Source organism: Schistocerca cancellata, chromosome 3, assembly GCF_023864275.1.
Source record: "Schistocerca cancellata isolate TAMUIC-IGC-003103 chromosome 3, iqSchCanc2.1, whole genome shotgun sequence".
Taxonomy (NCBI): Eukaryota; Metazoa; Arthropoda; class Insecta; order Orthoptera; family Acrididae; genus Schistocerca; species Schistocerca cancellata.
In genome coordinates this window covers 157,220,206-157,364,384 of record NC_064628.1, presented here as the reverse complement: position 1 = coordinate 157,364,384, position 144,179 = coordinate 157,220,206, and the positions used below count along the sequence as shown (strand labels likewise).

General features: G+C 42.1%; 1 pseudogene; it reads left to right on the top strand.

Moving 5' to 3' along the window:
• The first annotated feature begins 123,969 nt into the window (after positions 1-123,969).
• Positions 123,970-124,087, top strand: LOC126177940 (5S ribosomal RNA; annotated as a pseudogene).
• The last annotated feature ends 20,092 nt before the right edge of the window (positions 124,088-144,179 follow it).

Below are 144,179 nucleotides of genomic sequence, written 5' to 3'. Positions count from 1 at the left end.
ACATCGATGTTCAGGATTCCGAATTGCTTCAATCATTTCCTCAGAATTATAGGAAAATTTCACAGGTCACAGAAGCTAATTCAGATTTGAACATTTTGTTAACATACATTCGCATATATTAGCCTCGTTCCTTGCATAGCATAAAGAAATGTTGTGCGCCGATATTTTGCCCGTCGGCATAGCCTTGCTGTACAGAAAGAGGTAATTCTTGCTCAAAATGACAGTGGACAGTCATGTGTGTTGATTCGTAAAGCTTGCAAAAAGAAGTGTTACAGTTACTTCATCACAGACACTGGGGGATTGTTCTTACGAAACAGTTAGCACGTCGACACTGTACTTGGAAGGGCATGAACACCCAAAAAGAACAGATGACGTTACAGTGTCACGCATGTGCGGAAAATCAGTCCGCTCTGCCACAAAAATTCTCTGCTTGGCCTAGGTTACAATCACCATGGTAACGTGTGCGCATAGGAGGCGCGACAATGAAGTAATGAGATTGATTTTCTTTGCAAGGTGTGGAAACCCTGCAGGCTTGCGTAGGAACAATATCTTTGACCTTGGTGTATAAGCTGCTTCTAGTCCAAGCGACACATCGATGCAATTGCTCAGTCGTGCGTTGTGCTGTTATAATTTAACGTCTCGTCACGGAAATGGAACCGCAAAATATTGCGCAATGGTATGCCATTTACTTACTGTAAGCTTCAGGAAGCTTTTGGAGAGGAGGTAAAATCAAGAGCTAAAGTTTTTCGTTGGCATAAAATGTTTAGTGAAGGCAGAACGAATGTTGAAGGTGAAGACTGCAGTGGACGACCACAACCTCACGGACAGATGTCAACTTGGCCAGGGTGCGTGAACTCCTACGTTCTTATCGAAGATTATCCGTGGAAATGATTGCAGAAGAACTGAACATCAATCAAGAAACGGTTCGTCTAATAATAACTGAAGATCTTGGTATGAGACAAATTTATACAAAAATGGTCCCCAAAAATCTTACACACCACAACAGCGAGAAACACGGGAAAATGTGGTAGCCGATCTGTCAAAGCAAACGGAAATCAATCCAGAATTGTTCAGCCTTGTTACCACTGGTGACGAAAGTTGGTTTTTTTCAGTACGATCCAGAGACAAAACGCCAGAGTTTGCAATCGTGCTCAGAGGGATCACCCAGACAAAAAAAAAAAAAAAAAAAAAAAAAAAAAAAAAAAAAAAAAAAAAAAACTCGCCTATCAAAGACAAAAGTGAAATGCATGCTTGTGTTCTTCTTTGATTCCAGGGGAATTGTTCATAAAGAGTGGGTGCCTCCTGGACAAACAGTTAACCAATATTACTACAAAGAAATTTTAGAAAGACTTTGTAAAAGAGTTCTTCGGGTCCATGCCAACATTGCTGATAATTGGATTCTCCATCACGATAATGCGCCATCCCATACTGTTCCGTCAGTACAGCAAGTTTTAACCACAAAACAAATTCCGGTACTACCACAGCCACCTTATTCACCAGATATCGCTCCGCGCGACTTTTTTCTTTTTCCAAGAGTCAAAATGGCGGTCAAGGGACACCATTTTCAAACAACACAAGATTTCCAAAAAGATGTGACGAGGGTCTTGGGGGATATTACAGAAGATGAGTTCCAGCAATGTTACCATCAATGGCAGAAGCGCTGGAAAAAGTGTGTGCAATCAGAAGGGAACTACTTTGAAGGAAACAACACTAAACTTGACTAAAACGGTAAGCAACATTTTTTTCACATCAGTCTCATTACTTTATTGTCGCACCTCGTAGACCTTGCAGGACCTTCTTGGAACACTCTGTGGTTGATTGTGGTTGACTTGTTTCCTTTGCTGTGCCATGAACTCGACAACGTAACGTAGCACAATCAGATGTTGTCCTGTATTTTTTGCCTCGTAAGTTTACCTGCGGTCATAGTGTCAGACAACGGCCCTCAGTTCACTTCAAATGAATTTGAAACATTTTGTGGACACAATCGCATACAGCATCTAACTAGTGCACCGTTTCATCCACAGTCAAACGGCGAAGCCGAACTTTTGTCAGAACATTCAAACAGGAGATGGCCAAACTTCTCTCCGCACATACCAGGGATCAAGCATTGCCACTGTTTCTCGCCTCACTTAGGGGATGAGATTGAACACCTTAGAATGGGTATTCCAGCATAGAGACAGATCGTGCACTACGCCCTAGACTGACAACCAGGACGGACGAGGATCGACGCCAACCGAAGGGGAAAGTGTTGTTACCATTCATCAGTAAGGTCACTGACCGCATTGGAAAAATTTTAAGCAAGTACGATATGGAAGCTGTTTTCAAACCCACCACGAAAACAAAAGATAAAAGACATCCTCCAGCTACACCAGGTGTCTCTAAAATTCCATGCAGTGGAAACGTCTATATAGGCACAACAAAAAGAAGCTTTAACACCCGTCTAGGTGAATATAAAAGGAACTGCCGCCTTAGACATATTGATAAATCGGCTGTAGCGGAACATGTGTTTGAGGAAGGTGATCATGAAATAAAGTTTAGTGAGACGACCGTCATAGCAAAGACGTCGCATTATTATATGCGAATGTAGAGAGAGGCCATTGAGATTGCCAAACATTGCAATAATTTTAATAGAAAAGATGAAAGCATTAAGCTAGAGAAGATATGGATGTCAACATTGCAGCAACAGCGTGACAATCGATTAATTTCAATTGAGAATGTTGGCAATATCAGAGATCATAACACAGACGACGTCACGTGATTGACAGCGGCGCCCTCTGGATGGCTTATATATACGGCGCTCACTCGTGCTCTTGTTGCAGTTCGCCGATTGTCCTCTGAGGATGTCTTCTGCAGTCGAAGGCGAAACGCCAGGAGAGTCTTATGTATGGACCACGGCATCTCAGCGCGGAAGTGTTAAGTGATGACAGACATGCAGAATTGGCACACATTTCCTATATTTATCATGTCGTATTTCTCATGAGAACGTTTGTGAAATGGAAGATTTTTCACTACTATGAACACATTGATTTTAACAAAAGTATACGTTTTTAGAAATCTGGAAATTGGAGCTACAAGAGTGTAGTTTTGATTATTCATGTCTTATTCAAGTTTACAAAATAATGTTCTAAAATGTAAAAGTTTTTGTCATCAATAACATTTCAAACAAATTATTTTTTGAAAAAGAAAGTTATTCTTTCAAAAGTGGGTAAAAGGTGGTTTCAATTGAGGTATGTCAAGGCTAATGATTTTCATCTGTGAAGGAATTTTAGGCAATACACACATTGGACATTGCAATTTGATCATATTTCTTTGAATAAAATGTTTTTAAGAGAACTGACAACGTTATTACAGTCAGGAAACTGACAAGTAATAAATACTGAATAATAAAGTTTAATGTGAAACATCTTTAATAAGATTAAAACAATTTCTTACAGCTAATTTATTACACATTACGTATTTAATGCACATTATACAAAGATATCGAGCTCTGTTTGGATCACTGGTTCCTTCTTTGTTTTTATTTACTTCCTTTATTTTAAAAGAAATGATGTGATAAGAAATCTTTGTTAGTACATGTTGAACACATGTATTGTACGTGACTACAGCTCAAAGACATGATTATTTTAGTAACAACACATACGGAATGAAACAATTACTAACATATGAGTGTATGTATAATATATTTCAGACATAAATCTGTTCCAACAGGTTTTAAAATATTAATATTGACTACTGCAGTAATGACTTTTCCCTACATCCTATTAAATTTGTTAATGGTAATCACGAAATAAAAGTAATTCAATTTTATCTGTGATGTGTATGTATTATATTTTAACTGAAAAGAAAAAGCAGAGAAAATCTAGGACACTGTGCAAAGAAAACACCAGTTTAAATAATATACTACAGAATGGAGCAAAATAATAGTGGTTGTCAAATGAAGTTGCTTATTGTCAGTCACGCCAATTCTGAGGGTTTATTATAGGAAATGTATACATGTCAACCAAACCCTGAAGAATTTTACTAAATGAAATATCAAAACCATGAACCATCTGGATCCCCTTATTATATACAGTACACCTGTGGATATCATGAAGTTTCTGCTGTAGCTAAAAAGTCTATAGAAGTTAATAAAAAGGAAGTAAGGTGGTTGTATTTACCTACCATACATTCAAAATTAAGTGTAATTCCAGAAGAGTAGCAGCAAAGAAAAATAATCCAAATGTTCAAGAAGAGAGAGAAAAGTTTATGCAATAATTATTGAGGAATATTTTGGTTAAACTTGGGGTATTAAATACAAAGAAAACAATAAACTGCATGCTCAGGAAGATAACACATGCTCTCTTGTCACAAGAAGTATGTGGATTTAGAAAATGTGGGTCATATGTAGATAATATATTTAGTGTCAAATATTTATGGGAGAAAAGATAAAAGTACATTACTTTTCTTGACTATAAAATGGCTTTTGATAAAGTAAAGCATCAGCTGCTGGGGAACATAATGCAAAAGAATGGATATTTGAGGAATCTGATTCAATAGAGAATATATACAAATTGCACAAAAATGTGTTAGGTCTGTGACGAAAACTAATGGAAAAAAAATTTAATTAATGAAGGTGTGCAACAAGGTTTCAGCATATCTTGGACGTTATATATACATTACCCAAGAAAATGGAAAGAAAATGTAACCTCAGAATAAAAGTGTGAATAACACACATATGAAGATAATACCGTTTGCAGGCAGTTAGTTTAGTTTACTGAAGATACAGATGAACTTCAAAAGCCAATGTATATATGAAATGTTATTGGCGTAAATTTGAACCTCCTGATATCCGGGAAGAAAACATTTGTTATTGCATTGCAAGTGAAATATCCTGTTACGTGTAAGACAATAAAGATGCTCAACCTATTGAACAAATGTCCAGTTTTACTTACCCTGATTAAGAACAATCGTTTGTTGATAAGATGAAATGAAAAAGAACCTTGACAGACTTTCATACATGTGAAGAACAATTTGATGAACACTGAAAGGTAAAATATGAGATGAGACTTGGGTGTAGTTCTGTACATCTGTAGTGACTTTGCCATATGGAAGTCAGACATAGGTGAATACATTAAATTACGAAAATTAAATACAAGCATATCCAGTAATATTTCTGGGAGCTGAGTTGGAGACACTTTGTTCTCAGCTAGGGCTATGTTGCATTTGGTTACTCAGCTTGATGCTGCAGGGGATGGATCTCAATGTTGTGGACCGGCCATGGGGATCCAACAGACTTTCACCACGACCCATGGTTCCGCCAATCGGTGCGCACCCGTGGCCAGCGCTATTACTATTCGCATTGAGGCTGACCCCTACCCCATGGTCAAGTGGGAAGTTGCTTCAGGGCATGGCAGGTTGCGAAAGACTAACTCAGGGGCAAGTGTGGGGGCAAGTGTAAGGCCTCCCTGGTTACTCTGACAAACTGGTCTGGAACCTACCCATGGCTGACAATGTTCCTCAGCCAGATGCAGTCACTTGCCTTGTTTCAGAGGAAACCTCTCCGCCTGCAAGATCCGGGCAGTCACCGAGTGTGGTAGCTTGGGGTCGTAATGTTAGGTGCATTATGGGGCCCATTAGAAATATGGCTGCCAAGGAGGGGAAGAAAGCCTATGTGAACCCTGTATGCATACTAGATGGAGTCACTCCAGACATGGAACAGATCCTTTCAGATGCCTTGAAAAGAACGGGATGCAGCCAACTGCAGATGGTGGCTCATGTCGGTATCAATGATGCACGTCGCTTTGGATCAGAAGACATTCTCTCTGATTTCGAGCAGCTGTCTGAATTGGTAAAGGCTGCCAGTGGTACTTACGAGCTGAAGGCAGAGCTCACCATGTGCAGCATAGCCAATAGGACCAATGGCCGATCTCTGGTACAGAGCCCAGTGAAGGGTGTGAATTAGAGACTCAGACGGCTCTGTGACCTTGTAGGCTGCTGATTTCTCAACTTGCGCCATAAGGTGGTGGATCATTTTACCGACCTCCAACACAGGTGATGCTAAGAAAACTTGAGTCTAATTTCAACTACGTACCGAACTCGTACAATTGCAGTTATTATTGATTTCAAATTACCCTAGGTATGTTGGCGCAGATACATGTTTAAATCCGGTAGTACGCACAAAATGTAGTGTTGGCAGAAGAGCCAACACTGTGTTGCAAGAGGAGGCCGAAATGCACGCGTCAACTCACGCAGGTGTCGCTAGGTCTGAAACAGGATACGTAATGAATGCTATAAAGAAAAGTACGTAGCTGCTGGAATACTTAACTTTAATCCATCATTTGTATACAGCATTCTTGATGATACAAGTGAGACTCTCTCTAGAAATGGTTAATGGCGCCTTGCTAGGTCGTAGCCATAGACTTAGCTGAAGGCTATTCTAACTATCTCTCGACAAATGAGAGAAAGGCTTCGTCAGTGTAGTCGTTAGCAAAGTCGTCGTACAACTGGGGCGAGTGCTAGTCAGTCTCTCTAGACCTGCCGTGTAGTGGCGCTCTGTCCGCGATCACTGACAGTGGCGACACGCGTGTCCGACATGTATTAATGGACCGCGGCCGATTTAAAGCTACCACCTAGCAAGTGTGGTGTCTGGCGGTGACACCACACAAAACATCGTCCGAAAGTGTCCTAAACGCATTCTCTGAAAAAAAATTTCGAGCAGTTAGTTCATGAGCCCACTCGAATAGTAAACAGTAGTGGAAACACGCTTGACCTCTTAGCAAGAAGTAATCCTGAGCTAATAACCCGAACATCAAAACAGATACAGGGATCAGTGAACACAGGGTTGCCGTAGCGAGAATGAATACCATAACTCCCAAATTCACCAAAAATAAACGAAAAATATATTTATTCAAAAAAGCAAGTAAAAAGTCCCTTGACACCTTCTTGAGAGATAATCACCACTGCTTCCAAATTAACAATGTAAGTATAGACCAGATGCCGCTTGAATTTGAAGAAATAGTATCGACAGCAACTGAAAGATTTATACCAAATAAATTAACAAAAGACGAAGCTGATCCCCTTTGGTATACAAAACAGGTCTGAACACTGTTGCAGAAACAACGAAAAAAAAGCAATCAAAATATAAAGGAACGCAAAATCCCTAAGACTGGCGATCTTTTGCAGAAGCTCGAAATTCAGCGCGCACTTCAGTGCGAGAGGCTTATAATAGTTTCCACAACGATACACTATCTAGAGGTTCTGGTCGTACTGTATGTAATGTATGCCAGCGACAAGACCAATCAATGCCATCCGTGCGCGATAGCAATGAAAATACTATAGATGACAGTGTTGTTAAAGCAGAGTTACTAGACACAGCCTTCCAAAATTTTTTCTTCAAAGAGAACAAAGTAAATGTTCTAGAATTCGAATCAAGAACAGCTTCCAACATGAGTAACTTAGAAGTATATTTCGTCAGAGTAGTGAAGCATCTTAAATCATTGATAAAAGCAAGACTTCTGGTGCACATTGTATACCAGCTAGGTTCCTTTCAGAGTACCCTGATGCACTAGCTCCACAATAATAGGTTAAATATAATATATAACCTCTCGCTTGACGAAAGATCCGTACCCAAAGGGTTGAAAGCTCCACAGGTTAAGCCAATATTCAAGAAAGGCAACAGGAGTAATCTACTAATCGCATTAATAATGATGTGCAGTAGGATTTTGGAATATATATTGTGTTGGAACCATGAATTACCTCGAAGAGAATGGTCTTTTGACACACAGTCAACACGGATTTAGAACATATCGCTCTTGTGAAACACAACACACTTTTTATTCACACGAAGAATTGAGTGCTGTCGATAAGGGATTTCAAATTGATTGCATATTCCTAGATTTACAGTAGGCGTTTGACACTGTACCTCACAAGCCGCTTATAATCAGATGAAGTGCTTATGGAATATCGTCCCAGTCGATTAGGTTCGTGATTTCCTGTCAGAGAGGTCACGCTTCGTAGTAACTGACAAAAAGTCATCGAGCAGAACAGAATTGATTTCTGGCGTTCTCCAAGTTAGTGTCATAGGCTCTCTGCTGTTTCTTAGCTATATAAACGTTTTAGGAGACAACTTGGACAGACTTCTTACTCTGTTTGCACATGGTGCTGTCGTAAGTCGCCTGGTAAAATCATCAGAAGACCAAAACCAATTGCAAAACCATTTAGATAATATATCCGTATGGTTCTAAGATTAGGAGTTGACCCTACACAATAAAAAATGATAGGTCATCCACATGAGTGGGAAAAGGGCGGTTACACAATTAATAAATCAAATCTAAAGGCCGTAAATTCAACAAAATACCTAGGCATTGCAATTACGAACAACTGAAATTGGAAAGAACATACAGAAAATGTTGAGGAGGAGGCGAACCAAAGACTGCGTTATATTGACTGAACAGCTAAAAGATGCAACACATCTACTAAAGAGACTGCCTACACTACGCCTGTCCGTCCTCTCGACGTTTTTGCTGATTTACTTCGAATATTAACCTACTGACAGAACAGACGTTGGCCAGCCCACGAAAAGATAGCTTGAAACTGAGATCAGAACAGGCTACAAACATATCCATACAGTTACATAAGTAAGTAAGTGTGTGGTACGCATAAAGTGAATTGTTGGCAGCAAATACCTATGCAATTAGGAACGTCAACCGAACGATGGTGATGTTTGAGGTGTGTACTTTGAGAGGTACAGTCTGCCCTACAGTATCAGCATGGGACACATAATAGTCAAGTGACAGCAGATCAGTATGTGGTATTTGACGTATTCATAGAAATAAGTTTATTTGGTGCTTTGTGGATAACCGTAAATTGTCTGGTACCTGTGTTTGTTCACTGTAGATGAAATGTTCTTTCCAGAATTGGCATGAATCAGATTGTGATGAATCTACATGTAACAGCTGAATAGTGAGTGTAACTGACTTAATAATGGGTGAGAAAGATCTGTGGGTCCGTATTTTTAGCGTTGAGGGTTTAGTCCTTTGCGCCAATCAAGACGCAACAGCTGCGCAAGCGATGTTGTAGTGTCTTTTTTACTCTGATCACATTTATTGAGGGTGCTTCTAGCATGCAAGAATCACGTATGCAGCCACAGCGGTACGCTAGTCTGTTTCTGCCGCTATAGCAGGAGTATACAGGGTGGTCCATTGATAGTGACCGGGCCAAATATCTCACGAAATGAGCATCAAACGAAAAAACTACAAAGAACGAAACTCGTCTAGCTTGAAGGGGGAAACCAGATGGCGCTATCGTTGGCCCACTAGATGGCGCAGCCATAGGTCAAACGGATATCAACTGCGTTTTTTTTTTAAATAGGAACCCCCATTTTTTATTACATATTCGTGTAGTACGTAAAGAAATATGAATGTTTTAGTTGGACCACTTTTTTCGCTTTGTGATAGATGAATCCTGTAGGGCGGTCAATAAATCGGTAAAAGCACGAGAGGGTGGAGATCTCTTCTGAGCAGCACGTTGCAAGGCATTCCAGATACGCTCAATAATGTTCATGTCTGTGGAGTTTGAGCCAGCAGAAGTGTTTAAATTCAGAAGCGTGTACCTGGAGCTTCTCTGTAGCAATTGCGGACTTGTGGAGTGTCGCACTGTCCTGCTGTAATTGCCCCAGTCATTTGAAATGCACAATGGACATGAATGGATGCAGGTGATCAGACAGGATTCTGATATACATGTCGCTCGTTAGAGTCGTATGTAGACGTATCAGGGGTCCCATGTCACTCCAACTGCACACGCCCCATGCCTTTACAGAGCCTCCACCAGCTTGAACAGTCCCGTGCTGACATGCAGGGTCCACGGATTCATGAGCTTGTCTCCATACCTGTACACGTCCGTCCGCTCGATACGATTTGAAACGAGACTCGTACGACCCGGCAACATGTTTCCAGTCACCAACAGTCCAGTCGGTGTTGGCGGGTCCAGAGGCGAGGCGTAAGGCTTTGTGTCGTGCAGTCATCAAGGGTACACGAGTGGGTCTTCGCCTCCGAAAGCCCATATCGATGATGTTTCGCTGAATGGTTCACACGGTGACACTTGTTGATGGCCCAGCACTGAAATCTGCAGCAGTTTGCGGAAGGATTACACTTCTGTCACGTTAAACAATTCTCTTCTGTCGTCGTCGGTCCCGTTCTTGCAAGATCTTTTTCCAGCTGAAGCGATGTCGGAGATTTGATGTTTTACCGGCTTCCTGATATTCCCGGTACACTCTTCAAGTAGTCGTACGGGAAAATCCCCACTTCATCGCTACCTCGGAGGTGCTGTGTCTCATCGCTCGTGTGCCGACTACAACACCACGTACAAACTCACTTAAATCTTGATAACCTGCCTGGCGGTCGCGGTTGCCGAGTGGTTCTAGGCGCTGCAATCTGGAACCGCGCGACCGCTACGGTCGCAGGTTCGAATCCTGCCTCGGGCACGGATGTGTGTGATGGCCTTAGGTTAGTTAGATTTAAGTAGTTCTGAGTTCTAGGGGACTGATGACCTCAGAAGCTAAGACCCATAGTGCTCAGAGCCGTTTGAACCATTTGATAACCTGCCATTGTAGCACCAGTAACGGATCTAACAACTGCGCCAGGAACTTGTTGTCTTACATTGGCGTTGCCGACCGCAGCTCCGTATTCTGCCTGTTAACATATCTCTGTATTTGAATACGCATGCTTATACCAGTTTCTTCGGAGCTTCGTTGTAGATGCTGTATTGAATGGCCAAGGGTGAATGATGTAAACCATCGTTGCAGAATAAACTTTTACTCAATAATACCTAGGGATTTATGAGATTTATGTGCAATGAACTTCTGTGGACCTTTACCCAAAGAAAGGGTTGGTATAACACATGTCTTTGTATGGAGCTCTTCCAAGTAGTTCGTAGTTTAAATTTAAAACACAGCAGCAGAAATAATATTTTGGGCTGGTGTACGTCAATCAAAATGTTTCATAGTAGAAGTAAGTTATAAAGATGTTTAGAACAACTGCAAAGTATGTCGTTATTTTATTGTGAAGACACCATTCAGTTTCGATCTTTGTGGTGCCAGACAAGTATTTGTAGAACTCATATTTCATGCAAAGACCCCATTAAATGAAAGGAGACGGTAAAACTGTGTCAAAAATGGAGTTATTCCTAGTTATGTAAATCTGGTAGCATGTCATAAATTAGTTCTCATTTTAATTTTCCGCGCTTAAGAATAAAATTATGTATATTTTAAATGCTGAGTGTAAATAGTGTAATGCAAAGTGGACATGAAAGTACTTGTTTTCTGTTTTAATGAGCGTTCATAGTTCTGTTGCGTAGTGTTTTTTTAATTGCAACGAATTATAAAATTATCTGGTCATAAATGTGTGTAAAATTATGTAACGTATTTAGGTTTAAGTATTTAAATGATTTTAAAAATTGTAAACGAACTGTGGCCATGTTAGGAATTATTTTGATTAATGTAGTGTCGCGTGACCCGACTAAGGACTGGGGATATGAGCGGGGAAATGGGGTCTTTGTCTGTTGTCCGTTGTGGTGGTGCCGCGGGTGTAGGCAGGGACGCCAGGGTATGAAAATAAACTGTGAAGGGACAACGTGAAAGTGTGTAGGTGCGAGACAATAAACAATGTGTATGAATTGCACCGATTATTATTCATCCAGATCGGATTTATTTGTGAACTTAAAAAAGCATGGTCACAAAGTTAGAAGTGTTTCATTTTGAATAAATAAGTTTCAGTCTGAACTTGTATAGTGTACCTCATTTTCGCAAGGTTGTGGTATAGACAATTGTGTATTCAGTTCACTGATGCTGAAAGGCTAGCCAGTATATGACTCAGTATTAGGGGCGTAAATTCAACCGTTCACTACCAACCCCGTATGCAGATGAGCCACGTGAAAAATAGGTAGTGAACGAGCCCGAGTACAGTTGCACTTTGTTGCTCTAGAATGTTGTTTAAAGACGGTATGCTTATATGAATTAAACACAGCTATAGCTTCAAGATATTTAGTTATTTAAGATATGACTATTTTATAAAACATGGAGTGCCAAAGCCATTGTTATCAGACAGTGGTAGACACTTTATTGGACGAAAATTCACAAGATCCTTAGACACCATGGGCGTGAAGTACGTGTGAGTATCCAAGTTAACATCTTTAAGGAAATCCCACAGGATAGGTAATGAAGGAAACTGGACACTTGTGCAGAACATATTGCATGAATATGTGTAGCAAATGGGCACAGCATCTCAAGAAGTTTGATTCATTAACGAGTGAACTGTCACATAGGTGCTCAGGGATGGTATCATTAGAAATATTGTGCAGTCATATAATACGAGAGCCTTTTTGAAACAAATTAAAATGGCCACATCAATGTAAAAGAGAGATATTGTTACCCAAGATATAGTTGCACAACGATTGAAATTGAATGCATGGAAACGAATAGAACATAGCGATCTAGTACTAAGATAGAGATCTAGTAACGGTGTGGGCACACAGACTTAGTTTCAAGTCTAAAAAGAAAATGAAGTATTACCCAAAAAACCAAGTACCTTGGGAAGTCATGACAGTTAAACATCATAAGGCACTAACACTAAAATATCCAGTTACAGGGAAACACAAGGGTCCCTACAACATCGAACACATCCAGAAATGCAGAAAGCCGCTAGTGAGAAAGGCGTCTAACATAATAAATTTAAAAATATCAGAAAAGATGACATATGGCAGATCTGTACTTCAATCCGCAGCTCGTGGTCTCGCGGTCGCGTTCTCGCTTCCCGAGCACGGGGTCCCGGATTCGATTCTCGGCAGTGTCAGGGATTTTCACCTGCCTCGAGATGACTGGGTGTTTGTGTTGTCCTCATCATTTCATCATCATCCAGGAAAGTGGCGAAATTGGGCTGAGCAAAGGTTAGGAAATTGTACAGGCGCTGATAACCTCCCAGTTGAGCGCCCCACAAACCAAACATCATCATCGTCATCATCGTCAGATCTGTACTTCAAGTGTTTTTTTGATTATGTGCTACTTCTTTGTGGCAAAAAGAAAACAGAATGAAAATAGATAAAAGGATACAGCCTAAGTTAAATAGGACTAAAAGACAACAGTTAAGAACATGTCATACATCGAGCAGAGTGAGAAACATAAATTTAATCGATCAATAAGTACAAAAAATGATCAGAGGGTTCGAAAAAAGAAAAGGTATAAACCAGCAGATTGGTTCTGACAAGGGAACCTCCCCATCGCACCCCCTTCAGATTTAGTTATAAGTTGGCACAGTGGATAGGCCTTGAAAAACTGAACACAGATCCATCGCGAAAACAGGAAGAAGTTGTGTGGAACTATGAAAAAAATAAGCAAAATATACAAAGTGAGTAGTCCATGTGCGACATAGGCAACATCAAGAAAAGCGTGAGCTCAGGAGCCCTGTGGTCCCGTGGTCAGCGTGAGCAGCTGCGAAATGAGAGGTCCTTGGTTCAAATCCTCCCTCGAGTGCAAAATTTATTTTCTTTATTTTTGCAAAGTTATGATCTGTCCATTCGTTCATTGACGTTTCTGTTAACTGTAATATGTTTAGTGTCTGTGTTTTGCGACCGCATCGCAAAACGGTGCGATTAGTAGACGAAAGGACGTGCTCTCCAATGGGAACCGTAAACATTTGATCGATTCCTCCACGGGAAAACACGTCTGATATATTCTATACGACACTGGTGATAGAAAATAATTGTCTGAAAATAAAAAAATTAAACTCTTCACTCAAGGGAAGACTTGAACCCAGGACCTCGCGTATCACAGCTGCTCACGCTAACCACGGGACCACGGCGTTCCTCAGCTTGCACTTTCCTTGATGTTGCCTATCTTGCATATGGACTACTCAATTTGTATATTTTGCTTACTTTTTTTCGTAGTTCCACACAACTTCTTCCTGTTTTCTCGATAGATCTGTGTTCAGTTTTTCAAGGCCTATCCACTGTGCTAACTTTTAACTAAATCTGAAGGGGGTGCGATGGGGAGTTTCCCTTGTGAGTGTATGTTGTGTGAGAAAAAGGAAGGACGTGAAATAAAGAATTTGCTATTAGCGGAAAATAAAAACATTCCATTTTGTATATTATTGGAGGGGTGAGGTCAGATAAAAGGACATACCCCTCCGTGAAGCAGCGACCTATCCAAGGTACGGTGACATGTGTGCCTCAAAGATGTAGACAGGTGCTATAGGTGCAACCACAACAGATGGGTATATGTAGAGCTGCGTGTGTGGCGATACTGAGATCAAACCCTGTTGGCAGTGGTTGATTATGGAAGAGGACCGACACACAACCGAAGTTCCGCCCCTTTGTTAAGAAAGGAACAATAAAAATTTTTACTCTTTGTCTGGAATACAACAACCCTTCAGAATTTACCATACCTTACGTTAAAAATACATTTCACTGCCACAAATAAAAAAAAAGTTTTAAAAGAACAAGAGACACTGCTGAAATCTAACTTGATACGTTAACTGAGGAATACTTAAAAAATCAGCAGTTGACATTTCGAAAAAAAAAGAAAGGTAAGTTAGCCATATACATTTTAGATCAAGATATTTATGCTGACCAATAGCTTTTAAATTAAAACATTTTAATTAAAACTGTATCCTCCAAAAGAAATAAAATCAAAGAATTTTGAACACAATTTGTATATAAGAAAATCACATTAGCATGCAGTCCATAGTAGCTGCCTCTTACTGAAACTGCTCCGATTTTTTTTGGCATATGAGCAAACTAGAATTTGTCACTTTCGATTGTATACACAATCAAGAAATCGGATCCATGGCCATGCCTCTTATGCACACAAACAAGATCACTTTCTTAGTATTCCGTGAAACACAGGTACTTTATGAACAATTCAAATAATTGTTTTACTCAGAGAAACAACACAGCTTTCACAGTAAATGTGTTAAAAAAATCAGACCCCACTAACAGCTAGCCATTGCGAGAGCCAAACCAGAAAAATCATGTTAGAATCACATTAAAATTGACCATAATTCTGGTCTAACTAGGTGGAATCCATGTAGAAAGAATCCACAGACTTCATCTGCCCTACATACACCACAAAATAGCACCAGTGCTTAACATAAAGAACATTCCACGAAAATACGTAGTGTCGTTGGATCTATTTGCAACATACATCTATATAGAGCGAGTCAATCCATCATAAAACGCTGAACATACGCTTTATTTTCGACAGAGGCTTCCAGGCCACTGCTCAGTGGCAAACATGGTTAGCACTTACACCATTACATATGGTTATCATACGGCTTAACTTGCACTACATACCACAATCACCTCTCTAACATAGGCGACTCTGGTAAACAACAACGCAGCTGCCACAGCCGACTGCATCCTCCGTATCGTTGAACTGCCTAGCAGTAACTCCTTTTCTGCACAAAGAATTGTAGCTGTGTTCCATCCAGACACTTTCGAAACAAAGACGACTCGCATACCACTAGTTAACTTCTGTGCTAGACAGAGACAACTGTTCCCTGTCAGCGTCCAGAAATAAATCTTCTGCTGACTGAATACACACGCCTGCTACAGTCACATGACCAACACCATCTCTTGCTTCAACGATGTTTTTGTACAATGGTGCCAACATCTTGCACATAATCCCTCTCCCCCCCCCCCCCAAATAACTGATCAAGATCCCTTGATCCAAATTTGAGCCTCAGGGCTATAACGTGTCTTAATCTGAGAGAGGTGAGCCCATATGGTACTCCCCTTTTCCAGATACAACAAGAGTACTGTCCTTGGCGTCATAAAGTTCCGAATTTCAAAAGGCCCACTAAATTTTGACAGATGTTTTTTGTAACCTTGTCGACCTTTTTACTGGATGCCTGAAAATTTCTATAAAAAAGATATAAATACTGATCATCTACCTCGTAAGGGTGTGGCTGCCACCTTCTATTTTAGGACTAGGTTTGAAGTTGATGTGCTCTCAAAGTATTCCTCTTTGCTCTTTTCCACTGAACAGCCAGTTGTTGTGGATAAATTTATTCCGCCAGTAGGCCACTAATAGACCAGGGAGGTTAATCAGTGGAGTTACAGCCTAAAATCCAGTAGTACCTGGGCAACAGTAGACTATCAGCACTTGTGTTTTGCCATGTTAAGTGCAGTTATTAACCAGGACAGCGTACGCTTCCAGTTTTCCCGATCCTTATTGCGATAGGCAATCAGTGCTGCCCTCAAATAACAGTGCACTCTTTCTGCCTGCAAATGGTTTTGGATAGTAATGTGTGGGGGTTCCATGCCTAGCGCCGATGCAAAAAATTTTAAAGCCACCTGATACAAAATATGTAGCGTTATCGCTTACAATGTATTGAGGAGGCCAAAAACGCTAAAACCTCTTTTCAAATTCTGGACCACCGGTTGTGTTGTTGCTGTGTAGGTGAGGTAAGGGCAGGTGAAGCAGATAAGCACGTCAACGCACACTAATAATTGTTGGTGCCCCTGTTTAGATCACAGAAAGCTTCCCACAAAACTAATTAATAATTATTGGAAATGATGATCGACAGGCGTAGATGCGAAGAATCCCATCTTAGTATCTTGTAGGGATCTGGACATAGTCCAGGCTTTAGAATTACCCACTCTGTTTTCCAAATGAGCTGTTGTCGAATTTTAGCTCTAGAGTGATTTCATCTCTAATCATACAGGTCATGTCAACTCGTGGTCATGAATTTCTCTGGAAAAAAAATACATATTAGACCTCTATATCATAAGTGTTAAGAAAATAAGTATTATCGTTTTATCTTAATTTTTGTAATGGTGTGGCCCTTTGAGAAACGTATATTTTGTAAATAACTCTTGAAACAATAGAAAACAAAAAAATAAAAATAACTAATAAACTAAAAGTATTGAAGAACTGGCAGATGTTTTGCGTTAAAACTTCCTCTTAGTGTGTTGAAATTTAGTTGACACCCATACACTTAATTGCTTTCTTTAACTTACAAATTTAAGACGAAAATACGAAATTTAAGTTAATTTTTCCAAACTTTTGATTTTGAATGTCACAGAACGCTATCTTTCCTTTCATATTACCAGATACTACTGATGTAATTATAAATAGTATCTTCTCTGTTCCAGATATCTGTATTAAATATTTATAACTAAAAATGTAAAAAAATGCATTTTTACAAGTTTTTACGAATTATTTACTCGAAAACCCCCTTCCGAAAACTTTTGAGAATTTCACAAAATATTGTTTGATTAATATATTAGTAGTGAGTGCAAACACAATGAGAAATATTCTTCCGTGTGAAGCGTTAAAAATTTTTCAACTTTCTGCACGTTCTGCATCACTGGATTTCTAGTGTAAAATATGAATGTTGGCAACACTGTTTCCAGCGGTCTTCTGTTTACAACAGACGAGTGAGAACTTGCACATACAACATTCTCCGTCGAGTTTTGTGTTTGGTTTGAACTTTTTGTTACATATAATGTCAGTGAGGAAATACAGTAGTGAAAGAGTGAGGTGTGTGGACTGTGAAAAAAGACACAAGAAGGCAGTGTTTAAGAAAAATGAAAAACACTTCCCAATTGTTGGTAATCTGTCAGAGGTGTTGTGGAAATATCTCGATCCTCAAGTAAAGATATTAGCATCATATCCATTGTGCAGGAATTTCTACATTTACTACAAGAAGAAATTTAGTGACAAACCACCTGAACGATCACCATCACCTGACTGTTTGTATTCCATGGTGTGAAGTTGTTGATGCGTTGAATGTTAGCAGTTCTGCTGTAGCCCATACTATATCTCCCCTTAAACGTCCAGGAAAGGTAAAAAGCACAAGAAGAAAACGCCATTGAAACAAGTTTTACACAAGTAATATCTTCAAAACTTTGTGAAGTGTAGAATGTAGATGCACTTGCTGCAGAACCTGAAGGTGCGCAGAAACCTAAATACTGCTATCTCAGTAGCCACCTGTACTGAGAAGGTACAGTTACTGACACTGATACCAGCTAATTACTCTAAGCAACAGATACAGAAATACATGCCCACTTCACATTATTTAATTTAAAAAACTCGTAAAATAAAGAATGAGAAAGGTATCTGGACATCCCCAGATTCTTACTGTGGGCACCCGCTGCAAGATGATGTGTTTACTGTTGCCCTGGAATATTACCTAAGTCATGTCAAAGATTGCAGCAGGCAAAGTCCTGACCAGGCTGATGTTATCTCTGTTAGTGAAAACGGTGAAAAAGTTGAAAAGGTAAAAATATATATGACAAAATTAATAAGCGAAACATATCTCCCAATGAAAAAGGAGAACCCGAATTAAAATATTTGTCTCAGAAAATTCTACTCCTTACGACCAAAATGGGTACAATGCCAGTCAGTCAAGGAAGTGTGCACATATATTTACTGCACTAATTTGTAACTTGTTTATTTCGCCATAAGCAGTGTCATGGGAAAGAAGTACATGAAGATGGACCTGATGCTTTTGTGTATATGTCAAGAGCCACAAGATAAATGTTGGTTGCAGGAGTGTGCAACGTGTCCTGGTGCTGAAGTGAAGCATTACACGTTCAGGATACTGACAATGACGTAACCTATGCGTTCTGGGAGGGAGGAGAGTTGATGAAGAAGACAGTAGAGCCAGAGAAGTTTTTTCTAGAGAGGTTAGGCACTGGATCATGAAAGGAATAGCCCAGCATCATATTCGAAGGATTCAGAGACAGGCCATTGCAGAAGTAAAATCAGCCACATCCCAGAATGCTGACTCATTAGTTCTTCATTTCGACTTTGCTGAGAAGTTGTCTGTTGCTTAGCAGAACGAAATTCAACGTTACCACTGTCACACATCACAGGTATCAATATTCACATGTGTTGCTCACTCCCTTGTAACATCACACTGTTGTGTTGTTGTTAGTGATGATCTATCTCATCATGACAGTGCACAAGAATGCTACGCTGTCAGAATGATAATTAATGACATAGCGTCTAGAAGCCATGCATTTCCTCAACAGGTGTATGTGACTGATGGTGCAGCATCTCATTTTAAAATCCGCTTTCAGATCTATGACCTTGGCCAGCACTGCAGTACAGGAATTAAGATAAAAAAATGAATATTTCCAGCAACAGGTCATGGAAAATGTGCATGTGATGGGGTAGGAGATCTCTGTAAACATCTTGCAACAAGATTTAATCCAGTATGAAGTTGTTGATGCTTTAAGAGATGCTACTGGATTTGTACACACCATATCGACCTTACTAATGAACATGATACTCTTAATTCTAAATGTAAGTACATTAAGGGAATTCCATTTAAAAAGAGAGAAGAATGGTCTGCTATGAACCCTGTGGTAGGAATTCAATCAAATCGCTACTGTGTTGCATCCCAAAGTGGCACATACATTGCAAGAACGGAACGGTTCTCCACGAAATGCAGCCTGCTACTGTGTGTGAAATGCAGGGATAACAGTATACATTAGAAGACTTTGCAGTGAGCCACTTCATTTCCTGAGCGTATGACAATCAGTGGTGGGTGGGACAGATAATAATTGTCTCTCATGAGCTGCAAGATATAACTGTCTCCTTTATGACACCTCATATTCCTGCTAATGCTTTTAAATGGCCATCATCAAAAGATGCAATTCCCATTTCCCAAGTACTGTGCTTGTTGGATCATCCTTGTGCGTGTGCAAATTCAGCTCAGCTACACAAGTTCAATGAGAAGCAGATGAAAAAACGAATGAACTCTTTCCAACAGTGCAGTGTTGATTGTTACATTTGTAGGCAACTGTAATTGATGGAATGTCTTGAAGAAGAGAAATCATGGCAGAAGACAATAATAATTTGTGAATAATACTGTAAAAAGAAAAATAGTTATAAATATTCTATATCTTATTTTTGTTATAAAATGTTTTCAAACAAAATTATGAATTGTTTTCCTACTGGCTTATAATGTTCTGAGGTAGTTATTTTGATTCATAAATACCAGTTTTGAACGAGACTGATTGAAATTCAGCGATCATTTTAGATATTTAAGTGTCCATAATTTCTTTTCCTTGTACATTTCGTATGGACAAGTATTGCCTACTGTGATTGTACATTCCCTAAGTACTATGACCAATTAACGTACCATGACAGTTTTAGAACATTTTAAGATGGGGGTTTCGGAGAAAATAATTTCTAAATAACCAAAAACTTTCAGATTCTCTCATCACGTACAAATATTTTGACAATTTAACAATTTCATGCATTAACAGTTGACAGTTAGCAGTCCTTCCACTTCATCATTTCTCAGGACTGTTAACATCCTGTGACTATTCATGTTTTCAGAACATAATTTTGAAATTCGCAAAAAGCTACAAATTTTCACTGTTTATTAAAAAAAACACGAAAAAAAGCTCAGAAGTGTGTATGTATTAATCATGTCTCATGGTATTGGGAACAAAGTATTTATTAAAAGTAAATTCGCATCCCTTTCTACTTTTGATTTCTTTATTACAATTTTTCAACTTTTCCTTTCGTTACAACATTTTGACAAATCCTCTCATTAGAGAGGTCTGTAGCATTTTAACAAAGCATCAGAAAATAAAAGTATTGTAGTTTTGGAGAGGTATCACGTGGAGCTTCAACATATATTTTTTTTGCAGTGATGCGACTCATTCATTCTTGATCTGTATGATTTGAAATAGTTTTAAAGACACGTTAAGTGTCAGCCATCCAGGTGCTCATGGAAATATTCTAGCGATAAGGGAATCAATCCTGAATTTCTGAGGCACAACTATCTTTAACTTGTTATCATATTGTGCCTATCAACAGAGAAGGTTATCTTAAACAATATGTGGTTTGATACCCTGTCCCATTAGTACGTTATTCTTAATAGCAAACAAGTGCTCATCCTTCCCCTGAGTCCGCCGCTCGTGGTCTCGCGGTAGCGTTCTCGCTTCCCGAGCACGCGGTCCCGGGTTCGATTCCCGGCGGGGTCAGGGATTTTCACCTGCCTCGAGATGACTGGGTGTTTGTGTTGTCCTCATCCTTTCATCATCATCCAGGAAAGTGGCGAAATTGGACTGAGCAAAGATTGGGTAATTGTACGGGCGCTGATAACCACGCAGCTGAGCGCCCCACAAACCAAACATCCTCATCATCATCATCACATCCTTCCCCTGATATTCCCTTATATCTTTAAATAACTATGGCAAATCCGCCAGTATAGATTTGATGAGGATAACTTGTCTAGTGACTGCCCTGACATCATCCTCCACCTCTCCCTAAATTTCATCCCTAAATAAGCAGCTCAGGCCACCTGCTATTTGATTATCAGAGCCTTTTATGTTCTGAACTTGAAACTGGAACGCCAAAATACTTGTCGCTCACCGGAAAATTCTGTCTGTCTTCTACTGTCTGCACAGGACCTGAATGTCTGATTACAGTTTCGAAGGTAAACTAGCCATGTTAGAGATAATATCTATTTTTTTCATCCCAAATAGTACCGCTACAGCCTTTTCCAGAGGGTTCATTGTTCCTGATGTGAAAGCAATGTATCTTCCCTCCTGTTCACTCTCCTGTAACAAGACTGCTCCCATGCCTGCAGTGGAGGCACTCGTTTGCAAGATAAATAGTTTATTAAAATCTGGGAGAGGCATAGTCCACATTGTTATTAATACTTGGGTTAGTGATACCCAAGTAGCATCCTGCGACAGATTCCGCACAAACTTACGTCCCTTTTTAAACAGTTCATTCTGTGATCTGGCCTTCTTGGCGAATCCTGAGATGAACTTGCAAACAATCACCATGCCAATGAACGTATCTACTTCTTTTACATTTTTCGGAGCTGGCAGCTGAGTAGTGGCCTGCACTCCATCGGGATCAATGGTTATCGCTTCTGGGGGAGCTACCGCCCTAAAAGCTGCATTGACTAACAAGCAAGTTTCACCTTCATGGGATTAACAATTTACTCTGCTTTCCGCAATCTCTCAAAAACTTAGATGCTGAACGTGCTCACCCACCGAACTATTATAAATGACCAAGTCGCCTAGATAATGGTACACAAATTGGAAATTTATGTCTGAGGAAATCCCATCGAGTAATTGGGGGAGTACTGCGGCACCTGTAGACAGGCCAAAAGGAATTCTATTAAATTAATAATAATTTCAATCGTGCGTGTGTTTAGAACTTTCTACAAGAGGAATTTACTAATAGGCCTGTTAAGGACTACCATGCTAAACACCATTCGGTCTCGAAACCGTACGAAACAAGAATGTAGATTAGGTAGTGGTTTTGAACACAATATCACCTTCTGACATGATATCCAATAAATAACCAATCACTGATCGATTTTCTCCGTTTACTTTGGTGCTAAAAATAGGGGAGCCACATACAGAAACTTGGAAAGCCGAGTAATTCCATGTTACAGCATCAGTTCAGTTAATCCTTTTCATATCTTCATTTTAGGGGGCAGGCAATCCATGTTATGGTCTTTTAACCGGAATATTATCTGATAATTCAGTTTTATATTCCACTAATGAAGTAACCCCTAATTTGAGTGTCAAAACGTCCGTGAAATTCGAACACAAGCCTTTTATCTGTTCATGCGTCTTAGGAGCCAAATGAAATGTACTGAAGTCTCTTCTTCCTCCTCTTACTGTCCGACTCGTCCGCTACTCGCTGTTACAGCGGAAACTCTGTCTTTTTGATTGCTGAAGGAAAGAATTCCCTATTGTTTGAACTTAAACGAAAACCTTTTGGCCCCTCAGTCATTTAGCAGACCAATAATGGGTGGCCCTAAAATACAAGTCGTAGTCAGCTTGCCAACAGCCAACATTGTCGTTTTCCTAGTAAAGTCTTTTCTCCAAAGCTTCACGAACCCTAGCACCTTTTAACAGCCTTATTCACAGCCTTATTCTCTATGATATCTTTTATAAGTTAGCCCCACCCCCATTTACAGATTCTATTATTTGCACAGAACCAATCATAATCTATCACTGAAATGGCACTCCCCGAATCTAGCAAAGCGAAAAGAGTTTCATAGTTAACGGTGCAACACAAAAATGATAAGTTTTGAAGCTTACATGTCCTCAGCTCATATGTGGTCTTGCGCTGCTTCCTTCTTCCTTGCAGCATTTGCCAAGAACCCTGCCCCCTTTCCTTTTCTCACAGTCCCCACTTATATGTCCCACTTCGTTGCAACACTAGCACCTTACCTTGTTCTCCTAGTGCTCCTCCTTTTCACCCCCTTCCTTCCTGTTACAATTCACCCCCACTCACCCATACCACCAAACCGAAATATTCTTTTTGTTCCCAGCCCCTCTTTCTCTTTATCAATCATTGCATTGTTCCTCTTAACCTTCTGGAAACCACTTGTTCCGCAGCCTGTATATCGCGCACCATCTCTCCCAGTTGAACAAAGGTTGGAGGTATTTACAAAAAGACACCCTTTGCCTGTCCACAGGCCTAGCAGCAGCGGCCGGACTCACCACATTTTCTGTGGTCCTCAGTTTTATCAGGAGTTGCATGTTTTGTCTCAACTGATCTACCAGTTCTTTTACGTTTCCTTTTGTTTGACGCCTCATCTCTGGAGTTCATAAGTCAGCTCACCTCTCCTAAAAGAGGCCACATCCCTAGCACCTCCAGCAGCAGTTCTAGGACAATCAACAAGACAATATCAGATTTCAATAAATAATTTTTCAGTAATAATTTTATCTTGATTGTACACCTCCCCATCTTACCAACCATGATCTCTGCTACTTAACTTTTGGTGATACTAAGACCAGACCTGTTCGCAGTGTCTGATGAGGGAAAAGGATAGACACACGACCAAGGTTCCAACAATTCAAAAAAATCTCTTTACTTGGAATACAACGTCCACTGCAGAGTTTACCTTATTACATTAACAATACATTTTACTATCACAAATTGAAAAGAATTAAGTTTTAAAAGAAATATGACATGAGCTGAAATTTAACCTGTAACGTTAACCCAGAGATATTTTAAAAATCAGCAGTTAAGGATTTCTTTCTTTATAATAAAAAAATAAAAAACCAGGGAAGCTAGCTATATACAGTTCACACTCAAGTTATTTGTGCTGGTCAATAGCTTTTACCTTAAAACATTTAAATTAAAATAAATCCTCCAAAAGCAATCAAATCACGAAATTCTGAATAATATACGTAAAGAATTAAACCACATCAGAATCCAGTTCGTAGAAGCTCCCTCTTAATGAAGTTGCTACGATTTTGCTTTGGGAACAGAGCAGGTGGGAATATGGTACTTTCGATTATGCACACCAACAAGAAATCTGGTCTATGGCCATATCCCCCTATACACACAAACAAGATCACTTTCTTACTTAAGTGTAAAACATTCCCGGAAACACAAGTACTTCAGTAACAATTCCAGTAATCGGTTTGTACACAGCCACAATACAGCTTTCACAGTTTAAAAAAATTAAGAAAATGAAAAAAACTTCTCGCCATTGCGAGCGTGAAGTCAGTGAGTTCACGAAACAATAACATTAAAATGATCGTAGCCCTTCTCTAACAATGCGGCATCCATACAGGAAGAACCCAAGAAAGGCCGTCTTTGATGCGGTAGAGGTTGATACGATCCCCATGCTTAATCCATCAGTTGCCAGCATTACTGGATACGCAGATAATGTTTCAGCACTCCAACCATCACATTATCTGCGTATCCAGTAATGCTGGCAACTGATGGGTTATGCATGGGGATCTTATCAACCTGTACCGCATCAAAGGCAGTCTGTAGACGTCGCAATGAAGCGTTGAAACTGGTAGCGACAAAATAAATTAAAATCACAAGGACGGCTGTAGATGTTTTTATTTTTTGTCACGATAGTAAACTGCCGTCGTCCCAGAGACCTCCTGCTAAAAGGATGGACATACAAAAGCTCTACAATTTTAGTTTTGCTATAAATACTGTTTGTTTTTAAGTAAGAGACAGGAGAATAACTGTGTAGAACAAGAATGTTCCATAAGTTACCCGGGCATTTATATATCCTCGCTCAGTTTCTAGACGGTTCACCACCTCAAGTTTTAGGGGAATCTAGTAAGTCACTGGTCGCATGCATATGGAAAGCTATCTTTAAGAGTTGACGCCAAATAGGTATGCAACACACCTACCGTATAGGTAATTCAGGTACACCTTTAACTGATCAACGTTACAATGAAAACTATTTACTATAGTCTACGGTACCCTATGGTAGCTTTACAACTATAATAGTTATTTATAATAAAAAGAACTTTCACATACAATTTCACCCCCCCCCCCAACCCCCACCCTCACCATAAACAACTGCCCAGGCGCCACAGTCGTACGTGTTCTCCATGCTGACCAAGTGCTCAGCAGTAGCTCCTTTTCAGCATAAAGAATTATCATTGTGTTCCATCCAGACACATCCGAAAATCAGGCGATTCATGTACCACTACTCGGCCGCTGCAGGAGAGAGAGCGATATAACCATCTTCTATCACTGCGCCGAAGTAACTCTTTCCCTACTCCTTACACACACTCCCATTAAATGACCCACTCCATCTGTCTGCTTCAATGATACTATTGCACTATGGTGCCCACCTTTGGCATACCACACAAGCGTGTGGTTCCTGAAGAGGGAGCAACAGCTTCTTCAGTGGTTGCAGGGGGAACATTCAGGATGATTGACTGATGTGGCGTTTTACCGTTAACTGATTGGCTTTGCTGTGCAGGAACTGCGAACAACTGACTGCAAGGGGAAACTACAGCCGTGATTTTTTTCACGAGGGCATGAAGCTCTACTGTGCAGGACTACTCAATAAGATGTTGTCATCAGGAAAAACAAAACTGGAATTTTACGGGTTGGAGCGTGGAATGTTAGATCCCTTATGGGGTAGGTAACTCAGAGAATTTAAAAAGCCAAGTGGATAAGTTGAAGTTAGATATAGTGAGAATTAGTGGAGATTGATGATAGGAAGAACGGAACTTCTGGTCAGGTCAGTATAGGGTTATCTACACAAAATCAGGTAGAGGTAATGCAAGAGTAGGCCTACTAAAGAACAAGAAATCAGGAATGCGGGTAAACTATGTGAACAGCGTAGTGAATGTGTTATCGTAGCCAACACCTACCACATTACGACAAGTTTGTATGCCTACTAGCTCTGAAGAGGATGCAGAGATTGAAAGAATGTGTGATGAAATAAAAAAATTATCGAAGTAGTTAAAGAAGACAAAAATTTAATTATGATGTATGACTTGGTTCAAGAATCATGAAAGAAGGCTGTATACGTGGAAGAAGCCTGGAGATACTGGAAGGTTTCAGATAGATTATATAATGGTAAGATAGAGATTTAGGAACCAGGTTTTAAATTGTAAGACATTTCCAGGGGCAGATGTGGACTCTGACCACAATCTATTGGTTATGAACTGTAAATTAAAACTGAAGAAACTGCAAAAAGGTGAGAATTGCAGGAGATGGGACCTGGATAAACTGACAGAACCAGAGGTTGTACAGAGTTTCAGGGAGAGCATAAGCGAACGATTGACAGGAATGGGGGAAAGAAATACAGTAGAATAAGTATACTTGAAAAAAGAGACAGCATTGGTCGTATATTTTTTACTATCGCAAAATCGATTTTCTGTCACTGAGTGACCATCTTCAGTGCTGTATTGTATAACTTAAATTAGGATGCAGTGTTGTCACTAAGCTTAAGGCAATCACATAGACTCATCCTAATTTAAGTTATACAATACAGCACTGAAGATGGTCACTCAGTGACAGAAAATCGATTTTGCGATAGTAAAAAATATACGACCAATGCTGTCTCTTTTTTCAAGCATACCTGTTATCTGGTCGTAGTGCACAAGACAACATGGAGTCGCCAATCAACAGTAGAATAAGCTAGCTTTGAGGGATGAAGTAGTGAAGGCAGCAGAGGATCAAGTATGTAAAAAGACGAGGGCCAGAAGAAATCCTTGGGTAACAGAGGATATATTGAATTTAATTGATGAAATGAGAAAATATAAAAATGCAGTAATTGAAGCAGGCAGAAAAGAATACAAACGTCTCAAAAAATGAGATCGGCAGGAAGAGCAAAGTGGCTCAGCAGAGATGGCTAGAGGACAAATGTAAGGATGTAGAGGGTATATCACTAGGGGTAAGTTAGATACTGCCTACAGGAAAATTAAAGTGACCTTTGGAGAAAAGAGAACCACTTGCATAAATATCAAGAGCTCAGATGGAAACCCAATTCTAAGCAAAGAAAGGAAAGCAGAAAGGTGGAAAGAATAACTAGAGGGTCTATACAAGGGCGGTGTTCTTGAGGACAATATTATGGAAATGGAAGAGGATTTAGATGAAGATGAAAAGGGAGGTATGATACTGCGTGAAGAGTTTGACAGAGCACTGAAAGACCTGAGTCGAAACAAGGCCCCGGGTGTAGACAACATTCCGTTAGAACTAGTGATAGCCTTCGGAGAACCAGTCCTGACAAAACTCTACCATCTGGTGAGCAAGATGTATGAGACATGCGAAATACCCTCAGACTTCAAGAAGAATATAATAATTCCAATCCCAAAGAAACCAGGTGTTGACAGATGTGAAACTTACCGTACTATCAGTTTAATAAGCCACGGCTGAAAAATACTAACACGAATTCTTTACAAACGAATGGAAAAACTAGTAGAATCCGACCTCGGCGAAGATCAGTTTGGATTCCGTAGAAATGTTGGAACACGTGAGGCAATACTGACCCTACGGCTTATCTTAGAAGTTAGATTAAAAAAAGGCAAACCTACGTTTCTAGCATTTGTAGACTAGAGAAAGCTTTTGACAATATTGACTGTAATACTCTCTTTCAAACTCTGAAGGTGGCAGAGGTAAAATACAGGGAGCGGTAGGCAATTTACAATTTGTACAGAACCCAGACAGCAGTTGTAAGAGTCTAGGGGCATGAAAGGGAAGCAGTGGTTGGGAAGGGAGAGTGACAGGGTTGTAGTCTATCCCCGATGTTATCAATCTGCATATTGAGCAAGCAGTAAAGGAAACAAAAAAAAAATCGGTGTAGGAATTAAAATCCATGGAGAAGAAATAAAAACATTGAGGTTCGCCGATGACATTGTAATTCTGTCAGAGACAGCAAAGCACCTGAAAGAGCAGTTGAACGGAATAGTCAGTGTCTTGACAGGAGGATATAAGATGAACATCAACTAAAGCAAAACGAGGATAATGGAATGTAGTCGAATTAAGTCGGGTGATGGTGAGGGAATTAGATAAGGAAATGAGACCCTTAAAGTAGTAAAGGAGTTTTGCCATTTGGGGAGCAAAATAACTGATGATGGTCGAAGTAGAGAGGATATAAAATGTAGACTGGCAATGGCAAGGAATGCGTTTCTGAAGAAGAGGAATTTGAAACTTTTCTGGAAGATTAAAACTGTGTGCCGGACGGAGACCTGCCGGCCGCGGTGGTCTAGCGGTTCTGGCGCTGCAGTCCGGAACCGCGGGACTGCTACGGTCGCAGGTTCGAATCCTGCCTCGGGCATGGGTGTGTGTGATGTCCTTAGGTTAGTTAGGTTTAAGTAGTTCTACGTTCTAGGGGACTTATGACCTAAGATGTTGAGTCCCATAGTGCTCAGAGCCATTTTTTGGACGGAGACTCGTACTCGGGATCCTTGCCTTTCGTGGGCAAGTGCTCTACCAACTGAGCTACCCAAGCACGACTCACGCCCCGTCCTACAGCTTTACTTCCGCCAGTACCTTGTCTCCTACCTTCCAAACGGGGCGTGAGTCGTGCTTGGGTAGCTCACTTGCTTGGTAGAGCACTTGCCCGCGAAAGGCAAAGGTCCTGAGATCGAGTCTCTTTCCGGCACACAGTTTTAATCAGCCAGGCAAGTTTAATATCAGCGCCCACTCCACTGCAGAGTGAAAATCTCGTTCTGGAAGAGAAATTTGTTAAAATCGAGTATAGATTTAAGTGTCAGGAAGTCGTTTCTGAAAGTATTTGTATGGAGTGTAGCCATGTATAGAAGTGAAACGTGGGCGATAAATAGTTTAGACAAGAAGAGAATAGAAGCTTCCGGAATGTGGTGCTACAGAAGAATGCTCATTATTAGATGGGTAGGTCACATAACTAATGAGGGGGCATTGAATAGAATTGGGGAGAAGAGGAATTTGTGATACAGCTTGACTAGAAGAAGGGATCGGTAGGTAGGGCATATTCTGAGGCATCAAGGGGTCACCAATTTAGCATTGGAGGGCAGCGTGGGGGGTAAAAATCGTAAAGGGAGACCATGAGATGAATATATTAAACAGATTCAGAAGGATGTAGGTTGTAGTAGGTACTGGGAGATGAAGAAACGTGCACGGGATAGAGTGCATGGAGAGCTGCATTAAACCAGTCTGTTGACTGATGACCACAACAACAATAGTGTATGATTGGGATTCAATACTAGGGAAAGGAAAATAAGGAAAAATCATCGCTAACACTTGCTTTAAGAAACATGAAAGCAGATTGGAAACGTGTAAGAGACCTGGAGAAACTGGAATGTTTCAGATTGTTTATGTAATGGTAAGGTAGAGATTGCCAAAGCAGATTTTGAAATGCAAATGACTTTCAGGGGGAGATGTCTACTCTGGCCATAATTTATTGGTCCGCAGACTAAAATGGATCTACAAGAAGGTAGGAAATTAAGATGGGACGTGGATACATTGACGTAACCAGAGGCTAAGTGAGTTTCAAAGGGAGTCTCACGCAACGTTGCGCTGAAACGGGGAAATAGAATTGAACAGAAAACGAATGGGTAGCTTTGATATACGAAATAGGGAAGGCAGCAGAGGATTATGTAGGACAAAAAGATAAGGTCTCGTAGAAGCCCTTGGATAACACTGCGGATATTGAATTTAACTAACGAAAGGAGAAAATATAAAAATGCAACAAATGAAGCAGGTGAAAGAGAATATAGCTGTGTAAAAATGGAGTGACAGCAACTGCAAAATGGCTAGTCAGGAATGAGTAGAGGACAAATGCATGGCTTCATAAGGGGAAAGACAGATGGTGTTCATAGGGAAATTAAAGAGACCTTTAGAGAGAGGAAAAAAAATTGCATGAATATCAGGAGTTCAAGTGGCGAGCCAACAGCATTCAGTGAAGGGAAAGGTGAAAGGAAGAAGGAACATGTAGATGAACTATACAGGTGAAACGAACTTGAAGGCAATGTTATAGAGATAGAAGAGGAAGTAGGTGAAAACGTTAGAGGTTTGATACTGCGAGAAGAGTCTGACTGCAGTAAAAGACCTAAGTCGAAACAAGTCACATGGAGTAGCTGACAATCCTTCAGAATTATTGAGGTCCTTGGGAGAGCCAGCCATGACAATAATACCATGTGGTCTGCAAGATATGTGAGGTGTACCTCAAAAAAGTAGTAACAATTTCTGTTCCGAAGAAGGCAGATGCTGACAGATGTGCATTTTAACGTTGCAGAAAACTTTTGAAAGTGAAGTACAGTTCAGGGAAAAGAAATAGTAACTTTACTGACATAAGAATTTTCTGAGCATCTTATCAGTAGACCCACAAGAAGGCCATTGTAACCGTGGCCAAACCGTTGGTTTCTCCAGTACAGTTTCTTTTTCCAATATGACGCGGTACAATACTCAGAAAACGTTTATGTCAACTGACTGGCCGCAGAAGCCTACGCAATTATGGAAACTTCGCTGCTTGCCGATATTCTAGTTCAGTCAAAGAGGGCTAAGGCCTTGAAGGAACAGTTGAAGCCGGCCGCTGTGACCGAGCGGTTCTAGCGCTTCAGTCCAGAACCGCGCTGCTGCTACGGTCGCAGATTCTAATCCTGCCTCGGGCATGGATGTGTGTGATGTTCTTAGGTTAGTTAGGGTTAAGTAGTTCTAAGTCTATGGGACTGATGACCTCAGATGTTAAGTCCCAGAGTGCTTGGAGCCATTTGAACCATTTGAACCATTTTGAACAGTTGAATAGAATGAATAGTGCCTTGAAAAGAGGTTAAAAGATGAACATCAACAAAAGTAAAACAACAGGAATTAAACGTAGTTAAATTAAACCAGGCGATGCTCAGAGGATTAGATTAGGCAAGGAGGAATTAAAAGTAGTATATGAGGTCTGGTATCTGGGCACCAAAATAACTGATGTGGGCCGAATTAGGGATAATATAAAACTAAGACAAGAGCATTTCTGTAAAAAGAGGATTTTGTTAGCAATTACAGTGTCTGTATAGTTCGATGCAAACGTTCTTCAGACATACAAGTATGTCTCTAAGACAGACACTGCCAAACACAGACACTGCACTAACTGCATTTCATTCCAAAGCAAGGCAAACTACCGAGCGAGATGGCGCAGTAGTTAGCACACTGGATTCGCATTAGGAAGGACGACTGTTCAAACCCGCTTCCGACCATTTTGATTTAGGTTTCCCGTTATTTCCCTAAACTGCCTCATGAAAATGCCGGGATGGTTCCTTTGAAAAGGCATGGTCGACTACCTTCCCCATCCTTCCGATGGGACCGATGACCTCACTGTTTGATCCCCTCCCTCGAACCAACCAACCAACCAACAAAGGGAAACTGACGAGTAAAACTTTGTCTTTTCCTGTGGCGGAATCACACGTATAGTATGCGAGCGTAAGGGACGTAGGCACTATGACATATGGAAGTTTGGATCGCCCAGGAAGGCGTGCACAGGTAGCCTAGCCCAAATGGTTAAGGCGGCCGCTCCTGACCGGCGGCATATCCGGGTTCTGTAGCCGCCCTCCGTCGATCTGCTGTCGTCGACTTCTCTGTCTTAAGATATTGGGCCCGACTTTTCGTTATATCTGCACATCAGATGGAGCAGCCACAAACACTTCACTGTAATGGCGACTACATTTCGGGTTTTCATAATGATATAATTAATGTTGACTTCCTGCACAGTCGATCATCCTTCATTTGTAGCTGCGTTACCGAAGACAGGGTAGTTAATAACGTCTTTGGATGTTAGTTATTATTTTAACTACCTATTTCTGACGTTACTACTTATCCAACTGTTTATGATTTTGTATTATTTCTGTGTGACTGGAAATGAAAGTAGCTTTTAAGTCACAATTAACGCTTCGTAGTATTTCATAATCGAACCTTCCGTCATCCAAACGTACAGTTTGCAACTTGCCTATAATTCTCGTTGACTAATACACTCGCTATTGTGGAAATCACTTTAGGTTTTTATGAACAACATTTAATAATAATTAAATGATCATGAATGATTGCGTTTTGTATGTAGAGAAAAGGAGGGTTTATCCTACAATTACTCTCAGCAACTACGGCAACTAAAATGTCCGCGATTTTTATAATTCGTCACTCAAAGATATTATAGCAAGGACTATGATCCATTACTGAATATACTACGATACAGTCATTCAAACTTCGTACGCTTTCACTTTCACAAAGCTAAGTGTCAACTCCGTTCTTTTATTTAATTTAACGTCTCTTCTTACAGTCCACAGATCCTATTATTGGTTATTCGGCGTGTAACAAAGGTTAATACTGAGCCCTACTTTCTCTGGCGCACCTTACGGCAAAGATCTACCTAGACCTCAGTATAAGTTTTAACGTAAGTCTGTCCCGTATAAATTACACTACTGGCCATGAAAATTGCTTCACCATGAAGATGACGTGCTACAGACGCGAAATTTAACCGACAGGAAGAAGATGCTGTGATATGCAAATGATTAGCTTTTCAGAGCATACACACAAGGTTGGCGCCGGTGGCGACACCTACAATGTGCAGACATGAGGAAAGTTTCCGCGTTGCCTGATGTAACGTTGTTGTGATGCCTCGTGTAAGGAGGAGAAATGCTTACCATCATGTTTCCGACTTTGATAAAGGTCGGATTGTAGCCTATCGCGATTGCGGTTTATCGTATCGACATTGCTGCTCGCGTTGATCGAGATCCAATCACTGTTAGCAGAATATGGAATCGGTGGGTTCAGGAGGGCAATACGGAACGCCGTGTTGGATCCCAACGGCCTCGTGTCACTAGCAGTAGAGAAGACAGCCATCTTATCCGCATGGCTGTAACGGATTGTGCAGCCACGTCTCGATCCCTGAGTCAACAGATGGGGACGTTTGCAAGACAACAACCATCTGCACGAACAGTTCGACGACGTTTGCCGCAGCATGGACTATCAGCTCGGAGACCATGGCTGCGGTTACCCTTGATGCTGCATCACGGACAGGAACGCCTGCGATGGTATACTCAACGACGAACCTGGGTGCACAAATGGCAAAACGTCATTTTTTTCGATGAATCCAGGTTCTGTTTACAGCGTCATGATGGTCGCATCCTGTTTGGCGACATCACGGTGAACGCACATTGGAAGCGGGTATTCGTCATCGCCATACTGGCGTATCACCCGGCGTGATGGTATGGGGCGCCATTGGTTACACGTGTCGGCCACCTCTTGTTCGCATTGACGGCACTTTGAACAGTGGACGTTACATTTCAGATGTGTTACGACCCGTGGCCCTACCCTTCATTCGATCCCTGCGAAACCCTACATTTCAGCAGGATAATGCACGACCGCATGTTCCAGGTCCTGTATGGGCCTTTCTGGATACAGAAAATGTTCGACTGCTGTCCTGGTCAGCACATTTTGCAGATCTCTCACCAACTGAGAACGTCTGGTCAATGGCGGCCTAGCAACTGGCTCGTCACAATACGCCAGTCACTGCTCTTGATGAACTGTGGTATCGTATTGAAGCTGCATGGACAGCTGTACCTGTACACGCCACCCAAGCTCTGTTTGACTCAAAGCCCAGGCGTATCAAGGCCGTTATTACGGCCAGAGTTGGTTGTTCTGGGTACTGATTTCTCAGGATTTGTGCACCCAAATTGCGTGAAAATGTAATCACATGTCAGTTCTAGTACAATATATTTGTCCAATGAATATCCGTTTATCACCTGCATTTCTTCTTGGTCTAGCAATTTTAATGGCCAGTAGTGTATATTAAACCAATAAAACATAATGAGTATACAAAAGTATAAGAAATATAAATATATATATAGTCACTTTTCTTGGAGTTTAAGAGAAGTGCCCTGATCTCTTCCGTAGCATATCACACGGAGATGCTAGCTATATCGCACACCGCAGCTACGCAGACTTATTCAGAACGCAGAAAACAAGACAAGAGAACTAACAATAACCGCGCATGGTTTATGTAGTACAGTTTAGTAACAAAAGTAGCCGCATTGAACCCTCTTTGATTTCCCTGAGGCGCTACTTTGCTGCGGGTGTTATTCTGATGGGAGATTATATATCGATAATTTGAATTAAAATTTTTTCATTGCTATTAATTACTTGTGATATTAATAATCACCTCTCCCCTATGTGAGAATAAGCCTGGTAATATTGTTCTCAATTAAAAAAGCGGTCATGCATAAATTTTCATGTGTATGTATTAAACCGACTGCAGTTGTAATATCGTATTTACAATTTGCGAATACATTTCATCTTTGGTGTGACGTCATAAGCGAGTGCCTGCGTGTGAGACCGCTAAGTTTTTATAAATTTTTTGGTTTCAGATACATATTTTAACGGTTTTTGTGATAATATTTACTATATAAGTGACTTATTAGTGGTTTCTTCATTCACCTCTGCCTTTCTTGTGTTGTGACCTGATATTTGTGAGTGTTTCGTATCGAGCAACGTAACCTCCTATCTGTGTTTACATTCCACGCTGACAAGTTGCAGCTGTAGCGGCGCATCGAAAGCTATACTTTCTGTATAGTGGTTTATTTAGGAACTTTAGTAGTCTTCAACCGGTATTTTTTGTGTTTTCTGGTGAAATAATTTCAGAAGAACCTTTTGGGAACTGTTTTCTGCTTCGTTACCGTGTCATTAGACGTTTGATTCTCTTTCTGTATTAGTCTTTTGTTATATTCACATTTGTTGTTTATTAATACTGTTAATAATAGTAGTTACTTCCTTTGTAGAGTAAGTTTGTGATTATTGTAGTCAGGTTTTTAACATCTTCTTATTGTAGTAGCGGAACTTAGAAAAAGTAAATTTTTACCATGAGTGAGAAGTGTGGGCTTTGCCGTAGGTTCGTGAGTAGTGGATTGCGGTGTGAGACTTGTTCGAAGTATTTTCACTGGGGGGGGGGGGGGATGCAGTGGGGAAGCCAGTGGGCATTCTGGTGAGATCCTCTCCTGGAACTGCACGTTATGTAGCAAGAGTAAGTTGATAGAGGAGCAGGAGCGTAAGATCTGTGCCCTTCAGGTGCAGTTGAAAAACGCACAGGAGGAGCTAGATAGGATGAGGAGGGAGAAGGGGGTTGGGGAATGGGAGCTGGCTGTTGGCAAGAGATCTGCTAAGAGAAGAAGATTTTCAGATAGTTTTACTATTGGTGTTTACAATAGATATGACCAACTGTCAGAGTCTAGTGGAGAGGAATCTCTAGTAGCTGTAAATGTAGGAAGTATGCAGCAGACCTCAGTAGTTACTGTGCCTAGAACAGTTGCAAAGTCGAAGAGGAAGAAGAAGGTTCTGCTGTTAGGTAGTTCTCATGGCAGAGGTGTAGGCCAGCAGTTGCAGGAAGTGCTGGGGAGTGGGTACCAGGTCACCAGCATTGGGAAGCCTAATGCAGGATTGGCTCAGGTGACTGTTAACATAGGGGGGTTATGTAGGGATTTTACTAAAGAGGATCAGGTAGTGATTGTGGGTGGGGCTGGTAATAGTATTGATAGGGATGGGGAGTATGACATAGATGGTTACCTGGAAAAGGTAGCCACTCAGACTGGCAACACGAATGTGCATTTCGTGGAACTGTTTCAGCGTCACGATCGGCCTCATCTTAATACAGCCGTCAGGCGTAATAACATGAGACTTGGGGGTGCGCTGATGACAGAAAGCATGGGTCACATTTCAGTGGTGTCGGTGGAGTCTACCAGCAGGACGGGTTTCACTAGACATGGCCTGCACCTCAACAGGTATGGGAAGTGGAGGTTGGAAAAGCTTATAGGTGACAGCATAGGTGGGGTTGGTGGGATCACTCATGGGAAAATTCCTGCAGTAGTGGGTGTTAGAGCTGCACCTTTTTTAGATTCAAGTGAGCTGATAGGTATTCCTGCTTAAAGAAGTCTCTCTAACAAAGGAACCACTATTGACAAAGCTTAGGTATCCGAGTAATGAGGGAATTAGTATATTTCACCAAAATATACAAGGTATTAGAGATAAAGCTAGTGAACTGCTTATAGATGTTGACTCTGAATTTATTGGTATATCTGAACACTTCTTAAATAAGGAGATAATTCAGAGGCTTCCTTTACCAGGATACAAGTTGGCTGGCTGCTTTTCTAGGAGCTCTTTGCGGTGTGGGGGAGTAGCCATGTATGTGAAAAACGGCATCCCATTTGAGTCAATTGATGTTTCAAAATACTGCACTGAAAAGGTGTTTGAATGTTATGCAGGTGTGGTTAAATTTAATGGAGCTAAACTTCTAACTGTTGTTATTTATAGATCCCCAGACTCCGATTTCAAAACATTTTTGCTAAAGCTAGAGGAGGTTCTTGGTTCACTTTATAGGAAATACAAAAATTTTGTTATATGTGTTGACTTCAATATTAATTGTATAAGTGATTGTGCAAGGAAAACGATGCTGGTAGACCTCCTTAATTCATATAATCTTATGCCAACCGTATTTTTTTCCAACGAGAGTGCAAGGGAACAGTACAGCAACCATAGACAACAATTTTGTTTATTCCTCATTGCTAGAAGGGCATTCTGTTAGCAAAAAGGTGAATGGCCTTTCAGATCATGATGCACAAATTTTAACTCTAAAAGATTTTTGTGCTGCAACACGTGTTAAATATAGTCATCAGCTGTTTAGGAAAGCTGATCCAGTTGCTGTAGAGACCTTTGTAAACCTTATCAAGGAACAAGAGTGACAAGATGTTTATAGCGCTGATACAGTAGACGATAAATATAATGCTTTTCTCAAGACTTTTTTCGTGCTCTTTGAAAGTTGCTTTCCGTTAGAACGTTCAAAACAGGGTACTAGCACAAACAGGCAGCCTGGGTGGCTGACTAGAGGGATAATAATATCTTGTAGAACAAAGTGGCAATTATATCAAAACGTTAGAAATAGTCAAAATCTAAATGCAGCAGCCCATTACAAACAGTATTGTAAGGTGCTTAAAAATGTTCTTAGGAAGGCGAAAAGTATGTGGTATGCAGATACAATAGCTAAGTCTCAGGATAAAATTAAAACCATATGGTCAGTCGTAAAGGAAGTGGCTTGTCTGCAGAGACAGGTCGAGGATAAAGAATCAGTGTGTAGTGGGAATGTCCGTGTTACTGATAAGTCGCATATATGTACAGTATTTAATAATCACTTTCTGAATATAGCAGGTGAACTAAATAGAAACCTAGTCCCAACAGGGAATCACATAGCGCTCTTAAAAAAAAGTGTTCCGAGACTATTACCTGAAATGCTCCTCCATGATACTGACAAGAGGGAGATTGAGTTAATAATTAAATCACTAAAGACCAAGAACTCTCATGGATATGACGGGGTATCTAACGGAATACCGAAGTATTGTTCTATGTATGTTAGCCCAGTACTTAACCATATCTGTAACTTTTCCTTTAGAAGTGGCCCGTTTCCTGACCGATTAAAGTACTCGGTAGTGAAGGCACTTTATAAAAAGTGAGACATCGATAATGTTGACAATTTTAGACCTATTTCTATGCCATCGGTGTTTGCTAAAGTTATCGAGAAGGTTATATATACAAGGTTACTGGAGCATTTAAATTCACATAATTTGCTGTCAAATGTTCAGTTTGGTTTTAGAAATCGTTTAACAACTGAAAATGCTATATTCTCTTTTCTCTGTGAGGTTTTGGAAGGATTAAATAAAAGGTTGCGAACGCTAGGTGTTTTCCTTGATTTAACGAAGGCTTTTGACTGTGTTGACCACAAAATATTACCGCAAAAGCTGGACCATTATGGAGTAAGGGGAGTAGCTTACAATTGGTTCGCCTCTTACTTTAAGAACAGAAAGCAGAAGGTAATTCTCCGCAATATTGAGAGTGGTAGTGATGTTCGGTCCCAATGGGGCACTGTTAAGTGGGGCGTTCCCCAAGGGTGGGTGCTGGGGCCACTGCTGTTTCTTATTTATATAAATGATATGCCTTCTAGTATTACAGGTGATTCAAAAATATTTCTGTTTGCTGATGACACCAGCTTGGTAGTGAATGATCTTGTGTGTTATATTGAAACAGTATCAAATAATGTAGTTCATGAAATAAGTTCGTGGCTTGTGGAAAATAATTTGATGCTAAATCACAGTAAGACTCAGGTTTTACAGTTTCTAACTCACAATTCAACAAGAACCGATATTTTGATTAGACAGAATGGGCATATTATAAGCGAGACGGAACAGTTCAAGTTCCTAGGCGTTCGGATAGATAGTAAGCTGTTGTGGAAAGCCCATGTCCAGGATCTTGTTCAGAAACTAAATGCTGCTTTATTTACCATTAGAACAGTATCTGAAATAAGTGACACTTCAACACGAAAAGTAGTCTACTTCGCATATTTTCATATGCTTATGTCGTATGGTATTATTTTTTGGGGTAACTCTTCTGATTCAAAAAGGGTATTTTTGGCTCAAAAACGGGCTTTTCGAGCTATATGTGGTGTAAGTTCGAGAACCTCTTATCGACCCCTATTCAATAGTCTGGGAATTCTGACATTGCCCTCACAGTATATATTTTGTTTAATGTCGTTTGTTGTTAGCAATATTAGCCTATTCCCAAGAGTTAGCAGCTTTCACCCAGTTAATACTAGGCAGAAATCCAATCTGCATGTGGAATGCACTTGCTTGACTCTTGTGCAGAAGGGAGTGCAGTATTCTGCTGCATCCATTTTCAATAAGCTACCACAAGAACTCAAAAAACTTAGCAGTAGCCCAAACTCTTTTAAGTCTAAAATGAAGAGTTTCCTCATGGCTCACTCCTTCTATTCCGTCGAGGAGCTCCTGGAAGAGCTAAAAAATTAAGCGGGTTCCAGTGTTACATTGTTGATTTTCTTTATTTAAACTTACGACTTGTCACCTGAATATGTTTTTTTTACATTTCATTTTATCTGTTTCTAATATCGTGTTAAAAGTTCATGTATTGACTCGTTCCATGATCATGGAGACTTCTCCTTAATTTGGTCCCACGGACCCATAAATAAATAAATAAAATAAATGCAAGTGTTAGGAAGTGTTTTCTGAATGTATCTCTCTGTAGACTTTTACAAAAAATGAAACATGGACAATGGGCAATTCATATTAGTAGAGAACATAAGCTTTTTCTTACGTCAAATGCTGCTGAATCAATGCCACCATGTGTTATCTTACCGTTTCTCCTCCCTTGAAGCCCATTTTCGATCAAAGCTGACAATATGTTTCCGCCTTATAAATGACGTTAGGACGCATTGAGAATATTTACAGTATCTGCGCTAAATAATTTTCCTAGGCCCGTCACTCTTACTTGTCTCAACAAAATTTAACCTATTTTTCTATTATACTCTGTTCATGGATAGCTACTCGAAGTCTTTCAACATTTTCAGCAAGTTGCGTTCGTAGCTGGGGTTCCATTTCAAAAATTATTTCACCAGTTGTAGTTTCTTTTAAAAACGGACACTGTTCTACGGAATATACATAATTAGGCATTTATTACGCACTTGCGGTAAATTTATGAAGGAAACTCGTATTAATATGTCTACTTCAACGTCTGTAAAGATTATTGGTGGCCTTTCTTATTAAATTGTTTCCTCGACTGTCTTTTGACAGTACAGCATCTACTCTAAGCAATTTCTTGGGCTTATGTTTGCGGATCTTTACCCGGCTGAATGCCCTTAAATAATATGTAAACTTGCAGCAAGCAGAAAGCCTTTTGTAATTTCTCAGCACTGTCTAACGCTCTGCTAGTGCGCTAAACGTGGTACTGTAGCCAAAATATCCTAAAATTTCGCCAGCTGAACGCGGCAAAATATCTTTCAGCGAGCAGTTTGCTTCAGAGAGTCCACTTTTTCTTCCCCCACCCCCCCTTCTGAAATGGAAACTGTTACCTGCAAGCCACAATTGAAAGCAGTGAGATTCTGCACACACTATACGGCCCAACGAAGTGAAGCTTATTCCTTGCACCGCGCGGAGTAGCAGTGTGGTCTAGGGCTCCTTGTTACGGTTCGCACGGCTCCCCTCGTCGGAGGTTCGAGTAATCCCTCGGGCATGGGTGTGTGTGTTGTCCCCAGCATAAGTTAGTTTAATATACAGGGCTATTACAAATGATTGAAGCGATTTCATAAATTCACTGTAGCTCCATTCATTGACATATGGTCACGACACACTACAGATACGTAGAAAAACTCATAAAGTTTTGTTCGGCTGAAGCCGCACTTCAGGTTTCTGCCGCCAGAGCGCTCGAGAGCGCAGTGAGACAAAATGGCGACAGGAGCCGAGAAAGCGTATGTCGTGCTTGAAATGCACTCACATCAATCAGTCATAACAGTGCAACGACACTTCAGGACGAAGTTCAACAAAGATCCACCAACTGCTAACTCCATTCGGCGATGGTATGCGCAGTTTAAAGCTTCTGGATGCCTCTGTAAGGGGAAATCAACGGGTCGGCCTGCAGTGAGCGAAGAAACGGTTGAACGCGTGCGGGCAAGTTTCACGCGTAGCCCGCGGAAGTCGACGAATAAAGCAAGCAGGGAGCTAAACGTACCACAGCCGACGGTTTGGAAAATCTTACGGAAAAGGCTAAAGCAGAAGCCTTACCGTTTACAATTGCTACAAGCCCCGACACCCTATGACAAAGTCAAACGCTTTGAATTTTCGTCGCGGTTGCAACAGCTCATGGAAGAGGATGCGTTCAGTGCGAAACTTGTTTTCAGTGATGAAGCAACATTTTTTCTTAATGGTGAAGTGAACAGACACAATGTGCGAATCTGGGCGGTAGGGAATCCTCACGCATTCGTGCAACAAATTCGCAATTCACCAAAAGTTAACGTGTTTTGTGCAATCTCATGGTTTAAAGTTTACGGCCCCTTTTTCTTCTGCGAAAAAAACGTTACAGGACACGTGTATCTGGACATGCTGGAAAATTGGCTCATGCCACAACTGGAGACCGACAGCGCCGACTTCATCTTTCAACAGGATGGTGCTCCACCGCACTTCCATCATGATGTTCGGCATTTCTTAAACAGGAGATTGGAAAACCGATGGATCGGTCGTGGTGGAGATAATGATCAGCAATTCATGTCGTGGCCTCCACGCTCTCCCGACTTAACCCCATGCGATTTCTTTCTGTGGGGTTATGTGAAAGATTCAGTGTTTAAATCTCCTTTACCAAGAAACGTGCCAGAACTGCGAGCTCGCATCAACGATGCTTTCGAACTCATTGATGGGGACATGCTGCGCCGAGTGTGGGAGGAACTTGATTATCGGCTTGATGTCTGCCGAATCACTAAAGGGGCACATATCGAACATTTGTGAATGCCTAAAAAAACTTTTTGAGTTTTTGTATGTGTGTGCAAAGCATTGTGAAAATATCTTAAATAATAAAGTTATTGTAGAGCTGTGAAATCGCTTCAATCATTTGTAATAACCCTGTATATTACGTGGTGTATAAGTCTAGGGACCGATGACCTCAGCACTTTGGTCCCATAGAAGCTTGCCACAAATTTCCAATTATGCCTTGCGATCTTGCGATGAGGGCAATACTGTGCGAAGATCTGCTTTGGAGGGAAACACGTGGAGCTATTACAGCACTCAACAGTAAATAAAAATCGAAAACTAACTTTTGAAAGTCCACATTGTTCGTTATCCCAGGTACTGAGTACAGGAGAACAAGGAAATGAGAGCCGTGTGGGGTAGCTGCTCGGTCTACGGCGCTTTGCCACGGTTCACGCGGCTCCCCACGTCGAAGTTCGAGTCTTCCCTCGTTCATGGGTGTGTGTGTTGTCCTTAGCGTAAGTTACGCTAAGCTAGATTAAGTAGTGTGTAAGCCTAGGACCTATGACCTCAGCAGTTTGGTCCCATAGGAATTACCACAAATTACAACTTCCAAGGAATTGAGATAACCTGTCCGCCAAGTAAGTACCTGCATGGTGCGCCATCGAACTTCCGACACTCAAACATTGATGGAGCAGCTAATTTATATTGCATCTTCTACTTATGTAAAGTTTGGTTCTGCTGTAATCAAATTACTTTTTCGGTAACCCACAGTAGAAATGTATTACCTCACACTTTTAAATTTTTAAGCAAATACTAAACAACTTTTACTGATGAACGTCTTCATCTATAAATAATTGTGTCTTTTGCCACCTTGTCTGACTAGCCAACTATTTCGTTGTAATTTGTGCTGTTGTTGTTGTTGTTGTGGTGGTGGTCCTCAGTCGTAGGACCGGTTTGATGCAGCTCTCTATGCTACTGTATCCTGTGCAAGCAGCTTCATCTCCGAGTACGTACTGCAGCCTACATCGTTCTGAATCTGCTTAGTGTATTCATCTCTTGGTCTCCCTCTACGATTTTTACCCTCCACGCTGCCCTCCAATACTAAACTGGTGATCCCTTGATGTCTCAGAACATCCGATCCCTTCTTCTAGTTAAGTTGTGCCACAAACTCCTCTTCTCCCCAATTCTATTCAGTACCTCCTCGTTAGTTATATGATCTACACATGTAATCTTCAGCATTCTTCTGTAGCACCACATTTCAAAAGCTTCTATTCTCTTCTTGTCCAAACTATTTATCGTCCATGTTTCACTTCCATACATGGCTACACTCCATAGAAATACTTTCAGAAACGACTTCCTGACACTTAAATCTATACTCGACGTTAACAAATTTCTCTTCTTCAGAAACGCTTTCCTTGCCATTGCCAATCTACATTTTAAATCCTCTCTACTTCGACCATCATCAGTTATTTTGCTCCCCAAACAGCAAAACTCGTTTACTACTTTATGGCTCTCATTTCCTTATCTAATTCCCTCACCATCACCCGACTTAATTTGACTACATTCCATTATCCTCGTTTTGCTTTTGTTGATGTTCATCTTATATCCTCCTTTCAAGACACTGTCCATTCCGTTCAACTGCTCTTCCAAGTCCTTTGCTGTCTCTGACAGAATTACAATGTCATCGGCGAACCTCAACGTGTTTGTTTCTTCTCCATGGATTTTAATACCTACTCCGAATTTTTCTTTTGTTTCCTTTACTGCTTGCTCAATATACAGATTGAATAACATCGGGGATAGCCTACAACCCTGTTTCTGGTTTCTGTACAAATTGTAAATAGCCTTTCGCTCCCTGCATTTTACCCCTGACACCTTCAGAATTTGAAAGAGAGTATTACAGTCAATATTGTCAAAGGCTTTCTCTAGTCTACAAATGCTAGAAACGTAGGTTTGCCTTTTGTTAATCTAGCTTCTAAGATAAGCCGTAGGGTCAGTATTGCCTCACGTGTTCCAACATTTCTATGGAATCCAAACTGATCTTCCCCGAGGTCGGCTTCTACCAGTTTTTCCATTCGTCTGTAACGAATTCGCTTTAGTATTTTGCAGCCGTAGCATATTAAACTGATAGTTCGGTAATTTTCACATCTATCAACGCCTGCTTTCTTTGGGATTGGAATTATTATATTCTTCTTGAAGTCTGAGGGTATTTCGCCTGTCTCGTACATCTTGCTCACCAGATGCTAGAGTTTTGTCAGGACTGGCTCTCCCAAGGCTGTCAGTAGTTCCAATGGAATGTTGTCTACTCCCGGGGCCTTGTTTCGACTTAGGTATTTCAGTTCTCTGTCAAATTTTCACGCAGTATCATATCTCCCACTTCATCTTCATTTACACCCTCTTCCATTTCCATAATATTGTCCTCAAGTACATCGCCCTTGTATAGACCCTCTATGTACTCCTTCCACCTTTCTGCTTTCCCTTCTTTGTTTGGAACTGGGTTTCCATCTTTTCTCCAAAGATCTCTTTAATTTTCCTGTAGGCAGTATCTATCTTACCCCTAGTGAGATAAACCTCTACATCCTTACATTTGTCCTTTAGCCATCCCTGCTTAGCCATGTTGCACTTCCTGTGGATCTCATTTTTGGACGTTTGTGTTCTTTTCTGCCTGCTTCATTTACTGCATTTTTATATTTTGTCTTTTCATCAATTAAATTCAATACATCCTCTGTTACCCAAGGATTTCTACTAGCCCTCGTCTTTTTACGTAATTGATCCTCTGCTGACTTCACTACTTGATCCCTCAAAGCTACCCATTCTTCTTCTACTTTAATTCTTTCCCCCATTCTTGTCAACTGTTGCCTTATGCTCTCCCTGATACTTTGTACAACCTCTGGTTTAGTCAGTTTATCCAGGTCCATCTCCTAAAATTCCCACTTTTTTTGTAGTTTCTTCAGTTTTAATCTACAGTTCATAGCCAATAGATTGTGGTCAGACTCCACATTTGCCCCTGGAATGTCTTACAATTTAAAACCGGGTTCCTAAATCTGGTCTTACCATTATATAATGTATCTGAAAACTGTCAGTATCTCCAGGTTTCTTCCATGTATACAACCTTCTTTTATGATTCTATCTCGTGTGAATCCTTCACTTGTGTACACGCATTTCTTTAGAGTTTACTGAAGAATGTTTGAGATCAAGGTAGACAGAGGTACTGATGTCTCAGAAAGCAACAGGGAGAAAGTAACTGCTTGATATCGGCCCAGGCAAACTGCGGCCACATACCGTGGACAAAGGTTCTACTGTGAAAAGATGCAGTTGCATTCCAGTTTAGAGTAGTAAGCATTATTATCTCACATTGTTAGCATGGCTAGTGATTGTAGAAAAGTTTTCGCAGCTGAGTGGGACGACTTAGTCGCAACGGATTTGAGGCATAATCGAGTCATAGGCAATAGACAAGGTGACGAAAATTACTTGCAATAACGTTCAAGAGATAAAGAAGCTGTAGTAAGAAACGACTTCAAAGTCAGAAGAAGTTTACTATAAATACAACATTGACAATATGGATAAACATATTATTGGGTAGCAATTTGGAGTGAAATGCAGGTGAATCAGAATGTTACGAAAAGTTTTCAGCTTTTATCGCAAAGAACTGGATTTTAGGTATAGGAAGGAAATTCTAGAATATTGTTGTAAGATTTTGAATCATAAAATCCACCAGTATAAACAAATGCTGATGTGCTAACGAAAACACACAGTGGCAAAACATTTTATTTTTACGGAAACAAATAATATCAGGCAGTCAGTGGTGTATTTACATGTAGATTCAAACACGCACATTACTGGCAAGGTGAGTGTTCGAGAGGAGTAGTATGGAACAATAGCGCCAGTAAACGTTTATTTATAGTGTGTTTGCCTGTATTTTGTTAACAAAGCGGAACTGCGAACTGTTGTTTAGAAATGGAGAACGAAATCTGTAAAAAGTACGTAGATGTTCAAATTATTGCAAGATTAGCTTCTTAAAGTCATTTAGATAATGCTCTGTATCACAATAAGCAAGAGAGTAAACGATCTCCAAGTACTTGTTTTGCAAATCAAACTGCCTTTTTCTGCTGCAATTTATTTTATTTAATGCATACGCGTTTCGCCTTCTACTGTTTTAAGGCACCATCAGTCGGATCTATAATGATACAGTTTTGTTAGTTATAGATTATCAAACAAATCACTTCGTGATTTTTTGTAAAAAATGTAATTACTTACTATTTGCTGATTTGCGTTTCCTCACATCTGATCTGGAGGTCGCACTATCACTTTTATCACTGTTCTATATTCACCTCTTCGTGTTTTCGCCATCCACACACTGTTCTGCATGTTTGTCACTGTTTTTTGTGGTGGACTATCGGTCTACTGTCACTGTCGTTGTATCGAGCGATAGAAGAACGATAGTCCACCACAAAAAAGAGTGACAAACATGCTGAACAGTGTGTGGTTGGCGAAAACACGAAGAGGTGAATATAGAACAGTGATAAAAGTGATAGTGCGACTTCCAGATCAGATGTGAGGAAACGCAAATCAGCAAATAGTAAGTAATGATATTTTTTACAAAAAATCGCGAAGTGAACTGTATCATTATAGATCCCACTGATGATGCCTTAAAACAGCAGAAGGCGAAACGCGTATGGATTAAATAAATTAAACAGTAGCAGGAAAAGGCAGTTTGATTTGCAAAACAAGTATTTATATGCTTGCTGCGGAAGATGGCCACGCAAACAAACGTGATCTCCAAATACTTGGTTGAAAAGTGGAATACGGTCCTGGCTGCCAGGTTAACATTCGTCGTGTCATTACTTCTTTTCTGAATGAACATTTGTTCGCTGAAGCGTCCAGACAGGCACTATGTGACGGCGCTTAATTTGTGAGTATATTGTAGTGGAGACTGCTTTTTCTATCTCCCGGGTACGAGCCGGACCGTAAGTTCGCTTTGTAGGTTATCCCAGAGAACAGGATCGTCGTACGACGGAGACCACAGCCCCAGGCTAGCACCGCTTTGCTGGCAGTGGCGCCATCCTGTTTGAGCGAGTGTCGCGAGCACAGTGGCTGTACTAGTCATGATGGGGTCGCGACTATCGAGAGATCGACCTCACACCGAGTATCGCTCGCGAGTTGTAGTTACCGTGGCGGCGGACAGGTGGCGCACAAGTCCTGCCAGGAGCCATCGGCTGCGCTGCGATCGTCCGTGTAGCCGGCCACCGGGCACACCGCCGGCCGAGTGCGCACTAAGTTCTCTGCTGATCTGTGTGCAACACTTCCGGTAGGTTTCCTGCAGTTTTATATGTTGTACTGTGATAGATGATAGAGAAACTGTTCCTTCGTTTTCGACAGTTAAGAAATGGTCAGCTGAATGCAAGCGTAATTTTTCTACTCTTAAGTTTATCCACACGTAAGCCGTTTCAGAGCAAAATCTAAGACGAAACCATCTGTAAAGAGCACAATTTGATGTTGGATGGTTGCGCATTAAATGTCAATAAAATAGCTATCCACCAGGCATACCAGAAAAAAGAGTGTGATAAGTCTCACATGAATACGGCTTTATGAAAGTTTAATAACTTATGCTTTCTTAAGACTGACGCGAATTATTTTTAAATGAAAGCCTGAAAGGATCTGACCTCGCGGGAGATCAGTATGGATTCCGGATAGATGTAAGAACACACGAGTTAATACTGACACAACGACTCATATGAGACGATAGACAGAGGAAAGACTAACCTACATTTACAGCGTTTGTAGATTTAGCGAAATTTTTTGTGTTGACTAGAATACACTCTTTGAAATTCTGAAAGTAGTGGCGCTAAAATGCAAGGAACGAAAGGTCGCCCACAATTTGTGTGGCAACCAGACTGCGGTTATAAATCCCGAAAGGCGTGAAAGGGAAGCAATAACTGAAAAGGTCGAGACAGAGTTGTAGCCTATCCCCGATGTTATTTAATCTCTCCATTTGAGCAAGTAATAAAGGAAAGCAAGGAGAAATTTTGAAACGGAAGTAAAGTTCGGGGGGAGGAAAAATTTGAGATTTGATGTCATGGTACTCCTGTCAGAGGCGGCAAAGGACTTGCAAGAGCAGCTGAACAAAATGAAAAGGGGTTAAAAGATGAACGACGACAGAATGAAAAGAAGGGTACGAGACTTAAGTGGAATTAAATCAAGGGATGGTGATGAAATTCGATTACAACATGAGACTCTAAATGTGGTGGATGAAGTTTGGTATTCCGCCAGAAACATAACTCACAATGGATGAAGAAGAGAAAATGTAAAATAGAGATTAGCAAAAGAAAGGGGAAGGATTAGTGAAAAAGAAAAAAAAATGATAAGACTGAATTTGAATGTACGCGTTCGGAAGTATTTTCTGGAGTTATTTGTATTATGAGTAGCATTATACGGAATGGGAACATGGACGATAAACAGCTCAGGCATGAATAAAAAGCTGACGATTTGATGGATAGGTTGGACAACTAATGACAGGTGCAGATCGAATTGGGGAGAAAATAAAATGCATGGCAGAAGTTGACTAAAGAAAGGATAGGACACATAATGAAGCGTACAGGAATCAGAATGACTGTAATGGAGAGAAGTGTAGGGTTAAAAGTTGTAGAGGGAGCCGAAGACTTGACCACGCTAACGCAGCTCCAATGGATCTACTGGTCAGTAGTTATGTGCAGATGAAGAGGTTTGCACAGGACAGTTTTTTTTTTTCCCTTGAGAACTGCATCAAACCAGTCTTCGGACTGAATGCCACAACAAACCACAACAAGAAAAACAAGAACATCTTCAGCAACAAGAAAGTTCTGTGGAAGATGAATCCAGCATCTTCTGAAATAAATTCAGAAACTAATACCTCAGCAACAAATGAAACAGAAGCGGTGGAGGGGAGAGAGCGAAGTCGATTTCATTGGCCGGAAAGTTTATGGTCAATGTTTTCTGAATGTAAATTCGTTTCTGTATATTGATTTCCTTGTTCAGGCCCGGCCGGAGTGGCCGAGCGGTTCTAGGTGCTACAGTCTGGAACCGCGCGACCGCTACGGTCGCAGGTTCGAATCCTGCCTTGGGCATGGATGTGTGTGATGTACTTAGGTTAGTTAGGTTTAAGTAGTTCTAAGTTCTAGGGGACTGATGACCTCATAAGTTAAGTCCCATAGTGCTCAGAGCCATTTGAACCACTTTGAACCTTGTTCAGGGTAAAACAGTAAGTAGCTAACGTGATACAATTATTGGCAACAAACTGGAGGAAAAGGATATCTGAGAAGATATCTACAATTAAAAGGAAAAGAAAAACAAAATTTTCCTCTGAACACAATAGTTCTTTAGTTAAAACTAAAACTATAACATTTGAGTTGCAGTTTTCCTATGCAGTAGCTTGCCATCAGGTCCCATTGCAAGCAACGTCAACAATGCAGTAGGGGTAGATAAAATTTCTCGTCGTCATGATTACATTTTAGAGATGTTTATTCCGTAACCTTTCTTCATAGCTAAGTGTGTGACTTATTCTTTTCTCTCATCATCACAGGTTCTTTACAGGCTCTCGTCGATTTAAGCAACTGTGGGGAAAATTTTTCTTGTCGTTAAAAAACTTTTTTTTCCATCGTATTGAACTTACAACAATTCTTTGACATTGCTACTCCAAGGATATTATATAGATCATCTACTGCCACCAAGTGATTCGCCTAGATAGCCAATCTCTTCAGCAGGCTGCTTGCGGGATTCGGTAAGACGCGTAGGCCCCGGATCGAATCCGCCCTTCAGATTTACGGCGAAAGCCTGTGTGCTGGCCAGCTTGGATGAGGCTTTTAGTAGGGTTCCCAAATACAGCTAGGCGAATACTGAGCTGGCAACCACGTCCCTCCACAGTTACGTGATTCCCAAATATTTAGAATACGATCTCACACTTCCACATGACTAACAGTAGACGAAGACAGATGGGGTACACACATTCCTTTCCGGGAGGGGAGGAATGGTGACAGGAAGAGCATCCGACCGTCCCTACCACGAACGTTACCAAATCGAGAATAATTTGCCCACCCTTTGAACAATGGGAAGAGTCCAGGAAATAGAAGAGGAAAAAATATCCTTTACTGTCGATGTGTTATTCCTCAGTTTTGACTTTTCTTCTTCTTCTTCTTCTTCTTCTTCTTCTTCTTCTTCTTCTTGACTGTCGCTTAGCGTTGGGAGACCATATGCGTTCTCTACTTTCCTCCACAAATCGTTTATATTACTGGTTTCCGCGGTCCCTTCTCCTGTTCTCAGGCCCATAGCCTCCGTATCCCTGCTGATAGCATCCTTCCATCTTGTTTGTGGTCTTCCTCGACCCTTTACGCCTTCCACATATCCTGAGAATGCTACTCGGAGTAGTCTTCCCTCTTCCATCCTAATTAGGTGTCCTGCCCACATCAGTCTTCTTTCCTTCATCTTTCTACAATATCAGCTGATGCTTACGAACCTGCGAATTCCTGGTTTTTTAATGTCCTTCATTTACATGTCTTGGTGTTCCTATTGGGGCCAAATGCATTCCCCAATATCTTTTTCGTGAAGACTAGCAGTTTTAGTTCGTCTGTTTTTCCTTTATGTAAATGTTTCAGAGCCATGCAGAATTACACACCTAGTGCAATTCAGAGTGAAATACCTCTGTTATGAGTTGCTCCTTGTCCTCGCAGGGTGCGTGTGCATCAATCAAGGATAAATCACTATTCCGGAAAGCAACTGTAATGTAGAAAGTTCTGTTGTTAATGGATTTAAACTCTTTCACTGCTTTCATTACCGACTTACGTACATTAAAATTCATGGCGCTTGCCACAGTCTCCATACAGGATATTCCCACTGCCTATTTTGATTAATCGTGTAATCTCTTGGAGAGCTACAACATTCAGCTGAATTTTGGCTTTTACAAATTTTATCACTGATTAGAGTCCTTGCCTGAAGCTAAGTAACAAGAAATAGCTAAGAATGTATAACTTGGTCTACTCAATCCCTAGCTCTGATTAAAATTGCTTTAAAAGCTGCTAAATTGTTTCGCTGGTCATGTAAGTTTATGTATAATCAATTCTCCAGACGAGTTTATTAATAGTCTTTAACTATTTCCTATAGTGAATTGTTAACTAGTTGAACAGCTTCTTTCACACATTGTATATAGAATATCTTGTGAATTAATTTTGTTATATTATTCACAGGTAGAGTTGTAAAACTACCGCAGGCTACTGTAGATTACCATAAATAAGCGTAGAATAGGGTAGTATTCCTAGTAGCTTTGGTCAGTTTATTCCTATTAGCTTTGGTCATTTAAGTTTATACCGGTTTTCCCCGTACTTTGGGTGTGTTGCATACCTATCGGGCGTTACCCGACAATGATCGCTTTCTTTACATATGCGATCGGTGTCATACTAGAGTCCTCTACTAACCGAAAGCGGTGAACCGTCTAGAAACTTAGTGAGGATATATAAAGAGATGTGCTATTGCTGTCGTACGAAGAACGTCACAACACAATAGGGTAAAGAGCCACCCTCACTGCCGACAGTACGAAAGTAACACAGGTGTATAAAGAGGTGGGTAACCCACAGAACATTTTTGTTCTACATAGTTATCCCCCTTTAATTCAGATATTATTCGAAATTTGTTGATTTGTAATGTGAAACACTGTCATGCCGTAGTAAAAATAAAGTAAACCGATGTCATATAGGGCTCGAAAACGCAATTTCGTCAACAAAAAGTAAAATAAAAGGCAACAAAACAAAAATATATCAAATATCGGTTCGGTACTTCGTCGAACTTATATAAAACATGTTTCGGTTATTAATATACAACTTTCGCATTTATCAGTGATACCAGGAAACTCTTGCATTTGATCATGATTCACAACGTTCTATTGAGTAAAAATTAACGATGTTTGTGCATGTAAAATGTACTTGCATTAAAACTAATTGTTTCGGTTGTGTAAAAGCACTGAAGTTACGCGATCAAATAATTTGTATTACTTATACAATGCAATTTATATTCTGCAAGGATATAAAATACACAATGGAGTAACACTGAATGATGTGCGGTTCTAATTATGTACAAAACAAACAAAGAGAAAACGCTGGCTCCCATGTTCTCTCTTACACATTCATTTATGTGTCTTTCCCTACCAATACCACAAACACTACCGGTGATCTTACGGTATACTACGTCATCTGCGTGGTGTATCAAAACTACCGAACAGTAGTTCTGCTCGAGCGTAACTCTATTCTCAAGTAACCACACACAATACAGGCTGTACATAAAGTTCGGGACCACTTTCAATTATTTACTGCACAAGAACTAAACATTGTACAGATGTCATACATATTGCATTTTGAAGAGAAACTCTGAAAGACTTTTTTTACAAACATTCGATGTGTGAACCATGAGTGACCTGCAGATGTCAATACGGTAATCGAATTCTTGCCATACCCGTCCCAGCATGGCATCGTCGACAGTTGCAGTCGCATCCCGTATTCTCTCCCGGAGCTCTGCTACATCATGTAGTAGAGGCGGTACCTACACCAGTTCTTTAACGTGTACCACAGAAAAAAGTCACACGGAATGAGATCTGGTGATCGGGCGGGCCATTTCATGAAACAGCTGCCCCCTCCTGTAGCACGGCCGACCCATCGATGCGGCAGCTCCGTGTTCAGGTACTCACGAACTTCACGATGAAAATGGGGTGGAGCCCCATCCTGCTGAGAGATAAACGGAGAGTCCGATTTCATTTGAGGCATCAGCCATTGCTGCAACATGTCCAAGTAGGAATATTCAGTGACAGTGCTCTCGGCGAAGAAGAATGGCCTGTACAGTTTTCGACGTGACAAGCAACCTGTCGTAACGAATTTGTTGTGCCAGTGGTAAATGACCTTCCTTGCTGGTGGCTTCTTACCTTACTTGGTTCTAAACATCCGTTGAACAGCTGCAGCACACTTGTTTTTGTCGAACTCCAACACACAGAAAGTTCGCTTCGCACCTGAACTCGCCATGTTTGCGACTAGCGCTGAGTGTCGGCAAATTACCAAACTACACTGTGGCGGTATACATGAAAAAAAAAAAAATACTTTCAGGGTTTCTCTTCAAAATGACATATGTATGACATCTGTACAATGGTTGGCTCTTGTGCAATAAATAATTGAAAGTGTTCCCGGACTTCATGTACACCTTGTATATAAAAATTTTTCTGTCGTAATAAAATCTGTTACTTTCAATACCGTGAAGAGCTTGGCAGATAAAACACGTTTTATAGTCCTGCAAATAACTGATTTACAATTTCAAAAATTTCATTTGTTTAATAGAATACATTTACTTTTTCTTTAACAACGTTCAATAATTAAACGTCAGCGAGGCAGACAAGTGCAGCAGCGGCTTCTCCTGTGGGCTGGCCGTCATTTGATAGGTTTTGCATGACCAACGCTAGTCACACCCGTTAGAGAGGAGGTATGCGGCTGTGACCTCTTCTGCTCTCGCTCGGTGGCATGAAACACGTAAAATGAACACAGTTGTGTAGTTTCATTTACTAATTAACTGTAGTGCATCAAATGCATGACTTAAAAGTAACAAAAACTCATCTAAAGTCACTCAGCTCTCCAGGAACGTTGTGCCCCGAAAGTTTGGCACATTACATTACGAATTTTGAAAAGATCCAACACATTCATCAGATTTGCACCCACTAACTAACATCTGTTCACACATATACAGTAATTTGTGGCTGTCCAATGAAGAGTTGTGGCAGATGCACGTGGATAAATCGCAGAATTGAAAGAATTACACCTCAGGGAAACAATCTACTCGTTAGAAAAGTGTTGGGTAGAGAGCGTTGAGATAAAAACAGTCCTTTCCGTCAGGCCATGGTATTGCTCTCGTACGAAGGAACTCCAGAACACGATAAGGCAAAGCGGCCCCCCCCCCTCACTGCCGACGGTACGAAGTGACCCTGCAACTTCATGGCGATTGTTACTATGGTTGTTACGCATCAAAGTGGCCGTCCTGGAACAGATAACAAAGGCATCGAGCGCAAACGAGTGTTTTTCGCACCTCAGAACAATGTTGGGCGAGTGCCGCACAAACTGCGAATCTCTGGTACGACGGAACACTGGTCCAAAATATACTGATATACTAGTAATGACGGCGATTACTGTTAATGGTGTAGCCTAGCGGTTAGCGTGATTGATTAATAACTGGCGGGCACAGTACCATACTCTAAATGCAACACTTCAGTCTAGATCAGGGATGCTCAACCTGCGTCCACGGAGGACCAACATTCTTTATTTGTTTCCCCCTCAGCGGTTGTTGTTAGTGTTAAGTATAGAATGTGCGGCCAAAAATACTAGTCTTCTTCCAGTGAGTCCCAGGTAAGTTCAATCGTTGGACACCCTTGACATTTAATGGTATTTTCCCACCCTACCGGCCGTTCACAACTAGAGGTTGGTTTTTTACATCGGAAATCACCTGTCGCAGGTCGCTGTCTGGACTGAAGTGTGGCAATTATAGGAAGATGGTTAGGGTCCAAATTCAAATGGCTCTAAGCACTATGGGACTTAACATCTGAGGTCATCAGTCCCCTAGACTTAGAACCACTTAAACCTAACTAACCTAAGGATTCGAACCTGCGATCGTAGCTGTAGCGCGGTTCCGGACTGAAGCGCCTAGAACCGCTCGGCCACAGCGGCCGGCAGACGGTTAGGGGGTTGATCGGGCCTGCAACTTATTAATCAATACGCTAACATCTACGCTACTCCGTCAACATTAAGTGCAACAATTACTATTACATCATTAAATTTTGGCCCAGCGTTCCATCGTACCAGAGATTCACAGTTCGTGTGAAATTCTGAAAAATTAACATTAATCAAAGACATGGGGCTGCAGAAGTAGCTGACCAAACTACTGCGTTAAAATTATTGAAAATGTATCCATAGAACCGAAGGATATGGCACAGGAATTGCCACTAGAATCATATTCGGGAGGGTGACGGTTCAAATCCCTATGCCACTCATCCAAAGATCGGTTTTCCGTGATTTATCTCAATCCTTGAGGTAAGATTAGCCTCTGATGTGGGTATCGAGGGAAGAACTGCCAAGGGGGAGGTGACCAAGGGAAGAACATTGAAAAATCAGTAAATAGTAACAACATTTTACGAATCAGAACGAGGACTATTTGAAGTCTAAATGTAGTAGGGAAGCTAGAAAATCAAAAAAAGAAAATGCACAGGATAAGAGTATATGCAACAGAGATCAGTGAAGCTAATGGAAGGACTATAAAGATATCTGGTCAGAACAGGTATGGGGTAACAGCAATGGCATTAGAATGCGGTACAATGGGAGTAGGTTTCCTTCTGGACAGGAAGGTACGTCAAAGGGTGAGTGTATATGAAGAGTTCAGAGATAGGATTGCTCTAATTTTGAATTTAAAAAGCCGACAATATAACGTGGTACTGTTTCAAAGAGAATTGAACAGTACTATAGAAAGTAAAGGGAGATGTAAACCCAACAATCGTCAGGGGCTGGATCGCTATTGTAAGGGAAGGAACAAAAGTCGGAGTTACAGGAGAATACTGTCTCAGCTATAGATATGAGACAGGAAAACAACTACTTCAGTTCTTAAATGAATTTCCGCCAGTACTAGCAAATACTCTGTTCAGGAATCACAAATGTAAGAAGTATACCTGGAAAAGGCCAGGAGACATAGGAAGACATCAGTTACATTACGTCATAGCATTACATACATATGATATGATGCCCTGTAGAGCCAAAATATTGTTATCATAGTCCACTGCGAGATTGAGTACCATTTGATGGAGTTACAGACAGGTGACTCAGTAACTATAGTACGTAAGCGGAGGAGAGACGATTGGGGAATTATTCTAGCGACGATATTGGCCGAAAGAGCGGAAATTCACTGACGTAACAGACTTGGAGAAAGCACGTTTTGCTACGGCCCGGCGCCAGGGTACGGGCACCTCGGGAACCGCGAAGATCGTCGGCCGTTGGCATGCAGTTCTGTGCGTCTACGGAAAGTCGCGGCCAAACGACAAATTGACGACAACGTGTTGGACATCCACGTCTCGTCACAGAACATGGATGTCGGAGGCTTGCTCACATTGTAAAGCAGGGAAGATGGCGAGCTGTCGCAGATCTGAGAGCTGAGTGTAAATCTAGTGCAGGCCCTGGTGTTTTGGGGCACACTGTTCGGAGCATTGTGGAACATGTGGCTACGCAGCAGACGACCAACACGTGTTCTCATGTTGATCAAACATCGTTAGTTACGATTGAAATGGGCACGGGATCGTGATAACTGGGCTTTGAATCAGTGGAAACGTACCGTCAGCTCGGATGAATCACCTTTCTTTTTACACCATGTGGATGGTCTTGCCCGTCTACGCCACCATTATGCGGGCGAACGGCTGTTGGAAGCACGCAATTCGCCATGAGCGAAGGCCGGTGGCGGCAGCGTTAAGGCATGAAGGACACTGATCTGGTCTTCTATTGGACCTTTGCCGATAATCGAAAGCATCATAACAGCTGTGGATTACGCCATTATTATTGCGGACAGCCTGCATCCACTCAGGCCTGACGTCTTTCCCGACGAGGATGGCATTTTCTAGCGTGATAATTGTTCTTGTCATATGGCTAGGACCATGCTACAGTGGTTTGAGAAGCCTGCTGATGATCTCAGGTTAATGTCTTGGCCATTAATTTACCTGATCTAAGCCCCATGGAAAACACTTTGGACGCTGTTGGGTACCAGCTTCGCGCCCGTAATTTACGAGGATTGCGTGACCTTTGCGCATACTTTGTCACTACAGGCATCGAACTTTACGGACACTGTCTAATCTACATCTACGTCGGTATTCTGCAAATCACACTTAAGTGCCTGGCAGAGGGTTAATAGAACCACCTTCACAATAATTCTCTGTTATTCCAATCTCGAACAGCGCGCGGAAAAATCAACACATATATCTGCTTTCCCATATTTTATAATGATGATCGTTTCTCCCTATGTAAGCTGGAGTCAAAAAAACATTTTCACATTCGGAGGAGAAAGTTGGTGATTGAAATTTTCAAGAGAAAAACCCGTCGCAATGAAAATCCCCTTTGTTTTAATTATGTCCACCCCAAATCCTCTATTATCTCAGTGATACTCTCTCCCCTATTTCGCGATAATACAAAACTTGTTGCTCTTCTTTGAGCTTTCTCGATGTACTCCGTTAATCCTATCTGGTACGGATGTCCGACCGCGCAGCAGTACTCCAAAAGAGGACGGACAAGCATTGTGCAGGCAGTCTCTTTAGTAGATCTGTTACATTTTGTAAGTGTTCTGCCAGTAAATCACAGTCTCTGATTTGCCTTCCCCACAACATTTTCCATGTGTTCTTTCCAATTGTCCGGTGCTTGTCGTCTCGCGGTAGCGTTCTCGCTTCCCGAACACGGGGTCCCGGGTTCGATTCCCGGCGGTGTCAGGGATTTTCTCCTTCCTCGAGATGACTGGGTGTTGTTATGTCGTCTTCATAATCATAATTCATCCCCATTACGGTCGGAGGAAGGCAATGGCAAACCACCTCTGCTAAGACTTTGCCTAATACGGTGGTGCGGGTCTGCCGCATCGTTCCCCTACGCCATGTGAAGGAGTATAGGACTTCATCATCATCTTTCCAATTTAAGATATTCGTAATTGTAATTCCCAGGTATTTATTCGAAATACCTAGGAATTTCAATACAGACACTGCACTAACGTATTTCATACTACAGCTGAGGCAATCTTATTAGAAAACTAAATATGTCTCTTCCTAGGGGGAGGGGGGGGTGGAATCGTGTCATTGACTATGGGAAGCAGACATTAGGACATTGTTGGAAGTTTTGGTGTGTCCGTGAAGCATGCTCGGAGAGTCGAAACGATAAGGCGACCGCTCGTGTAAAACAGAAAATCCGGGTTCGAGTCCTAGTTTTCATTTCTTCCCAGTACATTGCCTACCTGTGGCGGTACCATATTCGCAGTTTTACGAATACATTCCATGGTATAATGAACGTACCGCTAACACTTTGGAGGATACCTTAAAGCTCTCTGGAAGAATGCTTGGGAAGCACGACAATCTCTCCTAATCTTTCAGCTCGTAATTGTGAAGTAAAATGATTTAAGATCCATGAAACAATACAGTTAATGAGGCAACACTTCTTGCATAGCAGATCACACGGTTCGTGAGCTGCTCAGAAGCGGATAACATCAACGCAAAGAGCGAGACTTACTCGAAAATTCAACAAGTGTGCTGTATCAAAACTGTACCAGATGCTTCTTTGCACATGACCGGACAGTACACTTCTCTCACACCGAATGTACTCTCAAAACTTCGCTCCTTTCCTGTCCATAAAAGCACTTTATGGACGGGAGGACTCCCACCTTTTACCACAGCGACCAGTGAGAATTTCCCTAAATTCATTTAAATGCAGGGGAACACTGCCGAACATTCCCGCGCATATCTTGCTACGCAAAGAGTTGGTACTGGCTGATAGCAGTGGGCCATTCGCTGGTCGTCTCCTTCATGCCATGGCGCAGAGGCGAGCCGACTTATTTGACTGGATGACTACGTCTGGAATGAAAGACACCTAATTCTGTCACGGTGCACTTCATAGCTGCGGTGGCGTGTTCTTACATCTGCCTACAAGCCGGTGCCTTAAGCTACGCTTAATGATTATCTAGTGACACGCGTTGTCTTAACGCAGGCTATAAAGGCGAATGCTGCCTATACCGATAAAAACACACGGCTGGCCTAGCCTCGCCGACTTCCGCAAACAGCTATCCCCCCTGAAGTTATACTCCGTACACAGAGAGACTCTGGAAGCGGCAACTAAGAGCAGAAACGCATACTGGATATGCTCAAATCTGTCAAGACAATATGAAGATTTATTTCAGAACTAACAAGCCGAACGCTGTCCTCTAGCTTAGTTAACAAAAATAAAGAAATGGAAAATAATCAAACATATAATCAAACACAGCATAGTGATGCGAGATTGCAACATTACAAATGGTTTTATCATCTAGAATGTTAGGGAAATTATTTCGATATTTACCTGACGGCCAAAGAAAACCTCCCGATAACCTTGGACAGAACTAGTGAACAGGAAACTTTTTTAATTTTTTTCTAGAACACTGTGGCGTTATTTTTAACAATATTATTGCAACATAAATTACTTCAAGTATTATGCCACCCATGTAAAGCTGACGTAATCACAGAAGTCCTATAGCAGGGATCAGCAAGTAATTTTAGATGGGGTCCGGATACTTTTGAAAATTTTTATCGGGGTCCACAATAAAAACTTTATATTCCTTACTAATTCTTTATTTTAATTTTCACTCACTAAATAATATGAAATACAGTAGATAGGAATATTTCTATTCAAAAATGCAGAAAGAAAAGTGTATTTTTTATTTTTGTTTTCACCCATAAAAAATATGAAGTACGATACTTGGCATATTTATATCGAAAAATGCAGAAAAAGACGTATGTTCAGTGCTATTATTTCTTGTAATTTTCACTCACAAAATATGAAATGCCATAGATAGGCGTATTTGTATTAAAAATCTATGGGAGAAATTACATTTGCGGTCTTGAGCTAGTTTATTAAAGTTAGGTTTACGTGGGGAGCAGCTGATGCTAATTGTTTGTTCATGGCGGGCGATGGTTAATGGCTGGTTTGGGAGAAGGGTCCAGACACCGAGGGCATCGGTCCCATCGGATTAGGGAAGGAAGTAGGGCGTGCCTTTTCAAAGAAACCAACTTGGCTTTTGCCTGAAGCGATATAGGGAAATCAATGAAAACCTAAATCAGGAAGGCCGGACGTGGGTTTCAACCGTCGTCCTCCCGAATGCAAGTCCAATGTGCTAACCACTGCGCCACCACGTTCGGTGCGAACGTTAATATTGAGAAATACTTGTTCTTCAAAAAACTTATTTTTGAATATGAAATTTCACAAACATATATGGCGCTAAACATAGTAGCCAGATACGAGGGTAATCCCAAAAGTAAGGTCTCTTATTTTTTTTATAAGTAAATAGAAATTTTTGTTTCTACAATGGTTTACATCAGTTTACAGCTTGAACCTTTAGCTATTTTTCAACATAATCACCATTTCTGTCGATGCATTTTTGTAGACGCTGTGGCAGTTTTTGTATGCCCATGTCATAGCAGCTCGCCGCCATGCTGTTCAGAAAGTTATGAACCTCTTCTTTCACCTCGTCGTCAGAGCTGAATCACTTTCCGGCCAAATGTTCTTTTAACTTAGGGAACAGGTGATAGTCACTGGGCGCCAAGTCAGGACTATAGGGTGCGTGGGTGATTATGTTCCACTGAAAGTGTTGCAGGAGAGCAGCGGTTTGCCGAGCGATGTGTGGGTGAGCGTTGTCACGGAGAATGTGTACGCCCTCGCTCAACATTAATCTTCTCCGGTTCTGAATTGCCCGTTTGAGTTTTTTCAGAGTCTCACAGTACCTGTCAGCGTTAAATGTGGTCCCAGCGATTCAGCTACGACGACAAGGTGAAAGAAGAGGTTCATAATTTTCTGAACAGCATGGCGGTGAGCTGGTATGACATGGTCATACAAAAACTACCATAGCATCTACAAAAATGCATCGACAGAAATGGCGATTATGTCGAAAAATAGCTAAACGTTCAAGCTGTAAACTGATGTAAACAACTGTAGAAATAAACAGGTCTACGTACTTACAAAAAATAGGAGACCTTACTTTTGGGATTATCCTCGTATGTGGCTAATTTTTTGCAATTTCTATATTTTTCTGGCACATGTTTACTCCAAACTTCTTCAGAGGGTGCAGTTTTATATGTTTGCAAAAAAAGTTTTCCTGCCAGTCTATTATCTCCGCCTGGAGTATAGGCTTTGAAAGGCAGAACAACTTCGCAGCCACATCCGTTTATTCTGTCTCTGGAGAAACTTCAAAAGGCGAACAAGAAAGACTCTTTGTTTCTCATTCGAACACCGAACACGGCACAGACCGCACGCGTCTCTAACTGACCGAGATACACAGTACGGCAAAGAATGTCGCTTAGACTACCCAACTCGAGCGACCAAAGACTGTATTCAGCTCAGACATCGATTAGATGGCACAGATGAACTTAGGACAAGTGCTCGCGAGTTAGCAGACACCGAAAATACGTAAGCTGAAAGTCGAGCTATGTTACAGACAATTTTTAATGTTCCGGTTTTACCTCATTTTCAAACAACGGCGTAAGTACATTTCAGACGCTGTTGCTGTAGGTAAACTTATGATAATTTCTTCGTTCAGAAGTGAATGGCCCACAGTAAGCGTCATTCTGGCTTGTAAGCTGACGCTTGCGGAGAGCTGGCGATGTGAACGGCAGGAAAGCTAGCGACGTGGCGCTAACTGGTAAGCGACTCTGCAGTAGCACCACTTTCCACAGGGCGTTGCGACAGCATCTGAGGGTTACAGATATTTGTTGTGCTTCGCCGCCAGTCATCTGAGCTGAGAGAGGTTGCGTTTTATAGTGATGCGGACCTCCTACTGATTACTGCCTCCGTAGTCTAGTGAGCAACGTCACTGCTTGCTCCACTGCTTTACGCACTGAGTACTATTCCGCTGACCGTCTTGTCTTTTGTTTCCTTGGGTAGATTTAGAACGGGGTCCATTCAGCCTCTAGAGATCAAAAGAGAAGCTGCCTTGATGAAATAAATAGCGACAGTGACAGGCAAGACTCCTAAACGGAGACAAGTCGGAAGGCGTGCCCCAGAACGTGTGCAACGTTCGCACGTTTTGGATCTTGCTGATCAGTCGCATAAGACATTCTGGGTGGCCGCATTGACGTTAGGGGTGCATCTACGTAGGCTTTCTGTGCGCAGAAGGTGTCATCAGAAGAGAATAGCGTGCATCCACTAGTCCAAGATGTTTCAAATTGACCTTTTGGTAAGTGATCATTGGAATGCACATTAAGGCTTACCGCTTTGTGGAACCGATAGTCTATAGTTAGCACATCGCAGGAATATATGATTTTATTTAATTGTGATTCATAATATATATATATATATATATATATATATATATATATATATATATATATATATATGTTATGTTTTTATACAGAACCGTCACAGTGGAAGTTACACCTCTGTTTCTTGTTGATGATGCAGTTCTGGATTCGGAGGCGACATCTACTTCGTCTACCTTCCAGTAGCCACTATCCAACTCGTTTAAAGCTGTCCTCAGTATTTTTCGACAGTCAGTCATTCTCTGAGTGCTCCCTACACTACATCTTCTGCACAAACTGAGGTATAAAGGACATTTCAGGTATCAAGGAGAAGTCTAATATTCTAGACTTTCATGGTTTCATGTTTTATTGTCCCGATTTTTTTAAAACCAACCTCTGGTTTTGTCACCAAGTATTTGAATCTCGAAATGTAGTTTTCAGAAAACTTTAACGCTCAATGAAAGAAGTATTTTTTTAAAATTTGATTTTTATTCAAATGGATCTTTATGTCAGCAGAAGAATGTCATAAAATACTTGGTGACAAAACCAGAGGATGGTTAAAAAAATCGGGACAATAAAACATGAAAACATGAAAGTCCAGAACGAGAAAAACAGAAAAAAACACAAAATAATAAAGATAGGATTAAACTGAAACTTCTCCCCAATAAAAACCAAAAGAGACAGCAAAAATTACTGAAATATAAAACAGACAGGCTCAACATCACCAAGGAGGCAATAAAAAATTTTCAGGAAGAAATTAAGGGAACTAAATCAGGGAAATGGGAAGAAATATCGAAAGAAATCAACAGGGCAGCGAAAAATGTATTTGGAACAAGAAAAATGAAGAAGAAAGTCTGGTGGAATGAAATCTGTGAAGAAGCAGTTACAGAAAGAACAAACAGTGGAAGAAATGGAAATGTCTGAACACCTTGATGCATTTAGAATGCAAAGGAAAGAAACAGCAAGAATAATAAAGAGTGCTAAAAGATCTTTTGAGAATTCACAACTTCTTGATATACAAAACAACTTTGTAAAAAATAGCTCCCGGAATTTCTATCAGATGTTTAAAAGTTATGTAAAGGGTTACCAAGCTCCAAGTATTTGCCTCACAGACGAAAATGGTAAATTAGGCCTAAGCAACAGCCAGAATTGTGAAATACTAAGAAATTTCTTTGAAAAATTATTGAATTTTGAAGAACTAAACTGTAAGGTAGAATTTCCAGATCTCCATGAAAATACGGAAGCAGATCCCCCACCTACAGCTGAAGAAATTAAAAAAGCAATAAGTACCCTGAAAAACAACAAAGCCAGTGGAGAAGACTCAATTAAAGCTGAACTTATTAAATGGTCTCAACCAAAAATTATAACTAACTTTCATCTCATGTTTGAAAAAAATATGGGAAACTGAAAAGATACCAGAAGACTGGAAAGTGGCTCTCATCCATCCCTTGCACAAGAAAGGTGATAAGCAAAATGTAAATAACTACAGAGGCATATCTTTGTTGCCAGTGGGTTATAAAATATTTTCAACAATACTGCTAAACAAGGTAGAAGCAACACTTGATAGCCAATTGGGAAAATATCAGAGTGGATTTAGAAAGGGCAGATCTTGCTCAGAACAGTCCATAATTCGTCACAGACGTACAAACTCCAAAGATATAGTTGTAACATTTATAGATTTTAAAAAGGCATTTGAATCAGTTGATAGTGATCACTAGATAAAGTGATCAGAGAATTTGGCATCAAATCTAAATTAGCAAACCTTATTCGTGAAACGCTGACAGACACCAAATCAAAAGTAAAGTTTCAGAGTGAAATATCGAAGGCATTCAACATAAAAACAGGTGTAAGGCAAGGTGATGGCCTGTCTCCACTCCTCTTTAACTGCCTACCAGAGAAAATAGTAAGAGAAAGGAAACAAAAACTAAAATAAGAGAAGCTATCACCTATCAGATTGGGAACTGAAAACAAAGGTATTGAAATTCATTGTTTAGCATTTGCGGATGATTTTTCCATTCTTTCTGAAAACCTAACAAATACTGGAATACAATTCAATCTCTTAGAATAAATATCCAACAAACCAGTTTAAGAATATCTGTAGAAAAAATAAAATTTATGACAAATATAAAAAATCCTCCAGAATCCCTAGTAACAGATATTGGACAGATAAAGAGGGTAAATAAATTTAAATATTTGGGAGAAATTATCCAAGAAAATGACTTAGAAAAATTCGCTATAGAAGAAAGAGTACATAAAATGGAGAGAGCTTATGGAATAACTTGGAATGTCTACAACAAAAGGTTGTTGTTGTTGTGGTCTTCAGTCCTGAGACTGGTTTGATGGAGCTCTCCATGCTAATCTATCCTGTGCAAGCTCCTTCATCTCCCAGTACCTACTGCAGCCTACATCCTTCTGAATCTGCTTAGTGTATTCATCTCTTGGTCTCCCTCTACGATTTTTACCCTCCAAGCTGCCCTCCAATGCTAAATTTGTGATCCCTTGATGCCTCAGGACATGTCCTACCAACCGATCCCTTCTTCTAGTCAAGTTGTGCCACAAACTTCTCCCCAATCCTATACAATACCTCCTCATTAGTTATGTGATCTACACACCTAATCTTCAACATTCTTATGTAGCACCATATTTCAAAAGCTTCTATTCTCTTCTTGTCCAAACTATTTATTGTCCATGTTTCACTTCCATACATGGCTACACTCCATACAAATACTTTCAGAAACAACTTTCTGACACTTAAATCTATACTCGATGTCAACAAATTTCCCTTCTTCAGAAACGCTTTCCTTGCCATTGCCAGTCTACATTTTATATCCTCTCTACTTCGACCATCATCGGTTATTTTGCTCCCCAAATAGCAAAACTCCTTTACTACTTTAAGTGTCTCATTTCCTTATCTAATTCCCTCACCATCACCCTACTTAATTGGACTACATTCCATTATCATCGTTTTGCTTTTGTTGATGTTCATCTTATATCCTCCTTTCAAGACGCTGTCCATTCCGTTCAACTGCTCTTCCAAGTCCTTTGCTGTCTCTGACAGAATTACAATGTCATCGGCAAACCTCAAAGTTTTTATTCCTTCTCCATGGATTTTAATACCTACTCCGAATTTTTCTTTTGTTTCCTTTACTGCTTGCTCAATATACAGATTGATTAACATCGGGTATAGGCTACAACCCTGTCTCACTCCCTTCCCAACCACTGCTTCCCTTTCATGTCCCTCGACTCTTATAACTGCCATCTGGTTTCTGTACAATTTGTAAATAGCCTTTCGCTCCCTGTATTTTACCCCTGCCACCTTTAGAATTTGAAAGAGAGTATTCCAGTCAACATTGTCAAAAGCTTTCTCTAAGTCTACAAATGCTGGAAACGTAAGTTTGCCTTTCCTTAATCTTCCTGCTAAGATAAGTCGTAAAGTAAGTATTGCCTCACGTGTTCCAACATTTCTACGGAATCCAAACTGATCTTCCCCTAGGTCGGCATCTACCAGTTTTTCTATTCGTCTGCAAAGAATTCGCGTTAGTATTTTGCAGCTGTGACTTATTAAACTGATAGTTCGGAAAGTTTCACATCTGTCAACACCTGCTTTCCTTGGGATTGGAATTATTATATTCTTCTTGTAGTCTGAGGGTATTTCGCCTGTCTCGTACATCTTGCTTACCAGATGGTAGAGTTTTGTCAGGACTGGCTCTCCCAAGGCTGTCAGTAGTTCTAATGGAATGTTGTCTACTCTCGGGGCCTTGTTTCGACTCAGGTCTTTCAGTGCTCTGTCAAACTCTTCACGCAGTATCGTATCTCCCATTTCATCTTCATCTACATCCTCTTCCATTTCCATAATATTGTCCTCAAGTACATCGCCCTAGTTTAGACCCTCTATATACTCCTTCCACCTTTCTGCTTTTCTTTCTTTGCTTAGAATTGGGTTTCCATCTGAGCTCTTGATATTCATACAAGTGGCTCTCTTTTCTCCAAAGGTCTCTTTAATTTTCCTGTAGGCAGTATCTATCTTACCCCTAGTGAGATAAGCCTCCACATCCTTACATTTGTCCTCTAGCCATGCCTGCTTAGCCATTTTGCACTTCCTGTCGATCTCATTTCTGAGACGTTTGTATTCCTTTTTGCCTGCTTCATTTACTGCATTTTTATATTTTCTCCTTTCATCAATTAAATTCAATATATCTTCTGTTACCCAAGGATTTCTACTAGCCCTCGTGTTTTTGCCTACTTCATCCTCTGCTGCCTTCGCTACTTCATCCCTCAGAGCTACCCATTCGTCTTCTACTGTATTTCTTTCCCCCATTCCTGTCAATTGTTCCCTTATGCTTTCCCTGAAACTCTGTATAACATCTGGTTTAGTCAGTTTATCCAGGTCCCATCTCCTTAAATTCCCACCTTTTTGCAATTTCTTCAGTTTTAATCTACAGTTCATAACCAATAGATTGTGGTCAGAGTCCACATCTGCCCCTGGAAATGTCCTACAATTTAAAACCTGGTTCCTAAATCTCTGTCTCACCATTATATAATCTATCTGTTACCTTTTAGTATCTCCAGGATTCTTCCATGTATACAACCTTTAAACCAAGTGTTAGCTATGATTAAGTTATGCTCTGTGCAAAATTCTACCAGACGGCTTCCTCTTTCATTTCTTAGTCCCAATCCATATTCACCTACTATGTTTCCTTCTCTCCCTTTTCCTACTGTCGAATTCCAGTCACCCATGACTATTAAATTTTCGTCTTCCTTCACTACCTGAATAATTTCTTTTATCTCATCATACATTTCTTCAATTTCTTCGTCATCTGCAGAGCTAGTTGGCATATAAACTTGTACTACTGTAGTAGGCATGGGCTTCGTGTCTATCTTGGCCACTATAATACGTTCACTATGCTGTTTGTAGTAGCTTACCCGCACTCCTATTTTTTTATTCACTATTAAACCTACTCCTGCATTACCCCGATTCGATTTTGTATTTATAATCCTGTATTCACCTGACCAGAAGTCTTGTTCCTCCTACCACCGAACTTCACTAATTCCCAATATATCTAACTTTAACCTATCCATTTCCCTTTTTAAATTTTCTAACCTACCTGCCCGATTAAGGGATCTGACATTCCTCGCTCCGATCCGTAGAATGCCAGGTGTCCGTCTAAAAATTTGAAGATGCAGCACTACGGAAGAGGCGACTGCTATTTTTTGACACTTATACAGAACGAACAGCAACAGGTTAACCAAACAGATTTTTAAATATCTTTGGGACAGTAAGTCAACAATAGCCTGGATTGAAGAAGTTAGGAAAGATTTGGAAAGAAACAACATAAGTGAAAAAGATTCAACAGAAAGAGAGATTTTCAAGATGAATGTGTTCAAAATGGAAGGATTCTAAGGCAAGAGGGAGAAGAAGACAGGGTCAAAATGGTCTGAGGAGAGAAAGAGGATACATAGTGAAAAGATGAAAGAATACTAGAGGAAAAAGAATGAACAGAAAAGAAGAAAGCATTGAATTTGGTGTGTGGTCCTTAGATGACTCAAACGAAGAAAGAAGAAGAAGAACAAGAAGAAAGATAACAGTAATGATAACAATATGTTAAAGATCTTCTAAATTGTGAACGTCGCACAGTCGAATTCACATTTGAGAAACCCGAGCCAAATCTACAATCAGAGCCCAAAAAAAAGAGGTAGTTAACAAAGCAGCTGGTGAACTTAAAAACGGTAAAGCTTCAGGGGAAGGCAGGATGCTAGAATAAGTGTGGAAAATGGGTGATAACAGCTTCAGGCAGAAAATTCATAAAGTTCTTATGCTGGAGGAAACAATCCCTAAGGGATGGCAGTCTGTCATGGTCCACTCATTACACAAGAAAGGGGATAAAATTGATAGAAATAACTAAAGAGGGAGTTCATTGCTGTGAGTTACTTACAAAATTGTTTCAAAAATCATACTTAGAAAGCTTGAAGCACACACAAACCATTTAACTGTCGAACATTAAGTAGATTTTAGGAAAAATAGATCCTGTTTGCAACAAATTCTCAATTGCATCACGGTCTTCGAGGTAGATAATTAACTAAAGACAGAGAAAAAGAAGAAATGAAATCATCATCATCATCATCATTTAAGACTGATTATGCCTTTCAGCGTTCAGTCTGGAGCATAGCCCCCTTATAAAATTCCTCCATGATCCCCTATTCAGTGCTAACATTGATGCCTCTTCTGATGTTAAACCTATTACTTCAAGATCATTCTTAACCGAATCCAGGTACCTTCTCCTTGGTCTGCCCGGACTCCTCCTACCCTCTACTGCTGAACCCATGAGTCTCTTGGGTAACCTTGCTTCTCCCATGCGTATAACATGACCCCACCATCTAAGCCTGTTCCCCCTGACGGCTACATCTATAGAGTTCATTCCTAGTTTTTCTCTGATTTCCTCATTGTGGACACCCTCCTGCCATTGTTCCCATCTACTAGTACCTGCAATCATCCTAGCTACTTTCATATCCGTAACCTCAACCTTGTTGATAAGGTAACCTGAATCCACCCAGCTTTCGCTCCCATACATCAAAGTTGCTCGAAAGATTGAACGGTGCACAGATAACTTGGTTCTGACTTCCTTCTTGCAGAAGAGAGTAGATCGTACCTGAGCGCTCACTGCATTAGCTTTGCTACACCTCGCTTCCAGTTCTTTCACTATGTTGTCATCCTGTGAGAATATGCATCCTAAGTACTTGAAACCGTCCACCTGTTCTAACTTTGTTCCTCCTATTTGGCACTCAATCAGTTTCTATTTCTTTCCCACAGACGTTATTTTCGTTTTGGAGATGATAATCTTCATATCATAGTCCTTACATTTCTGATCTAGCTCTGAAATATTACTTTGCAAACTTTCAATCGAATCTGCCATCACAACTAAGTCATCCGCATATGCAAGACTGCTTATTTTGTGTTCACATATCTTGATCTCACCCAGCCAGTCTATTGTTTTCAACATATGATCCATAAATAATACGAACAACAGTGGAGAGAGGTTGCAGCCTTGTCTTACCCCTGAAACTTCTCTGAACCATGAACTCAATTTCCCGTCAACTCTAACTGCTGCCTGACTATCCATGTAAAGACCTTTAATTGCTTGCAAAAGTTTGCCTCCTATTCCATAATCTCGTAGAACAGACAATAACTTCCTCCTAGGAACCCGGTCATATGCCTTTTCTAGATCTATAAAGCATAGATACAATTCCCTGTTCCACTCATAAAACTTCTCCATTATTTACCGTAAGCTAAAGATCTGGTCCTGACAACCTCTAAGAGGCCTAAACCCACACTGATTTTCATCCAATTGGCCCTCAACTAATACTCGCACTTTCCTTTCAACAATACCTGAGAAGATTTTACCCACAACGCTGTAGTTGTTACAATCTTTTCTGTTTCCATGTTTAAAGATTGGTGTGATTACTGCTTTTGTCCAGTCTGATGGAACCTGTCCCGACTCCCAGGCCATTTCAATTATCCTGTGTAGCCATTTAAGACCTGACATTCCACTGTATTTGATGAGATCCGACTTCATTTCATCCACCCCAGCTGCTTTATTGCACTGCAATCTATTGACCATTTTCTCCACTTCCTCAAATGTGATCCTATTTCCATCATCATTCCTATCCCATTCTACCTCGAAATCTGAAACATTGCTGATCGCATTTTCACCTACATTGAGCAACTCTTCAAAATATTCCCTCCATCTGCCCAAGGCATCCACAGGATTCACCAGCAGTTTTCCTGACCTGTCCAAAATACTTATCATTTCCTTCTTACCTCCCTTTCGAAGACTGCTAATTACACTCCAGAATGGTTTTCCAGCAGCTTGACCCATAGTCTCCAACCTGTTTCCAAGGTCTTCCCAAGATTTCTTCTTGGATGCTGCAATTATCTATTTGGCTTTGTTTCTTTCTTCAACATAACTTTCTCTGTCTACCTGAGTTCTAGTATGTAGCCATTTTTGATACGCCTTCTTTTTCCTTTTACAGGCTGCCTTGACTGTGTCATTCCACCAAGCTGTTTGCTTCATCCTACTTTTACACACTACTGTTCCAAGACATTCTTTAGCCACTTCTAGTACCGTGTCCCTGTACCCTGTCCATTCCTTTTCCAATGAATGTAATTGACTACATTCAACTAACTGGTACCTTTCTGAGATCGCTGTTATGTACTTGTGCCTGATTTCCTTATCCTGAAGTTTCTCTACTCTTATCCTCCTACATATGGACCTGACCTCCTGCACTTCCGGCCTCACAATCCCAATTTCACTGCAGATTAAATAATGATCAGTGTCATCAAAGACTCCCCTGAATACACGTGTGTCCCTCACAGCCTTCCTGAATTCCTGATCTGTTATTATATAGTCAATGACAGATCTGGTTCCCCTGCCTTCCCAAGTATACCGGTAAATGTTCTTATGTTTAAAAAAGGAGTTTGTGATTACTAAGCCCATACTGGCACAGAAATCCAAGAGTTGTTTCCCGTTCCTGTTGGCCTCCACATCCTCTCAAAATTTCCCCATAACCTTTTCATACCCTTCTGTTCGATTTCCAATCTTGTCATTAAAATCACCTATGAGCAGAACACTGTCCTTGTCCTTTACTCTAACAACTACATCACTGAGTGCCTCATAAAAACTATCCATCTTATCTTGATCTGTCCCTTCACAATGCGAATATACTGACACAATCCTAATTTTCTTGCTAGACACTGTCAAATCTATCCACATCAGTCGTTCGTTTATATACCTTACTGCAACTACGCTGGGTTCCATTTCTTTCCTGATGTAAAGCCCTACACCCCATTGTGCTACTCATGCTTTGACTCCTGACAGGTAGACCTTGTATTCTCCCACTTCCTCTTCTTTCTCACCCCTTACCCGAATGTCACTAACAGCTAAAACGTCCAGCCCCATCTTACTTGCAGCCTCTGCCAGCTCTACCTTCTTCCCAGAGTAGTCCCCATTGATATTAATAGCTCCCCATTTCATTACCATTTGTTTACCAAGTCGTATCTTAGGAGTCCCTGGTTTGTCAGTTAGAGGTGGGACTCCGTGACCTCCAAAGGTCCGAGGCATTTTGCTCTGATTGTTGCCAGCATCATATTTAAAGTACCGGGGAAGCAGGTTGCTAGCCTTACTTGCCACGAGTCCCATTGATTTTTACCCCTAACGGTTGAGGGACTAACCAGTGGATTTGGTAGTCTTTGCCGTATGAGCACAAAGGTGACCACGACTCAGAATATGTCCGAGATGCCCAGCCTTATTCCAAAGTAACTGGTATCCCGACTGTCGGGACCACTTACTTGGCCACTCATACGTTGCCCGTGGTTCATGAACTAGGACATGACTACAGGAACCCACACCATGAACCACCAGAAGAAATGAAAACACCCATAAAAATTTTTGGTTCGGTTTGTGTTGCGGAAATCTGAATGAGACTGAAATGTAACCAATTATATCAAAATTTGGAGAAAAATCTCTGACACTTTCAGGAAAAAAAGGTTGAAATTTTATGGCCATATTGTCAGAATGGACGATAGCATAATGTGCAAAAAAGTTCTCTACCTGATCCTCTCAGTCAAAGTTAAAAACTGGATACATGAAATTGAAAGAGATCTTCAGAAAACTGGCATTACCTACAAAATTGTACAGGGTGAAGCTACAATGAAAGATTTAATTGAAAGCATCACTTTAAAGCTAAACCAACTGTTATATCTAAGAATACACGGACACAAGAATTTAAGGAAAACCACGGTGACAAGATGAAAGGAATTTAGAAGAAGAAGAAAGAAAGTACGTCAGACAAATTCAATCGCACTCCATTTCTGGGCATAGCAATGTAAAAAATTATGATATCAATAATCAGTTATTATTATTAGTACTCGTGACTGTTTACTATAACAACTGTATAGTTGTAGATTGTTTGCTAGCGTGCAGTGCATTTGTTTCAACGCTCGATGCTTACACAGCAGTTGTTGTTTTGTCCATAAGACACGAGGATTTTATTTTACTGTTTTTATAGAACTTTTAGTAGAGTGGCTTTAGGTTGCCCACAGTGCATCACAGTCTCTAAAGACCTCGATGTCGATGGGGCCTTAAACGTTAATCTCCCTTGCTTCCTTCTCATAGCACATCAAAGTGCAGTTCGGCCTCTTAATGCTGCAGTCTGCTCGTAGTCTCTCTGACTCCCAATTAATAGCGAAAACTGACACAAGTAAAAATACACAAAATACACGGTCCATTAACATTACTATCACGACCTGTCAAAAGTCTGAACATTTTGCAGCGCGAATGTGCGTTTTGAAAGTCAGTGAGGTTGTGGAAAGTATCGGTTGGAAAGTTGAGCCTTGCCGTCTCCAGTGCCGTGGTCACCTGCACGAGCTTTTCTCGGTTGTGGATCCATGGCGCGAGTAGTCCAAACTAGGTGGTCCCACAGATTTTCGATTCCGGGGAGTTTGGTGGCCAGAGGCGTGCTGCGAACTCATCTTGGTGCTCTTCGAACACTGCATTGTCCTGCTGGTAGATGGCATCATGCTGAGGAAAGACAAACTGCAGATAGATGCATATTTGTGTTGATTTATTGTGGCTTCCAGAATGACGAAATAACCGAGGGAATGCCACGATAACATTCCCCAGACCATAACGCTCCTTCCTCTGGCCTGGATCCATCCGAAGATTGTTGCAGGACCGTACACGCCAACGACCACATGTCCGAGGGAGCATAAAAACTGATTCATCTGAAAAGGCCACTCGTCGACGTCCAGTTGCAGTGTTTGAATGCAATTTCCAGCCTTCGTCGCCAAAGAACAGCAGTCAGCATTGGTGCATGAACCAGGCCCTGTTGAGGAGGCCCATTCGCAGCAACGTTCGCTGAACGATAGTTGAGGAGACACTACTCGTAGCCCTTTGGTTCATCTGGGCGGTCAGCTACTCAACAGTTGCACGTCTACTAGCCGTTTCGGGTATGTTTTCACCCTTGGACCGAAATCCAAGGATCATGCCTTTTTAGACGTCGGATAAATCACTCCGTATCCGCGTTACGACAAGGACTGCTCTGTCGTCCGAATGTATATCTCCACCCTCCCCTCCCCTCCCCCCCCACCCCTCCCAGCCCGACACACTAAATATACCCTCTACTGCTAGTACTCGTATCTACGTTCTGTGACTGGTTATTAGACGTTGACTTCGAATATACGCGGTGGTCACATTAATGTGACTGGATCGTGTAGAAGCAAAAATTTTCCCGTAAACATGGATCCAAACAGTATCTGCTAGATAACTGTGAATGTGTGGTTACGAGCGGCCGCTGACTGTATTATGAAATACCGTCCTAGTTAGTACAGATGTATCTGAAAGGCGAACTTTTCGATTAAGAACCTCGTATAAATGAAGCTTCGCCGTGTCCTGTCTGAACAATAAATACAATAATAACTGATGGTTATTATTTTTTTAGGACGTTGTAATGTGAAGATACAGACGACGCATAAAAACAATCAGTATAAGCACTGATGATGTATCCATGACTCGACGGGCTAAAATGACGATAAAATGTTTGTCTCTCGCTGTGCGAGCGTAAGGGTTGTGGACTCAGTGACATATGGAAGTTTGGGTCGATCCTGGAGGCGTGCTTGGACGGCCGAAGTGGTTAAGAGGATCGCTCGCCGTAAGTGGGAGATCCGGGTTCAAGTTCCAGTGCGGCACAAATTTTCATTTGTCACACATAGCTGATGTCAATCCGGAGTCGCAATATGCGAATAAATTTCGAAATACAATAATGCATCAGCACGTTAGATGTTACAATTTACTCTACTTTCGTACCTGTTATAGGACATACACTGCGTGTCAGCCTCGAATTTGGATACAATACTGCACTCGTCTCTGCGCAGGCTTACGAATTCTTTTTTATACACTCCTGGAAATTGAAATAAGAACACCGTGAATTCATTGTCCCAGGAAGGGGAAACTTTATTGACACATTCCTGGGGTCAGATACATCACATGATCACACTGACAGAACCACAGGCACATAGACACAGGCAACAGAACATGCACAATGTCGGCACTAGTACAGTGTATATCCACCTTTCGCAGCAATGCAGGCTGCTATTCTCCCATGGAGACGATCGTAGAGATGCTGGATGTAGTCCTGTGGAACGGCTTGCCATGCCATTTCCACCTGGCGCCTCAGTTGGACCAGCGTTCGTGCTGGACGTGCAGACCGCGTGAGACGACGCTTCATCCAGTCCCAAACATGCTCAATGGGGGACAGATCCGGAGATCTTGCTGGCCAGGGTAGTTGACTTACACCTTCTAGAGCACGTTGGGTGGCACGGGATACATGCGGACGTGCATTGTCCTGTTGGAACAGCAAGTTCCCTTGCCGGTCTAGGAATGGTAGAACGATGGGTTCGATGACGGTTTGGATGTACCGTGCACTATTCAGTGTCCCCTCGACGATCACCAGTGGTGTACGGCCAGTGTAGGAGATCGCTCCCCACACCATGATGCCGGGTGTTGGCCCTGTGTGCCTCGGTCGTATGCAGTCCTGATTGTGGCGCTCACCTGCACGGCGCCAAACACGCATACGACCATCATTGGCACCAAGGCAGAAGCGACTCTCATCGCTGAAGACGACACGTCTCCATTCGTCCCTCCATTCACGCCTGTCGCGACACCACTGGAGGCGGGCTGCACGATGTTGGGGCGTGAGCGGAAGACGGCCTAACGGTGTGCGGGACCGTAGCCCAGCTTCATGGAGACGGTTGCGAATGGTCCTCGCCGATACCCCAGGAGCAACAGTGTCCCTAATTTGCTGGGAAGTGGCGGTGCGGTCCCCTACGGCACTGCGTAGGATCCTACGGTCTTGGCGTGCATCCGTGCGTCGCTGCGGTCCGGTCCCAGGTCGACGGGCACGTGCACCTTCCGCCGACCACTGGCGACAACATCGATGTACTGTGGAGACCTCACGCCCCACGTGTTGAGCAATTCGGCGGTACGTCCACCTGGCCTCCCGCATGCCCACTATACGCCCTCGCTCAAAGTCCGTCAACTGCACATACGGTTCACGTCCACGCTGTCGCGGCATGCTACCAGTGTTAAAGACTGCGATGGAGCTCCGTATGCCACGGCAAACTGGCTGACACTGACGGCGGCGGTGCACAAATGCTGCGCAGCTAGCGCCATTCGACGGCCAACACCGCGGTTCCTGGTGTGTCCGCTGTGCCGTGCGTGTGATCATTGCTTGTACAGCCCTCTCGCAGTGTCCGGAGCAAGTATGGTGGGTCTGACACACCGGTGTCAATGTGTTCTTTTTTCCATTTCCAGGAGTGTACAATCCTCCCCAGGGATCATCTCGTAACTCAAAACAAGATTGTGCAGTTGCCTACTTCAGTTCTGGAACATTATCGAGGGGAGCGCGATACACGTCAATTTTGAGATGACCGCAAACAGAAAAATCCAGATGATTGACGTCAAGTGATCTCGGGCGCCGGCCGCGGTGGCCGAGCGGTTCTAAGCGCTTCAGTCCGGAACCACGCGGCTGCTACGGTCGCAGGTTCGAATCCTGCCTCGGGCATGGATATGTGTGCTGTCCTTAGGTTAGTTAGGTTTAAGTAGTTCTAAGTCTAGGGGACTGATGACCTCAGATGTTTAGTGCCATAGTGGTTAGAGCCATTTGAACCATTTTTTTTTATCTCGGTCGTCGAGGTGGAAGTCGTACTCGACATGACCATTTGGATCACAATGGCGCGTTAGGTATGGCCTTAGACCAGCAGCTAAATGAGACGGTGCCCCAAGATGCATACACCAAATTCCTCAGCCATCAGTCAAGGGCGAACTTTGAACACAATTACGTGGAGAATTGTAGTAACTGGGCCAATATATCATACCGAATTCAGTGGCGGTTCGTAACTACAATTCTTAATTGTCTCACAAACAGCTCGTTCGCAGGCCCATGTTTTCTAGAATGTTTCTGTTTCTCTTATATTATACAGGGTGATTCAAAAAGAATACCACAACTTTAAAAATGTGTATTTAATGAAAGAAACATAATATAACCTTCTGTTATACATCATTACAAAGAGTATTTAAAAAGGTTTTTTTTCACTCAAAAACAAGTTCAGAGATGTTCAATATGGCCCCCTCCAGACACTCGAGCAATATCAACCAGATACTCCAACTCGTTCCACACTCTCTGTAGCATATCAGGCGTAACAGTTTGGATAGCTGCTGTTATTTCTCGTTTCAAATCATCAATGGTGGCTGGGAGAGGTGGCCGAAACACCATATCCTTAACATACCCCCATAAGAAAAAATCGCAGGGGGTAAGATCAGGGCTTCTTGGAGGCCAGTGATGAAATGCTCTTTCACGGGCTGCCTGCGGCCGATCCATCGCCTCGGGTAGTTGACGTTCAGGTTTCATAACTAACCTTTTTCGTAGGACTCCCCATACAGTTGATTGTGGAATTTGCAGCTCTCTGCTAGCTCTGCGAGTCGATTTTCCTGGGCTGCGAACAAATGCTTGCTGGATGCGTGCTACACTTTCATCACTCGTTCTCGGCCATCCAGAACTTTTCCCTTTGCACAAACACCCATTCTCTGTAAACTGTTTATACCAACGTTTAATACACCACCTATCAGGAGGTTAAACACCATACTTCGTTCGGAATGGACGCTGAACAACTGTCGTCGATTCACTTCTGCCGTACTCAATAACACAAAAAGCTTTCTGTTGAGCGGTCGCCATCTTAGCATCAACTGACGCTGACGCCTAGTCAACAGCGCCTCAAGCGAACAAATGTACAACTAAATGAAACTTTATAGCTCCCTTAATTGGCCGACAGATAGTGCTTAGCTCTGCCTTTTGTCGTTGCAGAGTTTTAAATTTCTAAAATTGTGGTATTCTTTTTGAATCACCCTGTACTTTCACTAGTGTCAGTTTTCACTATTACTTATGGTAACTCCTGTATTATTTCGCCATCGTGACACAGGTCCCGGTCAGATCACCGACGTTAAGCGTTATCGGGCTTGGCTATCTCTCGGATGGGTAATTGACCGGGTCTGTCGAGCGCTGTTGGTAAGCAGGGAGCACCTAGCCCTTGTGGAGGCAGTCGAGGACCTACTTGGTTGAGAAGTAGCGGCTCTGGTCACGAAAGCTGACGACAGCCGGGAGAACGGTGCGCTGACCACATGCCCCTCCACAACTACATCCAGTGACGCCTATCGGCTGAACCTGACTTGACGCTCTGTCAGTACCGTTGGGCCTTTCAGGCCTGTTCGGAATTTGAGTTTGTATAATTTTGCATAAGAGGAAATGGACATTGCCTGTGGTTGTTGTGTGCGTTGGCTGGTAACAGCTAAAAGCCGCAGTGGCCACGGCCGACGGACTTCAGAGTGTACGGACGGCAGCGATGCCGCGCACGCGGCGGAAGTTGTGGAAATCCTGGCGAGCAGTGGTGGACCCGCATATCCCTGGACGGAAGGTAAATGCAGGCACTGGTCTCACATCTGTCGTCTTCACGGATCGCCAACAGATGTGATGTCGTGGCACGTCAGAGACAGCGCAGAATATGTAGTCTGTTGGGCCAGTGACCAATTCGTAAAAAGCACTCATGGAATGTATGTTGGTCATTAGCAGCTCTCTCATAATGTGAGTAATGCCGACCTTCAGGGAAATGGCAGGCAAGTCATGAAAGGATCTCCACTGGAGATCTTCAGGAAAAGTCGTATGACTTTTCCGTATGTTGAATCTGTCCTTCCGAACCCCATTTCTTTTTCGATTTCTTCACATTTTTCCTGCAATTATTTCGCTTTAGCTTCCCTGCTTTTCCCATTTACTTCGTTCCTAAGTGACTAACAATACTGTGTTTTTGTCTTCAGAGTATTTGTAGTACTTCCCTCTTTCGTCGGTCAATTGAAGTATTTCTTCTGTTATACAATATTAGGTCCCACTTACCCTCTTTGTATCTATACTTGTCGGCCGGACTTCTGTGCTTGCCCTTTACAGAGATGTCCATTCCTCTTCCACTCAACTGCCTAATGGAGTATTCATTATCGCGGTATCTTCAGCTTTAGAGAACTTCAAACGCACCCATTATTAAGCTCCAGTAATCCCGTATCCCGCTTTTTCTCTCATTGATTCTTCTGGACGAGTCTTTTACACTTCATCCTACTCTTCGTCGTTAATAAATTGTGATCTGTGAATCCATATCACCTCATGAGTACGCCTTAATCCACTCTCGTTTCGGAATCTGCATCTCACCATTTGTAATCCGACTGGAATCTTCCGGTGTCTCAGGGCTATTTCCAGGCAGAACTCCTCCTTTTGTCATTTTTGAGCAGAGTATTTCCTATTAATACATGAAATTTATTGCAGAACTCTGTTTTTCTCCTATCTCATTTCTACTACCGAGCTCATATTGTCCTTTGTTCTTTTTTCTGTTCCCTATACTACTACAGTGTACAAATCCCACAGATTTTTAAATTTTCATCTCCTTTTACATACTGTATACTTTTCCCTACCTCATCATCTTCTGCCTATGACGCCAGTAATATATACTTGAACTATTGTTGTTGCACATGAAATGTATTCGCAGTTGCAAATATGGACAACCATCACATGAAATGAGGACAATGAAAATTTCTGCCGGACTGGTACTCGAACCCGTATTTCCTGCTTATAGCGAACGGTAGCCTCATCATTTGGCTAACCCAGCACGAATCATGGCCAGAACCAAACTTCCATATGTCGTCCACATGAGTGGTAATCCGGAATAACACAGGCAGTGCCATATCGTATTGTTGTCGCCATCGGTTTGCTGCCGATTCTGACGAGAACAGTTGACAGTAACCCTATCTCTGTCATTCCTTCCTATTCGTGACGAATCATAGTCCGTTATACAATTCTCTGCTGCTGTTGAGAAGACCCTATACTCGTTTGACCAGAAATCTTTATCCTGTGTCCATTGCACTTCACTTATTGCCACTAAATCTAGACTGAGCATTTGCATCTCCCATTTCAGATTTTCTAGCTTTATTACCACTTTCGAACTTCTGACATTCAAAGCTGCTTTCATTGGTTACTCAAAGGTTATTCAAAATTTTTCTTATGGCCTCCCCCGCCCGGAGATCCGAATGAGGGACTTTACCGCAATCTTTTGCCAATGGTGACATCATCATGACACTATTTCCAATTACAGGTCAAAGGTTCTGTGAATACACATTTCGTGTCTTTAATGCAGTGGATTCAATTACCTTCTGTATTCTCATGTCGTTAAACGTTGCTAATATAAACTCGTATCGCACTATTTGTAGTGCAAGTTTCAAAAACTGGTGTTCGTACTGCCAGGAAATGTAACATACGACTTGCATCATGTTCAAGGATTCTGAAACTATTACTTGTTATGCTACAGACAGAACAACATGGCTAGTATATCGACCAGGGAGGAAATGTGCGTTCAGGTACAGTAGCAAATTTTTTATTTTTGGAAAAAAACTGTGAGATCTGCGAACGAAACACGGCCAACAACTTCCCTGGAGAGCACCGCGGTTGAAAATCACTGAATGAGGAGCTCGTTGTCCGATGTAAACGCTGTATCTCTGATAGACCGAAAAATGTTGTACTTGCATCGAGTTTTGTTTATCTGTTTCTTTCGTATTGACTTTCGATTGACGCTGATGAAATGCACACTATGCGTCCCATAAGGAACCCCTTGAGTGCGAGGTCGCAAGTTCAGTCTTCAGTAAGGCTCATCTGAAAGTGTTATGTTAACAATTACGACACCAAAAATATTAACTGATAATGACTCACCTTGTGCATTAGGGTGACAGGAAATGAATGTCCGGGGATGGTTCAAATCAAATGGCTCTGAGCTCTATAGGACTTAACATCTGAGGTCATCAGTCCCCTAGAACTTAGAACTACTTAAACCTAACTAACGTAAAGACATCACACACATCCATGCCCTAGGCAGGATTCGAACCTGCGACCGTAGTGGTAGCGCTGTTCCAGACTGAAGCGCCTAGAACCGCTCGGTCACACCGGCCGGTTCCGGGAGATGCAGAGATCGATTTTCTACGGGATGAATGTAATACACTTCACAAAATGGACATCGTCGACATTCAAGAAATGTTCAAAACAAACCATTTACTTGCATCATGAACACCGAATGAAGAATGGTGCACCGCAGTGATCACAAAGGTTCGCACCATCAAAGTCGAAGGCGACACACCTTGGGAGGTAAAAACCTGCAGAACATTCAGCTAGGTGTCTAGTCTTAAAGAAACCATATAAAATCACATTGGTGTAACGGGGTGAAGAGGACATATGAAATTTGATGACATGCATCCGAATGCGAAACTGTCTGTCGTGGAGCTTACGTAAAACTGGCTATCCTTTAAGGCGTATCTGCAGATAGTACGATAGTATGTTAAATAGACACGGAAAAAACAAACATCCAGAGCTTGAATACGTCCAGTGATTCCAGGTGGTGTGATCTGCAATGTCAGGCACTTTTTAAGACGGATAGCTTGCTCTAAAGGGTTTCCTGGTGATGTCGGTCTGCCAGGAAACAAGGCTGCTGACGCTGCTGCCAAGGCTGCAGTCCTCGAACCTCAGCGAACTAGTTCCTGTATTCCCTCCAATGATCTCTGTGTTGTCATCTGTCACGAGGTGGTGTCTCTTTGGCATCGCCATTGGTCCTGCCTTCGTGGAGATAAGCTCAGGATTATTCAGCCTCTCCCAGCGGCTTGGACCACCTCCTCCCGGCTCTCCCGCCATGAGGAAGTCATGTTAACTAGGTTTCGTATTGGGCACTGCCTTTTTAGTCATCGTCATTTGGTAAGTGGTGCTCCCCCACCACTTTGTACACATTGCTACCAGGTTTTAATTGCCCGCCACTTCCTGACGGAATGCCCATTTTTTAACCGTTTACGTTCCCGCTTGGTTTTGCCGTCTGAGTTATCGGCCATTTTAGCAAATGACGCAAGGTCTGTCGATCGCGTTTTACTTTTTATCAGTCAAGGCAACATTTTAAATTTTAGTTTTGGACCTTCGTTTCTGTATGATGTCTTTTGTAGCCCTTTCTCCACGTCCCTGTTTCTAGCTGTCTTCTCTTATGTCAGTTAGGAATGACGCTTAGTATTTTTAGCTCTTCTCTGTCTTCGTGTTCTGTAGGTTTTACGCGGGCGCGTATGACCCCAGTTGTTTTTGCGCCCTAAAACAAAACAAAACAAACGAACAGTAGGCGTAATCGTACACGAATGTGTTAAGGCACTGATGTTTGTTGATCTTGATACGAATCTCTCGGTACCTCCAATTTCCATGGTTCGTTTCATATGCATTTTGTATTCCCTCTTCAAATACCTATTAGTCGGAGTTGGAAGGAAATTCCTTACTGAATGAAGGGATAATTTCATCTACCTCAGCCCGCATCTCGTGGTCGTGCGGTAGCGTTCTCGCTTCCCACGCCCGGGTTCCCGGGTTCGATTCCCGGCGGGGTCAGGGATTTTCTCTGCCTCGTGATGGCTGGGTGTTGTGTGCTGTCCTTAGGTTAGTTAGGTTTAAGTAGTTCTAAGTTCTAGGGGACTGATGACCATAGATGTTAAGTCCCATAGTGCTCAGAGCCAAGTCATCTACCTCATTCACAAATTTTCGGGCCGATTTCGCAGTTTGCTGTGGATCGTCAAGTTGACGCTTTGTTTGACATGTCGGTTGTGGTCGCATGGTAGACAACGTATAGAGCGTCGAATGCCGCAAACATCACTGGCCTTTTGAGACTTCTCACTCAAGGGGTTCCTTGTCAGTTATGCTCATCGACGAATCGTATTCGGCAACAAATGATCGTCTACGGTAAGAGCTCCGCCCGTGTGCTCATCGCTACAACTGCCTCACATCGCGGTTGCAGCAAATGTTTGTTTGTTAACAGGCGCATCGCTGCTGTGGAGGACTGGCGCAATCAGAGGTTTTGGTGTGCGTGCGCTCGGTTTCAATGAGAAAAACTTGGGAATCTGCCATCGATCGAGTTACTGAATGGGTCGGCAGTATGTACTGAATCAAACATGTCCGTGAAGGTCAGATGAAGTAGTAATCGGCTTGCTAGTCAGTTGCTCGCTTTCGTAATCGACACCGGACCTTGACGTCTCTTCAGCGGCTGACTGGCTGCGGTGTGTGCAGCCCAGCTGTCATCCAACATACGAAACTGCTTATAACTGGTACACTTATAGCACAAATATTGCCCACGGAGACTCCATCTATCGTTGGAGTTCTGTACAGTAATGACACAAGTGAAATTCAATATGCGAGATTTTCGGTGACATCCTGAAGAAATGGTTGGTTTTGTGTTACGCTACATTAGTCTTTTCAATATTCTAGACCTATGCCAAGACGGCACAATAGCCTTTCTACAGCAGAACACGCAGTACCTATAAAACGGGGGAAGGGGGGGGGGGGGGGGGGGTACTACTGGTTTTCGTACTCTGCAGCTGAAAGTTCTATGTTGAAAATATCTGTGTTCATTTTAGTTACGATGACGAATCTAGGACAAAAATCAAACCGCTGACCAACGGCCCCTGTGAAGAAATTAAAGTTTACCCTTATCATTGCAAATGGATTATTATGCAATGAAATTTTTCGTTTGCATCTTAAAGGGAATGTTTAATCGATGCTATCCATAATTTATTTCGCTTTGAGACAGGCCAGTAACAACAGTTTCATTCCGAAACATTCATTCAAGGAAGTTCTTGGTGGCTCTCGGTCTCCGATCACTTCGAGCGCAACGTAACTACAGCGCCCTCACATGCCAAGCAGCAAATACTGACAGTCTGATTCGCGGCGCATGATCCTGCTCTCGGATTGATAAGTACTATATGGTTATGAGGTTTTCGATTGAAAATATCTACGATAAATCGAGTGGGTACCATGCAGTTCTCGTTTGATAAAAATCCAGACTGGCTGCCTGCAACAATTTTAGTAATTGCTGTATCAAGCAACAAGCAACAAAGAAGACATTTAGTGTGTGTGCCTTTACGATTTTAACAACATGGTTGGGAGTGTCAGCTATCTTACTTGTGATAATTACTTATGAAGAAACAGTCACGATCGCAAAATACATTACGCAGCTGCTCAGCACGTTGTCATCTCCATCAAATGGGTAAAACATCACGCCTTTATAGTTTAATCTTTGTACATTTTATGCACGACTCACTTCCCTAATTACCACTCACTTTTAAAATGTTTACAGTGCAATCAATCTGAAGATGGCCTACTGTATGTGCCGAAACCGGTCTTTTAAAATAAAGGATATTTTGCGATCGTGACTGTTTCTTCATAAGTAATGTGTGCACTTAATTCCTAAAGACAGCAAGCACACCGTTTGGAGAAACCCGTGAAGGTAACAGTAAGAGCAATTCATAATTCGTCCAGGATGTCTACAGTATATCTAAAATTATATTAGGCTTTCTTCTAGGTCAAAACTGTGTTATATTACGCCACGACCTTTGGCTTTCGCTGGCAATAGTTTCGTCGACTGAGCTACCCAGGTTCGAAACACGCCGGCGTGCGTGCAGAGAAAATGTCTAGTCATGGCCTGTGAGTTGCTTTTAGAATGAATTCCTGGCTGCTTAAAACTGAGTACCGAATGTGGGTGCTTCTGTGGTGTTTGGAGATGTGGGTCGTATATATATGAGGGTAAGTTTTTAAAGAATATAAGGGGAAGTCAATAAGGAACACAAGAGATTCGAAGGATTTGAGACGTGGTGCTACAGAAGAATGTGGAAAATTGGGTGAACTGATATGATAAGAATTAAGGAGGTTCTCCACAGAAGTGACAAGGAAAGGATTATATGGAAAACACTGACAAGAAGAAGAAACACAATGATAGGGCATCTTTTAAGACATCAGAAAATAATCTCCTTGCTACTAGAGGGAAGGGACCGAGCGAGGTGGCGCAGTGGTTAGCACACTGGACTCGCATTCGGGAGGACGACGGTTCAACCCCGCGTCCGGCCATCCTGATTTAGGTTTTCCGTGATTTCCCTAAATCGCTCCAGGCAAATGTCGGGATGGTTCCTCTCGAAGAGCACGGCCGACTTCCTTCCCTATCCTTCTCTAATCCGATGAGACCGATGACCTCGCTGTTTGGTCTCTTCCAACCAACTAGAGGGAACTGTAGAAGGTAAAAACTGTAGAGGGAGACAGAGATCGGAATATACCCAGCAAGATAATTGGGGATGTAGGTTTCAAGTGCTTCTCCGAGATTAAAAGGTTGACACAGGAGAGAAATTCGTGGTGGGCCACATCAAAACAGTCAGAAGACTGACGAAAAAAAAAAAAAGTATGCTCTTTCTCACTGACCTTTAGGTTGGCAGTGTAGTGTTGGAGACGGCAATTTGTGGCGTGAGTGGGGGGTGGTGCAGGCCGGTGGGCCTGAGAGTCACTGCTGCCGGAGAGAAATGTTTTATTTAACTTTAAGTACACATCGCACTGTTAGTAATGCGAGGTAAACACGCCTAATTTACGCGGCCGGCGTCTGCTTGTACTGGCTGCTCCCGCCGTTGTGAGGAGATGCTTGCGTAGGAGACGGCCTGGAGCCTCACAGTAGGCCGCGACCTTGACGTCAGCGGCGTTTGTCTATTTCTGCCGCGACGACATTCCTCTGTGGAATGGCGTCTCTCACCGACCCAGACCCCACATGCATCCACTGTGCGGAGGCGAGTGGAGACTGCTGCGCACGGGACATGACCCGCTGCCCCTGGGCGGGAGTCTGGCGACAACAGCGGTAGATGGCAGATCACTGGCGCTGTGGCACCAAGTCCTACAGGGAGACAGTGTAGGTGGCGGCTGGCTTGACACGGTCTCATAACCAGGTCTACAGCCGATAACGCCCACCCCAATATGTCTTCTGAAGTGGACGTGGTGTTGTGGCGGTAATTCTGAGCTCCAAAAGAAGCTGCATCAAAATTCATACCTATTTATACCATCCAGCGCTCAGTCATCTAAATTCACAACTTTTTTTTTCTTTATTGTCATTTTAATACCTTATACAGGTAGGCCGGCAGCGGCAAAACTTCGCCACTCTTCAGCTACAGATATTAGTACATATGAAGACATAGAAAAACAAAACAAAACGATGGATAAAAAACAGTAGACACACAAAGTAAAATACATGGAGCGGTTCACAGGCGTAGTGAAAATAAAAAACGTTCAGCACTGGTACAGGAACATAGATGACAGAAATGACACACGTGAACGATGGAGCACGGATGGTGAAACACTAAGGCACTAACACGATGGCACACAAAAAGCCGATGGCGATGATCTCTGGCGCACGAATGTTCACAGTTCATGTGCGAATCTGGGGACCTGCCAAAGGGAAAAAGGTGGGGGAGAAGGGCGAGGGGGAGGGTGTAGATGCCAGTGGCAGAGGAGCGCGGAGGGGTAGGAAAGAAGGTAGGGGGGGGTAAGGGAAGCCTGGGGGGGAGAGAGAAGGGAGGGAGGAAGAGAGGAGGGTGAGAAAGGAGAGAGGGTGCCATTGGGAAAACACAGGAGGTGGAAGGGAAGGATCAAAGTTGATAGGAGGGGTAGATGGAGGGGATGAGGGCATCTTCAGGGAGAGGGAGTTGGCGGAAGCCACCTTGGGCAAGGGTATGGAGAGTGGAGAGCAGGTGGGACGTGTGAATACAGGCGCAGCAGCGGATGGGGGTGGGAAAGGATGTGAGAGACAGGCGGGTGAGGGGGATCAAGTTTGCGGGAGGTGTAGAGGATCTGTATCCGTTCGAGGAAAAGGAGGAGGTGCGGGAACGGAATGACGTCATACAGGATCCGTGTAGGGGACGGGAGGCGGAACTACGCTTACGAACCTGCGGTTGCCGCTGCAATACTTCACAGCGGCTTTCTTACAACTTCTTAAAAATCTCACTACAAACTGGGTAGCGGCAGTACAAAGTAGAGCGCTCGTAGACCGCCAGATGGCACCATCGTCTTCGATTGTGGCAGGTTGAGAGATGACAGGTAGGCCCAGCTAGATGGCAACTCATTTGGCGGGCGGACATTGTGTGTTGCGACGCGACTCGCGAAACGGGTGAGCACAACTAGCGAGGAGGCAGCACGTGCAGCTATTTAACTAGCAGACAACACAACAATCTCGGCTATTGGCGGTATAGGAGGTCCAGGAAGTACGCCAGCTGTCGTAGGGCAGTGGGCAGCCTGGAGGGTTTCTGCGAGAAGTTTCTCCCAGGTGAATGGTCGTTGGTGACCCTTTCGTGTAACGTCATGACAAAGCGAGAAGCCAGAAATTATTTTACTGCCGCCGCATCAGTAAAATTCATACTAATAAAGATTACGAAAAGGCATGATACTACAGGAAACACAGAAACGAGCCGAGGAAGCACATCTAAATATCTATCCGTAGATGTAATAACACTTTAGGTACGGAAGATATGACTGCACCTATTGCCTCTCTCTCTCTTTTTTGTTTTGTTCAAAAAACGAACAAGTCGGAGTAGGACTCGCACTCTGAGGGTTCAGGACAAACTTATTTATGTATATAGATATGTACTTGATCTATAGGTTGTGATGAGTGAGGTTGGGACTATCAAAACATGTGACATAAATGACCGTATTTTTTAACTTGGAAGCTTAAATTTTTTTACACCGTCAAAGGATCACACACCTTAGTAACTGGTATAAATTTCAAGGGGTCTTAAAGGATGGACAGACAAACAGAAAGACGCACAACGAAAATGTCCTATAAGGCTTACCGAATGAGGTAACGAAACCTAAAAATTAATAACTTTTAAACGCCTGAAAAAACCTTAAGTGTTAACTGATAGTGATAGTGTTTGAACGTAATTTTTGGAAAATAACCAGTTTGTGGGCATCCTCCGCAGCAAGCACAGAAATACTTGTTTTGTAAATAAAACCTGCTTTTCTTGCTGCAACTGTAATTTATTTTTCCCAGATGCGATTCGCCTTTTTTAAAGGGATCTTCAGTGGGATCTAGAACGATTACTTACAGACGGCCGCTGTGGCCGAGCTGTTCTAGGCGCTTCAGTCCGGAACCGCGCTGCTGCTACGGTCGCGGGTTCGAATCCTGCTCGGGCTTGGATGTGTGTGATGTCCGTAGGTTACTTAGGTTTAAGTAGTTCTAAGTGTAGGGGGCTGATGACCTCAGATGTTAAGTCCCATAGTGCTCAGAGCCATTTGAACCATTTTGAATTACTTACAGTTTGTTAGCATCTGCGTTTCCTCTCATCTGGCCTGGAGATGGCGCTACCACTTCATTTCCGAACCATAAGCACATTTTTATATTCTGAACTTGCTTATGTTTCGGACAAGAAGTGGTAGTGCGACTTCCAGACCAGATGAGCGGAAACGCAGATACTAATAAGCTGTAAGTAATTACATATTTACACAAAAAAAACTCGACGTGAACTGTTTGATAATCTAGAAATATCTTATATTAAAACAAAACTGTATCGTTCTAGATCCCGCTGAAGATACCTTAGAGTAAAATGAGGTGAAACGCGCCTGGGAGAACTAAATTACAGCTGCAGCAAGAAAAGGCGGTTTTATTGACTAAACAAATATTTTCGGAAAATAGCTTCAGAATTTCTATTAAGGCAATGCAGTGCCACTTGTTAGCATGAATGTCGACTCCGAAAGTTGAGAAAAAGCATTTTAGTGCAAAATAAGTTGCCTGAAGTATAGCAGCAGTATTAGATAATTTTTTTTCTTTATAAATAAACTGGCGGACAGGATGGGCAACAAGCTTTGGTTGTTTGCTGATGATGCTGTGATGTAGGGAAGGTGTCGAAGTAGAGTTACTGTAGGAGGATGCAAAGTAACTTAAACAAAATTTCTTGTTGGTGTGATTAATGACAGCTAGCTTTAAATCTAGAAAAATGCAAGTGAATACGGATGAGTAGGAAAAACAACATTAGTAGCATCCTGCTTGATACCGTCAACTCGTTTAAATATCTGGACGTAAAGTTACAAAGCGATACGAAATTGAACTAGCATGTGAGGTTTGTGAAGGGGAAGATAAATGGTCGACGTTGGTTTTAGAAAACCTTGGTTCATCTGTAAACGAGACCGCATATAGGACGCTAGTCCGACTCACTCTTGAGAACTGCCCGACTGTTTGGGATCTGCACCAGGGCAGGCAGCAATTCAGAGGCAGGATGCCAGATTTGTTACCGGTGGATTCGAACAACACGCGCTTATCATGGAGATGCTTCGGGAACTCAAATGGGAATCCCTGGAGGGAAGGTTACGTTCTTTTCTAGGAACACTATTAAGAAAATTTAGAAAACAGGCATTTGAAGCTGATTGCAGAAAGATTCTACTGCCGCCAGTATACATTTCGCATAAAGACGACGAAGATACGGTACGAGAAACTAGAGCTCATAGGGAGAGATATGAAAAGTCGTTTTTTCCTCGTTCTGTTTTCCAATGGAGCAGGAGAAGAGACGACTAGTAGTGGCGCAGGATGGCTTGTGTGGGATGTAAATAGATGTAATGTAATACGTACTGTGGAAATGGTTCAAATGGCTCTGAACACTATGGGACTCAACTGCTGAGGTCATTAGTCCCCTAGAACTTAGAACTAGTTAAACCTAACTAACCTAAGGACATCACACACATCCATGCCCGAGGCAGGATTCGAACCTGCGACCGTAGCGGTCTTGCGGTTCCAGACTGCAGCGCCTTTAACCGCACGGCCGGTACTGTGGATGTTTGATTTTCATTACATTTCATATAGATATAAATAGCTGTAGTATATACAGTATATAATATAGTATGTAATGTTAAATTTATCCATTTAACTGAAAAAGATGCAAACAACCTAAAAACCAAGGACTTCAGCAACGAAAATAAAAGGTGACCATGGAATAGCTGGCTGGATTATAGTCCTAATTCATGTATAATATTTAAAACTTTACGTGCAACCAACGAAAGGCATTATGCTAGATTTTCTGATAAAAAGGAGATGAAACTAGAACGTATTTTTAACAGAACGTAGAAATCAGCGCGCAAGCGGGAGTTATGTAGAGTGATTACGTAAATGTGGTTTTCATAGCGATATGTACAGCATGTGTACTGGTATGCGTTTTGCAGTGGGTGACAAGTCTAGAGACTTGTAGAAGTTCAAGAACTTAGAAAATTTTGCGATAGTAACCTCTGGTGTGGTAGACTTGGAAAAACTCTGGGTAGGTTCAGGACTTTTCAACACTGAACTTCAGAATCGTGTTAAAGACTTGGAACTTCCAACATAGCTTACTGGATTTTGAAAAGTTATCCGTATCGGATTTTTCGAACTTTTACATTGACTACCAACATCGTATGCGGACATAGTGCTTAATTGACGAAGCTCGCGAATCAGTCTGTCGTTACACTCATGGTATGAAGCAAGAGTTCAATAAACATTTTCATTATTGCTCAGTATCCAGCTTGTGTTAAAGGCATTTATTCATTCCGCTAACCGTAAACCTGCCTGCAATTTAATCAAGTTAAAGCGAGACAACAGAAGAATAACATGGTAATGCAACAGGTTTATACCCCATACACATACGAAGCCAACGATCCTTAGAAATCGGTCACACACAATGAGACAGAGTCTCAGGAATGACGTATCGAAGTTTCAGCGTTGTCACATCAGTTCTCTGTGCGCTTTTCGAAATAAATACGACGGTGTCACTCTCCGTTTGCACCAACGAAGAACAACGTTCTGTAACCCGTTTTTTGTGGTCTGAACATATACCAGGAGCTGAAATCCAAGTAAGACTTTTCGCACAATCCGAGGGCAACATTTTGTCATAGTGAAGTGTCTCCCAGTGGACCAAACAGTTTAAAAGTCCCCGTTTAAGGGGGAAGCACGAGGGAAGAGTAGGGCGTCCAGTCACATTCACCGACACCAACATTGAGCAAGTCTGTGATCTGATTTTGAGTAACCGGCGAGTGACAATTGATGAGGCAAACCAAATGATCATTTAAGAACTTCCAGCATGCAGGTCAGCAACTTCTGTTAATCAGTACAACGAGAAACCTGCCAAAGTTGTAAATTTCACTTTTTTATTTACTCGATAAATAGTTTTGGGCAGGGACCATTTTCAAATCATCGTGGCAGGTAGTCAAAATGATATTTCCAGAAATACAAAAACTATGTCAAAACTATATACATATTATAAAGTGCAAATGAACAGTTACAACGCATACAGATGAGTTATCGGAATGTGTTGTAACTGTTCATTTGCACTTCGTAATACGCCATTACCCCTCACAAGTATTTACCACGACTCGACAAGGTATGTCATGCTTGAAACTTTCATCAGTGTGCACAACATCTGCAAGTTTAATCAGGATGTCACTTCCGCTTTTACCTTCCGCATTTAGTGTAAGACTCGACTCATCTGAGTGCTTGCTTACACAGCATACGTAGAGGTCTTACCACAGCCTCCCTTACATTGCACACATGTGCTGTCCTCCCACACCTTCCTCTACCCCCCTCCTCCCCCTTCCCCCTCCCCCTCCCCCCACTGCATGTGTGTCATATTAGATGGCGTAGTGCTAAAATCTGTACGTAAGCACTCTGACAATTCGATATTGGTTTTAAATTTACTAACCATAAGTGGAAGAGGCATAGTGATTAAATTGAGTAACTTCTGACAATGCACATTGATGCAATCTCTTAGCGTGTCATATTTTTCTGAGTCAGGATAAATGGGCGTGTGGAATAATGGCAGTCACCATGTCAACTGCCCTTCATTGCTCCAAAGAATAGTATCTTAGGTAATGGCAGCCACTCTGTCAAGTGACCATCATTGCCCCACAATAGTATCGAGGTGTACTATTTTTATGTACTCTATTTCATCTTATTTTTGAGGATGTTTCAGAACCATTCATCGGGAAACGAAAATAAACAAAAGTGGATTTAGCCACATAATTCAGTGAACGATCAAAGAGTCAACAACCAACTTTAGTGACATAGCGAAGTCTCACTGTTTTGGCAGCATAAGGAATGCATTCAGAATCCTCTCTTTTTCTCGAGCAAATGACAACATCTCCTGCTGCTTAGCCCAGATGAGGTGCTGTTAGGTGCTGAGCAGGAGCGCCAAAATGCTACACGGATGTCTCATTGAGTTCTGTTGTTTTCTTTAAACAGAACTGGAAATAATGTTTGGACTCAACATCAGCAACCTACGTCATAAATTTAAAGCAGAAGGTTTACCAGTCTCAAACTAGCGCACTACTAGAAGATTATAAATCGCTTAATTGTCCTTCACGTGTATATGAATACCAGTGGAAAAATCTATGAAGCTAAGTCAAAAAGTAACTTCACGACGTTTTGCTAATTTACAACAATAACCGTGTAAAATTTACAATGACATCGTTTTTTGTAGGCACCTTTATTTCAGTTCAGTAGGTCCATCGATCCCCAAACTTTCCAGTACCTCAGACAAAACGTCTTCGATATTTTTAATAAAGGCAGTCTCGGTTGCAAAATTGTTTTTTATTAATGCAGTTACGCGTTTCACCCTCCAGAGCCATTATCAGATTACGTGAAAATGTAGCAGAACGAACTTCATTCAGTATTCATTCATTCATTCCAATACGGGAAATGATCACTTCTTAACGCTCTAAGTTGGCCCAACACCTCTTAAATGTATATTCGGAAGAGTTAGAACGGTGTGGGTGTGCTGTACGTGAACACGCGATGTCATGCAAGAAAAGAAGGCCGTCTGTCAATACCCCTATGCATTTGTGTCGAATTATGTCAACTGATCATCATTGCCCCAGTGGTACCTGAGGTATTTTCATGTGACACTTCATTTAGCCAGACTATGATCTGTATGGGAGTACAAGTGACAAAAGAGTAGTGAAGGCAGTGGGGGTTGTTCCGGAGTTGGGGCCAGTAGTGTAGTTGTGAAATGGTGATAGCAGCATGAGGAGTTGGAAGCAGCCTGGAGGACGAAGGCAGTAGTATGGCCATGAGTGGTGGAGAATGGAGAGGTTCAGTGGTCACTGTCAAAGGTAAAGCGCCATACTAAACTTTCTGTAATTTCATTTACAGGTGGTAGCAAATAATTGTGATAAGTTGAAAACTGGAGGACCGGTAGTCATCATATGTCAGATGACCATCACATTGTCCTACATACTATCTGTGGTAAGTAGTCAACCCACGAACACCCCACATCGTCACACAGTTGTATTTGGAGTAAAGGCAGTCTTGATAGCTGAGCATCATTTCCCATCAAAAGTAACTAGTGGTGGTCACCCCATCCATTCACCTCTATTGCCCCACAATAGTTTACAGGATAGTGATAGTTTAGCTGTAAACTGACCATCATTGCTTCATTGCAACTCTGACGGTTTATTTTTTACCTCTGTTCCAGGTAATGTTGCAAAATTGTCCATTGTGCATCTCAAAAAATGTGACATCACTCTTCCTGCAAAGAGTTGACTCTTGATTTTTTTTGACTGGAGATTCAAGAAGTTTCCATTGCACACTCTAGAGTTTCTTCTGGTTCAAAGTGATGAAGAAATATTTCACCTATAGTGATGATTTGCTTCAAAGAATAACGGTTTCAGCAGCATGATAATCCAGCAGCTGCTGACGGAATCTCACACGACAGCACTGCTGCTCCTCATTGAATTGGTTTGAGACCATCTCGCACAAGTTTAACTTGTTTGTATGATGTCAGATGCTGAATCATGATTAATGAGCATTTAGTACAACTAAAAACCACCCAAAGTTGCAAATTTCACTTTTTTTTATTTACTCACTGACTAGTTTCGGACTGGGACCCATCGCCAAACCATTGTGCCAGATAGTCAATTGTCAACTGACCAACATTGCTCAACATTGTCCATGGCAAACTGGGATAATGGTAGATAACCTGTAAACTGAACAATGTTGCCTCAGTTATATCTGAGATGATTGCACTCAGCATATGTCAGATGACCATCACATTGTCCTACATACTATCTGTGGTAAGTAGTCAACCCATGAACACCCCACATTGTCACAGGCAGTCTTGATGTTAGCTGAGCATCATTTCCCCACAAAAGTAACTAGTGGTGGTCACCCCATCTATTCACCTCTATTGCCCCACAATAGTTTACAGGATAATGATAGTTTCGCTGTAAACTGACCATCATTGCCTGAATAGTTCTGGGGTATTGCCAGTCACCATATGTCAAGGACCATCATTACCCCGCAGTACTATCTAACGTAATGTTAGTCACCCTGTCACCTGACCAGCAATAGTATTGGGTTTAGTGGTAGTCAACCTGTTACAGACCATCATAGACCCACAAAAGTATGCCTGGTAATAGGGGTCACCAAGTGAACTGACTACCATTGCCGCAGAATAGTACTCATGGTAATGGTAGCCATGAAGTCAACTGACCATAAGTGCACCACAGTAGTATCAGGGATGTTGGCAGTCACCCTTTTAACTGATCATCATAGATCCTTAACAGTATTGGGGGTAAAGCTGTCACCATGTTAAATGACAATTATTGCATGACAATAGCATTGGATATAATGGTTGTCAACAACCATCATTGCTCCACAGTGGTATCTAGGGCACTGGTCAATTGACCATCATAACCTCATTTTTTCTGGGATAACAGCAGTCACCATGTCAACTAACCACCAGTCCTCAATAGTATCCGGGCTACTAGTAGTCATATTGCCAACTGACTATCATTACCCCACATTATTATCCAGTGTAATAGCAGTCAAGACCATCATTGTCCTAGAATAGTATACAGGCTAATCGTAGTCAACCTGTCACTGACCATCATTGCCTCACAACAGAAATCACATGATATCAAGTGACCATCACTGCTGTACCGTAGTACCCAGAATAATTATGGTCATCAAGTCAACTTACAATCGTTGCCTCACAGTAGTGCTGGGGGTAATGACCCTCATCATGGCTGTTGACCATCAGTATACAGGATAATGGTAATCATCCAGTCAACTGTTCACTATTTCCCACAGCAGTATATGGGGTAGTGGTAGTCAGCCTGTCAACTGAACATAATTGCCCAAATAATATCTGGGGCAATGGCAGTCACAATATGTCAGCTGCCCAATGTTGCCCCACAGTGGTATTTGGGGAATGCCTTTCACCAAGACAGGTGACCATCATTGCCCAATACTAATATCTGGCGTAATGTTAGTCACATTGTCAGCTGACCATCATTGCCCCACAATAATATTCATACAACGACACTTACCATGTTAGCAGACCATCATTACCTGACAATAGTACTGGGCATAATGGAAGTCATCCTGTCAACTGCCCATCATTAGCACACAAGAGTATCTGGGTAATAGCAATCACCATGTCAACTGACCATCACTTCTTCACAATAGTATTGGGGATAATGGTAGTCACCCTGTCAACTGATCATCATTGCCCCAATGGTACCTGAGGTATTTTCATGTGACAGTTCATTTAACGAGACTATGATCTGTATAGGAGTACAGGTGAGAAAAGAGTAGTGAAGACAGTGGGGGTTGTTCCGGAGTTGGGGCCAGTAGTGTAGTTGTGAAATGGTGACAGTAGCATGAGGAGTTGGAAGCAGCCTGGAGGATGAAGGCAGTAGTATGGCCATGAGTGGTGGAGAATGGAGAGGTTCAGTGGTCACTGTCAAAGGCAAAGCGCCATACTAAACTTTCTGTAGTTTCATTTACCGGTGGTAGCAAATAATTGTGATAAGTTGAAAACTGGACGGCCGGCAGTCTGTCGGTTTTACTAGTTGTGAAGAATGGCTGCATGTATCAGGGGGTGTAACAGAGGATAGATTATTCCTTACTTATGATACTTGACTGGGCTATGTAGATGCAGAGACTAGATGAAACCTTACTTGTCAAATAAAAGGAGGAAAACGGTAATTAAAGGATGTGAATAAAACCCTTTTCACTCTTAATTTATATTGCCAAGTTTCTCCACCTGTAAGTGTTATATGTCCTATGTACCATAACTTTATTCTGCATCCAGCCTAATCTTTGCGTGATGTCAGGCTACGTTTATGTAAGGTGTCTGAATTTCTGAATAGGTTTCCTTACAGTTTGGCGATTCTTATGAACAGATGCTGGGTCTTCATGATTGACAGATGGGCCAATGACCTTCGTTTAGAATAATTCCCCTTGTCTCATGGGGTGACCCTTTTAAAGAGAGGCTGAAGACCCAAAATAATTAGAGTTATTGGTGTTGGAAGACGAAGTATTAAAGCCTCTCAATAGCAGCTAACATGGTTTAAGTAGTTTATTTAAGGGAGGAAGCTCTCTAAGTAGACCCTCTCTGTCCTCCTCCCCCCCAATAGTATTTGGTATAATGGCAATCATCCTGTCAACTGACCATTCTTACCCCAAAATAGTATCTGGGATAATAGCAGTCGCCTTATCAACCGACTTTCATTGTCTGACAATAGCAGCTGGGGTAATAGTAGTCACTCTGTCAAGTGAACGTTTTGCTGTAACATGGTGATGTATGTACCAAGTTGTTACAATTTTGTTTGATTCATATCTGTAACGAAGAATAGTTGTTGTGATTCAGTAGCTGATACCCACTGCCAAGACATGGCACTTACACTGACAATTTTTCATTTTATAATACAATTTTCAGATCGAATTTCTAACATCCCCTATCAAGTTATGGCACATACACTGTCACCTTCTGGTGTTAGAATACCATACATACTCTGAATGCCCTTGTGTTTTTGTTGACTATCTCTGCCAATGCAGAATGATAAGTTAGCATTAGCAGCAGAAGATGACAGACGTTTTGTACAGGGAGCAATTTGTTACAGTTCTGAAATTGTGTTCTCTAAAGTATAGCAACCTTCAATTCTTACATATATGAATACGTATTATTACTGTTGAGTATGCTATTTCAGCGAAGTGCCATGTAGACTCCATCGGGTGAGAGTGTAAGCCAGCATTATCAGCAGAAGACGGTAAACATGTTTTGTCCTGCTAGATAAAATTAATACCCTAGCATGGGACCCTCTAGATTGTTTGACTGACTTCATACAGGGTCTTCTTAACGTAAAGAAAATTTTGACAAATAGTACAAAAAAGTTTTTTACATTGGTTCAAATATCAAACTGTTATAGCAGCAGTGCCATAAATATTTTGTGATGATATATAACAAATGTTTATGTATTTTGATAAATAATGTGGACAGTGTAGGTTCTTTAAAGTGCGTTACAATAATCGAACTAAGCTGAGGAGCAAGTGCTACATAACTTGTAAGACTGAAAGGTTTGTGTGTATAATTTTATAGGAATTTATAGGTAATTTTCTTGATTTTGGATGTCTTAGGACATACATGTAATGTTTGTATCGCTTAGTTACGAGCACAAAGCCCCGTCAGAGACGCTGCGCTGCCCAGACACTAGCTAGGTCATGTTTGTTCCGTGAAGATGTGCGGATGTTAAGTGTCGTCCGCGAAGCGAGGAGATGGGTATTTGTCGCAGTGCATCATGGCAGTGAGTTTGTACAGGAAGGACACAGAACATCATGCTCTTCGGAATTATTTTATTGAAATGATAGAAGATATCATTAAACAATAAGAATATTATCTTTAGGCACTGGATGAGATGGATTTACTAAGAAAGATACTAGTTTGAGAAGACTGCAATTTAAGGTAACGAATGAACGTATTTTACTTTATTGTGGCAGCATTTAGGAAGGCATTCTTGGTTCAACACAGGCATCCAGATCAGCAATTTCTTTCTCTTTTTGTAAAGATTTGACACAGTCAGTGTTAATGGATTTGAAAATACAAAAAGAATTTTATCATTAGTATGAGGACTTTTTTGTTAGAATAAATTTTCATGTTAACAGTTTTGTATTTTTCGTGATGATCTTACATAAATGTAATTTGCAATAAAATATTTTCTTGTTGGATGTTGAGCCATTAACGGTGAAATTTTATATTTGAAATAGTGTCAAGAAATTTTTTGAGGTGACTTTTTTTAGTTTTACAGATCAATTATGTTGTGTCAGTAGTGTTAAGTATGTCTTGTACTCAAAAACTTCATGTATTTTGATAAATAACAGAGAGAGTTTTATTTTATTTTGTTGCAATCATCGAATTTTTGCTCGTGATGAGATATCTGTAATTATACCTGATGTATTATAATAAGTTACCTGTGTGTGTTTTGTACTCACAAGGAAACATCCCCATCGCACCCCCCTCAGATTTAGTTATAAGTTGGCACAATGGATAGGCCTTGAAAAACTGAACACAGATCAATCGAGAAAACAGGAAGAAGTTGTGTGGAACTATGAAAAAATAAGCAAAATATACAAACTGGGTCGTCCATGCGTAATATAGGCAATGTTAAGGGCAATGTGAGGCGAGGAGCGCCGTGGTCCTGTGGTTAGCGTGAACAGCTGCGGAATGAGAGGTCCTTGGTTCAAATCTGCCCTCCACTGAAAATTTTGCTTTCTTTATTTTCGCAAAGTTATGATCTGTCCGTTCGTTCATTGATGTCTCTGTTCACTGTAATAAGTTTAGTGTCTGTGTTTTGCGACCGCACCGCAAAACCGTGTGATTAGTTGACGAAAGGACGTGCCTCTCCAATGGGAACCGAAAACATTTGATCGCAAGGTCATAGGTCAACCGATTCCTCCACAGGAAAACACGTCTGATATTTTGTATACGACACTGGTGACAGCATGTGCGTCACATGACAGGAATATGTTGTCGACCCACCTAACTAGTACACTTGGCGAATGGGTGAAAAGTTTCTTCTACCTTGCCCGATTTAGGTTTTCTTGTGGATGTAATAATCACTCCAAAAAAAGTGATGAAAACATGAGTTTTTCACATAAACTGAAAATAAAAAGTTAAAATTTTCGGTCGAGAGAAGATTTGAACCAAGAACCTCTCATTCCGCAGCTGTTCACGCTAACCACGGGACCACGGAGCTCCTCTCCTCACATTGCCCTTTATATTGCCTATCTTACGCATGGACGACCCAGTTTGTATATTTTGCTTATTTTTTCATAGTTCCACACAACTTCTTCCTGTTTTCTCGATCGATCTGTGTTCAGTTGTTCAAGGCCTATCCACTGTGCCAACTTATAACTAAATCTGAGGGGGGTGCGATGGGGATGTTCCCTCGTCAGAATCTGTATGCATTTGATAAACAACTTTATTTTCGTGCAGAGATCGTATATTTGAAGTATCAAACTTTCCTCTCTGCGCAGAAGAATGATTCACCATTGTCTTTGACCATGTTGCGTTGTCGACAAAAAAGTTTTCTGGGTATGGTACCACGTCATAATGTAAAAAAAACTGCTGCTGCTGCTGGAGAAAAACCAACGTTTCAGCCACGGTTGCAGCGGCCTTCTTCTGGGTCTAATGGTGCGTTCTAGCTACGCAGTGTCCTTTATATTTTGTTGTTACTGTTCACTGCGCATGTCATTACGTCATAATTTTAAAAAGGTAGTTAGTTTCATTGGTCACTTAAGGGAAAACGAGAGGGAACTTAATTTTAATAGGTTATTGCAGTGGAGGGAGAACGTGACCTCTGGTGTCTATTGGCTCTTGTGTTGTGTACCATGATTGGTGGTCACCGTCGAATGAGAAGTTGGCTGCTGTTCACCAACTGCTGGGCGTCGGCCGCACGGCGGCAGTTACTCGCCGGTAGTGCTCGTGCCTCGTGTTGACAGTGCGGTCTGTTGGGCTCTGATTGCCGGCAGCCAGGATGGGGCAAGCCTGAGTCCATCCTCCCTGTACATGTTGTTAGGGTGTTTAAGTATTTCGATGGCCTCTCCTATTTTGCGTTTCGTCCTAATTGGCTGCTTGACCAACGCACAGGCTTCGCTGAATTTTATTTCTTTTCCGCAGTCTTGCTGATGTTCTGCACTACGGATTTGTTGTGTTGCCCTAGACGAATATAGCGCTCGTGGTCCCGAATACGCGTTGCTATTGGCCTACCAGTCTCGCCGATGTATGCCTCTCCACATTCGCATTCCACCTTGTAAACGCCTGCAGTGCGTAATGCTTCCACATTGTCCTTAGTGGAGCCTAGCACGTCTTGGATCCTACGACCACTATAGAAGACAGGCTGCACCCCAACGCGGCGAAGGTGGTTGCCTATCGGTCAGTAACATTTTTCACATAAGGTAAGCGCACTGTTGGCTGCAGTTTGTCTATTTTTTGCTTTTCTTTCTTACTTGTGTTCGTCGACAAGGCTGTGTTTATCGACTTATGACTGTAGCCATTGGCTAGAAACGTTGTGCGTAGCCTTTTAAGCTCAGGTGTTATGTTTTGAGTATCACTTAGGCGCTGCGCACGGATTGCCAAAGAACGGATGACAGAGTTCTGCGCTGCGTGGTGGTAGGATTGGGCGTGCAGATGCCTGTCTGTATGTGTAGGCTTGCGATGTACTGTGCCCCAGTGTGCCCCCCGTTCCCCTGTCGTCGAAGTATACAGCAGACAACTTCTCATTCGACGGTGACCACCAATCATGGTACACAACACAAGAGCCAATAGACAACAGAGGTCACGTTCTCCCTCCACCGCAATAACCTATTAAAATTAAGTTCCCTCTCGTTTTCCCTTAAGTGACCAATGAAACTAACTACCTTTTTAAAATTACGACGTAATAGCATGCGCAGTAAACAGTAACAACAAAATATAAAGGACACTGCGTAGCTAGAACGCACCATTGGACCCAGAAGAAGGCCGCTGCAACCGTGGCCGAAACGTTGGTTTTTCTCCAGCAGCAGTAGTTTTTTTTTCCATTGTGACGCGGTACCACACCCAGAAAACTTTTATGTCGACTGACTCTGGCCGCGGAAGCCTACGGAATTATATGTTGCGTTGTGTTTACATCTGATATTTCGGCATTACGAAGTTAACCTTGGTATTACGGAAATAAATAGTTTAAATAATGTAACACACAAAACATCTTCCTACCTGAAGTTGTGCTTGATGGAGTGAAGCACTATTGAAACGCTTTTAAAAATGTTGGGTCAATGTTTGGTCTACGTACCACCAGTAATCAAGTCTTAAGTAGCTCTAAGATAGAAAAACCATTACCTTAACGTATTTTGATAAATATTACGGACAATTTAGATCTGGAAACAGCATTTTGACTCTTCATTTCTGAGTCCACAGTCATGTTTTCGGCATCAAGTGTAAGTAACACTCTAACTGCACTCTTCCAGTAGCTGACAGTTATAGAAAATTAATTCAGAGTGCCTATTTGTTTCTAGCAGCCATCACTGCTTGCCTGCACAGCATATCATTTTAGCCAACTTGTGGTTTGTACAGATGTAGTCATTGTAAGGTTCGTATTTGTATAAGGGGAGATCAAATTTGAACTGGAAATGTTTTTGTAAGTTTTAATGAATCAACGAAAACGAAAACACATCAACTCCATTTTTCTACGTAGCCCCGAATTTTCTACACATTTGTTCAATTGAATTGGTAAGTTTTTGATGACGTCCTGGAAGAGAGAAACGAGACGTGCTTGCAGCCACTTACGTGCGAACTCTGTTACCGCTGCATTGTCATCAAACCAATACCCTGTAAGTTCGTTTTTCAGAGGCCCAAACATGTGGTAGTCCCATGATTATGAATCTGGACTCTAAGGAAGATGTTCCGAACTTACCTAATGAATTTACTCCAGTATTTGCCTCATTAGAGGAGCAGAGTGCGTGGCAGACAATTTCCAGAAATTGAATTTATCAGTGAAGATTGCTTGAGCAGTTTCGTGGCGTATTCCTACCGCTGAAGCAAATTCAGAAATGTTTATTCTTTGGTCTTCTGCAATAAGGTCCTGTACAGTACGAATGTTATCTGATGTGATATTTGCGTGTGGTCGTCTTTGGTGGGATATGTTTTCCGCAGCTACCCATTTGGCCACAAGTGTTTTATGCAATTCATACACTCCGAAATACTTCTGATGGATTTCTTACACAATCTGTGAATGGGAGCTGCTCCTAATTTTCAAAAGTTTGTTGCCTTCTTTTGCGGGGAACTTGATGATTACGTGCTGTGTAACACATCTGTATCTCTCGGTCGCACACGTTGGTGCGTCACCTAATTGCAGCTTTACATTGCTATTCCAGACTCTCCACCAATATCCTTTCAAGGTCGCACCAATTTCAGTCTACTACCATAGCCGCCATATTTAAATTCGAGCTCATATTTGATACGCTTTCGTACATAAGTTCACTTAGCTGTCTGTGTTAATGTGTAAGGATTGGCGAGTAAGGGAAAGCAGTAGGCACCCGTTGAGGTGACGCTTCAACATTTTATGAGAGACATGATGGTTTATTTCAGTAAAAAGTGGTTGAAGGCAGGTCTAGAGAAGCCGCCGAAACTGAATGGGCTGCTGCCCAAGAGAGCAGGAGATGAGAGCGTCTAACCGGGTCGGAAGCTGCCAGCAAAAGAGAGCGGACGGCGTGTCCCCTCCCGGCGGCTTGCCGTGGCTCCACCCCCACGTGACCACCTCCAAACCTCCCTATTGGACAGCCAAATTGTAGACGCGCGGTTCGGTGGCGTTACCTAGTCAGCAATACGTGAGTTTAGCTGCTGATGGTTCAACACGTGACTTTCGAAGTGGTTCTGTCCGGTATAATGCAACGTCCTGAAACTAGCCGCAAGCAGAAGGCACTGGCGAACATCAATTGAAATATAAAAAAATTAAATTTTTATAACATTACATTCATTCAGTAACGGCCCACACTGTAAACCCTTCTCCCCTCCGCAGGAGTGAAGCATGGCGACAAATTGACAGTTACTATGGGGCTTCTGCGAAGGACAGCCTTACATAACTTTTGACAATACATTTTTGATTTTTTTAAAAATTTGCATTTTTGCTTAGTAAAAGTATTGAAAGAATGACAATGTTTCTTTGTATTAATATCTTGCGTGACAAAATTTGGACGACGACAGATGGTACGACAGTGTTGTGAGGCACTGCGAGTGGCGGCGCAAGGTGTGGCGATCAGCTGTTGGCGCTGTTAGCGGCACAGATCACAAGGGGGGAAGAGGATTAACACTTTTGCATTACTTCACACGCATACGCTGATTCACTTTGTTGCTAATACGTGAAAGAGGGCCATGCCTTTTCTTTTTGGAGGTATTTTATTTATTTACACTACTGGCCATTAACATTGCTACACCAAGAAGAAATGCAGATGATAAACGGGTATTCATTGGACAAATATATTATACTAGAACTGACATGTGATTACATTTTCACGCAATTTAGGTGCCTAGATACTGAGAAATGAGTACCCAGAACAACCACCTCTGGCCATAATAAGGGCCTTGATACTCCTGGGCATTGAGTCAAACAGAGTTTGCATGGCGTGTACAGGTACAGCTGCCCATGCAACTTCAACACGATACCACAGTTCATCAAGAGTATGACTGGGGTGTGAACCACAATTGTTCACTTACTTCGGTGAAACTTATTTAGTTCGTTCCTATCACAAAATCTTTTTCTCTTACCGCTCTACAGCGAGAGGGTAGCGCACTTCTCAATTTCAGGAGTGCATTCGACTCTTCTCTATTAAGTATCTTAGATAACTCGGGTGCTTCCTTTCTTCTAAATATACCAGTCTGGCTCTGGACACGAATATGGCCCATAATAGGACTTCGGAGTCACTAACTCATAAAATCGTGTATCACGACTGGAGGGGGATCCTACGTAATGGGAGTGTTGTTGCAGGGCAACATATCTAGAATCCAGGGCTGTGGTGGTCTTTACAAACTGGGTTCATAAATATAAAATACAAGTGCGTGTTGCACAAAACAAATGGCATAAATTATAAAAATACATGCATGGTATAACATATAGAGTATAGCAAGGGCTTTGCAAAATGGGTGTGAAATGCTTAAACGTAACACAAAATCATAAGGGGAGAAAAATACAAGTTATTAGATATCAAGTATTAATCAGCTAGCAACTGACAACGCATACAAAATGCACATAATACTGAACCTTCTGGTATATGGTTTTCTGGGTGGGGAAGAAAAGGTTAAGCACCGTTTACTTGTGGGATGTACTTGTTTTAGTGTTCTGGTGTTATATCATGTTGTAGTGACGGGACGGACTTAACTGTAATTATTTTTTTCTTGTCAGCTGTGGCCGAGGCTCGAAGCCTGGTTCTCTTGCGTTGTGTGCTCTCTCCTAATACCTGTAAAACTTTTGGGAGTAGAAAGGGGACAATTCTATTGTCGATTTTCGTAAGTCTTTATGTTCAACGTGCGGGGTATAGTGAATAGGTACGTAATATTTAATTCACAATATTAATTTTAAAATTTGTCTGTTTGGGTTTTCTCTTATTGGTGGAGATGCGTGTATTGTAAGAATTTTTAGGGTGCCGCCGAACCTGAGTGGTAAAACAATTTATCAAACTCGGTGCATCGTGAAGCAGGTAGCATTATAAAACTGGCAAGAGGCACAAGCAGACGTGCTGCGATGGAGGCAGGTTTCAGGTTAACGCTGAGATAGCAGAGCGGCGCGTGTAGCGCGCAAAGGCAACAGCTCCAGCGTGTCGTAAGTGAAAAATTTTCAAGACTCCTTGGGACGTTTGAATTAACCATTTATAAAATGCGGTTCATGTAAAATAATAATATTAGACAGGGATCAGTGACTGTTGCGAATAGTACCCTAACTCCTTTCTCGAACGAATCGATTATATATGGGTTTATTGGGTAAAATTACTATATAGAAAAGAGACGTATTCGCGACCGAGTCCACGCTAGTTAATACGGGGCGCTGCGGACGGCGGCCAGTGGCTTACTACCTGCGTTACACTGCAGCCGGACGCATTTGTACTGACCAAGCAAATTGTCAGCATTCCAGATAGGTCGGCTGGCGAGCGCGTGTTATGTACCGTACGGCTGCATGCAAACCGTAGACCCTTACATTACTCTCCCCAGAGAAAAAGAGCAACAAAACGACCTCCTGGGCGTTATCAATCTATTTCACCATTTGTGGCATCAGAAGGCATTGCAACTTGTATTTCATTTGCAGACAGAGTAACGTTCGGTTCAGAGAAGCGTGCCTTCAGGATGATAATTTCATACATGACAAATGCTGTTGACAAAAGACAAGTTAATAAAAGAAATAAAAACACAATACTGACAATCAAGTATGCATTAACATTACTGGATGAATTGAAGGACTTAATTCTATTTGCTGCTTCAATGAAGTTTAACTCGTTATTGGAAGAAATCAAATTTTCATGGATATCCTTAATTAAATTATTATCTTCAGAAAAACTTGATAAGGAATGCTTTCCATGTGTTAATATGTATGTATCATTGTAATAAACAGATAACATTTTCGTTAATGCCAAATGTCGAGTTGCATGAAATGTAGTTGGCAATACACTAGGCATATCACATGATAAATCACAATGTGTGGCATTCAAGATTAATCCGCTATTATTCGATTTGAGTATAAAGGGTAGCTCAGTTGTATCGTAATTTTTACATGTAAATGTGACAAAGGGTGGAGTTAAATGAGAAAATTTTACCTTCAGAACATCGTTTAAGAAATGGGTGATAAAGATGCATTAAAATTCTAGGACAATCATCTCTTGGGGGATGAGTCAAACAATTCTTTCTCACAGCTGTAAACTCTACTCTCTAAGAATACTGCCTATTCAGGGCAAATTAATTTATGACTACATTTACACATATGCAAATAATTTTCATTAAGGGACACAAAGTATCTTCGATCCTTGCCTGTCTACATTTCACAGGGTATGTATAAATCTTATACATTTCAAAATTATGCTTTGATCTAGCAATGGATATAGAAACAATAACAGTTAATTCATCTTCAGTCGTTAAAAAGTGTGTGGTGGTTAACTTATAGTAATTGTATAAATTGTAAGAGTTAACAGGGAAAAATCATAGTATAGGCTGCATCTAGCTTTTGCTCAATTGATAATAGGATCTGTAAAAATTGTTCTGGATGTAGTAGTACACTGCTCAAACAATCATTTGAACTACTTTCTGAGGCTGTTCTTAAGTTAAGGGCATCGATTCTAGTATTTGATAAACTATCAGTAATCCTTAACAAAAGAATGTTTAAATCTAAGTGTTCACTCACTGCATTTAATCCTTGGAATAGTTCTTGATATTTACGTTAGTTTCATTACGATTTACCTGGAAATGTGAGATAAATTGCTTTACAATCTGTTCAATGAAAACTGTGTTGTTAGTAATGGCTCTTGGCATATTCTTTAATACAATAATTTCATTAGAGAGGTTAGTTGTATCTGTAATGGACTGTTGTTCAAGAGCTAATATTTTGCCTTTAACTTCCAGTAGATCTCGACTAGTTAAAGTACCAAATACAGTACAAAGGATAGTCCCTTCAAAATCAAACCAGTTTTATGTGGCAAAATCTTTAAAAACAGAAAATCTCTTGTTCCTGATTAGCAAATGTAGACTCTACCTGCATTTTGGCTGCTATCCAGTTATTATACCAAGATGTGCCCATTTCCAAAATTGTATCATTATCCTTAACAGAACGAATTAGATCAATTTGCTTCTTTACAGAATTGAACTGTTGCTGGATTTCGCTCAGATTGTACTTGAGTACACGTTTTGCATTACTTTTTGAAACTACCATGTCTAATCGTGGTTCAAACAAAATACCTGTACTCTGTGGTACTATTACTACAGCATTAGTACAATATGCTATCATAGCAAACATTTGAATAAAAATGAACATGGTTAATTAGTTCTAAATACTAGATTAGCAATGAACATAAAATAAATGAGTATCTTGTGGTAACCTGTGGAATAAAAGCTTCAGTTTCACTGGTGCACTCGTGCAATAGCTTCAGTACTAAATTTTCACAACACATTTACATAAGTACATGGCTGAAATAAACTCACGCGTTGCAGTCTCACGCACTACACACGTTTACACAGATCATAGGGGTGTCTGGAACAGGATAGCTCGGAACTTGGCGATGCCTCGGCCTCGAAGTCTGGACTGTGACCTCACGATTCTCGCTTCCTGCGTTTGAGAACAGTAGGTCTGCCTCTCGGTCAGTCCTCGTCGTCTTGCGATACTACAGGAAATATACCCAGAAATGGCTTTACACAACTGACATGAACGACAATCGAACGAAAGGGCAGTTGGAGCTTAAGAGTGACTGGTGACAAGACCTCCAAGATTGGATATGGTCCTTTCCAAAACTTCTTAAACTTTTTGACTTGACTCTTCTTTAACACCACATTGCTCAGATACACAATATCTCCAACTCGATACTGTCTGTGGCACTGCCACTTGGCGGTCGTGTTATCTTGCTTGCTGAAGAAAGGATTGATGATTTCGCTGTTTCACTCCCCTCCATGCTTCCTTTAGCTTGCGTGCTAGATCCCTTATGTGTTCATTGCTGATTCCGGCGGTCGATTGTGCAAAGTCCAAGGGTGAATGCATTCTTCTTCCGTAGACGATCTCATATGAGCTGTTCATTTTGGCATTGTAACAACTTACCAAGTACGGTAAACAGACATTCCAATTGTCGTGTTTGCTGCTCACATAATGGCTAACCATTTTAATAATTGTTCTGTGGACTCACTCGACTCTTCCATTTCCTTCAGAGTGTGCTGGTGTAGTCCTTAACTGAGTTATTTCATGAGATTACAAGTCTGTTTAAGTAATTCGCTCATTAAATTCGTTCCTTCATCACTAATTATACTTAATGGTGGTCCAAACTTAAGAATCCATTCTTTTACAAAAAACTTTAGCTATAGTCTCAGGGCCTTGATCAGGTGTTGGTATCGTGAGAATGTATCTAGAGAAATGATCTAACATTGTCAATGTGTATTTGTTTCCATCTTTAGTCTTAGGCAACGGTCCTATGACATCTAGTCCTACTCATTCAAATGGTTCACTTGTATCTGGCAGTTCTTGCAATGGTGCTCTACCTTTCCCTACATTATTCCGTCTGTTACAGGAATCACATTGTGAAACAAACTCGAAAACGTCAGCTTTGCAGCTTGGCCACGAAAACATTTGAGATACTTTAATGTTTGTTGCTTTTTTATTGCAATGTCCTGATAATAAAGAATCGTGTTGTTCCCTCATGATTTGCTCTTTCATGCTTTCTGGAATAGCTAGGCGGTTTCCTTAACTAGTGATTGTGTACAATATTTCGACCGGCGAAACGTTGATCATTTTTCCATAATTTGCATTGTGGATCTTCTTCTTGAGCTGCCTTTAACTCTTCTTCTCGACTTATTGTAACATAAACACTGACTTTTCGACTCATTGCATCAGCATTCACATGTTGTTTACCATGTCGCTGAATAACCTTAAATTGGTACTCACTCAGTCTTAATGCCCATCTTATTAATCTGGAACTTGGATCCTTTAAGCTCAAGAATCATTTAAGTGCGGCATGATCTGTAATAACTGTAAATTCTCTTCCTGTTAAGAAAGTTCTGTTATGTATTATGCCAAAAACCATAGCACAAAGCTCCTTCTCAGTAGTGGTATAATTACATTCTGCTTTGTTTAATTGTCTGGAAGCAAATGAGATTGGGTGTTCCTGACCATAAACGTCTTTAGACAAGATTGCACCTATGGCGAAATTGGATGCATCTGTTGAAAGAATAAAAGGTTTACTGAAATCCGGATAGGCTAACACTTGGGCTGTGGTTAGAGCAGTTTTAAGTTCTTCCATTGCCTTTTTGCACTCTTGTGACCAATTAAATGCGGCTCCTTTCTTCAGTAGCTGTGTCATTGGATGTGCTATATTCTCATAACCGGCTACAAATCGTCTGTAGAAATTTTAAAGTCCCAAGAATTACTGTAGTTCTTTCAAATTCCGCGGTTCAGGAAAATTCCTTACATCTTCAGTTAATTTTGGATCAGGTCGAACACCTTCACTAGTTATAACATGACCAATTAATAACACAGTTCCGTCCTTGCTTCGGGGTGCCTTTACTTCAACGTAGATTGTCTTTCTGCTACCTTGGGAATTTGCTGAGGCTGATCAATTTGAACATCGACTCGGACGGTTTGAACTGATGCATCGTTTGGGCAGTCCATTCCCAAGACGTCAGTATTGCTGCTCCTTTGAGTACGATCTGAAGAACAATTTCCTAGGTTGTAGTTGCTACGGCCTAGTCTGATCTTTCTTTCTGCGACAAATATCTCTGCCTCGTCAGCGGACAAGAAATCAAATCCAAGTACACCATCGTGACGCGTTTCGTTATTTGAAAGTACTTGCAGCCTTGATGTGTATTTATATCTTTATTTTCGCCTTCATCTTGGCCTTGGCCAAGAATTAATTCTACATCAACTTCTCCATAATTACGTAGCTTTCCTACGTTTAACCTTTGCACTTTTAATAGCGGCGGTTTCAATTTATCCCGTTTATCTATGCCACACCACATTAATGAGGTCTGTGCTCCTGCGTCAATAAGTAGTTTGACGTTTCTCCCAAGATTTACAGCACCTATCACGAAGTCATTTTCGGCCTGATTTTCGCTGGAACTAACAGGAATCACTGGAAGAGGTCTGCCGAAGGAGAAGTGACCACGAGAAAAATATCCAATAATCAACGAAAGGGTAACGTTTTACGAGTTGGGGTGTGGAGTTTCAGAAGTTTGAACGTGGTAGGGAACCTAGAAAATCTGAAAAGGGAAATGGAAATGCTCAGTCTAAATATAGTGGGTGTCAGTGAGGTAAATAGAAAGAAGTCAAGGATTTCTGGTCAGATGAGTCTAGGATAATATCAACAGCAGCAGAAAATGGTATAAAAGGAGGGAGACTCATTGTGAATAAGAAGGTATGGCAGAGAGTGAGTTACTGTGAACTGACAGCAAACCAACACTGACAACAATGTTTCGGGTATACATGCCGATTTCGCAAGCAGAAGATCAAGAGAGAGAGAAATAAAATGAGGATAATGAGTGAGTAATTCAGTACCTAAAGGGAGTTGAAAATCTAGTAATCGTGAGGCATTGGAATGCAGTAGTAGGGGAAGGAGCACAAGAAAGAGTTACCGGAGGATATGGGCGTGATATTAGGAATGGGAGAGGAGAAAGGCTAATTGAATTCTGAAGTAAATTTCAGATAGTAAAAGCGAACACTGCGTTCAAGAATCAGAAGAGGAGGAGGTATATTTAGAAAAGACCAGAAGATTTGATAGATTTCAGTCAGTTTACATCACGGTGCAGCAGATATTCCGAGTTTAGGTACTGGATTTTAAGGCAGACCCAGGAGCAGATATACACTCCTGGAAATGGAAAAACGAACACATTGACACCGGTGTGTCAGACCCACCACACTTGCTCCGGACACTGCGAGAGGGCAGTACAAGCAATGATCACACGCACGGCACAGCGGACACACCAGGAACCGCGGTGTTGGCCGTCGAATGGCGCTAGCTGCGCAGCATTTGTGCACTGCCGCCGTCAGTGTCAGCCAGTTTGCCGTGGAATACGGAGCTCCATCGCAGTCTTTAACACTGGTAGCATGCCGCGACAGCGTGGACGTGAACCGTATGTGCAGTTGACGAACTTTGAGCGAGGGCGTATAGTGGGCATGCGGGAGGCCGGGTGGACGTACCGCCGAATTGCTCAACACGTGGGGCGTGAGGTCTCCACAGTACATCGATGTTGTCGCCAGTGGTCGGCGGAAGGTGCACGTGCCCGTCGACCTGGGACCGGACCGCAGCGACGCACGGATGCACGCCAAGACCGTAGGATCCTACGCAGTGCCGTAGGGGACCGCACCGCCACTTCCCAGCAAATTAGGGACACTGTTGCTCCTGGGGTATCGGCGAGGACCATTCGCAACCGTCTCCATGAAGCTGGGCTACGGTCCCGCACACCGTTAGGCCGTCTTCCGCTCACGCCCCAACATCGTGCAGCCCGCCTCCAGTGGTGTCGCGACAGGCGTGAATGGAGGGACGAATGGAGACGTGTCGTCTTCAGCGATGAGAGTCGCTTCTGCCTTGGTGCCAATGATGGTCGTATGCGTGTTTGGCGCCGTGCAGGTGAGCGCCACAATCAGGACTGCATACGACCGAGGCACACAGGGCCAACACCCGGCATCATGGTGTGGGGAGCGATCTCCTACACTGGCCGTACACCACTGGTGATCGTCGAGGGGACACTGAATAGTGCACGGTACATCCAAACCGTCATCGAACCCATCGTTCTACCATTCCTAGACAGGCAAGGGAACTTGCTGTTCCAACAGGACAATGCACGTCCGCATGTATCCCGTGCCACCCAACGTGCTCTAGAAGGTGTAAGTCAACTACCCTGGCCAACAAGATCTCCGGATCTGTCCCCCACTGAGCATGTTTGGGACTGGATGAAGCGTCGTCTCACGCGGTCTGCACGTCCAGCACGAACGCTGGTCCAACTGAGGCGCCAGGTGGAAATGGCATGGCAAGCCGTTCCACAGGACTACATCCAGCATCTCTACGATCGTCTCCATGGGAGAATAGCAGCCTGCATTGCTGCGAAAGGTGGATATACACTGTACTAGTGCCGACATTGTGCATGCTCTGTTGCCTGTGTCTATGTGCCTGTGGTTCTGTCAGTGTGATCATGTGATGTATCTGACCCCAGGAATGTGTCAATAAAGTTTCCCCTTCCTGGGACAATGAATTCACGGTGTTCTTATTTCAATTTCCAGGAGTGTAGAATCAGATTATACTTTAGTAGTGGTGAGGATTTGGCTGAAGTTTGAGGGACTAGTCAGGAAGGATGAACGTGCAAAGAAGCGGGATACGGAAGTACTAAGTAACGAAGAGATACGCTTGAAGTTCTCTGAGGCTATAAATATAGCGATAAGGAGTAGATCAGTAGCAAATTCAGCTGAAAGGTAATAGACATCTCTAAAAAGGGAAATTGCAGACGTTGGAAAGAAAAAAAACATAGGTACAAAGGACGCAACTGCGAAGAAACCATAGGTAATAGAGGGAATACTTCAGTTGTTCGATGAAGGAAGGAACTACAAAACTGTTCAGATGAATACAGGAATACAGAAATGCAAGTCACTTAGGAATGAAACAAATGGGAAACGCAGGGAAGCTAAGACGAAATGGCTGCAGGTAAAATGTGAAGAAATCTAAAAATAAATGACTTCCGGAAGGACTTACCTAGCCCACACAAAAATCAAAACTGTCTTCGGTTAAATTAAAAGCAAAGGTGGACATTAGAGGAAGAAATTTCTGAGAATTTACGTTTGCGGCACAGGATTTTATGTTAGATGTACACGGACTGTGAGGAAACCAGGAAAGAAGAGAATCGGAGCATTTTAGGTGTGTTACTACAGAAGAGTGTTGAAAATTAGGTGGACTGATAAGGTAAGAAATGAGGATGTTCTCTGGGAAATCGGCGAGGGAGGTAATATACAGGAAACACTGAAAAGATGGAGAATGGTAAGACATCAGTTAACACTTCACGGAATAACTTTCATTGTACTAGAGAGTTGTAGAGGGCAAAAACTGTAGAGGAAGACGGAGATTGGAGAACATCCAGCACTTAATCAAGGACGTAGATTGCAAGTGCTACTCTGAGATGAAGAGGTTGGCACAGGAGACGAATTCGTGGAGGGCTGCAACAAAAGAGTTAGAAGATTGATGAAAAAAATTAGTAAATAAGAAAAATTCTACCTGTCAAAGAGGTAGGGATGCATACGGAGGGTAGCACATGACGCTTGAGTACCCGTAATTTAGTCAACCAGTGTTTGAGAATGAGAGCACTTAGGGACTTACAACTCTCTTTACACCTTCAAACTCTTACGAAACTGTTTCTGGCTGATGACCCCCACAAAATGATGGAGAAAACGTTTTCCGATGTTCATGTAGTAAAACTGCCGCATGGATCGTAACCTTTTAGTGCAGCATTTCTTTACTGCTACCTGAATTCGCGACGTGTTTTGCATATATTATTCACAAATACCACTGAGAGTACGCAAAAAGTCATCGTACGACACATAGTTCTGGTTCAAAATGGTTCAAATGGCTCTGAGCACTATGGGACTCAACTGCTGTGGTCATAAGTCCCCTAGAACTTAGAACTACTTAAACCTAACTAACCTAAGGACATCACACACATCCATGCCCGAGGTAGGATTCGAACCTGCGACCGTAGCGGTCGTGCGGTTCCAGACTGTAGCGCCTTTAACCGCTCGGCCACTCCGGCCGGCAATGGTTCTGGAAATATAGCGTCATAAACACTGAGATGCGTCTTGCCGCATCATGCAACATGTTTAAATTTATTACTTCGTTGCTACTAACACTATTCGCAACAGTTTTCGCGGACAGTATGCGCACCTATAAAAATACGTCATTATACGGCATGTATTTTTGCCAAATACTGAATTGCGTGAAAAATTGTGGCGTAATGTATGACCTTTTAATTTGTCACTTTTTTACTACTAACTTTATTCGCAACCAATTTCGCATATCATTGTAATACACATAGTGCAGGAGATACGATGTCATAAGCGCCGTGATGTATCAAAAACTACCATATCATACGTGACGTTTTAGTTTATTACTTATTTCACAAGACATTTCGTAGAGTAGCCACATATACCAATGGAAGTACCTGCAAAATTATGTCACTGTTCAGTACATAGTTCTCGAGATACGACGTCATGGACATTGAGCTGTGTGAAAATGAAATTGCAGGGCGAAATTCGCTAGATATACGGGTGAAATATATGAACAAATACGCGTGAAATATGTTAAATATATGTGAATTATATTTGACACGAATATCCGTGGATAAAACCACGGATAAAACGATAGTCCTAAACAGCTTGAAGGATTTCATCCAAATTTGGAAGACATATTAGTTACGATCATGGGTTGAGAACCATCAGAATCCTATATTGACGAGCGTAAATAATGCCTTATGAGAAAGGGAAGGGAGGAGGAGAGGTAGGCACAGGTAGGGGGAGGAGAAAGTGGACAGTTAGAGGGTTGAGGAAAATGGGCAGAGAGAGGAGAGAGGAGGAGATGCACAGAGGACAGCAAGAGGAGGGGGTGGACAGAGACAGGACAAAAAGAGATAGGTAGGGAGTGTGGAGATGAGATGAACAGGGAGAGGAGGGAGGAGGATATGGACAGACATAAGGGGAGGAGGAGATGGACAGAGTGTGGAGGAGGAGGGGGTGTAATTAGAGGGGGAGGAGGAGATTTACAGTGACAGGGAAGGAGCATATGTACGGAGAGGGAGGACCAGATTGATTGAGAGAGGCAGAGGCAGAGGAGGAGATGTATGGAGAGAGGCGGGAGAAGGAGATGGACAGAAAGAAGGGGCAGGAGGAGACTGACTAATAGAAGATTGGAATAAATACACACTCGAGCAAGCCCGGGTAATCAGCTAGTAGAAATTCCTTATCTCTAGGGATTGATTTTTCATTTCGCAATTGGGCATTTCACATGAGTATTAATGTATTTTCGTAATGTATTTAGTGCTTAAAAATAGATCATATATGACAATGGGATTCCCAGGTTGGAATATCAACAATATTATGAAAAGTACAGATGTTAGTCACCGTAAAGAAGACACGCTGAGCTGAAGCCTGGCAAAACGAAAAGGCTGTTACACATTCAGTTTTCGGCCAAAGACCGAAGGACGCTTTGTATTGAATAATTATCATTCAATGATTGTTAATGATCATATCCATTTGTTACTACGTAACACGGTTACATGCAGAACCTGATTCGAGTGTACCGCAATTTCGGTCATGTAGTTAGTTGATTCAGCAATGCATTTCTTTGTCGAATTTAACTTATATTTAGTCGAAAATTTTAGTTCTAGACCTCTTTTACTAATTCTTGTAATGTACTTATTGAGTTCAGTGTTCACGTTGTATTGTGTCTCTTATCCTATCTGCCTGTCAAAACAGATATTTTTTGTCGTCCTCTTGTTGCTCCAAGATCTTTCTTAAGATCATCCCTCGTTCCTTCTCTGGTCGGAATGTTTCCCCTATCTTGACGACAGGCTTGTACTGTGCAATATGAAGTTCTTCGAGTATGACGTGATATTTTACCATTACTTTTCAGGAAACTGTCTTCTCGCTGTGCTTTTGTATATAAATTCGAAGTTACCAGCGATAGTCCGTGCATCTGTAACGTGCCTTCATCCGTGGGTTCCTCACATGCAAATGAACAGCGTTTCGCCCTGCGATGATCGCCTTCCGTGGGAAGTGCGCTGCGCTTTGTGCTGTGAGCGCACGGCACACGACGGACCCAGAGCTCCAACTTGTCACGCACTCTTCCCCCGTGTTCCCATATATTTTTCCCTCCAGTTGTGTAAGGGGCTATCAAGAAGTTTTCGTTCGAAGGGCGTGCAGTCCAGAACTGGTATGCCAGTCGGGCAAAATCATCGTGAGCATTGAGGCCATCGTTCCACCGATGCACCAGTTTAAAGACACCTGTTCTGTAAAACACTATGCCCTGCTGCGTAAAGAAGTGCGTGACTGCCTGTTGCACATCCTCTTCCGACAGGTATCGTCGATCCTTCAAAGACCTTTTTTGAAGGACCAAGGGCGTGGTAATCGCATGATGAGGACTATAGGGCGGATGCTCGAGTGTTTCCCATTTCAGAGGGCGTAACTTCTTCGTTACGACAATTGTGGTATGGGGATGTGCGTTATCCTGAAGCAGCGGCACCGCTTGTAGCACCATTTCACAATGGCGGTATCCGAGAGACATGATGCCCCATACGCATTCTCCGGTAGATGTCTACCGGTGTTCGTCCCGTTTGGACCCATAGTTCACGTTTCTGCATTTACCGCACGCGTTTCGGAAAGACACAAATGCAACAGTAATCGTTTGCCTACATGTCGGTGCTTATATACCCGCACCGGAGTCCCACTACGTTGCCTATACGCTGCATCAGCGTCCTCAAACGGAAACTTCTAGTCGCGTCTTGTATTTCAATTTTGTCGCAGCAACGCGGGTTGCCGGACTGTTTATCAATCGCTCTCCAGCCTGGACTGCCACTGCCGGCCGCAACGGGAAATGCTTTGAGTGCGGAGGAGCGTCTATAATGTGACTTTTAGGCGTGACTGTTTATGTTGGGGCGCCGGACTATCTTTTTGCCGCCGAGTGGCGGCTGCGCTATAAAATTCGGAACGAATTAGGGGCGGCCGAGCGGTATCTGGTCGTGTTTCCGAGCTGGCGGCGGGCATAAAGATAGGAGGGGACGAGTGGGCGAGCGTCGCACCGCTGCTCGCAGACCGCCTACGGCTCCGGAAGCTGCGCCGATGTCGGCCGGCAGCGCTCACCAAGCAGCAGAGAGACAGAATCAGCTCCCTGCCGACATCGGTGAGGTCAGAGAGGGACTTCCTTCGCCTTAAGGCAGTTTTCGTATAACTGGCGTACTCAATCGTCTATATAATTTTGGGCCAGTAGCCCGTTGTTGATCTGTTTCACTAATATAAAGATAGCTCGAACAGCAATGCAAAATTCACAGTACCTCGTAAATGTAAGCACTACAAAAATGAAATTTTGTGGGGCGATGCAGTGGTGTCGGATAGGTCATTCAATATGTGACCGGTTTGTTTCATTGCAGTGTATCCCATCGTTGTTTTCATGAAGTGATTGCACTGACGTAAAAGTAGTGAGATACGGTATTGCATAAATGCATGAGACCTTGATTTAGCTCGTTGTCATCTCGTAACGTTTCCCACAGAGTGTGCAATATGTAACTTAGTACCCAGGTAGATGGCACCAAAACAAGGCCAGCCTGATCTCACGCTGCCACAAGGAAATCTCATGTAGCGTTGTATATAATGTCGGTTACTACAATACTGACAATGTGAAATAAAAGACATTTGTCACATGGAAATCATGTGTCAGCCCTCTGACAACCTGTTCGCCAGTATTACCCAAATACAAAATTTTCTTCTCTTTCGTCGTTGTTCCTGTAGCCTCTCTCTATCGATCTCCTGCTGTTCCCTTTCTTTGTCCATTTTCTCCTTCTCCTCTGTATGTTCAGCTCCTTCTCTCTCATCTCTCTGTCTATCTCTTCCTCCCTGTATCTGTCCAATTCGTCATCTTTCCTTTCTCTGTTCATGTCCTCCTCCCCTCTTTCTGTCACTTTTCCACTCCCATCAATCCTTCCAACTCCTCCTCCCCCCCCCCATCCGTCCCCTTCGCCTTCTTCCCCCTCGCTATCTGTCCATTTCCTTCTCGCCCATTCTCTCTTCACGTTATCACGCTCACCTCAATAGGGTGCTGGTTGTTCGTATCGCACAGTATTTCTTTCCAGATAGTAACTAATTTCTGTACTAAATTTGGTTGAAATTGTTACAGGATTTAGAGTGAGCTTTCTGCACATGGCGTTGCCAATTTCACATACGTTTAACATATTTCACACGTATTTCACTTGTGTCTCGCGAATTTCGCCTTGCAGTTTCATTTTCACGCAGCTTAATGTTTACGATGTCGTATCTCCCGAACTATGTGTGTTAAAATGATATAAGATTGCAGGTATATCCAGTGCTATATGAGGCTAATGCCTGCAAAGTTTGTTGTGAATAGAGTCAGTAGTAAGGAAATAATGAATTAGAACGTCAAGCAAGACGCAGCAGTTGTAGGCATCTCAGTGTTTATGAAGTCATACTTCCTGAAATATGTGTCATACAATGATATAGTTTTCCAGGTACATTCAGCGGTATGTGTGGATACCATCTGCTAAATGGGTTGCGAATTGAATTTGTTGGAAAGAAGTAATAATCTAAGACTTCATACAACATGATGCAGTTTGAAACGCATCTCACTATTTGACGTCATGTGACCTGAACTATGTGTCTCACAATGATATAATTTTGATGCAACTTTCAGTAGTGTATGTGAATACTGTGTGCAAAATGCGTCACGAATACAGATAGTAATGAAGAAGAATAATTGATAATGTCATTTCTAATGTTTCAGTTTTACTGCATGAACAGTTAAAATGTAGTAAGGGGTAAACTTTCTCCTTTCATCATTTTATGGAGGTGGTCAGCGAGAAAAGTGTCACAAAGGTTTTAAATTATATGTAAAGTTCGTTGCAAGTCATTAAATGCTATCATTCAGAAATATCAGATGACTAAAGTACGTCTATTCACGTGCCGTGAACTACACTGCTTTTTCGTGCCCGTCCCCATAGCTTCGACGGGTAGAAGCTCTGTACCCCTGGGTAGCAATTGAAATTACTCTCAACCACCGTATCTTTTCCCTACAGAAGCGTAGTGATGTTTGACAGAAAAAGCGCAGGGCCTATCTAAAGACCAAAATTGAGATAATGCCCATGAACAGTGGAAGCTTATCAGCTAACAGTGAAGAACTTCTAAAAGCTACATATCGAGAATAAATGTCGACCTCTGCCACTGAATGTATCAGGATGACTAAATGTAGTGGGAAGACACCAAATGTAGTGGATGGAGCCAGGAGGTGCCGTATTAAAACTCGGCGAGAACTTTCCAAATGATTTATTTGTTTCCACTACAGTGCCCCACTCACGTCGGTCCGCATCACAGGGTCCCGCAATGCTGAGGCCACCGCCCCAGCTACCCAGTGCAAGGCGCTGCTGTGTGTCAGCCTTGTAGGACTGCGTCATCAGGGCTGCACCTGCAGCTAGCTCAGCAGTCTTCTTCCCCACTGACTCTGCACTGCTCAGCTGGGAGCCGCCGAGCGGCCCTCTGCTTCCTTCCTCCCTGGCATAGCTGAGATCGCGGCGTCATCGAGTGTCTGCAGTCTGGCGTATGAATCTGCGGCCCTTGCTTCGGGATGCCTCTGACATGTGTTGGAAGCCAGGATGACTGCCCACAGTAGCGAGCCGTGGAGTAGCCCGCCACTGGCTGGCTGGCTATGGATCCCGCATTGGCTTCAGGGGGTCGAAACAATGACCAGCCATGGGCTGGAATGCTGGCGCTTCATCTGCTCTGCATGCAGCCAGTGGTGAGACATGCCCCACCATCCAGGAGAGATGCCACACTTGAATGAATCTCGTTAGAAAACGGCACCTATTTATACACGGCTGTGCGCCTCTGTTTCGCTAACGCGCCGCTCTGAGTCATGTACGCACATCACCTGGGTTGCACCAGTGGGCCCCTTCTGCCTGTAACTTGCGACATGAAAACGGCTGCGTTTACTCTTTTCAGCGATTTGACAGCCCTGCGGCCTCCATTCAACTTCGCAACCGCTGGTCAGTGTTACTTACTGTCATCAGGCCTGCACCTGGCTGTAACTAGTGTGCTCAGGAATCTAACTTTCCTATCTTAAACTGTGGTGCCACTTCAATTGTGACCTCTTGTGAATGCAAGAAACGCACCAAGATATTACTCAACGAAGACCAAAAATAGCAGGCATGCAGACTACCATTGAGAGACCCCACAAGCAGTATGGTAGTGCCATTTTTGTGAGACATGGTGTAGCAGTGCTCTGTTTCTCTAACAGAGGAGAACGATACTGAAATCTTAACAGTTGAGCTTAGCAGTTGTACAATAATATCTGTCTACAAGCCTCCTGATGAAAAATTTAACTTCAGTCCAGCAGTGAATTTTCAAAACCAGGGCACTCACTTTGTCGTGAGCGACTTTTAACAGCCACAGTAATGTCTGGGGCTACAAGGATGATGATGTAAACGGAGACAAGGTATTGGAGTGGGCTGACTGCAGAAGATTAACTCTCTTATTTGACAGAAAATTACTATCTTCATTTAACAAACAGGTCTGGGTTATAATCCATTTTCCAGGAAAGGGGGTTATCACCCCGACCTGATTTTCGTCAGCGAAGACTGTACCATTACCTGTACCTGATACCCAACATAGGCCAATCTGCTGTCAGGTATTTGCAGCCACCAAACCCCACGTGACTCCGTTCTGTAGGCTGTTCAACTTTAAAAACGCTTACTGGAGGGGTTTTGCGGAAGCTCTGGATGAGGCAGTACTAAGCATCGAAGCCATGGCAGACTCCTACGGCAGTTTCGTAGATGCTGTGAAGAGGTGCTCTAGCGCTTTGATCCCCAGAGGCTGCCGTACAACCTATATTCCAGGTATGAATGAAGAATTAGCGTCAAATCTGCAAGAATACCTTAGATGTTTGATGACGACCCATTCAGGACGGATGCAGTAAAATTAGGACAGATACTATCACAGGAACTGACGAAAGCCAAACAACATCTATGGATTGAAACGGTAGATAGTATTTACGTGTCTAAGAGTACCACAAAAGCTTGACAACTGCTCAAACGATTCAGTAGTGACCCTGCTGTCCCCAAAGTAAGACCCAACGTTACCCCAAATGAAGTCACCCACCAGGTGCTGCTAAATGGGGAAATTGAAGAAAGAAAGGAAAAAATAGGGATAACCCGTCAACATCCAGAAACAAAAGTGCTTCCCGCTAAGTTTACTTTGGAAGAACTGAAAACTTCTGTAAAGAAGTGTAAACCCGGCAAGGCGCAAGAACTCGACGATTTACTGGTGGAGCAGATGAAGCATTTTTGGCCTGCGATTATGGGACGGCTAGTACAATTCTATAATAACTGCCTAAAATATGGAGAAGAAAGAAGATCGTCGCTACACTGAAACCCGGCAAACCAGTTTGCGATGCCTAGAACTTCCGTCCTATCTCTCTTTTGTGCCATCTTTATAAAATCCTCGAAAGAATGTTGCTCAATGGTCTCAGCGCTGTCATCGAGCCACAACTGATTTCACAACGAGCTGGAATTACAGCAAATAAAAATTGTGTAGCACAGATACTCGATCTGACACAGAATACTGAGTATGGTTTTGAGCGGGGTCTGATCGCAGGAGCAGTATTCAAGGATCTCTCCGCATCTTATTGTACTGCGCAGCACAATATCATTTTGCACAGACTATATCAACTATCGAGAGATTATAAATTTACGAGCTTCATAGGAACTCTAGAACCGTAGATTTTACGTCGAACGAGAAGGCAAGAAGAGTAGATGGAGAACACAAAAAAGTGGTCAGCCTCAAGGTAGGGTCCTAGCGCAAACCTTGTTTAACATGCTGACGATCTGGCGCTAATATCTCAAGCCAAAGACTTTGAAACAGTAGAGAGACATCTAACAAATGGATTTTACACTCTCACGGCATACTACCAAAATAACTACCTGAAACCGAATCTGGCTAAAACTCAAGTACGCGCTTTTCGTCTACGACCAAAGATGTCATCAGAAAATAAAGTCGTATGGAATGGCATAGAGCTGTCACAATGCACAATATCTGGGGGTCACGCTGGACTGTGCTCTGACAGCTTAGGAAACACTGCCTAACTACAAAACAAATAGTATCTGCTCTCAATAATGTCATCAGGAAGCCCACAAATAGCGGATGGGGTGCCTAACCGAAAGTACTGAGAACATCGGCACTTCCCTTATTTTACTCTGCCACTGAATACGCCTGCCTTGTTTGCTTGTCCCAGGCATTTGGACGTTGCCATCAATGAGGAATGTATACTAACATCAGCATGCCTGAGAGCAACGCCTACCTACAAACTCTACAGCCTATAGATGGACAGAAGGACTACGAGAAGACTAAGAGAGACAGGGGGGAGGAGGAGAAGGAGGAGGAGGAGGAGGAAGTAGACAGAGAGAAGGGAGAGGTTGGTGGAGATGGACAGAGGGAGAAGGGCAGCGACGCGGGGGATGGACAGAGAGAGGATGGAGGAGACGTGGAGAAAGAGGGAGAGCATGGGTAGTGAGAGGCGTTGGAGAAGGTTCGCAGAGAGGGGGAAGGTGGAAATGGACAGAGAGAGAGGGGGCAGGAGGAGTTGGATGGAGAGAGGGGGCAAGAGGAAATGGAGTGAAAGACGAGGGAGGAGGAGATATAGACTAATAGGAGATCGGAATTAATAAATACCCAGGCAATGTCGGGTTTCTCGGCCAGTAGGTTAAAATTAGGTGCAGCTGTCCTATGACCCTTGTTGAATCTAGGAACGACCTGCACTTTTCGCCAGTCGCTATGTATCATTTGTTGCTCCAGTAATCTACGATAGTTAGCCTTAGCTTACCTAAATCGCACCACGATATCTCGTTGTGGATATATTAGACGTGGCGTGTCGTGACTGCCTCACACTGTGTGTGTACACAATAACAGTGGAGCTACCTGTAGGAAAACCGACGGTAAGAAATAGTGCCCATCTGTTACCTGTTAGGCTCTCTTCATTGAATTAAAAAGCAATCCAGTAGCCGCCAGCCGCTCACCAAACATTCGTATCCCACTGCCTCTGATATTCGACCAGACTCAGCGAGCAAACGTTTGACCAAAACGCATAGAACGTTCATACAACCATGTGGAACTCTTAGAAAAGCTCCTCTTTGGGATGTTGTTCAATTCGTGCGTCACATTGATTTGAGTGACGGTTTGTAAGTAACTCGTTTACCCTTCATCTGAAAATCTGTTATTTTCTGTAGTTCTATTTGATAACACCATGTCTGATCATCCGTGGTGGTTTTTTCCAGATAAGAAATGTCCACGTTTTGCATTTCAGTCAAGTTGCGGTAGGAGTTCACTCCTCCTTTTTATTCTGGAATCAAAGTGTGGGGGATAAACTTTGCACATACTTTAATCTTATAAAAAGCATCCTGGAGAATGTCTTGAACACTCGATTTAGAGCAGTTGCCGCGCGGAGTGGCCGCGCGGTTTGAGGCGTTATGTCGCCGACTGCGCGGCCCCTCCCGCCGGAGGTTCAAGTGCTCCCTCGGGCATGGATGTGTGTGTTGTTCTTAGCATAGGTTAGTTTAGGGACCGACGACCGAAGCAGTTTAGTCCCTTAGAAATTCATGCGCATTTGAACATCCACTGCAGTTTGTGAGACAACAACGTTGGTATACAATGGCATCACGTCAATTACTTAACACTGCCAGCTCACAACTGACCGGTCAAAAGCATAGTTGTTGCTTTCAGATCTTAGTTTAAATTATGATTGCTGTTGTCATACAAGGAATACAATCAGTCTCACAACTTTTTGGACGGACCGTGTACATACTACAACCGTGCGGAAGATGAACAAAATATATTGATGATCCAAAGTTTTACTACCAACTGCTTAATATCGCGTTGTGATACTTTCTGAATGCAATACAGAAGCTGTTAAGCGTGGCATAGATTCGACAAGTCCTTGATGGGTTTCTGGAGGTATGTGGCCCAAAGATGCCTAAACACAGGTCACATAGTTCTCATAAATCATGCGACACTTGTTTGTGACTATGTCCCAGATGTCTGCAGTTGTGTACACAATAGCCGAATTTTGTTGCCAAACGTGAGTTCACCATCGTGTTTCTCAAACCACTGCAGCCCGAGTCTGGTGTTGAGGCACCAACAGTTATCCTGCTGGAAGAAGTGATCACCGTTGGGAAAAATCGGGCAGGTTGTCAGAAATAATGTTCACGTAATCCGCAGCTGGCATGGTGCCCATGGAAACCGAGATGAATATCCCCACAGCATAATGCTGATCCTATCGACCTGTATTGTGCTGTGATGTGTATCTCAAACGGTAGTTCATGTGGATAATGCATATCTGGACATGACCATCGACGTGGTGTAAAGAGAAATGTGGTGCATCCGACCAGTCGACACATTTCTCTCTGTTTTCGGTCCAATTTCGATGATCCTGTATCCACTGCAGTCCTAATCGACAATGCTGCTGGGTCAACAGGATGCTCCACAGCAAAGGACCCCTAAACCTTCCTGTGTTCAATAATGTGTTCTGAACGTTCTGTTACGAAACACTTGTGCCTGTACGAGCATTGTACGCTGTCATCAGGTCTGTCACAGATCTCTCCCATCTTACTTTACAGACAAGCGTCCGACCTCCACGTTCTGTGATGAGCCTTGACTGTCCTTCAACAACGTTCCATATATACGATGTGGCAGTGCTTTTGTTATTCTGAATTCCGACTACGGTCGTTATGAAGTACATTAAATGTATTCGCTTTGGTATGGAATGACGACAATGAAACTTTGTGCCAGACCGAGATTCGAACCCGGATTTCCCGCTTATCGCGAGCGGTCGCCGTACCATTTGGCTATCCCTGCACGACTCATGGCCTGACCCAGTTTCCACATATTGCCAACCATGCATGCATGGATGCTTGCATGTCCAAAGGAACTTTGCATCGTAATTCGGAATAATGTAAACACTGCAATATAGTATTTATCCTTTGACACTGAGCAAGCACTTTCAAGTAAAATGTCTCACCGTCAAGGGGATATACATAATGGATGTAGGGGTACAGATTATAGATGCATGGTTGACGACATATGGAAGTTTGGGTGTGGCTATGAGTCATGCACGGACAGCCAAATGGTAAGGCGACCACTTGCGATAAGTGGGCAATCCGCCTTCGAGGCTTGGCACAAATTTTCATTGTCGTTATTCCTTTCTGAGCTTATCGTTGTCTGTCTTCACAAATGCGAATACATTTAATGTACTTTCCGTAAACTCTCACGACAGTGGTTCTCAGACAACCAACCAGCTTTCTCGTTTTCATGATTCTCGTTTCAAGACGCCGGACCATAACAATTTACCCTTTGACGAAGTTGTTTGCACCAGTATATTTCTTATTTGCGGCCGGTATTGTCTCTTGAATGTTACCCCATTCGTCTCTGTTGTGCTTATATACTGGGTGTTTATAATTAAAGTGCCCCTACACACAAAAGTCCATTGTGGACTATAACTATCATATGAGAGCGAAACCTGGGAGATATGCTAATGCGTTAATGTCGAACCGACTAACGTAAAAAAATAATAATAATAATAATAAATTCCAGTTTTGACCACCAGGAGCAAAACTGGCGCTGTACAGCATGCAGTGCTCATACTGAACAAATTGTGTAAGTGGCAGTTAATAATAAAATCAGTTATTCTATCTTTTTATGCCCACATCCTGTTTCTAACCCATTACACAAGGAAATATATGCGTATATCTTTCTTGCATTCACAGCACCAGATATGCATATGGTGGCCAAAATTTGAACTAATTTTTTTCCTGTATACATGTAAATCAATTTTGCATTCAGGCATTAGATGATCTACCAAGTTTCGCTGTCATACGACAATTACAGTCCACACTGAACCTCTGGGAGTAACTGCACTTTAATTACAACCAGTTGGTATTTTTCTTACTGCATCGCATTGGCCAGTGGTAATTACGTTTTGGTTCATACATGTAGATGAGCTGCTGAGTGTTTGCTTCCCTTCTGAGGTGGAGGAGCGTTACTAAATTTAGTTGACGATGAGATACAATGAAACAGTATTCAAATCTCACAGCTGAAAACAGATAAGCCAATTTTGAGAATAATGGGTGCCTAGGATACTTCGCTACAGAAAGGCATCACACAATTCTGCTAATCTCCTTGACCGAGCGCCAAAGAATCGACTGCACCAAAATATACAGTCAGCTAACGGCTCTGTCTCAGTGGTAGCACCGGTTCCCGTCAGATCACCGAAGTTAAGCGCTGTCGGGCTGGGCTAGCACTTGGATGGGTGATCATCCGGTCTGCCGAGCGCTGATAGCAAGCAGGATGCAATAAGCCCTTGTCAGGCAAACTGAGGAGCTACTTGATTAAGAAGTAGCGGCTTCGGTCTCATAAACTGATGTACGGCCGGGAGAGCTCCATATCCGCATCCAGTGACGCCAGTAGCCTGAGGTTGACACGGCGGCCGGTCGGTACCGTTTGGCCTTCATGGCCTGTTCGGGCGGAGTTTATTCAGATACAAAATCAATCGTCTTTGAGCCCCGTTCACATTCCAGAGAGTATGCGTTTCCGGACGGTAGTTTGTTTTGTTTTTCTTGTCTAAGTGACTTGTAATTTTTTTATTTATATGCTGGCATGGACTTCTCATCCGCTGCCTATGTACTGTAGCAAGTCGTGTTACACCTACCATTATTGTTTTCGATTGTGCACGTTTTGTCATCAAAAAGATGTGAATATTATCCAGCTATGTTACGCTATCGAATTAGTAGCTTGTAATGACATCTTACATTAATAACTTAGTGTATTAGTATGTTATAAATACGTCAGAATTACGCTGTAAGCTTAACCGATGTTAATTTAATCGAATGGACTATTTGCTGTTACACAGATGTAGATTTGCCTTTCTACAGCCCATTTTAGAAGAGAGTTGTAGGGTCACAGTATTGCCATGCGTGTTCCTATAATATCTCTGGAACCTATACTGAACTTCCTCGAGCCCGGATTTCACCAGTTCTTTCATCTTTTTGCAAATAATTCGTGTTAGTACATTGCATGGCTTAGTAAATTGATATTCATACCTGTCAGTACTTGTTCTATTTGGAAGTGGCGTTCTTACATTGTTCTTGAAATCCGAGGGTAATCCACCTGTGTCATATTTCTTGCATACCAGGTGTAATAGTTCTGTCATGGTTTATTTTCCCAAGATCTCAATAATTATGAGGAAGTGTTGCCTTCTCCAATGACCTTCTTTCAACTTAGTCCTTCAGTGCTCTATCAAATTCTTCTCGCTGTACCGTGTCTCTCATCTTCATCTACCTTCTCTGGCCACTCTATAGCGTTGTCTTCATTGACCTTTTTTCCTTTATTGTATTTAGATTCCCCACCCAAGGGGGGGGGGGCAGCAGAAGTGTAATTCGGTGCTCCGCAGTGTACAGATAAAGTTAAAAAACGTAATGAGGAGATATAACAATAAAAAGAGGTGATAAAACGGTGACTTTAAATCTGGTACATGGCGAAAAAGTTGTGAAGAAAACATAAAAAACAAAGAGGTCAGAGATACTCTACTTCGTGTAGATGCTCTACGTCGTGTAGAAGCCGCTCCTGTCGTGGTGACGTCCTAGTCAGCGTGCTACTGGCTGACGTCCCGTCTCACAGCCCTCTCTGCTGTATCGTTCTTGATCTTCGTAACGACGCTTGTCGCTACGCCGGGACAGAAGTGTTTCCATATGTAGTGGATTAGGAAAAATACGTGAGCAGAAAAGGGCAAACAAGTGAGAAAGACATCATGTTGATTTTGTTATTGACCGCCGCTTACACACTTTTTTCATTGTGAACACTGGAGATATCGACGAGATGCTGCATCCGTAAAACGACGTGATCAATAGCGCAAAACAGGAAATAATTTTTTCCCATCATAAATCGGTTCCGAATTTAAGCATTAGCAAATCTACCAAGTTCCGCTATCATATGATAATTACAGCCCACACTATACCTGGCGTGAGTAGCTACACTTTAACGATAACCACGCGTTACATTCCTACCACATTTCAGCTTTCCATTCCTTCATTAGTACTGGCTAGTCTTCTGAGCTCTTGTTATGCATACAACTGCTCCTCTTTTCTCCCAAGGTATATTTCATTTTCGTGTCGCCAGTATCTATCTCTCCTCTAGCCTTGCATTCTTCTGTAGCTTTGCTGTTGTTCTCTAACAATTTCTGCTGAGGTATTTTACACTTAAAATATTTTTGTAGGGTGTAGGGTGGGGGTGGGGATGGGTGGTGGCGATGGGTGGGGGGTGGGAGGGAATCATTCTTCTGATTGGTCTGATACGGACGCTCACGACAGCCTCTTCTGTGCAAATCTCTTCAGCTCAGAGTAACGCTTGCACACAGCGTCCTCAATTATTCTTTGGATATATTCCAGTAGAATGTTGAAAATTAGGTGGAATGATACGGTAAGGAGTGAAAAGGTTCTCCGCAGAATCGGCGAGGAAAGAAATATACGGAAGACACTGACAAGAAGAAGGAACAGGATGATATGACGTCTGTTAATACATCAGTGAATGACTTCCATGGTACTGGAGGTAGCCGCAGAGGGTAAAAACTGTAGAAGAAGACAGAGATTAGAATACATCCAGCTGCTCTGACGCATCAAAATAGTTAGAAAAAAACATACTGATGAAGTAAGCTCTACTTTTATTCATATTTAAATATATTTAAAAATCTCATTTTAAATGAATATTCTATTTATTTTTCGTTAAGTATAAAATGAAAATAAAATGTTTGTTGTATATATATTGTTAAATGATGACCAATTACAAGAGCTGAAGCAATATATCATCGATTTGGACACAATAGGCTTTGGACTGACAAGGCGTGACTTTGCTCCAGTTGTCTACGATCGTGCAGAATTTGAGAATATAGAGTACAGATTCAGCAAAGCCCAAAAAATGACTGAGAAAGATTTTATTCAAATTTTCCTTTCATAAAACAGAACCTACGTCGGCAGCTAGATTAGCTGCTTTTAATAGTAGAGAAACTTTTGAATATATATAGATAAATAAGAAAAAAATATGAATTTGGGCCCAGCAGATTTTTAATGTTGATGAGACACAATGTTCAGATGTTCCCACGAAGGTACCACAAGTACTGAGCCGTACTGGCAAAAAAAAGGTAATAAACGTTTGCCCTTTTGAGAGAGGAACATATGCTTTACCTCTTTTACGTCAAGCTGCACCTAAAGAGGGTCCAAGAAAACGAAAAAAGAAGTTGCCATCTCTAAACACATCCACCAAACCCGTGAAAATAGCTCTGGAAGAAAGAGGAACATGAGAAGAAGAAACACGAAAGAAAAATGAAGAGAGAGAAAAAAATTAGAAAGGAATGCAGATGCAACTAAATTTCGTCTACTTCGTGGCTCCAATTCTGATTTAAGTTTATTTCTGATCTCATTTCTGCTACTTTTCGTAATATTCGCCTTCCTTCTCGACTCAACATCGAGGGAGTTGGTGCGGTGGTTAGTACACTACTGGCCATTAAACTTGCTACACCAAGAAGAAATGCAGATGGTAAACGGGTATTCATTGGACAAATATATTATACTAGAACTGACATGTGATTACATTTTCACGCAATTCGAGTGCATAGATCCTGAGAAATCAGTACCGAGAACAACCACCTCTGGCCGTATTAACGGCCTTGATATACCTGGGCATTCAGTCGAACAGAGGGTTTCGCAGGGATCGAATGAAGGGTGGAGCCACGAGTCGTAACACATCTGAAATGTAACGTCCACTGTTCAAAGTGACGTCAATGCGAACAAGAGGTGACCGAGACGTGTAACCAATGGCACCCCATACCATCACGCCGGGTGATACGCCCGTATGGCGATGACGAATACACGCTTCCAATATGCGTTCACTGCGATGTCGACAAACACGGATGCGACCATCATGATGCTGTAAACAGAACCTGGACTCATCCGAAAAACTGACGTTTTGCCATTCGTGCACCCAGGTTCGTCGTTAAGTACACCATCGCAGGCGCTCTTGTCGGTGATGCAGCGTCAAGGGTAACCGCAGCCACGGTCTCCGAGCTGATAGTCCATGCTGCTGCAAACGTCGTCGAATTGTTCGTACAGATGGTTGTCGTCTTGTAAACGTCCCTAACTGTTGACTCAGGGATGGAGACGTGGCTGCACGATCCGTTACAGCCATGCGGATAAGATGCCTGTCATTTCGACTGCTAGTAATACGAGGCCGTTGGGATCCAGCATGGCGTTCCGTATTACCCTCCTGAACCCACCGATTCCATATTCTGCTAACAGTCATTGGATCTCGACCAACGCGAGCAGCAGTGTCGCGATACAATAAATGGCATTCGCGATAGGCTACGTTTATCAAAGTCGGAAACGTGATGGTACGCATTTCTCCTCCTTACACGAGGCATCAGAACAACGGTTCACCAGGCAACGCCGGACAACTGCTGTTTGTGTATGAGAAATCGGTTGGAAACTTTCCTCGTGTTAGCACGTTGTAGGTGTCGCCACCGGCGCCAACGTTGTGTGAATGCTCTGAAAAGCTAATCATTTGCATATCACAGCATCTTATTCAGGTCGCTTAAATTTCGCGTCTGTAGCAAATCATCTTCGTGGTGTAGCAATTTTAATGGCCAGTAGTGTAGCATACTGGATTCGCATTCTACATCTACATCTACATTTATACTCCGCAAGCCACCCAACGGTGTTTGGCGGAGGGCACTTTACGTGCCACTGTCATTATCTCCCTTTCCTGTTCCAGTCGCGTATGGTTCGCGGGAAGAACGACTGCCAGAAAGCCCCCGTGCGCGCTCGAATCTCTCTAATTTTACATTCGTGATCTCCTCGGGAGGTATAAGTAGGGGGAAGCAATATATTCGATACCTCATCCAGAAACGCACCCTCTCGAAACCTGGCGAGCAAGCTACACCGCGATGCAGAGCGCCTCTCTTGCAGAGTCTGCCACTTGAGTTTGTTAAACATCTCCGTAACGCTATCACGGTTACCAAATAACCCTGTGACGAAAAGCGCCGCTCTTCTTTGGATCTTCTCTATCTCCTCCGTCAACCCGATCTGGTACGGATCCCACACTGATGAGCAATACTCAAGTATAGGTCGAACGAGTGTTTTGTAAGCCACCTCCTTTGTTGATGGACTACATTTTCTAAGGACTCTCCCAATGAATCTCAACCTGGTACCCGCCTTACCAACAATTAATTTTATATGATCGTTCCACTTCAAATCGTTCCGCACGCATACTCCCAGATATTTTACAGAAGTAACTGCTACTAGTGTTTGTTCCGCTATCATATAATCATACAATAAAGGATCATTCTTTCTATGTATTCGCTTTACATTACATTTGTCTATATTAAGGGTCAGTTGCCACTCCCTGCACCAAGTGCCTATCCGCTGCAGATCTTCCTGCATTTCGCTACAATTTTCTAATTCTGCAACTTCTCTGTATACTACAGCATCATCCGCGAAAAGCCGCATGGAACTTCCGACACTATCTACTAGGTCATTTATATATATTGTGAAAAGCAATGGTCCCATAACACTCCCCTGTGGCACGCCAGAGGTTACTTTAACGTCTGTAGACGTCTCTCCGTTGATAACAACATGCTGTGTTCTGTTTGCTAAAAACTCTTCAATCCAGCCACACAGCTGGTCTGATATTCCGTAGGCTCTTACTTTGTTTATCAGGCGACAGTGCGGAACTGTATCGAACGCCTTCCGGAAGTCAAGAAAAATAGCATCTACCTGGGAGCCCGTATCTAATATTTTCTGGGTCTCATGAACAAATAAAGCGAGTTGGGTTTCACACGATCGCTGTTTACGGAATCCATGTTGATTCCTACATAGTAGATTCTGAGTTTCCAAAAACGACATGATACTCGAGCAAAAGACATGTTCTAAAATTCTACAACAGATCGACGTCAGAGATATAGGTCTATAGTTTTGCGCATCTGCTCGACGACCCTTCTTGAAGACTGGGACTACCTGTGCTCCTTTCCAATCATTTGGAACCTTCTGTTCCTCTAGAGACTTGCGGTACACGGCTGTTAGAAGGGGGGCATTCGGGAGGACACCGGTTCAGATCGGCGTCTCACCAAGCACATTTAGGTTTTCCGTGATTCCCCTAAACCCCTGAAAAGGCACGGTCGAAATCCTTCCCCATCCTTAAACAATCGGTCTCTAATGAACTCTCTGTGGATGGAACGTTAGACCCTAACCTTACTGCCTTGCTTCTCCTAGGCATACGGAGAAGTAAATACTGTGAGTTAGTGCCAGCAGGCCCGCGGAACGGGAGGCAACCGGCCGAGGGTTTTTGCCGCGGCTGCTGGATATTGTCCACACAAGACAGGGCGCGTGGTTTTTGTGGCGGGCGCCGCGGCTGGAGCAGCCTCCGGTCCAGCCAGCGCAGGCGCGGCCCCTCCCTGTCGCCTCGCGTGCCGCCGCAGCAGCAGGGTTGCAGCCACTCGCCACTTAGGCCGCGGTCGGTTCCGGATAAGAGTACACTCGGCAGGAGGTACTATGAGACCAGGCCAGCACAACAGATTTCTCCCCTCGTATATACACTGTGTGGCCAAATGTCGCGGGAAAGGCGCTGGGTGCGATGTAGATCGCCGGCTGCTGAAGCCTATGCTTTCTCTGTACAGTGCTGGCCGGAACAGCTTCCTGACAACCTATATTCGAGTCGGGGGCGCTGTCTTATTTACAGTGGCCCGCCGATCGTCCAGCACGGGTCTGCGTCAACCGTTCTGTGATTCGGATTTACGCCCAAGAAATTCACAGTGCCGTAGACACTGGCGAGCAGATTGATGCCGTATTCCTGGACTTCAGGAAGGCATTTGATACGGTTCCGCACTTACGATTAGTGAAAAAAATACGAGCTTACGGAATATCGGACCAGGTTTGTGATTGGATTCAGGATTTCCTAGAAGAAAGAACACAACATGTCATTCTTAACGGTTCAAAATCTGCAGATGTAGAGGTAATTTCGGGAGTACCGCAAGGAAGCGTGATAGGACCTTTATTGTTTACAATATACATAAATGACTTAGTTGACAACATCGGTAGCTCCGTGAGGCTATTTGCAGATGACACGGTTGTCTACAAGAAAGTAGCAACATCAGAAGACTCGTACGTACTCCAGGAAGACCTGCAGAGGATTAATGCATGGTGCGACAGCTGGCAGCTTTCCCTAAACGTAGATAAATGTAATATAATGCGCATACATAGGGGCAGAAATCCATTCCAGTACGATTATGCCATAGGTGGTAAATCATTGGAAGCGGTAACGACCGTAAAATACTTAGGAGTTACTATCCGGAGCGATCTGAAGTGGAATGATCACATAAAACAAATAGTGGGAAAAGCAGGCGCCAGGTTGAGATTCATAGGAAGAATTCTAAGAAAATGTGACTCATCGACGAAAGAAGTAGCTTACAAAACGCTTGTTCGTCCGATTCTTGAGTATTGCTCATCAGTATGGGACCCTTACCAGGTTGGATTAATAGAAGAGATAGACATGATCCAGCGAAAAGCAGCGCGATTCGTCATGGGGACATTTAGTCAGCGCGAGAGCGTTACGGAGATGCTGAACAAGCTCCAGTGGCGGACACTTCAAGAAAGGCGTTACGCAATACGGAGAGGTTTATTATCGAAATTACGAGAGAGCACATTCCGGGAAGAGATGGGCAACATATTACTACCGCCCACATATATCTCGCGTAATGATCACAACGAAAAGATCCGAGAAATTAGAGCAAATACGGAGACTTACAAGCAGTCGTTCTTCCCACGCACAATTCGTGAATGGAACAGGGAAGGGGGGATCAGATAGTGGTACAATAAGTACCCTCCGCCACACACCGTAAGGTGGCTCGCGGAGTATAGATGTAGATGTAGATGTAGATGTACGCGTGTGGCATGGTTGCCCCTGAGGAATTCTAGGTACTCTTGATCCCGGAATTATTGATCAATCTCCGATATGGTATGACTCATAAGATTTGCACCGACTCCAAAGCCCGTTAACTCGACAGGTGCTGCCGCGCTCGCTACACACTTGCTTGTAACAGGTTGTTCGCATAAACTCAAGTATCGTACACTTTCATACAGTATGATGCCAGATCCAATTAATAAACAGGAAGTAGTAAATACATGAAGTATGTTCGTAGTTGAGGATATGGACGACCATCAGCTGTATAACGGAATGACGATAATGAAGGTGTGTGCCGGACTGGGACTCGAATCCGGATTTCCCAATTATCGCGAGCAGTCGACTCACCACAAGGCTATCCGAGCACGACACTCGACCAGACCCAACTGCTATACGGCGTAAAGTACGTGGATACAACCTGCACCCGTACATTCATTATGTATATTCCCATACAAGGAAGACACCACCGAGTAGTTGGAACGTCGCTGGTGAGAGAAGCGGATACGACTGATCATATACTTTAACAAAGGAACGTGTGTCAACACGGACGGAAACGAGAAGACATGCCGGGTGCATCACTTCCACGTGTCTGTTACTACTGTTATTTTTCGTTTTTCTTCTCAATGTCTATGACACGCTAGAAGCGTCGTTGAGTTTCCTCCCTCTGACTTAGCTCGGCGTGCCGTATGCCTTCCCCTTTGGTTCTTCATGTATACATAAAAATGAGATAAATAAAATAAATAAAGAAAATAAAAAACGTAATTGTTGTTCTAGGGCTGTCAAGCTGCAGTAGCCGAACGAGACAGACGCAGCAACAGGGAAGTAACCGCTTTTGTGACATTTAAGAGTTCCTAACCAGGAACGAATATTATTATATCATCTGTGTGCTTTAATAGTTTAGTTTCTTGAGTTTCTGCGTGTAAATTTAGTATCTAATAGCCACTGTTCTCGCGTTTTCGTTTGCGTCGGAAAGTAAACAGACTTTGTGACATACTACAAGTTTCCAGAATGACATTTTCATTTTGCAGCGGAGTGTGCGCTGATATTTTTCATATTAGCACACACTCCGTTTTAGAGTGAAAATCTCATTCTGGAAACATCCCCCAGGCTGTGGTTAAGCCATATCTCCGCAATATCCTTTCTGCCAGGAGTGCTAGTTCTGCAGGGTCGCAGAAGAGCTTCTGTGAAGTTTGGAAAGTAGGAGACGAGGTACTGACGGAAGTGGAGCTGTGAGGACGGGACGTGAGTCATGCTTGGGTAGCTCAGATGGTAGAGCACTTGCCCACGAAAGGCAAAGTTCCCGAGTTCGAGTCTCGGTCCAGCACATAGTTTTAATCTGCCAGGAAGTTTCATATTCCAAGTTCTCAATCATGGGTGAATTATTTAATTTCACCTGAGTGCTTCGGTAGTTAGGTTTTTGAATTTGAACAGTTCTCGGGTATCCGACCGGGTAGCGTCGTAATTTCTCCACAATATTTCCGCAGACGTACACGCTGCCATCTTCAGGTGGTTCTTGACGAATGCTCAAAAAAAAAAAAAAGTTTCAAATGGCTCTGAGCACTATGGGACTAAACAGCTATGGTCATCAGTCCCCTAGAACTTAGAACTACTTAAACCTGACTAACCTAAGGACATCACACAACACCCAGTCATCACGAGGCAGAGAAAATCCCTGACCTGACGAAAGCTGTGCTGTTCCTCTTGGCGCCCTATATATACTAGCCGTTACCCCCTCCACCGATCCTCTCCTGGTGTCTTCGGTGCGGCCGGCACGGCGGCTACTGGAGGTGGTGGGGGAAGCGGCACCTGGGTCTGAACTGGGGTCTGCAGTCTCCCTGCTGCCGCCGGCGAGGGCGGTCCTCGATCTCTGGGATCGCATCTTTCTCTCCAGGCTGAGTGCAGAGTTCCAAGCCTGACTAAGTTGAAGGCCGCTGTCTTTATTAATTAGATCGTCCTGTAGTCGGATTTCGATGGCCTCTTTAGTAACGCAGTCTCAGAAGTAGGATTATTGACAGAGTATTTTTGTTTTTTCATAGTCCATAATATGGACGCTATCCCGTCGGATACCCGAGAACTCTTCAAATTGGAAATACGCTGGGAAAACTTCAGATCGCAGGTTTTTGAGTATCTGCGTATTATTAGACACAATTCCTGCGTTTTCGTAAGGGTCTATAGTAGAGTTGCGCAGCACTTGCCGATAGTCCGTTTATCTGCACAGTTTAGTTTTCCACGGTCTTTAGTATGGACAGGGACTGTGATTGTTGTGTGCAGATGCGAGCCGAGTTTGTGACACTTCGCTGTCGGCTTCAGGCTATGATGGCTTCGGTTAAACAGATTGAGGCTGCAGTGAATGGGCACCACTGTTGTGGGCCGGCCGTGGGGATCCAACGGACGTCCATCACGTCAGAGGGTGGGATTATTGGTAGTTGGGAGCTCCAACGATAGGCGCGTTATGGGGCCCCTTAAGAACTTGGCTGACAAGAAGGGTGAGAAAACCATTGTGCTCTCCGTGTGCACACCGGGTGTGGTCATTAGAGATGTGGAAAGGGTCCTCCCGGACGCCATGAAGAGCACAGTCTGCAGCCAACTGCAGTTGGTTGCTCACGTCGGTACCAATGATGTGTGTCATTTTGCATCAGAAGAAATTCTCTCTGGTTTCGAGCTGCTAACATAAGTGGTATAGGCTGCCAGTCTTGCTTGCAAGATGAAAGCAGAGCTGACCATTTGCAGCATAGTCGACAGGACCGATTACGGACCTCTGGTACAGAGCCGAGTGGAGGGCCTGAATCAGAGGCTCAGACGGTTCTGCGACCGTGTAGGCTGCAGATTCCTCGACTTGCGCCAAAGGGTGGTTGGGTTTTGGGTTCCGCTGAATAGGTCAGGTGTCCACTACACGCAGGAGGCGGCTACACGGGTAACAGGGACTGTGTGGCGTGGACTGGGCGGTTTTTTTAGGTTAGAAGGTCTCGGGTAAACACAAGAAGGGCTTCAGTCACAAAGGGTGCAGGATGAACACAGGAAGAACGTAGATACAGGAACCATTGGTATTACAGTTATAAATTGTTGTAGCTGTGTTGGGAAAGTACCAGAGCTCCAAGCGCTAATAGGAAGCACTGATGCTAAAAACGGTATAGGCACTGAAAGCTGGCTGAAGCCGGATATAAGCTCAGCCGAAAGTTTTGCGAAGAACCTCACGGTGTTTCGAAAGGATAGGCTAAACACGTTTGGCGTGGCGTGTTTGTTGCTGTTAGAAGTAGTTTAACTTGTCGCGAAATTGATGTAGATATTTCCTTGAGTTAGTATGGGCAGGAGTCATTGTTGGCAACCGGAATAAAATAATAATTGGATCCTTTTACCGATCTCCCAGTTCAGATGATACAGTTGCTGAAAGGTTCAAAGAAAACTTGAGTTTGATTCCAAACATGTACCCGACTCAAACGATAATAGTTGTTGGTGGTGACTTTAATTTACTCTCGATATGTTGGCGAAAATACATGTTTAATTCCGGAGGTAGGAATAAAATATCTCCAGAAATTGTGCTAAACGCATTCTCTGAAAATTATTTCGAGCAGTTAGTTCATGAGCCCACGCGAATAGTAAATGGTTGTGAAAACACACTTGACCTCTTAGGAACAAATAATCCTGAGTTAACAACGAGTATCAAAACCGATTCAGGGGTTAGTGAACACAGGGTTGTCGTGGCGAGACTGAATATTGTAATCCCTAAATCCTCGAAAAATAAGCGAAAAATATACCTACTCAAAAAAGCAGATAAAAATTCACTTGACGCCTTCCTGAGAGACAATCTCCATTCATGCCAAATTAATAATATAAATGTAGTCCAGATGTGGCTTAAATTCGGAGAAATAGTATCGGCAGAAATTGAGAGATTTATACCAAATAAATTAACAAACGACGGAGCCGATCGATCTTGGTACACAAAACGGGTTAGAGCACTGTTGCAGAAACAACGAAACAAACATGACAAATTTAAACAGACGCAAAATCCCCAAGATTGGTGATCTTTTACAGAAGCTCGAAATTTAGGGCGGACTTCAATGCGAGATGCTTTAACAGTTTCGACAACGAAACTTTGTCTCGAAACCAGGAAGAAAATCCAAAGAGATTCTGGTCGTATGTGAAGTACGTTAGCGGCAAGAAACAATCAATGCCTTCTCTGCGCGATAGCAATGGAGATACTATCGAAGACAGTGCTGCCAAAGCAGAGTTACTAAACACAGCCTTCCAAAATGCCTTCACAAAAGAAGACGAAGTAAATATTCCAGAATTCGAATCGAGAACAGCTGCCACCCTGAATAACGTAGAAGTAATTATCCTCGGAGTAGTGGAGCAACTTAATGACTTAATAAAAGCAAGTCTTCTGGTCCAGACTGTATACCAATTAGATCCCTTTCGGAGTATGCTGATGCATTAGCTCCATACTTCACAATCATATACAACCGTTCGCTCGACGAAAGATCCTTACCCAAAGACAGGAAAGTTGCACAGGTCACACCAATATTCAAGAAAGGTAGTAGGAGTAATCCACTAAATTACAGGCCCAAATCGTTAACGTCGATTTGCACCAGGAATTTGGAACATATATTGTGTTCGAACATTATGAATTACCTCGAAGAAAACGGTGTATTGACACACAGTCAACATGAGTTTAGAAAACATCGTTCCTGTGAAACACAACTACCTCTTTATTCACATGAAGTGTTGAGTGCTATTGACAAGGGATTTCAGATCGATTCCGTATTTCTGAATTTCCGGAAGGCTTTTGACACTGTACCACACAAGCGGCTCGTAGTGAATTTGCTTGCTTATGGAATATCGTCTCAGTTATGTGACTAGATTTGTGATTTCCTGTCAGAGAGGTCACAGTTCGAAGTAATCAACAGAAAGTCATCGAGTAAAACAGAAGTGATTTCTGGCGTTTCCCAAGGTAATGTTATAGACCCTTTGCTGTTTCTTATCTATATAAACGATCTGGGAGACAATCTGAGCAGTCGTCTTCGGTTGTTTGCAGATGACGCTGTCGTTTATCGACTAATAAAGTCATCAGAAGATCGAAGCAAACTGCAAAACGATTTAGAAGAAATAACTGAATGTTGCGAAAAGTGTCAGTTGACCCTAAATAACGAAAAGTGTGAGGTCATGCATATGAGTTCTAAAAGGAAATCGTTAAACTTCGGTTACACGACAAATCAGTCTAATCTAAAAGCCGTAAATTCAATTAAATTCCCAGGTATTACAATTACGAACAACGTAAATCGGAAGGAACACACAGAAAATGTTGTGAGGGAGGCTAACAAAAAACTGAGTTTTATTGGCAGGATACTTAGTACTAAGAGACTGCCTTCACTACACTTGTCCGTCATGTTTTAGAATACTGCTGCGCGGTGTGGGATCCTTACCAGATAGGACTTGCAGTACATCGAAAAAATTCAAAGAAAGACATCACGTTTTGTATTATCGCGAAATATGGGAGAGAGTGTCACAGAAATGATAAAGGATTTGGGCTGGAAATAATTAAAAGAAAGGCGTTTTTCGTTGCGACGGAATCTTCTCTCGAAATTCAAATCACCAACTTTCTCTTCCGAATGCGAAAATATTTTGTAGACACCGACCTACATAGGGAGGAACGATCGCCACGATAAAATAAGGGAAATCAGAGTTCGTACGGAAAGATATAGGTGTTCATTCTTTCCGCACACTATACGAGATTGAAATAATAGAGAATTGCCAAGCACTTAAATGTGATTTGCAGAGTATCCATGTAGATGTAGGCTATGTTGTCTTTGTTCCCTCCCTCTCTCTCTCTCTCTCTCTCTCTCTCTCTCTCTCTCTCTCTTCCTCTTCCTGGAGTTGTAATGGGGACACCGTGGCCAGCCCTCGGGTTGTGACCTCTTGGGCACTCTACCCTCTGACCCCTTCTTTGTACCTCAGACCTTATTTATAAAAAATTGGTAAGGCGACCGCTCCCGGTAAGCGGGAAATGTGGGTTCGACTACCGCTAAGGTACAAATTTTCATTGTCATTCCATTATAGAGCCGACGGCCATCCATATTCGCAACTGAGAATATATTTCATGTATTTTACAACGGCTATAGACACCACAAATGTAACATCGCCTCATGCTTCTCAACAACACAGGCACTGCAATATCGTATCGGTAGTAGTAAAGGTGATGAAAAGCATCAAACACACAATAACAGCAGATGCAGACGAACTAACAGTGTTGCTTATAATCTGCACTGCTTCACGAATTGAAACCCTCTTCCTGCACATTGCTAATTTAATATTCACTGTGGGAGTGTTGCCACACAGATTAAAAATTTTGAAAGTGGAACCTGTACTCAATCGTGGCATTAAGCATAAAATTGAAAATTATCAACCTGTATCACTCCTCTATGCATTCTCAACAGTATTTGAAAGATCAATGAAATAAGAAATCTCCCAGTACTTAAACGACCATGAACTACTGAATAGCTTTAGATCAGGTTGAAGTATAGAGACAGCAATAATGAATTACACAGATGTAATAATTAGAAACTTAGATAACAACAACAGTATTGTAGGAATTAATTTAGATCTTTCCAAAGCTTTCTGTATTACATATTAGTCGTGAAATTCGTATAGCTAATTTGGAAGTAAAGGCATAAACAGAATAGCAAACTAGTAGTTTCAATCATATTTGCAAAATAGACCACAAGTTTGGATCGTACTTCATCTCATTTTAATGATAAAAACAGATTATTATCTGATGCAAAGTCGAAATAGGTTACCACAGGGTAGTGTGTTAGGTCTACTTCTGTTTCGTATTGATACAAATGACATACAGATCTCAGTAAGAGCAGCTAAGATCATATTGTCTGCAGATGATGCTACTGTAATAGTGAGAGACGTTAACAATGCTCTGTCTACAACAACTGATCATATCATCAAGTCCCTATATTCATTGTTCTCTACCAACAGGCTGGCGTTTAATGTGAAAAGAACAAATTACTTTCAGTTTGAAAAACCGAATTAAAACGAAGATCTCTAACTGGTATTCGGCGGAACTGAAAGAAAGTGTACGATAGACAATACTTTTCTAAACGTTTGTTAAACAATAATTAATTAAGGATGGGTCCGTCTTTTTGGAAGTACACAATTATTGTTTTTCTATAATACTCAAACATGTTCCATCACAGTTATGGCATCCTCAGAGAACTTTTTATTTTTATTTTTCTGAAATACCTACTGATTATATTTAGGTTAGGAAATGTGTTACATCGAATTTTGCTATTGTTTAAATTAGACATGTACTACTTTATCTTGTAATTTACGTTGTGTGTTTGTCCTGTGGCTCCCAATGGCAATCAGGTACAGGTCTAAATTAGTACACAGTGTCGTCTACAAATATAAGGAACATTAGGATATTGTCTGCACTGAATTTTTGTTTGTAATCCAACATTTAAAATATATTTTCCGATAAAAATCGTAGCATGTGCCCTTTTCGGAATTACAATTGCTGTATTTGGCTTGTCCTGAGCTGTGACTGGTTTGTACTTGTATGCCGAACATGTTTTTGTTGTTTTTATGTAGTGTGATTGACTCTGGACATCGGTAAAAAGTTTGTGAACGTTTGGTATGGAGAACTGTTCGGAGCAGTTGGTTTCTCATTAATTATATTTCGTATTTTAACTATGTTTACTCACGCTTTTTAGAGCTCATTTATGACTACTGTGTCTAAATATAATCTGTACTTATGTATTTCAGAAAAATATGAAAGTACGAGATGAAGAGATATGCTTGAAGTCCTGTGAGGGTGTAGATACTGCGGTAACGAATAGGTCAGCAGGCAGTTCAGTTGAAAAGGAATGGGCATCTCTCAAAAGCGTAGTCACGAAAGTTGGAAAGAAAAACATAGGTACAAGGAAGGTAACTGCGAAGAAACCGTGGGTAACATATGAAGTACTTCAGTTGACCGACGAAAGAAGGAAGTAGAAAACGTATTCAGGGAAATTCAGGAATACAGAAATACAAGTCACTTAGGAGTGAAAGAAGCAGGGAAGCTAAGATGAAATGGTGCATGAAAATTGCTTAGAAATCGAAAAGGAAATGATTGTTGGAAGGACTGACTCAGAATACAGAAAAGTCAAAACAACCTTCCGTGAAATTAAAAGCCAGGCCGGCGACATTAAGAGCGCAATGTGAGTTCCACTGTTAAATGCAGAGGAGACAGCCGATAGGTGGAAGAAGTACATTGAAGGCCTCTATGAAGGGGACGGCTTGTCTGATGACGTGAAGGAAGAAGAAAAAGGAGTCGGCAGGTAAGATATAGGGGATCCTATATTAGAATCAGAATTCAAAAGAGCTTTGGACGACCTAAGATCAAATAAGGTAGAAGGGATAGATAAAATTCCATCGGAATTTCTAAATCATTGGTGTCAGTGACAACAAAACGACTACTCACATTGGTGTGTAGAATTTGAGACTGGCGATATATCATCAAACATCCGGAAACACATCATCTCCACATTTCCTAAGACAGCAAGAGCCGACAAGCGCAAAATTTCCTCGCAATGCGCTTAATAGCTCACACATTCAAAAAGCTGACGAGACTAATATACATAACACTTTGAAAGAAAATTGAGGATCTGGTAGAGGCGGTTCTGTCGTTGCAGTAGACAATGGAAGCAAAACTGAAGAAAAAGTGAAGGCACGGTCACAGGGTTTGTTGACTTGGGAAAAGCGTTCGACGAAGTGAAATGGTGTAAGGTGTCCGAAATTCTGAGAAAAATAGGGGGGAGTTGTTGGGAAAGTCGGGTAATTGCAGTATTTACAAGAAACAAAAGGGAACAATAAGGCCGGAAGACCAAGAACTATTAAAAAGGATAAAAGACAGGGATCTTCGCACCAACTGTTACATATATACATCGAAGAAGCAATGACGGAAACAAGAGAAAGGTTCAACACTGGGATTAAAATTCAGGATGAAGGGATATCAATCATAAGACTAGCTGATGACTTTGCTATTCTCAATGAAAATGAAGAAGAATTACACCCTCTGCTGTATGGAATGAGCAGTCTAATCAGTACAGAACATGGATTGAGTGCAAACTGTAAAAAGCAGAGGTAATGAGATATGGCAGGAATGAAAATAGAGAGAAAATTAAGATCAAAATGGGGGACCACGAAATAGACGAAGTTAATGAATTTTGCTACCTTGGTTCAAATATCTCTGAGCACTATGGAACTTATTATCTGTGGTCATCAGTCCCCTAGAAGTTAGAACTAATTAAACCTGACTAACCTAAGGACATCACACACATCCATGCCCGAGGCAGGATTCGAACCTGCGACCGTAGCGGTCGCGCGGATCCAGACTGTAGCGCCTAGATCCGCTCGACCGCCCCGGCCGGCTGATAGGACATCAGGGAATGACTTTCATGGTACTAGAGGGAGCTGTAGAGAGTAAAAACTGTAGAGAAAGGTAAAGATAGGAATACATCCAGTAAGCAATAAGTAATTGAGGATGTACGTTCCATTTGCTACTCTCAGATGGTTGGGACATGAGGGGCATTCGTGGCTGGTCGTATCAAACCAGTTAAAACAAAAAACAAAAACAAAAAAAGAGAAAGAACTCGCGAAGGTTTACAAAGTTCCGGCCGATACAGGTTCAGTAGTAGTAGTTTATCATAAGCCGATAATTCATAAATAAACCTTTCCTGTATTCTGTTAAAACTGACAGCAAGGACGAAAACAAATACAATATTTGTTGAAAAGAAAAGGAATATATTATACGGGAGAAACAATTTATCTAATGGTTTAAATGGCCTACTATCGCAATTAAAACTGACGCGAAAAAGAAAGCTAAGCCACACCTTTTCACATCACCACACGGAATTTTCATTCTCATAAGCGGTTTTAACATAAAACCTGCACATTATAGTTTAAAGTAACATGTAGTAGATGTCAGTCTGTATGATTATTAGGGCATCTTGAAAAATTTGAGGTAAATCGGCTGATTAATTAGTGTATCGTGTGTAGCTTTGAAGTAAATCTTTCAAGGACTTTCGGAGATTTTTTATAACAGAGATAAAAGATCTCTTGTCTCCGCATATAAATGACAGTCAGACAAAAGGAGACAGGTGGAAAAAGTAAGTAAACTGTTTATTATCTCAAAAGTTATCGCCAGCACCGTTAATACGCTCTGTGCGACAATATGGTCAGTGCTATCATCGAAAAATATTTGCTATCTACGGAGCCTTGAATGTAGCCAGGTGTGCCCCGCTTCATCCGATGCAAATCAACGCCCACGAATGTCTTTCTTTAGGACTCCACAAATTTGAAATTCGCATGGGGAGAGATCTGGAATTTGTGGAGGCTGTGTAAGGGCTCCCCGGCGAAATGTCTGCAGTATAGTCGAAACAACCTTGGCAATATTTGGGCGGACCACATGTTACCAAGGTTATTTGGAACGTTAGCAGCCATAGCAGCGCGATTGCGGACAGACATTGCAAACATGTCTAAGGAAGTAAAGACTGTAAAGATTAGGGAACGTACGTAGAATTGCACAGTAGAATTGCTCCAAAGGAGGAGTCATTGCGACAAGATTCTGACGATTGACGTGCTAAAAGCCCCCAGCATATTTCTGTAGCGGTAAGGAATATTAGATCTCTGAGGGGGTGTGAGAAATTAAAGAAGAAGAGTACTTGCGCAAAAGCAGAAAATAAAGAGAAAAACTTAATGGTGTTAGTTTGCTTGATGCGCAGAAATACTTGAATGGAGAGCAGCTACGTAGGCGGGTGCGTCGCACGTTCTGCTCAGAGAGAGAGAGAGAGAGAGAGAGAGAGAGAGAGGGGGGGGGGGAAGATACATTGCGACGCTGCCAATTTCCTTCCGTCATTTCACGCACAGAGACAGCTGACAGGGCGCTAGCATAAACATTGTTCCACAGTGAACTTTAAGAACTGCATTCTTAGTAACGAGAATCCTTTCGCGCGCGCACACACAACCTTCCACATAGAATTAATTAATGTTGAACTCATTGACAACATTCCCAGCCGTATAAGATATCGAGATAAATAATGTCTCTACATTAAATTCTATATGGTTGAAAACGCCAGACTCTGAAGGTAAAAGAGTTGTAAAGAAAACATAAAAAACAGGAAAACCACTGCTTGTGGTAACAAGGTGTATATGCAAAACTTTATCCTGTGTTCAGGTTTGTAAAAGCTTTCTGAAAAACTCTAATTTATAAATATGCAAGTAATAATGAATATTTTTCCTATTGTATAACAGAAAGCAATTAAAAGCCCGGCGATGATGCTTAAACGTCAACGAAACGTCCAATGCTTGATAGCACAAAAAGAAACAATTGTGTTTTGCTGAAGGCGGATCCCTTTCAAAAGACCAGTTTATTATTATTGAGCTTCAACCTCAAGACACGCAATATTTTGTCAGTAATCATGATCGAGCTTCATTCTTTTTTTATATACTGTCAATGTTTAATGTTCCGTCTTTTGAACGACAACGATTTATTTCGTTAATCAAAAGAATTTTTCATTGGTTACCTTAGGCACCGACAGTGATCGAATACATTTAAAGCATTTTCAAGTTTTAAGAATTTGTGACCATAAGGATATCAGAAACAGATAGTTTAATGTGTTACTAAAAGCTAATTTCCTTTCACTGTGCAACCTGCTCCGGCGTGATAGTATGCCTTCTTAATTGAACTAAATATGTTTTACGAAGAAAACGACATTACCACGTGGTCAAAGATGAAACTTGAGCTACTAATAATTTTTTATTCTGCAGCAGGCACGTCTTCGCTGTCCAACGTAGATGAATCAGACTCAGCAAGATTTATGACCAATGGTTCCATAACAGTGTCCCTGCCGATTTCCCTGTTGTAATCTTCATCTTGCAGTTTTTCTGGGTGTCTTACTCATTCGTAAGTCTCTCAACATCTGTAATTTAGAATGTATTTTTCTTTTCAGCAATATATGCTTTCATCTGAACCCATACCAGCTCGATCGGATTGTAATAGCAATAGTGTGGGTGTAATCTAACGATACAGTGACCGTACTGCTTTGCAATTTCATCTATCTCATAAACTCTGTATGCACGATTGTGTTGACAAGAACCAGCAATTCTGCTCTGGCCTGCGACGAGTTATGAGTTATTCTGTTAGATGATAGCCATGCAGTAATGTCTGCCTTTTTGGAATTCGTATTTGGAGCTTTGTTCACTTGCACTGAGTGGCTGCTCGCATTGTCCATGACTATAAATTAAGACTCAGGGATATGTGGCAATAATTGTTGTGTAAACCACCTTTTGAAGACGCTGTATGTCATTTCAGAGTGGTAATCTTCAGAATTCGTAGCCTTTGATGCCTAAAAAATTAGTATACCCTGGGGAATAAAGCCAGTATCTGCTG